A 136,883-nucleotide genomic window follows, 5' to 3' on the forward strand; every position below is an offset into this window, starting at 1 on the left:
TAGGTGGTGGAGCAGAACGGTGGTGCTGAGCAGACAATGAGCTGATGTGGGAGGTGTTGCTGTTGCTGGGGCTGTGGCAGGAAGTCCTTAATCCCATTCTTATTCTCCGGCTGGGGAATGAGCTCATAGTTGTATCTGAATGGGTAATGAATGGATGGATGGAAATAATTATTGTTCACCTAATTTTATGCCCCTAAGGTCCTTGCAAAAGAAAATGGAGGGAGGAGAGAGAGGAGAAACGGGAAGAAGTTGCTGTCAAATTCAGTCTTGCCAGTCTCTAAAACGGCGATTCATTTTGAAACTACTCCAAATTAAGCCTACAGAGGGAAGGCATGGCTGATTCTGCTGAGCTCCTATCACACCTGTGGCAGCACAGCACGTTTCGGTCCACAACAGTTGTGTATGATTGTGACGGGGCTGACAAAGTCCTATTGCCTAGTGAGGTCATGTCCTACCACAGAACGCAGAATCACGGGGAGTGAGGAACGCCCGCCGTCAGCTGCTGGCTGGGCTGCCTGTCATGCAGCCACACACAACGGAAGTGCACCCATCTCCTGTTCCCAGTGACCACCCCGTGGTCAGAGCCACCCAGGTGTGGCTGTGGCTGTCAGTGCTTCTACTTCAGAATGGAGACCCCCTGCTGCCTGGCTCCCTCCCCAGGCCCGCCAGGCTGGTCCCCTCCCCTGTCCCTCTCTCATGCCTGCTCTCATAGCCACACCAGTTCAGTGTGGGGCTCAGTAACCCCTCCCAATTCAGGGGCATGACTCCTTCCAGATTCACCTTAAATATCATCCCCTCTGGCCGGGCGCGGTGGCTCAAGCCTGTAATCCCAGCACTTTGGGAGGCTGAGACGGGTGGATCACGAGGTCAGGAGATGGAGACCATCCTGGCTAACGCGGTGAAACCCTATCTCTACTAAAAAATACAAAAAACTAGCCGGGCGAGGTGGTGGCGCCTGTAGTCCCAGCTACTCGGGAGGCTGAGGCAGGTGAATGGTGTGAACCCGGGAGGCGGAGCTTGCAGTGAGCTGAGATCCGGCCACTGCACTCCACCCTGGGCGACAGAGCGAGACTCCGTCTCAAAAAAAACAAAAAAAAAAAACAAAAAAAATCATCTCCTCCTAAAAGCCTTCCCCAATCACCTCGTCTACAGCAGGGCTTCCTCATTTTTCTACCTAAATCTATGGGGAGTTTGTTTGCTTAGTCGCATTTATCATGATCTTGCTGTGTTGCCTTTTTACATATTTATTGTCTTTTTTATCTCATTAGCATACGTGCTCCAGTAGGGTGGAGACTGATTATCTTGCTCATGCCTGAACTTCCAGCGGCATCCAGAACAGAACTTATTTCTTTTTTTATTTTTATTTTTGAGATGGAGTTTCGCTCTTGTTGCCCAGGCTAGAGTACAGTGGTGCGATCTCGGCTCGCTGCAACCTCAGCCTCCCAGGTTCAAGCGTGTCTCCTACCTCAGCCTCCGGAGTAGCTGGGATTACAGGCATGCGCCACCACGCCTGGCTAATTTTGTATTTTCAGTAGAAATGGGGTTTCTCATGTTGGTCAGGCTGGTCTTGAATTCCCATCCTCAGGTGATCCACCCGCCTCGGCTTCCCAAAGTGTAAAACAGAATTTCAATAAGCCTCGTGAGTGAGTGACGGCCGGCGGTACCCGGGGAGGAGGCAGCAATACCACGTGTGACCACCAGATGCCGTCCCAGTCAAGGGCAGTTGGTCTCTCCTCGCGGGGATTAGCACTGGACCGAGGGCTGAACAGCAAGAATCAAATCATCCCCCGCAGTCTGTCCTTCGAGGCGGCTTTCCCTATTACCACCCTCACTTCACCAAGGAGAAAACGAGCTCAGAGAGGCAGTGCTTTGGCCCGGGACTGCACCGGGTGCGAACCCAGGTCAGCTCCTGCAGAACCCAAAGCATTCGCTGCCTCCTCCCTCTGGGTAGTTCCGTGGTGAGGAACGAGAACAGCCGTGGTCATGGCTGGGGAGAAATCCCACAGATGCCACTGGACGAGGGTGACGAGGGGGCCGGGCTTTCCCCTGGGTGCAGGCACAACTGTCTCGTCCCTCACACAGTGACCCGCGGTGCCGCCCCCAATTCACAGCGTGTTTCCCAAAGGAGGGACTCAGAGCGATGTCTTCAGGGGGCCTTCCAGCGACACGAGGCCCAGACTACAGAACACCAAATGCTGTGATGAGAAATTCCTTCCCTTTTCCTTCAAGGCCAGTCCCGGCTCCCTCAAGAGGAAAGTCCCAGCTTGGTGCTAATAAAAGTTCAACTGTCCCCAGCTTTGTCACTGGTTTCTAACAGAGAGCAGGCCCAAGCCTGGGGCGGAGCACAGAAGCTGGTTAGTCACCTTGTTTTGTTCTCACTGTTGTTTGTTTGCACACCTTTCTGGCTTTGTTTTTGTTGTCCTTGTTTTGAAATAATTGCAAACTTTCAAGAAAAGTTGTATCATTTTTAAAGAAAGCTCGCTGGAACTGGTGAAGTTTTGGGAGCTGGTGAGTTCTGGGAGGGAGGTGGGGACAGCAGGCGTCTGGTGAGCTCTGACTGGGAGGGAGGTGGGGACAGAAGGCGCCTGGTGAGCTCTGACTGGGAGGGAGGTGGGAAGGTGCCTGGTGAGTTCTGACTGGGAGGGAGGTGGGGACAGAAGGCGTCTGGTGAGCTCTGACTGGGAGGGAGGTGGGGACAGAAGGCGTCTGGTGAGCTGTGACTGGGAGGGAGGTGGGGACAGAAGGCGTCTGGTGAGCTCTGACTGGGAGGGAGGTGGGGACAGAAGGTGTCTGGTGAGCTCTGACTGGGAGGGAGGTGGGGGCAGAAGGTGTCTGGTGAGCTCTGACTGGGAGGGAGGTGGGAAGGCGTCTGGTGAGTTCTGACTGGGAGGGAGGTGGGAAGGCGTCTGGTGAGCTCTGACTGGGAGGGAGGTGGGGACAGAAGGTGTCTGGTGAGCTCTGACTGGGAGGGAGGTGGGGACAGAAGGCGTCTGGTGAGCTCTGACTGGGAGGGAGGTGGGAAGGCGCCTGGTGAGCTGTGACTGGGAGGGAGGTGGGGACAGAAGGCGTCTGGTGAGCTCTGACTGGGAGGGAGGTGGGGGCAGAAGGTGTCTGGTGAGCTCTGACTGGGAGGGAGGTGGGAAGGTGCCTGGTGAGTTCTGACTGGGAGGGAGGTGGGGACAGAAGGCGTCTGGTGAGCTCTGACTGGGAGGGAGGTGGGGACAGAAGGTGCCTGGTGAGCTCTGACTGGGAGGGAGGTGGGAAGGCGTCTGGTGAGTTCTGACTGGGAGGGAGGTGGGGACAGAAGGCGTCTGGTGAGCTCTGACTGGGAGGGAGGTGGGGACAGAAGGCGTCTGGTGAGCTCTGACTGGGAGGGAGGTGGGGACAGAAGGCATCTGGTGAGCTCTGACTGGGAGGGAGGTGGGGACAGAAGGTGCCTGGTGAGCTCTGACTGGGAGGGAGGTGGGAAGGCGTCTGGTGAGTTCTGACTGGGAGGGAGGTGGGGACAGAAGGCGTCTGGTGAGCTCTGACTGGGAGGGAGGTGGGGACAGAAGGTGTCTGGTGAGCTCTGACTGGGAGGGAGGTGGGGACAGAAGGCGTCTGGTGAGCTCTGACTGGGAGGGAGGTGGGGACAGAAGGCGTCTGGTGAGCTCTGACTGGGAGGGAGGTGGGAAGGCGTCTGGTGAGCTCTGACTGGGAGGGAGGTGGGAAGGCGTCTGGTGAGCTCTGACTGGGAGGGAGGTGGGAAGGCGTCTGGTGAGCTCTGACTGGGAGGGAGGTGGGGACAGAAGGTGCCTGGTGAGCTCTGACTGGGAGGGAGGTGGGGACAGAAGGTGCCTGGTGAGCTCTGACTGGGAGGGAGGTGGGGACAGAAGGCGTCTGGTGAGCTCTGACTGGGAGGGAGGTGGGAAGGCGTCTGGTGAGCTCTGACTGGGAGGGAGGTGGGGCAGAAGGCGTCTTCGTGTCTCTTCGGCAGCCCCCAAGTCAAACTGACTTCAGGATCCCACTAAGAACTCTGTGTGCCCATCACCTGGTCACCAACTGTGCATGACCTGCCACACTGTGTTATTGTCCTGTCGGTTTTTTCCTGAACATTTGAAGCTAAGGTGTAGACGTCATACCCCTCCACCCCTAAAAATTTCAGTATGTATGTATTTATTATTCATTTTTTGAGGCAGTGTCTTGCTCTGTCACCCAGGCTGGAGTGCAAGAGTGCAATCTCCACTCACTGCTGCCTCGACTTCCTGAGTTCAAGCGATCCTCCCACCTCAGACTCCCGAGTAGCTGGGACCACAGGGGCCCTGAGTCTCAGCCTTGGCTGTGTGTATCTGTGAGTACACAGCAGGGTCTCAGCCTCAGCCTTAATCATGTATACTTGTTATACAATACGCTCACATAAATTAGTAACAGGTTAAAACCCCAACAGGAGGGTGAATGAGAATTTGGATGAGCAAGTTACAAATGGAAGAAATACTGTGGCCAAGATCTTAGGAACACACATCCAGCCAAAAGAAATTCAAGTTAAGGGCCAGGCGTGGTGGCTCACGCCTGTAATTCCAGCACTTTGGGAGACCAAGGTGGGAGGATCACCTGAGGTCAGAAGTTCAAGACCAGCCTGGCCAACATGGTGAAACCCCGTCTCCACTAAAAATACAAAAATCAGCTAGGCGTGGTGGTGCCTGTAATCCCAACTACTCGGGAGGTTGAGGCAGGAGAATCACTTGAACCCAGGAGGCGGAGTTTGTAGTGAGCCGAGATTGCGCCACTGCACTCCAGCCTGGGTGACACAGCGAGACTCTGTCTCAAAAAAAAAAAAAAAAAAAAAGTTCAAGTTAAACTGGTGAGATGCCATCCTGTCCTTGAAAACTGATAAAAAGAGAGTGACGTGCAGGGTTGGCAAGGATGGGCTGGCATGGGGGTGGGCCCCACACCCTCAGCCCTGCATGGGCGTAGCCCCTCAGAAGGGAACTGGGCAGCAGGTGCCTGCGTCACAGATGCTTCATCCTTGGGCCCAGGATGTTCATCCCCAGTCATCTGTCTTATGCAATGTGTCAGCCCGTTTTGTGTCGCATAAAGAGGTACCTGAGGCTGGGGCGTTCATAATGAAGAGGGTTCATTTGCTCGCGGTTCTGCGGGCTGTACAGGAAGTGTGACACCAGCCTCCCGGCTGCTTCTGGTGGGGCCAGGGAGCTTTACTCCTGGATAGAGGAAGGTGAAGAGGAAACCGGTGTGTCACGGGTGAGAGGGAGCAAGGGGGAAGGTGCCACACTCCTAAAGGGCTCTCAGGTGAGCAAGAACAAAACGCACATGTCACCAAGGGTGTGGACCAAGCCCTGCAGGCGGGGTCTGCCCTGTGAGCCAGCACCTCCCACCAGGCCCCACACCAACTCTGGGGATCACATTTCAGCATCAGATTTGGAGGGACACACGTCCAAACGTGTCACAGAGCACGCAGTCAGTGACGTTCACACATAAATATTCATCCCAGATTTACTTCTAATAATGAAACACTAAACACGACAATAGAGTGGGGACATGTTCCTAAGAGCAGGTGTTTTGCAAATGTTCATCTCATTCAAAAACATCCTCACAGACATGCCTAGAATAGTGTTTGACCAAACTTCTGGGGATCCTGTGGCCCAGTCGAGTTCGCACAAAAAATTCACCACCACACTCAGCATTCCGGGGGAAGCTGGGGACACGTGAGGGGCCACCAGGGTGGCTGCAGAGACAGTGTCTGAGCTGTGAGGTCTATTTTCAGTATTTTCAGTCCAAAGAGCCGGCTTCTGGAGAACAGCCCAAGATGCACTTGGAGGAGAGGCTGGGATGAGTCCCCCAATCCCTCTGCAGCCCCAACCCCAACCCAGCCCTTGACAAGCCCCCTCCCCTCCAGACACGGGCGATGCCCCTCTCCATCTCTCTCTCTCTCTCTCTCGCCCCTCCCTCTTTCTCTCCTCTGTGTGTCTGCCTGTCTTCTGAGTCCACCACTGACCTCTTGCACGTGCCCTGCCCATGGTTCCTGCACTTGCATCTCTACTCACTCCCATGTCCCCCATGAGGACTGGCTTGTTGGGACCCATCCATTTCTCTCCTGGGGCCTGAGCTGGGGTTGGGGTTCTGCAGCAGCGCAGGCCAAGACCCCACAGAAACGGGAGACAGAGGTGGGTAGAGCGTAGTCTCCAAGATGTGATTCTGAACAACACAGACCCAAGGCTGTAACGGATGCAGCCCGTATAGCCCGAGAGTAGGGTCACTGTAAAACCACAGACACATCAACAAAACTGCACGTAGCAACGTCCTCACACTCAGTCCTCGAGCAGCCCCGAAGGCACAGCCGCTACTGCTCCCCGTCACAGACGGGAACACCGAGACGGCCGCCACCGCTCCCCGTCACAGACGGGAACACCGAGACGGCCGCCACTGCTCCCCGTCACAGACGGGAACACCGAGACGGCCACCACTGCTCCCCGTCACAGACGGGAACACCGAGACGGCCGCCACTGCTCCCCGTCACAGATCCACTACTGCTCCCCGTCACAGACGGGAACACCGAGACGGCCACCACTGCTCCCCGTCACAGACGGGAACACCGAGACGGCCGCCACTGCTCCCCGTCACAGATCCACTACTGCTCCCCGTCACAGACGGGAACACCGAGACGGCCGCCACTGCTCCCTGTCACAGACGGGAACACCGAGACGGCCGCCACTGCTCCCTGTCACAGACGGGAACACCGAGACGGCCGCCACTGCTCCCTGTCACAGACGGGAACACCGAGACGGCCGCCACTGCTCCCTGTCACAGACGGGAACACCGAGACGGCCGCCACTGCTCCCTGTCACAGACGGGAACACCGAGACGGCCGCCACTGCTCCCTGTCACAGACGGGAACACCGAGACGGCCGCCATTGCTCCCTGTCACAGACGGGAACACCGAGACGGCCGCCATTGCTCCCTGTCACAGATCCACCACCGCTCCCTGTCACAGACGGGAACACCGAGACGGCCGCCACTGCTCCCTGTCACAGACGGGAACACCGAGACGGCCGCCATTGCTCCCTGTCACAGACGGGAACACCGAGACGGCCGCCATTGCTCCCTGTCACAGATCCACCACCGCTCCCTGTCACAGACGGGAACACCGAGACGGCCGCCACCGCTCCCCGTCACAGACGGGAACACCGAGACGGCCGCCACCGCTCCCTGTCACAGACGGGAACACCGAGACGGCCGCCACCGCTCCCTGTCACAGATCCACCACCGCTCCCCGTCACAGACGGGAACACCGAGGTGAGTCCTCGAGCAGCCCCGAAGGCACAGCCACCATTGCTCCCTGTCACAGATGGGAACACAGAGGTGCAGTGACATCAGTGGCTCCCCAGGGCCCGGCTGTGAGCAGCTCTGACGCGGCAGCCCCTTCTCCCCGGCATCTGGATGCGGTCAAGCCCGTGGACCAGGCAACCTGGCTCTGCTTCCTCCACGCTTGCCAAGAGCCTCGGAAGGAGGCCCTTCCTCACCTGTGAACACGAGGGCTGGACACACACACACAGTACGCTGGGCCCACGCATGCGCGGCCTGAGGCAGGCATCCGCAGCCGATTGCCGAGGGCTGGACACAAATATACGGCACACTGCGCCCACGCCACGCCCACGCCACGCCAGGCCTGAGGCAGGCATCCGCAGCCGATTGCCGAGGGCTGGACACAAATATACGGCACGCTGCGCCCACGCCACGCCCACGCCACGCCAGGCCTGAGGCAGGCATCCGCAGCCGATTGCCGAGGGCTGGACACAAATATACGGCACGCTGCGCCCACGCCACGCCCACGCCACGCCAGGCCTGAGGCAGGCATCCGCAGCCGATTGCCGAGGGCTGGACACAAATATACAGCACGCTGCGCCCACGGCCACGCCCGGCCTGAGGCAGGCATCCGCAGCCGATTGCCGAGGGCTGAACATGAACATACAGCACGCTGCGCCCACGGCCACGCCCGGCCTGAGGCAGGCATCCGCAGCCGATTGCCGAGGGCCACACAGTTTCCCTCTGAGCTCTGGCAAGGCCTCAGAACCCTTCTCAACCCTTAGCCAAGGCCAAGTGGTCTGAGAGGCCCAGGAGCTTTACTCTGTGTGGTCCTCAGGGTGCCATGAACCCGACCCCAGGGCCAGCAGCACCTCCAGGCCTAGCCTTCCTAGCCCCCGCCCCGGCTGGCTCCCAGCCCAGGCTGCTCCACTGCAGGCCCGGCCAGCAGCATCTGTTGCCATGGTACCTGCTGGGGTAGCAAGCCCCCCCCCCACAGTGGGACATCACCGCAGCAGCCAGCGAGATTTAAATGCAGGCAGCGGATTAGATCTGAGCATTGTGTGGATGTGGAGTTTCCCGACGTTGACAACAGCCCCAGGGTTATAAAAGAGAATCCTGGTTTTTAGAAAAGATACGGTGGCATGTTTTGGAGGAAGTGGGCATCGCACCTCCAGCATAGTCTTAAATGGTTCTGAAAATGCGTATAAATATGAATAGTGTACGGTACGTAGACAGCAGGTGGCTGTAGATACAGATAGAGAGGTACAGACACCGAAGATGACACAGCAAATGAGGAAAATCCAGCCTGCTGGTGACTCTGGATAGAGTCAGGGGGAGTTCCTGCTGTATGGCAAGTAATCGTGCCATTTTCCTGTAAGGTCAAAATGATATCAAAACTAAAAGATGTGAAAACAATATCCAAAGCGTAGAGTCTTGGGCCAGCCCTCCACCCTGCCTCCTACAGAGACCCCAGCTCTGCAGGTCTAGATGGGCTCAGACTTGGATTTAATCAGCATCAAGGAGCGTATGACGGGTTCCGTTGTGTCTCCCCTCAAAATACTGCCCGTCCCTGGAACCCATGGTGGGACCTTATTTGGAAATAAGGTCTTTGCAGATGTGATGAGTTAAGATGAGGCCCTGGAGTCAGGTGGACCCTCAGTCCAATGACCGGAATCCCTCTAAGATGAGGAGTGGGCTCATGACACACTCAGGGGCAGCGGCCGTGCAAGGACAGCGGCAGAGACTGGACTGAGGCATCTACAGGCTGAGGGCTGCCGGCCACCACCACCAGCTGGAGAAGGGCGCAGACACAGTGTCCCTCTGAGCCTCTGGAAGGAGCCAGCCCTGCTGACACCGGGATGGCAAAGCTCTGGCCTCCAGAACCGTGAGGACACATCTCTGCTGTGGGCACACCCAGGCCATGTACCTTCGCTATGGCTGCCCCAGGTGGCGGCTGCTCAGCCCGCAGGGAGGGGCAGTGCTGGCCCCATCCAAACGCTTCAGGAAGAGCTGCCAAGGTCCTGCACAGCCGTTCATTCATTTGCGAGTACATCAACCATACATTGGGCACCGACTGTGTGCCACGCCCACCCCAGCAGAGGCCCTGGGGACCCAGCTGTGAACAAAATTGGCAAAATCCCTGCCCTCCTGGAGCTGGCGTCTTAGTGGGGAAGACAGGCAAGAAACACAACTGGTGAATCAGAGTCTGTCAGCCAGCAGAACGCAGCAGGCCGGCAGAGTCTTAGGGAAGATAGGGAGGTCAGGGAGGCCTTCCCAGGAAGGGGACTTTGGGCAAAGACAGAAGTGAAGGAGGTGAGGAAGGGACTGGGAGGTGATGGGGGGAGAGTGCACCAGGAGGAAGGGCCCAGAGGTGGGATGGGGCCAGAGCCCGCAGGGACGGCAGGGAGATACCAATGCACAGTGGGGTGAGCGTGGCTGGGGAGGAGGGCATTGGCATGGACCCCATTCTGTGGGGCCCATGGCTCTACAAGACCAACCATCCCTGAGTTTGGATAGACATCTATGCAGCCCTGTGCCTGGCAGGCACCCCCTCTCTGCAGCAGCTCTCTCTGCTCCTCGGAACACTCACGCCTTGAAGGTCTTCCCTGGCCTTCAGGGCGGGCTATGTGAGGGTCTCCAGGTGAAGGACCACATGGGCAGGCAGTGCTGGCGGCCCTGCCGCATGTGCTGGTGTAATCTGAGGTTTGCTCACCCGTCGCCCACCCTTATTATTGTGCAATTAAACACTTGAGGCGGAGGATGACGTGGTTAAAAATAGCCCTTCCTTTCAGCCACAGAGAGCCCGTGAGTATGAGTGGGTATGAGGAGGGCCTGAAGGCCAGTGGGGATGGTGTCTGCAGCTGCCTGTGAAGGTGGGAAGAGGCCCCAGACCCCCATCCTACTGATTTCTCAGAAAAAAATCTTAGCACCTTGGCCATCACACACATTTATTCAGCTAAAACTTGAACACTTGCTATGTGCCAAGCACGGTTCTGGGCCTGGGAAGAGCCTGGGAGGTGGTCCTGGCCCCCACAGAGAGCCGAGAAGAAAGCAAAGAAGAGTTGGGGGACGGTGGAAGGCAGGGAAGGCCATTGAGGTGAAGGCCATGAGGGTATCTAGGAAGAGTACAGCACGAGTAAAGACTCTGAGACCAACGTGCCTGCTGTGCAGACGGAACCAAAAGGAGGCCCATGCGGCTGCAGCAGACTGAGCAAGGGAGAGAAAGGGAGGAGGTGAGAACAAGGAGGTGGCCAGGCAGGTCATGCAGGGCCTGGTGGGAATCGGAAGGACTTGGGTTTTTACCATGAGGACCAGGGCAGAGGCAACAGAGCTGGTCTAGGGACAAACAATGAAACAGATGATAAGGATGGATGGTGGGGATGGGTGATGATGGGGAAGGATGATGGTGAAGGATGATAGAAAAGGATGATGGAGAAGGATGGTGGGGATAGATGATGACAGTGAAGGATAATGGGGAAGGATGATGGGGGAGGGTGATGATGGAGAAGGATGATGGGAAGGGTGATGGGAAGGATGACGAGAAGGATAATGGGAAGGATGACGAGAAGGATGATGGAGAAGGATGAAGGAGAAGGATGATGGGAAGGATGATGGAGAAGGATAATGGAGAATGATGGAGAAGGGTAATGGGGAAGGATGATAGGGAAGGGTGGTGGGAAGGATGATGGAGAAAGATGATGGGGAAGGATGATGGAGAAGGATGATGGGAGGATGACGGGAAGGATGATGGAGAAGGATGATGGGAAGGATGATAGGAAGGATGATGGAGAAGGATGATGGGAAGGATGATGGGAAGAATGATGGAGAAGGATGATGGGAAGGATGATGGGAAGAATGATGGAGAAGGATGATGGGAAGGATGATGGAGAAGGATGATAGGGAAGGATGATGGAGAAGGATAATGGAGAAGGATGATGGGAAGGATGATGGAGAAGGATGATGGAGAAGGATGATAGGAAGGATGATGGAGAAGGATGGTGAAGGATGATGGAGAAGGATGATGGAGAAGGATAGTGGAGGATGATGGAGAAGGATGGTGGAGGATGATGCAGAAGGATGATGGAGAAGGATGGTGGAGGATGATGGAGAAGGGTAATGGAGAAGGATGATGGGAAGGACGATGAGAAGGATGGTGGGAAGGATGATGGAGAAGGATGATGGGAAGGATGATGGAGAAGGATGATGGGAAGGATGATGGAGAAGGATGGTGGGAAGGATGATGGGAAGGATGAATGGAATGGAGAAGGATGAATGGAATGGGTTATGAAAGGGATCATAGGGTGGATGATTGGGCACCAAGTGAGAGGATTCTGTGACGCCTTTTTTTTTTTTGGCGGCGGGGATGGAGTCTTGCTCTGTCACCCAGGCTGGAGTGCAGTGGCACAATCTCGGCTCACTGCAACCTCTGCCTCCTGGGTTCAAGCGATTCTCCTGCCTCAGCCTCCCGAGTAGCCGAGATTACAGTCACCTGCCACCACATCCGGCTAATTTTTTTGTGTTTTTAGTAGAGACAGGGTTTCACCATGTTGGCCAGGCTGGTCTCAAACTCCTGACCTCAGATGATCCACCCGCCTCGGCCTCCCGAAGTGCTGGGATGACAGGCGGGAGCCTCTGCACATTAACCACTTTGACACGATCAGTTCAGTGTCTTTTAGCACCTTCACAATGTTATGCAACTGTAACTTCTATTAAGCCCCAAAACATTTTTTTAAAATAAATTGTTGGGATCTTGCTTTTTGGTCCAGGCTGGAGTGCAGTGCATATTCACAGCTCACTGCAGCCTCCAATTCCTGGGCTCAAGGGATCCTCCTGTCTCAGCCTCTCAACGTTGCTAGGATTGTAGGTGCAAGCCACTTTGTCTAGCTCCCCAAAGCATTCTTCTTATCTCAAAAAGAAATCCTCTGGATTTACCTGTATTTGACATCTCATATAAATGTAAGCAAACAATATGCGTCCTTTTGTGCCTGAGTTTTTTCACTGAGTGTCATGTTTCAAGGCCATGCTCCATTTTTTGTGTGATTGAGTACTATTCCAGTGTACGAATATGCCACATGGTGGTTAATCTCTCTCTGTCGATGAACATTTGGGCTGTTTCTATGTTTTGAATGATGTAAATAGAGCTGTTACAAACATTAACACACCAGTGTTTGTTTGAATGACAGTTTTCAGTTCTTTCGGGTGCGCTCAGGAGTGGAATTGCTGGGCCATGTGGAACTTCTGCGTTTACGTTTTTGAGGAACTGGCAGACTGTTTGCCATGGCAGCTACACCACGTTACAGCCCTGTCAGCAGTGTGTAGAGGCCCTGTTTCTCCACAGCCTCACCGACACTCATTATTTTCCATATTCTTGATTACAGCTCTCCTAGTAGGTGGGAAGTGGTATCTCATTTTAGTTTCGATTTGCATCTCGGTAATGACAAAGGATGCCTAGCATGTTTTCGTGTGCTTGTTGACCGTTTGTATATCTTCTTCCAATAAATGCCCATTGAAGTCTTTTGCCCTTTTTTTTTTTTTTTTTTTTTTTTTGAGACGGAGTCTTGCTCTGTCGCCCAGGCTGGAGTGCAATGGCCAGATCTCAGTTCACTGCAAGCTCCGCCTCCCAGGTTTATGCCATTCTCCTGCCTCAACCTCCCGAGTAGCTGGGACTACAGGCGCCCGCCACCTCGCCTGGCTAATTTTCTTGTATTTTTTTTAGTAGAGACAGGGTTTCACCGTGTTAGCCAGGATGGTCTCGATCTCCTGACCTCGTGATCCGCCTGTCTTGGCCTCCCAAAGTGCTGGGATTACAGGCTCGAGCCACTGCACCCGGTCTTTTGCCCATTTTTTAATGGGGTTGTTTGTCATTTTGTTGCTGAGTTGTATGAATAGTTTGTGTGTTCTGAATACTTGGTCCTGATGAGCTCAGTGAACATTTATAAATAAACTCACCATAGCAACCCCCGCCCCATGAAAACACCAACCATGACAGCCCCCAGGGGCCCCTCATCCCTCCTGGTCCCTGCCCCGGGGGCCCCATCCTGACTTCCATGGCAGCAGATAGGCTCATGTTGGCCGCTCTTGAATTCCTCCTGCCTGGGCTGCCCCGTGTGTTCCACCAAGTGTGGCAGAGAGGCGATGTGCTGCCGTGTGCAGCGGCTCCACCTGCTTGCTGAGAAGGTTCCCGGTGCGTTTGGAAGGCAGAGGCTCCTGGGCTGGCTGGTAGGTGAGCACGCTGACAGAGAGGACTCAGCGGGCCCCCCCGCCCCCGTCCACCATCCCAAACATCTAGTCCTCGCACATCCCGGAAGCTTTGCAGCCTCAGTCTCTTCCAAATGTGTCTTGCTCCTCTCCTCACCCTGGTGCCAGGCGTCTGCCTCTCCCATCCAGACCCAGCACCAGTGCCCTGCCCTCTCGTTGGCTTCTGTGCTCCCCGGCCGTGCCCCTTCCTTCCAAACACTTCAAGTCATTCTGAAACATTCATCCAAGCCCTTTGCCCCCAGGATGAAGTCCACACTCCTCTTACAGTCCCCCTCTGTGACCCAGGGCCTCCTGGAAGTTTTAGGGCCAAGTCCTTTCCGCTCTGGAGTTTCACAACCCTTTTGTCCTCTGGCCTCCCCTTCCAGGAAGTCCTCCAAGGGCAGGACTCAGACGAGGCGCCCACCTCAACGCCTGTCGACGAGAAACAGCCTCAGCAGGAACTCGGGCAGACCAGGGACGGTGCCTGCTCCACGACACCCGGGAGTCTGCTGTAAGACCAGGAGGCTGGGGCCTGCGGGGGCTGCCAGCTGCACCTGCCTCCCTGGGCCACCTCCTTCTCATGGCCTGGACTTGGAAGCCACCCACGGCCACTTTCTATTGCTTGGAGCCATCTGGAGGGGATGGGCCCAGAGGCCACTGCCCACGGGGAGAGTCCTGGCTCTGGAGAGCGCGGGGCCGGGAACATTATCTCAGGGACACCCCGGAGCTGTGGTATCCCCGACACGAGCTTGAGGCACACCAGCTCTCAGTCCACATTTGCCAAAGGAGAGAGGAACAGCCAACATGTATGACCCTCACCGTGTGCAGCCAACAGTGTGACCCTCACCGTGTGCAGACAACAGTGTGACCCTCACCGTGTGCAGACAACAGTGTGACCCTCACCGTGTGCAGCCAACAGTGTGACCCTCACCGTGTGCGGCCAACAGTGTGACCCTCACCGTGTGCGGCCAACAGTGTGACCCTCACCGTGTGCGGACAACAGTGTGACCCTCACCGTGTGCGGACAACAGTGTGACCCTCACCGTGTGCACCCAACAGTGTGACCCTCACCGTGTGCGGCCAACAGTGTGACCCTCACCGTGTGCGGCCAACACGTATGACCCTCACCGTGTGCAGACAACAGTGTGACCCTCGCCTCACCGTGTGCAGACAGCAGTGTGACCCTCACTGTGTGCGGACAACACATATGACCCTCACCGTGTGCGGCCAACAGTGTGACCCTCACCGTGTGCGGCCAACACGTATGACCCTCACCGTGTGCGGCCAACAGTGTGACCCTCACCGTGTGCGGCCAACAGTGTGACCCTCACCGTGTGCGGCCAACAGTGTGACCCTCACCGTGTGCAGACAGCAGTGTGACCCTCACCGTGTGCAGCCAACAGTGTGACCCTCACCGTGTGCGGCCAACACATATGACCCTCACCGTGTGCAGACAACACGTATGACCCTCACCGTGTGCAGACAGCAGTGTGACCCTCACCGTGTGCAGACAACAGTGTGACCCTCACCGTGTGCGGCCAACAGTGTGACCCTCACCGTGTGCAGACAGCAGTGTGACCCTCACCGTGTGCAGCCAACAGTGTGACCCTCACCGTGTGCGGCCAACACATATGACCCTCACCGTGTGCAGACAACACGTATGACCCTCACCGTGTGCAGACAGCAGTGTGACCCTCACCGTGTGCAGACAACAGTGTGACCCTCACCGTGTGCAGACAGCAGTGTGACCCTCACCGTGTGCACCCAACAGTGTGACCCTCACCGTGTGCGGCCAACAGTGTGACCCTCACCGTGTGCGGCCAACAGTGTGACCCTCACCGTGTGCGGACAACAGTGTGACCCTCACCGTGTGCGGCCAACAGTGTGACCCTCACCGTGTGCGGCCAACAGTGTGACCCTCACCGTGTGCACCCAACAGTGTGACCCTCACCGTGTGCGGCCAACAGTGTGACCCTCACCGTGTGCGGACAACAGTGTGACCCTCACCGTGTGCACCCAACAGTGTGACCCTCACCGTGTGCAGACAACAGTGTGACCCTCACCGTGTGCAGACAGCAGTGTGACCCTCACCGTGTGCGGACAGCAGTGTGACCCTCACCGTGTGCGGACAGCAGTGTGACCCTCACCGTGTGCGGCCAACACGTATGATCACTCACCATGTGCAGACAACACGTGTGACCCTCACAATGTGCAGACAACACGTGTGACCCTCACGGTGTGCAGACAACACGCCCAGAGCTTTACACGACTCCCTCGTAGGGGCTTGATTGAGCGACTGACTGCTTGCCACAGGGTCGCGCTCAAGCTCCAAGGTGTCTGGCGCTGTGGGACCCAAGTCCCACAGTTGGTCTTGCTGCTGTGACCCTCCCTACCCTAGACCAAGACGCTCCTCTCAGGCAGGGCAGAAATCACCTCCCAAAGCCAAGGCAAAGCCCAGACCTCACCCTGCACAAGAGGATTCCTCACCACACGGGGGAAGGTGCGGGTCCCATCCGTGGCGCTGCAGCCGGGCTCACCTGGTGACCAGGACTGGGTGCCACGGGTGCTGGGCCAGCGCTCACCCCAGCCCCACCAGCAGGCAGGGAGGGTACAGGGCACTGCAGAGGGGAAACTGAGTCACAGAGAACGGAGGGACTTGTCAGGATTCTGACCCATGGCTGGCAGAGCACAGGGGCCACGCGGCCCTAGGGCCCTCTCAGGCCTTGTCGCCCTCTCAGCGGGCGGGTAGGGGCCGGCCATGCTAGTGGGTGTCCAATCCCACCCGGGAAGGGCAGCGTGGGTCCAGCCCTGGTCCGAATTCCTGTCCTGCCAGCTGGGAGGTGTGCGCAGGCCCCTCTGCCTTCTGTGCTTCAGTGTTTCCATCTGTAGATGGCAGTTGGCAGCGTCTTGGTGAGGATTCGGCGGGTCCTGCCGCCCACCCACCCACGATGGGCTTAATCAACAGGCCCTGGCCAGGCACGGTGGCTCAAGCCTGTAATCCCAGCACTTTGGGAGGCCGAGACGGGCGGATCACGAGGTCAGGAGATGGAGACCATCCTGGCTAATATGGTGAAACCCCGTCTCTACTAAAAATACAAAAAACTAGCCGGGCGCGGTGGCGGCGCCTGTAGTCCCAGCTACTCGGGAGGCTGAGGCAGGAGAATGGCGGGAACCCGGGAGGCGGAGCTTGCAGTGAGCTGAGATCCGGCCACTGCACTCCAGCCTGGGCGACAGAGGTGACAAAGCGAGACTCCGTCTCAAAAAAAAAAAAAAAAAAATCAACAGGCCCTGCCCTGCGTGTGACCCTGGAGGGAGGCTCTGGGACCACGTCACTCTACAGTAGAGTAAACTGAGGCGCAGGCACCGGGTTGCCCGCCTGTGGTCGCCTGTGGAGCCAGGGCTCAGTGCCGGCCCGCGGGAATCGCCGCGCTCCTGGGGAGGGGCATGTGCGCGGGTCGCTCACGCCGCCTCCTTTTTATTGAAGTCATTTTTCTCCTCCTGTCGGCGGAACTGGCCGTGGGCAGCCCTCCCTCCTGCCCCCAGGAGCCGAGAAGAAAACAGAAGCTTAATTGAATCCGGCACTGGGGCGGTGGGTGCAGCAGAGAGAGGCCAAGGGAGCCCCCGCCTGGGTGGGTCTGAGGCCGCCAGTAATTACGGCCCTGATGTGATTATATTAATTATCGTCGCTATTTTGTGCCGGCTTCCGCCCGCTGAACCTGTGGACTGAGCTCTACCACACACGAGCCGCCAGGGCTCATCACAGACGGAGCCTTCGGCCTGGGGAGCCTGAGACCCAGAGAAGCCACGCGGCTGGCCCTGGCCGCACCCCAAGTGGAAGGTGGGGCTTGAAGCTCGCCCTGCTAGCTCCCCACACATGTCAGGGTTTCAAGGCCTCAAAGAGGAGAGGCCACAAGGCAGGGGCCCTGGGAAGGTGTTACTCCTCCTCCTGGGATGGGACACCCACTGGATCAGTGTTCTCTGGCTGTCAACTTAAAAAATGAATCAGCAGGACGTGCTAGCTGACGCCTGTCATCCCAGCACTTGGGGAGGCCGAGGTAGGTGGATCACCTGAGGTCAGGAGTTTGAGACGAGCCTGGCCAACTTGGCGAAACCCTGTCTCTACTAAAAATACAAAAAACTGGCCGGGCGCAGTGGCTCAAGCCTGTAATCTCAGCACTTTGGGAGGCCGAGACGGGCGGATCACGAGGTCGGGAGATCGAGACCATCCTGGCTAACACGGTGAAACCCCGTCTCTACTAAAAAATACAAAAAACTAACCGGGCGAGGTGGTGGGCGCCTGTAGTCCCAGCTACTCGGGAGGCTGAGGCAGGAGAATGGCGTAAACCCGGGAGGCGGAGCTTGCAGTGAGCTGAGATCTGGCCACTGCACTCCAGCCTGGGCGGCAGAGCGAGACTCCGTCTCAAAAAAAAAAAAAAAAAAAAATACAAAAAACTAGCCGAGCATGGTGGCGGGTGCCTGTCATCTCAGCTACTTGGGAGGCTGAGGCAGGAGAATTGCTTGAACCCAGAAGGCGGAGGCTGCAGAGAGCCCACATTGCACCACTGTACTGCAGCCCAGAAAACAGAGCAAAACTCCATCTGCAAAAAACAAACAAAACAAAACAAAACAAAACAAAACAACCTGAATGAAGCCGGCTTGAGCAAAGAAGGGACTTTACTGGCCCACCCTCTGAGCTGAAGTGGTGCACTGTTATGAACTTCAGGCATAGCTGGATCCAGGTGTCCACAATGTCTCCAGGCTTCTGACTGCTCATCTCTTGGCTCTGTTGTTCCCTATGATGGCTCCACACTGAAGAAAGGGCATCTTTGTGTAATTTGCACCAAACAGGCTGCCCCCTGCCTGTGGTGCCCATGGCCTTCCTGAGGGTCGGGAGACTCAGGATGGCCGCCACGCTGGAAGGAGAGACTGCTGGCAGGTGTGCCCGCCTCCTTCACTGCACAGCACCCACTGGGACCGAGCGCTCTGCGGCGCCAGGGACGCTGGAGGCCCTGACAGTAGATTCGCTCTGCTCAGGATCAATATCACAAGGCAGCAAACGACCACAGCCAGGAGTGAACAAGGGCATCTGACTCCTCCGGGGTGGGGGCTGACCTGAAGGGCAGTGAGCCAAGACCTGAGGCAGGGCGAGACACCACGCAGGCACGGCATCCCTGGGTGGTGCCCACTTAGAAGTGGAGCGGGGAGGGCACGGGCAGCCGCAGCTCCCAGACATCAGCACACACAGACGCACACACAAGTGCACACCAGCAGTGATGCAGGCACACACAAGTGCACGCAGTTACACATGCATACACAGTTCACATGCTTACACGTGCACACGCCAGCACACACGCGCTGACACAGGCACACACAAGTGCACGCAGTTACACATGCACACACAGCTCACATGCTTACACATGCACATGCCAGCACACACGTGCTGATGCAGGCACACACAAGTGCACACAGTTACACATGCATACACAGCTCATGTGCTTATACGTGCACATGCCAGCACACACGCACTGACACAGGCACACACGAGTGCACACAGCTACACACGCATACACAGCTCACATGCTTACACATGCACACGCCAGCACACACGTGCTGATGCAGGCACACACAAGTGCACACAGTTACACATGCATACACAGCTCATGTGCTTACACGTGCACACGCCAGCACACACGCTCTGACACAGGCACACACAAGTGCACGCAGTTACACATGCACACACAGCTCACGTGCTTACACGTGCACACGCCAGCACACACGTGCTGATGCAGGCACACACAAGTGCACACAGTTACACACATGCATACACAGCTCACGTGCTTACATGTGCACACACCAGCACACAGGCAGCTACACTCGAGTGCTTGCAGGCACTCACCTGGTCACAGGGCCACTGTTACACCAAACAGATGACACAGTAACATGGGCACACGTGCAGTCACACTGCACACACATGCAGAAGCACATGGCTACGTATGTGCACCTACCTGGCACGCACACACACGCAGCCTAGGGATGAGTGGCTGGGGCTGAAGAGGGTACCAGGCGCCCGTAGCCCTGTCAACCCATCACAGGCCCTGACGGGGACTCCTTAGTGCAGCTCCTCAGGCCACTGTCAGGAGGCGGGGCTGCGCTGAACCCCCAATCCCAAAAGCTCCTGGTGGATTTGAGATGGCAGAGACCTCTGGGCCCCGCGGGCAGCGGCAGAGACAAAGCCCAGCCTGGGCTCAGAGCACAGAGACGGGCCCTGTCCTGAGGGATCTGAGGGGGGACGGGGTCCCGTCCTGAGGGATCTGGGGGGGATGGGGTCCCGTCCTAAGGGGTCTTGTGGGGGACAGGATCCCATCCTGAGGGGTCTTGTGGGGGACGGGGTCCTGTCCTGAGGGGTTGGGGGGGGTAATGGGGTCCTGTCCTGAGGGGTCTGTGGAGACGGGTTCCTGTCCCGTGGGATCTGGGGGGGGGACGGGGCCCTGTCCTGAGGGGTCTGAGGGGGGATGGGGCCCTGTCCTGAGGGGTGTCAGGGGAGACGGGTCGGTGTCTGGTGGGGGTAGTGGAGATGGGGTCCTGTCTGAAGGTTCTGGGTGGAGCTGGGACCCACCCTGTAGGCACCGTGTGGGGTCAGAGTCCTGTTTCCTCACATGGGTGCCGTCACCGAGCTGGAATCGTGGAGCGGCACCCAGACCTGCTGCTCCAAGGGAGCGGTGGTTTATCAGGGACTGGGCTCCTGCCCCCTGCCTGCCTCCGCCCAGGGCAGGAGAATGTGGAGGGCATTCTGAACGTCGGTGGAAAGGACCTCACTGATCTGGAACCCTCTCCACCGCCTCCCTGGGGTTCACGGCAGAGCTCTCTCGTTATTAAACAGCCAGGCAAGCCAACCTCCACCCCCGTATTCCCGAAACACCTTTATTGCACTATAAACAGCTTTTATAAACAAACACGCTTGGGGAGTGTCTTACAGATTTACCCACAGTCAACCTCAGACACTAAGATATCAAACAGTGCAGGGGCTATTAAACAGGGGACCCCAGAGAGAACAGGGCCTGGGAGGGGTGAGCATCAGAGAAGGCGGGGAGCGTCTCTCTCCATGCAGGGCACCCTCCCCGCCTCCCCGCCTGAGGAGCTCCCGCCCTGGGTGCCCTGGCTTCCAGAGAGAGCAGAGCGCCTGCAACACCAGGCTCAGAAGGGGCCCAGCCCCAAGGGCCCTACACTGTCTCTCTCTGGAGGGCTCACAGGTGTGTCCCACCGAACGTGCAGCAGGGGCCCGGCTGCTCCTCCAGTCCTGGGAAGCAGCTCCTCCACCCTTCCCTGGTCAAGAGGAACAACGTGCAGCAAACGGGCTGATGAGGGACGTCCTGGGATGCCACAGATGCGCCCCGGGATGCCACAGATGTGCCCTGGTTCCCCGTGCCCACCAGCAGCCAGGAGAGGCATAGGCACTGCCCTGGCCTGGCCCCTGCTTTGAGTCTTTTCTGCATCATTCTGAGCTGGAAACCGCCCCCCAAAATCATTCAAGGACCCACATAACCACACAATGGAAGCCTTGAGGCCACCGAGCAGCATGAAAGGCCACAGCCGGGTCCCCCCAGCTGCCTCCTGGGCTCTGACCCACCCGCCGTAGCCGCAGCCTATTTACACACGGCGTCAAAGCCACGGCCGTCAGTCACCGCGTGTCGCTCCCAGCTGCAGACGCTGGACAAAAGGGCGACGGGTGGCAGCCCCCAGCGCGGAGGAATGGGCCACAGGGCTGCTCTCTGGGCATCTCTGAGCAAGACCCTTCAGCGCCACAGCGGAAATGGCCAGACAGGCCTGCACCCAAAAAGCAAGTGTCAACCGTGTCGGAGGAACGCAGGACAGGAGGGCCGTTTCCTCCCAGCGGACCTCTGCCAAGACCTCCTCTGCTCTGGCTGTGGCAGCAGCTGCTCCCTCCGCGCCCACCCTCGGCAAGGCACCCTGGCCCGGTCCCGCTCACCACCGGAACCTGGGACGCTGGGAGACCCAGAGACAGCCTGGCCCCTGGAGGGAGCGTCTCGGGCAGAGTCTGGGCCTGGACCTGGGCCTGGTGTTGCTGTGAGGCCCTGCTCTCTGCAGGGTGGGAACTGGATGGCGGCAGGCTGCGGGGGAGGAAGACACGCGTGCAGTGGAGGAGACTGTGGGCTCCGGGACTTGTGACCTCCCCGTCCACGGCCCTGCCTTGTCACTTGCACGGATTCCTGGACCCCTGAGAACCTCCTGCTAGAACTCTGCGTGAAAGGGGTGAGGCAATGTGGAGGGGCCTCACGAAGTGGCCCTTTCTGTTCCCCTGAGGCCCCCTCTCCTCCTCCTCCTCCTCCAAAGAAATTAATTCATGAAAAATAATACTCCAGTCAGCATCGGGTGACCCAGCAAACCCACGTCAGCTGCAGCATCGGGGCCCAGCCCAGCCTGAGTGTGAGCCCCTCCCCGCCCAGCCCCAGCCCAAGCCAGCGGACCTGCCCGCCAGGACCCGGTGTGGAGGAGAGACGGGGGTCTGCCCTCTGCACCCGAGCGGGCAGCGAGCAGGTCCCCGCTCTACAGGAAGGGGAGCAGGGAGGTCAGGGGCAGCTCCTTCTCCCCGAGCAGCGTGTCCCGCTTGAGGCTGCTGCCCTTGTTCACCACCTTGATCCTGAGGGCCAGTTTCCGGACGCTGGCCGGCCCCAGGCCGTCGAAGAAGAAATCCTCGTTGAAGACCGGGTGGCGGCTGTTCTTGATGATGGTGCTTCGCTGCTTCTGCAGCTTGCCGGGCACCAGGCACAGGCCCACGCAGCAGTTGATGCTGCGGGCATCGTACAGGCGGTCGTAGAGGCCCTCGGCGGCCAGCAGGCGCACCCGCAGGCGGGCCTGGCCTGCCTCGTACTCCGCCAGCAGCCGCACGCTGCCCCGAGGGCCCACGTGGACCGTGTGCTCTCCACGCGCCTGGCCCGACTCGGGGCCAGGTTCCGGGGGTGCCCGGCGGGTCAGGCGGCGCCGGCTGCCGGGGCTGGTGTCTGGAGTGCTGTCGTCAGCCGACAGGGAGCCGTGGCGGCCCACCGAGTGCCGGAGCTGGCTCACCTTGGCCTGGCTGTCCTGGGCGAAGCCTTTGAGCAGTGACACCGAGCGGGAGAGCAGAGGTGATCCGAAGGGAGAGGACTCGGCCGAGGACCCCGTGTCGCTCTCCCCGCCACTGAAGTAGCGGCCGGGGCTCATGAGGGCCCCGCCAGCCTCCCTGGGGGCCCCATCACCCCCGTTGGCCTTGGCAGCTGCCCGGCGGCGCCCGGCACCCAGGGAGCCCACCTGGGCCAGGGCCCCGTGCTCACTGTGGAACAGAGACTCCTTGCGTCTAGTGTGGGGGCTCTCGGCCAGCGTGGTGAAGCCGTAGGACGTCTGGGCCTTGGGGACCGAGGGCAGGGACATGGCGCCCTGGGCCTGGGGGTCTGGGTCAGTGGCCTCCTCAGGCGGCCACTCCTCAGCACTCTCGATCTGGATCACGTGCCGGGTGGCTGCCTTCAGCAAGCTCTTGCTCTCGGCTGCCAGCTTGGCAGGCAGCCGGGGGCTCCGTGGGGTCTGGCGGGGGGCCGCGGAGGCCAGGTTCTGTTCCGACGTGGACGGGCCCAGCGCGGCCTGTCCGTCACCCTCCACGGGGCCCGAGGGCAGCTTGGGGGGGATGAAAAAGTCGGGGATCTTGTCGGGCGTCAGCACATTGCTGTATAGGGGCCCCTTGGAGGCCTTGTCCCCGGCCTCACTCCCCGCGCCCCGGGCAGCACCGTTCTCCCCAGACCCCCGAAGCCGCTCCAAGAACCACATGTTGGTTTTTCTCATGGGGGCGGCAGGCAAGAGGCCAGGACAGGGGCTGCAGCGTCTGGGAAGAGAAGCAGGGGTCAGGAGCAGCGGGGGGCGGCTGGCAGAGGGCCCTGGGCACCTGTTCCCTGTGAGGCCACCTGGCCGGGCCCTGTGGGTGGGGTGGGGGTGCAGGGGTCCTCTGGGGGCGTCCCGCCCGGACGCTGCGGCCCAAGACAGGAGGGAGGCGGGTCCCCCTCCCTTTTCCGGAGGGGTCCCGCTTAACTCCCAAGCACCCAAGCCCGGGGAGGTGGGGGCCGCGCTGACTCTGGGGCGCTCCCAGAGGAGACTGGCCCCCCTCCCGCCCCTGCTCCGGTTTGGAGCCTCTCAGCGCTGGTTCTAAGGGGTTCCGCGCTCAGTCCTAGGGGAAGACGCGGATGTGGGTGGGCCCCCGGGGTGTCCCAGCTCCGCCCCCCCGGCTCCCTCCCACCTGTGGCTTCTCCCCGGACCGCAGGGCCAGGCGTTCGGGTGGGGGGAGGGAGGGGCCGCGGGTCTGGGGCCGCGAGCGCAGCGAGCGACTCCCCGTGTCCCCCCCACCCTCCCGCGACTCAGCCTGGGGTGGGGGTGGGGTCCTGGCGGTGCCCGCAGGCCGGGCGGGGTCGCGGGACTCACCTGCCCGGGGTGACGGCCCGAGGCTGGAGGTCTGTTCGCAGACACGCAGAGGTCTCGGGCGCAGGCTCCCGGGGCTGGCGCGGGGGACGCGGCCGGAGCCTCGATGCGGGCGGCGGCGGCAGCGCAGTCGGACTCATTCACCCGCGGCGGGAAACCGCCCAGCCCCGCCGCCGCCGCCGCCGTATTCCTCCTAGTACGAGCGCCCGCGCCCCCGCCTCGCTGCGCCCTCCAGGGACGGCGTGGGGGGCCGTCTCCCCACAGCCCCCGGAGGCCGGTGGCAGGGAGGAGCCTCGCCAGGACCCGGGGGCTGACGGGGGGCCGGTGGGCGACCAGCAGGTGGTCGCGGTTGGCTGATGGCCACTCCTGGCGCTCACGCCCGCAGATTCCGGGAAGCCGGACTCCCAACCCCAAGCCCCTGCCTCCGTACATCTGAAGAGGACCCCAGACCCCCTACTCGCTGCCGGCGAGGAGCTTTCCCGACGGACGACGACGAATTAAATGACGGCAACAGTAATAAATGCAGCTGGGTTTATGATGGAGCGTTTTCTCCCTGGCGGGTCTCTGACTCTCACACAACCCAGTACGCAGGTCCTACTGCAATTCCCAATTTGTAGATGAGGAAGCGGTGGGGGGGGGTTTCCTTCCAGAAACAAGGACCGAGCAGCTGGAACAGCTGGTCTCACTAAACGGGCAACCTCTCAGAAGCCCCCCAAGAAGCCTGGGAGCCTGCTCCTTCATTTCACGGACAAACGTTTACTGAGCACCCGCTTGATGCTGGACAGTGACCCGGCCCCCCGGGGACACAGCTGGGACGGAGGGAGGTGGCCCCGGCCCTGGTGATGCAGGGGCAGGAGGCCCACAGAGCACACAGGTGCAGCTCAGAACTGTAGGGGTGGTGACTCCTGGATCAGGAACACAGCAGGGAAGTGTGAGGCACTGGGCGAAGGGAAAAGGCACATCCGTGTGATTCACGGATGGAAAAACCCAGAGGGGGCAAGACCAGGTCCCAGGTTTCCTGGCCGTTCCTGAGACCACAGGGTCCCCCTTCCTGAGGCCCCAACCCCCCTCCTGCCAGTTGCTGATGTGATCTACCAGTCCCAGCCTTCACTGCTTCCTTCTTTCCCTCCCTTCCCGCCTCAGTTTCCTCTTCTGGCACCAACCTGAGCAGTTCCCAGCCTCCATGTGTATGGAGCCAGCAAGATAACATATCACCAGGACCAACCGGGAGCCGGCGGACGCCTGGCGCTTTATTGGATTATTGATTGTCCAGGAGCCTCCTGCGTTCTGGGAATGTCCCCAAGTCTGGACGTGGCCCAAGCTGGAAGGAGCGGCTGCCGCCACAGCGGTACAAGAGGGGTCCAGGAGGGCGAGGGAGCTGGGCTGAGGCCTCCCCACTCTCCACGTAGCCTTGAAGTGAGGGGTTAGAGTCCTGCCATCCAGAGGAGTAAAGTGAAACCCAGGGGAGCTGTGACCCCATCTCAGCTTTGTTCACCCAGCAAGTGTTGATGAGTCCCCACTTCTGTTCACCCAGCAAACGGGGATGAGCCCCCACTTTGTGCTGGGGCAACCACGACACAGCCCTGAACTCTGACAGGGAGGCAGACACCGAGAAATTCTCCCCTTCACCGCAGCCTGGCAGGGCCCCCGAACCCCAGCTCGAGCTGCCGGGAGGAGGGTCCTGGGGGTCTGTCGACCACCCCCTTCTGGACCTGAACTGGGAGGAGGGTCCTGGGGGTCTGTCCACCACCCCTGCTGGGCCCCGATCCTGGGGGTCTGTCCACCGGCCCTGCTGGGCCCGAGCCGGGAGGAGGGTCCTGGGGGTTTGTTCACCACCCCTGCTGGGCCTGAGCCAGAAGGAGGGTCCTGGGGGTCTGCCCACCGCCCCTGCTGGGCCCCGATCCTGGAGGTCTGTCCACCACCCCTGCTGGGCCCAAGCCAGGAGGAGGGTCCTGGGGGTCTGTCCCTGTGGTGTCCCCAAAGCCCAGGCCAGCCAAGTCTCTAATAAACATTTGCCAAACAAATGAGCGAATAGCATCACCACAATGGCCCGGGAACAGCGCTCCTTCGGCCCTAGGGGAGGGGCCTCAGGAGCCACAGAGTCACCCTCCTCAACTGCAGACAAAGACAGCAGGGCCTGGGGAGGGAAGGGGACAGCGTGGGCCCGAGGAAGTGGCAGTGACCGGTCTCCTGACATCAGGCCAGCCCCAAGTATTGGGGGTTCGCTCTCCAGCACCCCTGCCCAGCCCAGGTGGGGGCAGACTCTGTCCTCCCAGCTGGGTTGGGGGATGAGGCACTGAGTTTCCACTACGCTTGTTTCTGTGCTAAGGACACAAATGCAGAGCTGGTCAATCAGGGCTTGAATCCTGGCGCCAACACCTCCCCCTGTGTGACGCTGACAAGCATCCAGACCTCTGCCTCTTCAGCAGCCCAGGGCATCACAGCCTTGGAGGGAGGGTTCAACAGATCACGATGTGCCTACAGCCGCCCCACCAAGTGTGCGAGGCAGGTGTCAGTCACCATCCTCCCCAGACGCTTCTGCAGGTGAGGAAAGGGTCTCAGCCAGGGGGAGCTGGCCCAGACCTCACGGTGCACCCCAGAGCTCTGACCCTCCCACAGCCTGGCTCGACCAGAAGCCCACCCCATCCCATTTGGGGGCTGCGGAAACAGAGGCCTGAAAAGTACCTGGGATGGGTCCTAACACCTGCCCTGTGGACAGATGCAGGCCCCACCCTGGGTGGGGCAGGAGCAGGCAGGCCGGGGCCTTCCGGCTGCTCAGCTCTGCGCAATCGCTGAGTAAACAGGACTCTCCTGGTCAACGGAACCTTCTGCCTCCATCTACAGCAGCCTCGCTGCAGCCCTCCAGGAATCGGAGACCGGGAGGCTCAAGCTGGAGGAGGGGGCCCAGGTGGTATCGCCCAGCCCCTCTCGGCCCTGAGTCGTGGCACCTCATGCAGCATGACTTTGGCCCTCCATCCCCACAGGTGGGGGCCCCAGCAGGGACCTGGGGCTTCCCAGAGCCAGGCCTGAATCCAAGGCTGCCCCACAGTGGCCTCCAGGATAACAGGCTTGGAGAATGTACGGGGGGGGTGGTTTAAAAAAAAAAAAGGGGGGGCCTACGATCCGAGCTCCAATGCTGAGGAGGCCACTGGGTACCTGTGCAGCTTGAAGACTTATCCTGGGAGCGTCAGGAAAGGGAGGGGACGGTGTAATAATAAAGCAATCCCAGGAACAGGACTGTCTGTGAGCTCCCAGGAGGGACCCGGCTGCTTCGTGCATCACAGGTTAGCCCAGTCAAGGGGCCCTGGAGGCCATCATCGCCAGTTTCCAGATAGGGACACTGAGGCACAGCAGAGTAGCCCGATGCCTCGGGGAGCACACGGAACCGGCTGACCTCCAGGCCTGCCACGGGCAGGGGGGTGCTCAGTTAATACTAGCTGATACCCGGGGCATCCTGGCCCCTCCACGGCAAGTCCTCCTGTGTCCTCGTGCAGGGGATTGAGTGCGACTCGGGGAAGGAAATGACTCATCCAGGCTCGCACTATTCAGAGGTTGAATGTGACCCAGGGTTCTCCTGCCTCCCTCTCCAGGCTCAGCCTCCCGAGGAGTGGATTATTGACCTAATTATTCCAATTATTGGAAGTACAAAGGTAGGAAGGGGTAGGAGACAGGTGTGGGGACCCAGCTGGAGCCAGGCGTCTGGGCACCCAGACTCTTCCAGCCCAGAGCACAGGATTGGGAAATGGGGGCCCCCCAAAACCGGCTTCACCACCTCCCGGTGGGATGGTCTCGGAGGTCACCTCACCTCTCCAAGCCTCCGTCTCCTCATCTGTAAAGCGGGGAGAGTTTCAGCACCCAGAGTTCATGCCGCTCTTGGCTCATGTCCCAGCAGGTGCCGGTTTCTATTTACACAGGGACTTGGAAGAGGACAGACGGAGGCGGGGCGTGGATGGGCAACCGGGGCCCGGGGCCCAGGGCGATGAATGAATGAATGAATGAATGAATGAAGGGCATTTAGACCCTCTCTGTCCTATGCATCTCAGGAATCGGACACTCCTTAGTCCCCAACACTCCTCTGGTCCAGGGCCTCCTCCTTGCCGTCCCCTCCATTCCTGTCCTGTTCCCAACAGTGTACTTCCTGCTGGGAAATCTCATGGGGAATGTTATCGCCCCTGTGCTTCAAAGACCCCGGGCAGCTCTTCCGGGCACCAGGCCTCCCCCAAGCTCCGTGTCCTCACCCTGCTTCTGACCTCACCCGGCCACACTGGCCACGCTTCTGCTCCCTGAATGTGCTGACTGAACACACCACAGGGCCTTTGCACACGCCGTCTCCTCTGCCCAGAGCTCTACTTTATTCACCCTCCAATCACCGTCCTTGTGTTGTTCCCACAGAGATACCCTCCTGGATTTCCTGGGATCTCTAAGCTCCAGGACGCGCTCCTTTCCACAGTTGTTTGCTTGTTTGGTTTGAGATGGAGTCTTGCTCTGTCCTCCAAGCTGGAGTGCAGTGGTGCGATCTCAACTCACCGCAACCTCCGCCTCCCAGATGCAAGTGATTCTCCTGCCTCAACCTCCCAAGTAGCTGGGACTATAGGCGCCCGCCACCACGCCCAGCTAAGTTTTGTATTTCCAGTAGACGTGGGGTTTTGACGTGTTGGCCAGGCTGGTCTCAAACTCCTGACCTCAGGTGATCCACCTGCCTCAGCCTCCCAAAGTGCTGGGATTACAGACGTGAGCCACCATGCCCATTCCACAGTTGTTTTTGTATGTTGAGTGTTGATTTGCTGATTGTCACTTAGCCATTATCTCCATGAGGGTAGATCTGTCTTGGTCACTATTGCATCCTGTTTGCCTACCAGAGCTCCTGGCAGAGAAAAGATGCTCAATGCAAGCATGCTGAAAGATGGTGGGTGGGTAGATGGATGGAGCAGTGAAGGGAATGAACAAGGAATAGACGATGGATGAGCAATAGAGAGACAGGTGGATGGATGGATGATGAATAGATGGACATATGAAAAATGGATGGATGGAATAATGACGGAGGCTTAGGCAGATGGATGGGGGACCAGGTGGGTGAACAGATAGATGGATGGCTGGGTTACTGATGGGTGTAGATGGGGGGATGAATGGGTGACTGGATGGATGGTTGGATATGTAGATGGATGGTTGGATGGATGAATGGGTGACTGATGGATGTGTAGATGGTGGATGGATGGGTGGATTACTGATGGATGTGTAGATGGTGCATGGATGAGTGGATTACTGATGGATGTGTAGATGGTGGATGGATGGGTGGATTACTGATGGATGTGTAGATGGTGGATGGATGGATGGATTACTGATGGATGTGTAGATGGTGGATGGATGAGTGGATTACTGATGGATGTGTAGATGGTGGATGGATGAGTGGATTACTGATGGATGTGTAGATGGTGGATGGATGAGTGGATTACTGATGGATGTGTAGATGGGGGACAAGTGGATTCTGATGGATGTGTAGATGGTGGATGGATGAGTGGATTACTGATGGATGTGTAGATGGGGGATAAATGGATTACTGATGGATGTGTAGATGGTGGATGGATGAGTGGATTACTGATGGATGTGTAGACGGTGGATGGATGAGTGGATTACTGATGGATGTGTAGATGGGGGATGGATGAGTGGATTACTGATGGATGTGTAGACGGTGGATGGATGAGTGGATTACTGATGGATGTGTAGATGGTGGATGGATGAGTGGATTACTGATGGATGTGTAGACGGCGGATGGATGAGTGGATTACTGATGGATGTGTAGATGGGGGATAAGTGGATTACTGATGGATGTGTAGATGAGGGATGGATGAGTGGATTACTGATGGATGAGTTGATTACTGATGGATGTGTAGATGAGGGATAGATGAGTGGGTTAATGATGGATGTGTAGATGGATGGATGGATGTGTAGATGGGGGATGAGTGGATTACTGATGGATGCATAGATGGATGGATGAGTGGATTACTGATGGATGTGCAGATGGATGGATGGATGGACGGATTACTGATGGATTTACAGATGGATGATGTATGATGAATGGAGGGATGGATGAGTGGGTTACTGATGGATGTGCAGATGGGGGATGGATGCGTGGATTACTGATAGATGTGTAGATTGAGGATGAATGGGTTACTGATGGATGTGTAGATGGGGATGGATGAATGGGTTGCTGATGGATTTATCGATGGATGATATATGATGGATGGATGGATGGATGGTAGATGAGTGGGTTACTGATGGATGTGTAGATGGGGGATGGATGAATGGGTTGCTGATGGATTTATAGATGGATGATATACGATGGATGGATGGATGGATGGACGGATGGATGGATGGATGGATGAATGGGTTACTGATGGATGTGTAAATGGGGGATGGATGAATGGGTTGCTGATGGATTTATCGATGGATGATATAGGATGGATGGATGGATGGATGGATAGTAGATGAGTGGGTTACTGATGAATGTGTAGATGGGGGATGGATGAATGGGTTGCTGATGGATTTATCGATGGATGATATATGATGGATGGATAGATGGATGGATAGATGGTAGATGAGTGGGTTACTGATGGATGTGTAGATGGGGGATGGATGAATGGGTTGCTGATGGATTTATAGATGGATGATATACGATGGATGGATGGATGGACGGACGGATAGATGGATGGATGGATGGATGAATGGGTTACTGATGGATTTATAGATGGATGATATATGATGGATGATATATGATGGATGATATATGATGGGTGACACTGGATGGATGGATGGATGGTAGATGAGTGGGTTACTGATAGACGCGTAGATGGGAGGATGGATGCATGGCTCTGTTTCCACATCTCTGAAATAAGAAACGTGTCATTGAAGCCCCTTTTGGGCTTGCCTTTGGAGAGCTCCAGTCCCAGTTAAGAACAAACCGGAGTGGCTTTTTCTCCCCACACACACCCTTACTAGACCTGTCCCCCAGGGCAGGGGTAGGGCCTGCCGCCTGCAGAGAAAGCAGCCAGAGATCTCGGCCGGGACAGACGTGGGCCTGCAGGGATGTGGCCAGGCTGGGAACCTCTCCCCTGGGAAGATGCTGTGTTGGTGGGAGGAGGAGTTGGGGGGGTCTCTTGGAGCCAGAGGCTCAGATATGACAGCAGGTCTAAGGAATGGAGCTGGGGTGCTTGAGCATGATGCAGGGCATCGGGGAAGAGCAGGGGCATGGACGGGGTGTCTTGGAGAGAAGCTAGGACAACAGAAGAGCCCGGCCATCTACAGCTACACTGGGGCATCTCGGAGAAGAAAACAAACAGCTCTTGTCTGATGTCCTGGGCTATCTTGAAAGACAGGTTTGGCATTCGGGTGATAAACTAGGGTGTCTCCAAGGCGGTGAGAGAAGTGTTTAATGGAGAAGCTGAAGTGTGTTTTATCGTGGATAAAATAGAGGTAACTGAGAGAGATGCGGGGGCTGCTGGGCACAGGGTCACCCCACAGTCTGCCAGGTATGGGCACACGCGTAGCCCCGCCTCCCTTCTCTCCAAGTCCAGGCCCTCAGGGAGGCCACATGTAGACCCTCTGAGCCTTCTCAGCTCTCCACCTGGGTGACTCGTCCCAGCCCCAGCCCCAGCCCCGCAAGGGCCCCCAGATATGCAGGCGGGCTCATGCTCTTGTGGCCGTTCCCAGGTTTAATGACAAACCGATCCGAACATCTGGTCTAGATCCACAGCTGGGAGGGCGGGGTTGGGCGGAAGCTGGTGGGCACAGCCCAGGCCGGGCAGCCACATCCTTCCCCTGCTCCCAAGTGTCGGGGCCTCACAGTATCCACTGTCTTGGAGCGGCCTGGCTGCCCCGGAATCCCAGGTCACCTCAAGGCTGCCTCCACTTCCAACGCCAGCATGTGTCCTGGCCTGAGAACCCCAAAGCACCTTAACTGTCCCCCATCAAAGACAACCGTGCAACCAGTTCCTCAAGTGGGAAAAGTAAGCCCAGCCAGGCCCAGGATCCGCCTCCTCCCCAGGGTCCTGGGAGCCCTGACTCTCCCGGGCGTGAGACCGAACCAGCCGGGCGAGAGGGGGACCCACAGGCCAGGGCTCCCAGGCAGCGGCGGCCTCTGGATATATTTTCTTTAAAGGCGAAATGGTTCTGTCTTTGGTATGAACACCCCCACTCCAGGCAGGGGTCCCGGCAGGAGGAGGCTCTGCCCAGCCCAGGCCGGCTGCAGGGAGGACCGTGCCAGAGGCTCATGCGAAGGAAGGAGAGGCAGCGGAGGTTCGGCCTGACCAGGATCCAGGAGGAGGGCTGAGCGCCCCAAGGCCACGACAGGCAGGAGCCGGGGCTGAGCACGGTCACCTGCGGGCAGAAAGAGAAGGCGAGGTCAGGGCTGAGACGGTGGCTGCAGACCCGGGCTCTGCCTGGCCATCATCTCCACGAGTGCCACACTCAGGGCCAGCCCGCAGCTCCTCAGCTCGCACGGCTGGGGCGCCCGTGCGGGTGACCCGAGTCCTTGCCGTGGACCTAGGGAGTGCCCTGACCTCTGCGGTTTCCTCGCCTGCCGGCGAGAATGCCGATCCCGGTGCCCGTCTCAGAACCGAGGGGTTGAGCACATTCCTGGGACAGGCCAGCGGCCTCCTGAGCAGGACTCATTCCGCCTTCGGGGTTATTTCTGGGGTCACCAACGCCTTTCGGAGAGGACGCAGGCAGGGACCGGTGCGAACGGAACACAGGAGCCCGCAGGCCGTTTCCGGTGCCTCACGGGAGCCCCTTCTCGGTCCCCAAAGCCCCTCCCAGACCCGGAACCCCCTCTGTCTGCAGCCCGAGGCCTGGCTGGGGGCGGGGTGGAGGCCGCGGCCGCGTGGGGGAGGTGCCACCCAGGAAAGAGGAGGCAGGAAGGAGACTGTTGTCATGGGGACAGGAGAGCAGCCCGACCTGGCCCAGAAGCGCGGCCCTTGGGGAAATTCCACGGCCCCCTCCCCCTGCTGGCCCTCCCTCCTCCCCCGCCGCTCTTAGCCTCCACTCCCTCCAGCCCCACAGCTGCACCCTCTCCTGCCCCGACCTCACCCCAGAGGAGAGACCCTGAAATCACCCAGACCTGCCTGTCCCTCCCCCGTCGATGCCCCGCCACGGGTTCCCCCCAGCCCCGCACCAAAAGTAGAGGCCCAGGGCTCTGCGGCCCGGCCTGAGGTGTGGGCTTCTCACTGCCTGGGTTCACACACCAGCCCCTGCCTGTCCCAGCCCACCGTCCTCTCCGGGAAGGAGGCCTGGACACCCAGCACGCAGCAGGGGTCCATAAAGACCAGGTGACATCCATCCCAGCCAATCACAGCTGCACAGTTACCATCATGGCTGCACAGGGCCACTCTGGGGCACGTGCCCACCACGGCCAGTGACGCGTGTCCACATACAACCTGTACACAAAGGCTCACGGTGGCCAAAACGTCCATCAGCGGATGAACAAACACAATGTGGCCCCGTCACACAGTGGGACATTACCCAGCCGTGAACAGGAGCCAAGCTCTGACCCAGGCCACAGCACCAGGCACCTTGAGGACGTCACGCTCCGTGAGAGACGCCAGACCCAGAAGGCCACACCGTGTGATCCCATTTCTAGAAAATGTCCGGGACAGGCCCATCCACGGAGACAGGAGGCGGATGTATGGGGGTTGGGGCTGGGGAGGGGACAGGGAGCGATGGCTGGTGGGGACAGGGCACCTTTCGGGGCTGATAGAATGTTCTGGAACTCGACAGAGATGGTTGCACAGCTTGGATGCTGAACACCCCTGAGTCGTGCCCTCTAGAGGGAAAGGCACGGCATGTGAACCGGGTCTCAAATTTCAAATTAGAAAAGAATCGGGTAAAGGGGACGAGGCCGGCGGCCCACGGCGGCAGCCACACACCTGGCTCAGGGCTCCCGGGAGACGACGCCGCGCAGGTGCAGCTCGCTCTCGGCGGCCACGATGGGCTGCCCGTTCTGCAGGTGGTGGTCGATCAGGTGGCTGATGCTCTCAAACAGCACGTCCTTCGTCCGCACCTGCAGGACAGACCTCGGTATCAGCTCCCGGGAGCCGGCCTGGACCCGTGGAGTCAGAGATCGGCGATCTGGGGTCCTGTCGGGGAGCCCCTAGGGTGCCTGCGTGGATGAGTGTCCGGACCAGGGAATTCTGGGACGCCAGCCACAGGATCGGCCTCAGAATCCCAGAACCACACGTGGGCACGGGCTCTGAAACCGCCGGGTTCTGGGGCCACGCGTCCTGTTGGGGGCTGAAGGGTGACCCCATGAGAGATTGGAGCCGTGTGTCCGCAAACCCGGCAGCACCCGGGAGGCGGCCACCAGCGGGCGCCGGGAGGGGCCTGGGACCGAGCAGCACCCAGGAGGTGACGTGTCCCCGGCTGCTCTGAGATCATGGGTGACGTGTCCCCGGCTGCTCTGAGTTCGTGGGTGAGGCTGGGGGCCCTGTGCACATTTCACGTGGGGAACAGGGGCAAATGCACATTCCTAGGCCTGCGGCAAAATTATCTCCTTCCATGGCACTGGGAATAGGAGCTGGGAATCTGCCTTTCGACAAGGTACTGGTAGACGTTCTGAAGCTTCCCCAGGTCTAGGGGCTGCCAGTCTGACCCCAGGGATCCATTTAACAGAGGGAATCTGGCCTGGGAAAGAGCAGAGGCATCACCCACCAGGCTAGAGGCTAGGCGGCGGCGGGGGGACCGGAAACAGTCTGAGGGGGCTCGGGAACTGGGAGAATAGGCGCCTCTCGCCCAAGCTCTGCCCCTCTCCAGCTTTGTCCCAGGCTGGGGTGCACAAGTGCCACCCCTGCCCCCCACAGTGTGCTTCACGCGGAGACCAGGCTCGCACCAGCCCAAGAGCCACTCTGAGGGTTCGGCCGGACGGCTGAAAATGCCTCCTGCAGTCTGAGAGGCCTCCGAACCCTCCAGCACCTCCTCACCTAAGAAATAACCTGTGTAGCCCTCAGACGCTCAAAATGCTTCATAAACCCTAGAACTCCTTGTAAATCGGAAAATGCTTTGTAAACCCTAAAACGCTTTAGAAGCTGGAGATTACTAAATCCCACTGGCCCAGAGCAACTGTAAGATGCACCACGATTTCAGGTACCAGGAGCAGACAGAGGAGAAAAACCTCGCTGTTAAATAATGATGCAGTTCAAGTATGCAATCGATGGTTTTAAAACAAAATCCAGCCGGGCGCGGTGGCTCACGCCTGTAATCCCAGCACTTTGGGAGGCCGAGGCGGGTGGATCACAAGGTCAGGAGATCGAGACCACGGTGAAACCCCGTCTCTACTAAAAATACAAAAAATTAGCCGGGCGCGGTGGCGGGCGCCTGTAGTCCCAGCTACTCAGGAGGCTGAGGCAGGAGAATGGCGTGAACCCAGGAGGCAGAGCTTGCAGTGAGCTGAGATCGCGCCACTGCACTCCAGCCTGGGCAACAGAGCGAGACTCCGTCTCAAAAAAAAAAAAAAAAAAAAAAAACAAAATCCAGACTCCAGAGACGTCAAAACTGGGGCGGGGAGAGTGTCTCTCAGCATTGAAGCAATTAGGCCAGGCGCGGTGGCTCATGCCTGTAATCCCAGCACTTTGGGAGGCCGAGGCGGGCGGATCACGAGGTCAGGAGTTCGAGACCAGCCTGGCCAACGTCGTGAAACCCCGTCTCTACTAAAAAAATACGAAAAATTAGCCAGGTGTGGTGGTGGGAGCCTTTAATCCCGGCTACTCAGGAGGCTGAGGCGGGAGAATCGCTTGAACCCTGGAGGCGGAGGTTGCAATGAGCTGAGATTGTGCCACTACACTCCAGCCAGGGCAACAGTGTGAGACTCCATCAAAAAAAAAAAAAGAGAGAGAAAGAAAGGGAGGGAAGAATTGAAGTAATTCAGTAACTTGATCCCAAAATTCCTTGTAAATTGAGAAGTGCTTTGTACACCCTCAAATAAATTAGAACCTGAAAATACCATATTTATCCCTCAAATACATCACCATTTGTAAGGTGCGTACGTCATGATATATGGGGGGGGCATCTTATGATGGATGAAATCGTACGATTGGGATTACGATTGGGAAAACAAGTCAGGAGGATCACGTGAGGCCAGTAGCTCGGGACCAGCCTGGGCAACACAGCAAGGCCCCATCTCTACACAGACTTAGCTGGGGACGGTGGCTCCCACCTGTAGTCCCGGCTACTCAGGAGGCTGAGCCAGGGGGACCGCCTGAGCCCAGGAGTTCGAGGCTGCAGAGAGCCATGATCCTGCCACTACACACAAGCCTGGGTGACAGAGCCAGACTCTGTCTCAAAAATACACTGGAAGATACTTTGCAATTCTATGGTAGCTGGTCAAACACAACATCTGCAACAATCTGGAAAAGCTTCATAAACACGGATGGCCCCTGGATGCCCCCGGGCCCGAGACCCTCCCACCTGGGCCCAGCTAAGCCCCTGGATGCCCCCAGACCCTCCCACCTGGGCCCAGCTAAGCCCCTGGATGCCCTCAGACCCTCCCACCTGGGCCCAGCTAAGCCCCTGGATGCCCCCAGACCCTCCCACCTGTGCCCAGCTTGCCACCCCCTCGGCCCCAAGACCCTCCCACCTGTGCCCAGCTTACCACACCCTCAGGCCCGAGACCCTCCCACCTGGGCCCAGCTAAGCCCCCGGATGCCCCCAGACCCTCCCACCTGTGCCCAGCTTGCCACCCCCTCGGCCCCCAGACCCTCCCACCTGTGCCCAGCTTACCACACCCTCAGGCCCGAGACCCTCCCACCTGGGCCCAGCTAAGCCCCCGGATGCCCCCAGACCCTCCCACCTGGGCCCAGCTTACCACGCCCTCGGGCCCGAGACCCTCCCACCTGGGCCCAGCTAAGCCCCCGGATGCCCCGAGACCCTCCCACCTGGGCCCAGCTTACCACACCCTCGGCCCCCAGACCCTCCCACCTGGGCCCAGCTAAGCCCCTGGATGCCTCCAGACCCTCCCACCTGGGCCCAGCTAAGCCCCTGGATGCCTCCAGACCCTCCCACCTGGGCCCAGCTAAGCCCCTGGATGCCCCCAGACCCTCCCACCTGTGCCCAGCTTACCACGCCCTCGGGCCCGAGACCCTCCCACCTGGGCCCAGCTAAGCCCCGGGATGCCCCCAGACCCTCCCACCTGGGCCCAGCTTACCACGCCCTTGGCCCCGAGACCCTCCCACCCGTGCCCAGCTTACCACGCCCTCGGGGTCCACCAGCAGCAGGTGCTTGGGCTGCCCGGCGTGCATGCCGGTGAGGACGTACTGCCCGGGGTTGGTGACGCTGTCTCGCACAAGGAAGTCCCCGTCAGCTCGAAGCATCCTCTCTGCCGCCCGACGGCTCATCCGGCCGTGGTACCAGGGCTCCTGGCGCAGCTGTTCCTCTGTGGGGGCCACAGGGGCCCGGCGGGTAGGGGGGCTGGGCCACTGGTCCTCCAAGGGAAGGGGGGCTGCTGTCATACCTGCAGCCACTGAGCACTCATGCAGCTTCAGGGCATCCTCGAAGGGTCCTGCAGGCCGGGGACAGCAGTGCTGGGCAGGCGGGGGCCGGGACCAGAGCTGGGAGGAACGGGTTCCCCGGGGAGCCCCCCGTGAACTGGTCGGCGTGCACTGACCGAGCACCCAGTGTATCGGACTCACGCTCCGCCCAGCCCCGTGCGTGCGGCGGGCTCACGTGCGGCCACCCGGACCCCCAGGTTGGGTTTTGTAAGCCTGTACGAAGGATGGCAGCAGCTCTTTCTTTCAGAGGTTAACTCCTATTTCTTTTTCTTGCCTTGTTAGGTGGGTTTCCTTCCCATAGTACACGCCTCTTCTTTCCTTATCTGGCCTTACCGCACTGGCCAGGGCCTCCAACGTACCCTAAATACTCACGATGAAAACCGATGAAAACCGGCTTCCCTCTGCTGCCTCTAGTGTTAAAATATTCTGCCCTGGGTTTTCTAACGGCTTCCAACAGGGCCGACATCCGACAGGCCACTCAAGGCTCTCCTCTGAGTCTCAGTCCCCTCATTGTCAAACAGGTGTGGGCTTCCCCAGGCAGAAAGCAGCATAGTTCAGAAACCACAACGCTGGCGCCCCAGCCCCGACAGAGACGCATCTACCTGTGGCTTGAGCGGCCTCAAATTCCTCCAGCTCCTGGTCCTGGGGGGTCCTCCTGCCCTGACCCTCACTCCCTGGTGTACCTGTGGCTGGGCCAGCCCCGCAGTCCTCCAGCTCCTGGGGAGTCCTCCTGCCCTGACCCTGACTCCCTGGTCTGCCTGTGGCTGGGCCAGCTCCACACTCCTCCAGCTCCTGGTCCGGGGGAGTCCTCCCGCCCTGACCCTCACTCCCTGGTGTACCTGTGGCTGGGCCAGCCCCGCAGTCCTCCAGCTCCTGGGGAGTCCTCCTGCCCTGACCCTGACTCCTTGGTCTGCCTGTGGCTGGGCCAGCCCCACAGTCCTCCAGCTCCTGGTCCTGGGGGGTCCTCCCGCCCTGACCCTCACTCCCTAGTGTACCTGTGGCTGGGCCAGCCCCGCACCCCTCCAGCTCCTGGTCCTGGGGATCCTCCCGCCTTGACCCTCACTCCTCCAGCTCCTGGTCCTGGGGGGTCCTCCCGCCCTGACCCTCACTCCCTAGTGTACCTGTGGCTGGGCCAGCCCCGCATCCCTCCAGCTCCTGGTCCTGGGGATCCTCCCGCCCTAACCCTCACTCCTCCAGCTCCTGGTCCTGGGTGGTCCTCCCGCCCTGACCCTCACTTCCTCCAGCTCCTGGTCCTGGGATCCTCCCGCCCTGACCCTCACTCCCTGATCTCCCTGTGGCTGGGCCAGCCCCACACCCCTCCAGCTTCTGGTCCTGGGGAGTCTTCCCGCCCTGACCCTGACTCCCTGGTCTGCCTGTGGCTGGGCCAGCTCCACACTCCTCCAGCTCCTGGTCCTGGGATCCTCCCGCCCTGACCCTCACTCCCTAGTGTACCTGTGGCTGGGCCAGCCCCGCAGTCCTCCAGCTTCTGGTCCAGGGGAGTCCTCCTACCCTGACCCTCCCTCCCTAGTGTACCTGTGGCTGGGCCAGTTCCGCACCCCTCCAGCTCCTGGTCCTGGGTGGTCCTCCCGCCCTAACCCTCACTCCCTCCAGCTCCTGGTCCTGGGATCCTCCCGCCCTGACCCTCACTCCCTGATCTCCCTGTGGCTGGGCCAGCCCCGCACCCCTCCAGCTTCTGGTCCTGGGTGGTCCTCCCGCCCTGACCCTCACTCCCTCCAGCTCCTGGTCCTGGGTGGTCCTCCCACCCTGACCCTCACTCCTCCAGCTCCTGGTCCTGGGGATCCTCCCGCCCTGACCCTCACTCCTCCAGCTCCTGGTCCTGGGGATCCTCCCGCCCTGACCCTCACTCCTCCAGCTCCTGGTCCTGGGGATCCTCCCGCCCTGACCCTCACTCCTCCAGCTCCTGGTCCTGGGGATCCTCCCGCCCTGACCCTCACTCCCTCCAGCTCCTGGTCCTGAGGGGTCCTCCCGCCCTGACCCTCACTCCCTCCAGCTCCTGGTCCTGGGATCCTCCCGCCCTGACCCTGGGGCTGAACCAGCTCCAACTCCGAGCCTGGCCAGTCGGCATGTTCACCCTCCCAGCCGGCGACTGGTTCGGGGAGGAGCACGTGGCGAACCAGAGGCTGCACCAGGACTTTTCATCACCTTTCCTCAACCAGGGCTGTCTGGCAGTCCGGTCGCCCTGAGGGACAGCCTGCCTCAGAAGGAAGCTCACAGCCCCAAGCCCCTCCTTTCCCAGCTGAGGGTGGCCGTGAGGAGCGAAGAGGGCCGAGGATAGTGCTTGGGACCCAGCAGGTGCCCACTAGGGGCCAGATGGTGTCATTACTGTGATGCTAAGGAGAAGCCGCATCGTCAGCTGGTGGAGGGAAGGAAGACATTTGCGGCTAGCTTGGCATGCGTCCTGAGCTCGGGCAAGGACCCCATCTGGCAGCTCAGAGCCAACACCCCTCCGAGCTCGAGGAGGGCAGAGCCGAGGCTGCGGGAAATCAGAATTCTGGACACCTCAGGCAAGGAAGGACAAGCCTCCTCCCTTGGGCTAGGTCATCCCATGGGGAATGGGTTCACCATCAGACTAGCCACTTTGTCCAGGGGTGCACTAAGCCTCCCTCGTTGGACTGGGCGTTCCTTCAAGCAGGAAGCTGTGCCTCCCCCATCAGGCTGGGGTTTCTGTAGGAAGAATCCTCAGAGCCCGGGGTCTGAGGCCCGAGGAAACTTAAATTCCCTCCTCAGACCAGGCAGACCCAGAGGCAGCGTGGAAGACCAGCGGGCCAGGTAGTTGCAGAGGCCAGGAGTCCCACAGAGAAAAGACGAGGCCTCCCCTCTCAGACTGAGGAGTCCCACGGGGCAAGGGTCTGGCCTCCCCTGTTGACCAGAGCGTCCCACGGAGGGGGCCGCAGCCTCCCCCGACACTGGTCATTCTTTGAAGGCATGACAAAGCCCCTCGCTTCGGACTGGGGGTTCCGACAGAGGCAGGTGGGTCACCCCCGAGAGTGGAGCTTCTCGCAGAGGGGGGCCAGCGGCCTTCCCCATGACACGGGGAGTTCAGCAGGGAGGCCCCAGGAGACGGGGTCCTGTGGGAGGGTCTGGGCCTCACCCATCACATCGATGGGCCTCCCCTGTCAGATTGGCCCCTCTGAAGGCACAGTCCAGGCCACCCCCATCAGACAAGGCCTCCCACAGGAGACAGACTGGGCTTCCCCGCCCCACCCCTGTCGACTTGAAGGATCTCGCGGGGAGAGCGGAGCCGCCCCCATCAAACCAGGGATCCCCTAGGGAGTGGGGGTAGGGGTGGGGGTGGGGTTGAGCCTCCCCCATCAGACAACAGGCCGCCCCCCAGGCTGCCCACATACGCATGTCAAACAGATCCTTCTTGGGACTGTCCTCCGGCTCGGGGGCGTCCAGACCCTGCGTGTTGACATAGAGGTGCTCCTCCAGGTCCGGGGGGCCCCGGGCGTCCGCCTGCACGTAGCCGTCCCCTGGCGGAGCTGGGGAGTGTGAGGAGAGGCAGGGGGTCGGCTGGGAGCCAGGCCCTGGACACCGGGCAGGGTCCCACCAGGAGCCTCCCCCCCGACCTGTGCTGCTGGCTGCAGGGCAGACGCTGCTCTGGCCTCCCCATGGTAACCCGCCCGTCTGCAGGCATCACAGGGAGCGTCTTACAGCAGCAGTAAAGCCCTGTGGGGCTCCAGCCAGGGACACGAGTGGGACAGCGAGCGGCGGGGGCTGTGGGCACCAGACATCCACGCCCAGGGAGAGGGCAGCCGCTGCCCCACCCAGCCCCTCCCCGGCTCAGGGAGCAGAGCTTCCCAGTGTGTATGTTCAGTCCCCACGTTTAAAAATAATCACAATGACTCTGCTTCCCTGTAATTATGCTATCAACATGGCACACGTGGGTCACTTGTTCTGACTCGGTTCTATTTTGAGATTTTCCTTCCTTTCTTTTTTTAATTGTATTTTGAACATGTAAAGTATTTACACGGGGCCAGGCGTGGCGGCTCACGCCTGTAATCCCAGCACTTTTGGGAGGCGGAGGCAGGGGAATCATTTGAGGTCAGGAGTTCGAGACCAGCCTGGCCAACGTGGCGAAGCCCCGTCTCTACTAAAAATACAAAAATTAGCGGGGCGTGGTGGTGGGCGCCCATAATCCCAACTAATCGGGAGGTAGAGGCGTGAGAACCGCTTGAACCTGGGAGGCAGAGATTGCAGTGAGCTGAGATTGTGCCATTGCACTCCAGCCTGGGCAAAAGAATGAGACTCAGTCTCTAAAAAAAAAAAAAAAAAAAGGATCTACATGGTTCAAAAGCCGGACCAGCATTGCAGGCGTCCTCGGGGCATTCCCTCGGGCCCTGCCTGGACACCCCCTGCATCATTCCGCCGGGTCCTGACCGGGCTGCCTCTGCCTCCGAACAGGGTCTGGCTGTAATGCCACGTGAATGGGAGGCCGCACTAGCCCTTGCTGGGTGATGAGAGCAGGGGCTTCCCTCCGGCCTTCCCAGTCTACCAAGAGCGGGCACAGATTCCCTCAGTTTCTCACGGTCAGGGTGGGCAAGAAGGAGGAAACCCAGTGGCAAGAGTCCAGAGAGGGGAGGACGGCACAGCGGGAGGGAGAGTCCGGGGAGGGGAGGACACACCGCGGGAGGGAGGGAGGGAGAGTCCGGGGAGGGGAGGACACACCGCGGGAGGGAGAGTCCGGGGAGGGGAGGAGGGCACCGCGGGAGGGAGGGAGAGTCCGGGGAGGGGAGGACACACCGCGGGAGGGAGGGAGAGTCCGGGGAGGGGAGGACACACCGCGGGAGGGAGGGATGGAGAGTCCGGGGAGGGGAGGACACACCGCGGGAGGGAGGGAGGGAGAGTCCGGGGAGGGGAGGACACACCGCGGGAGGGAGGGAGGGAGAGTCCGGGGAGGGGAGGACACATCGCGGGAGGGAGAGTCCGGGGAGGGGAGGACGGCACCGTGGGAGGGAGGGAGGGAGAGTCCGGGGAGGGGAGGACACACCGTGGGAGGGAGGGAGGGAGAGTCCGGGGAGGGGAGGACACACCGCGGGAGGGAGGGAGGGAGAGTCCGGGGAGGGGAGGACACACCGCGGGAGGGAGGGAGGGAGAGTCCGGGGAGGGGAGGACACACCGCGGGAGGGAGGGAGGGAGAGTCCGGGGAGGGGAGGACACACCGCGGGAGGGAGGGAGGGAGAGTCCGGGGAGGGGAGGACACACCGCGGGAGGGAGGGAGGGAGGGTCCGGGGAGGGGAGGACACACCGCGGGAGGGAGGGAGAGTCCGGGGAGGGGAGGACACACCGCGGGAGGGAGAGTCCGGGGAGGGGAGGACACACCGCGGGAGGGAGGGATGGAGAGTCCGGGGAGGGGAGGACACACCGCGGGAGGGAGGGAGGGAGAGTCCGGGGAGGGGAGGACACACCGCGGGAGGGAGGGAGGGAGAGTCCGGGGAGGGGAGGACACACCGCGGGAGGGAGGGAGGGAGAGTCCGGGGAGGGGAGGACACACCGCGGGAGGGAGGGAGGGAGAGTCCGGGGAGGGGAGGACACACCGCGGGAGGGAGGGAGGGAGAGTCCGGGGAGGGGAGGACACACCGCGGGAGGGAGAGTCCGGGGAGGGGAGGACACACCGCGGGAGGGAGAGTCCGGGGAGGGGAGGACACACCGCGGGAGGGAGGGTCCGGGGAGGGGAGGACACACCGCGGGAGGGAGGGTCCGGGGAGGGGAGGACACACCGCGGGAGGGAGGGTCCGGGGAGGGGAGGACGGCACCGCGGGAGGGAGGGAGGGAGAGTCCGGGGAGGGAGGACACACCGCGGGAGGGAGGGTCCGGGGAGGGAGGACACACCGCGGGAGGCAGATGGGTGGAGGAATCCGTGCACCCTGGAACTCGGTTTGTAGGAGTTCTTGGGCAGAGAATCCCGAAGGGCACGACAAGAAGTGAGAACAGCCTGGGTGTGGGCACGGGGGCCGGGAACCCTGGCGAGCCCCTCGGCAGGGGTGAGCTGCCAGCATCGCAGAGGAACGTGGGCCAGGACCAGCTCACAGCTGGGCACCGGGTGGTTCCCGATGGCTCAAGCTTCTCCAACCTGCTCGAGGCTCTGACGCTTGGCAGCGAAATGCCAGATTGTTTAGGAAGATCTAAAAAAAGCTCAACACAGATGTTAGCGAGGCTGTTAGGACACAGGCAGCCGCAGGCGGGGCCCCTGGGCGAGCCGACTGCACAGCCGCCTCGAGGGTGACGGGCACCGCGGGTAATGTGAGTAAGGCCGGCGCTCCGTGACCGGGCAGTTCCCAGCTCAGCATGCACCGGAGAAAAGGGCTCCTGGGAACAAGGGGCGCCTGCCGCGGAGCCACCTGAGGGAGCAGGAGGGTCACTCGATGCCCATCAGGAATGGCCTCGGTAAGAGGGAACTGCACACGGCACAGGGAAGGGGGAACTGCACAGGGAAGAGGGAACTGCACACAGCACAGGGAAGGGGGAATTGCACGCGGCACAGGGAAGGGGGAATTGCACAGGGAAGGGGAATTGCACACGGCACAGGGAAGGGGAATTGCACACGGCACAGGGAAGGGGAATTGCACACGGCACAGGGAAGGGGGAATTGCACACGGCACAGGGAAGAGGGAATTGCACACGGAAGAGGGAATTGCACACGGCACAGGGAAGGGGGAATTGCACAGGGAAGGGGGAACTGCACAGGGAAGAGGGAACTGCACACAGCACAGGGAAGGGGGAATTGCACACGGCACAGGGAAGGGGGAATTGCACGCGGCACAGGGAAGGGGGAATTGCACAGGGAAGGGGAATTGCACACGGCACAGGGAAGGGGAATTGCACACGGCACAGGGAAGGGGGAATTGCACACGGCACAGGGAAGGGGAATTGCACAGGGAAGAGGGAATTGCACACGGAAGGGGAAACTGCACACGGCACAGGGAAGGGGAATTGCACACGGCACAGGGAAGGGGAATTGCACACGGCACAGGGAAGGGGAATTGCACACGGCACAGGGAAGGGGGAATTGCACACGGCACAGGGAAGGGGAATTGCACACGGCACAGGGAAGGGGGAATTGCACACGGCACAGGGAAGGGGAATTGCACGCGGCACAGGGAAGGGGGAATTGCACGCGGCACAGGGAAGGGGGAATTGCACACGGCACAGGGAAGGGGAATTGCACGCGGCACAGGGAAGGGGGAATTGCACGCGGCACAGGGAAGGGGAATTGCACGCGGCACAGGGAAGGGGGAATTGCACGCGGCACAGGGAAGGGGGAATTGCACGCGGCACAGGGAAGGGGGAATTGCACGCGGCACAGGGAAGGGGGAATTGCACAGGGAAGAGGGAATTGCACACGGCACAGGGAAGGGGGAATTGCACAGGGAAGGGGGAATTGCACACGCCATGGGAAGGGGGAATTGCACGCGGCACAGGGAAGGGGGAATTGCACGCGGCACAGGGAAGGGGGAATTGCACAGGGAAGAGGGAATTGCACACGGCACAGGGAAGGGGGAATTGCACAGGGAAGGGGGAATTGCACACGGCACAGGGAAGGGGGAATTGCACGCGGCACAGGGAAGGGGGAATTGCACGCGGCACAGGGAAGAGGGAATTGCACAGGGAAGAGGGAATTGCACACGGCACAGGGAAGGGGGAATTGCATAGGGAAGGGGGAATTGCACAGGGAAGAGGGAATTGCACAGGGAAGAGGGAATTGCACACGGCACAGGGAAGGGGAATTGCACACAGCACAGGGAAGGGGGGCTCTCTTGAGCCCAGGGCTTTGAGACCAGCCTGGGCAACACAGTGAGACCTCACCTCCACAAAATTTAAGAATTTGCTGGGTGCAGTGGCGCACACCTGTGGTTCCAGCTACTCTGGAGAGTTAGGAGGAGGAACTGCTGGAGCCTGGGAGGTGGAGGCTTTTGTGAGCCGTGATCACGCCACTGCACTCCAACCTGGGCGGCAGAGCAAGATGCTGTCTCAAAAACAAAAAGCCAAAGCTCGAAGTGCCCGGTGGGAATGTCGGTTGAGCGGGCAATTACTGATTCCTACTGAAATGGCATGATGCCCCTCCGTGGGACGTGTGTGTTGAGTCCTGGCACACAAGCGGACCGTATAAGGTCACCACACCACTGTCTGTCACGGCAAAGGCCTGGAATTGACGCAGATGTCCAGGAGCCGGGTGTGGGAGGAAGAAGTGACGTGACAATGAGGAAGTCTGGCGTGCACGGTGTGGGAAGAACCCGCGATGCTTGCCCCGTGGACACAGCAAGGCGGAAGACACATGGGTGGCACACCCCATCTGCAAAAACGGGGGCGTGATGCACGTTTGAACCGGCTTGAGTATCCGTGCAAAAGCTAGGAAAACAACTCAGGAGCCACTGATGGCTAACAGTGGCTGCCTGATCAGGGAGGCAGAGAAGAGATGCAGACAGGGATGAAGAGATCACTCACTAAACGGCTTTTTTTTTTTTTTTTTTTTTTGAGACGGAGTCTCGCTCTGTCGCCCAGGCTGGAGTGCAGTGGCCGGATCTCAGCTCACTGCAAGCTCCACCTCCCGGGTTCACGCCATTCTCCTGCCTCAGCCTCCTGAGTAGCTGGGACTACAGGCGCCCACCACCTCGCCCGGCTAGTTTTTTGTATTTTTTTAGTAGAGACGGGGTTTCACCGTGTTAGCCAGGATGGTCTCGATCTCCCGACCTCGTGATCCGCCCGTCTCGGCCTCCCAAAGTGCTGGGATTACAGGCTTGAGCCACCGCGCCCGGCACTAAACGGCTTTTAAAACTCCGTGATGTTTTGAATCATGTGGACGAATGCAGTACCTACATCCAACATACAAGGAAGCCTAACACTGTGTGGATGACGCGGTACGTATATCCAACACGCACGGAAACCCGATACCGTGTGGATGCACACAGGACCTACATCCGACATGCATGGAAACCTGATACCGTGTGGATGCACACAGCACCCACATCCAAAACGCACGGAAACCTGACACCGTGTGGATGACGCAGCACCTACATCCAACATGGACAGAAACCTGATACCGTGTGGATGACGCAGCACCTACATCCGACACGCACGGAAACCCGACACCGTGTGGATGCACACAGCACCTACATCCGACACGCACGGAAACCCGATACCGTGTGGATGCACACAGGACCTACATCCGACACGCACGGAAACCCGATACCGTGTGGATGCACACAGCACCTACATCCGACACGCACGGAAACCCGATACCGTGTGGATGCACACAGCACCTACATCCGACACGCACGGAAACCTGATACCGTGTGGATGACGCAGCACCTACATCCGACACGCATGGAAACCTGATACCGTGTGGATGCACACAGCACCCACATCCAACACGCACGGAAACCCGATACCGTGTGGATGATGCGGCACCGACATCCAACACGCACGGAAACCTGATACTGTGTGGATGACGCAGCACCTACATCCAACACGCATGGAAACCTGATACCGTGTGGATGCACACAGCACCCACATCCAACACGCACGGAATCCAGTCTGTGCAGGAGAAACAGACACTGATGATGAAAATCTCAGCAGACTGTGAGGAGCAAGACGACATCATAGGTGAATGTGAAATAAGCAGAGAGGAGAAAGACTGAGGGGGAGGCAGCGCGGGACGGGGCTGAGGTGCCCCAGCATCCTCGTGGGCACCCCTTGCAGCCCGAGCCCATCCTACCTGCACCCGTGGACCCCACGTCCCATGGCAGGCTGCGGGCATCTCTTAGAGAAGCAGATGGACCCTGGAAACAGAGCAGCGAGAGGTTCCGCGGTGTGTGCAAGCCCCTCTTCCTGGTTCAGGACCTGGTTTAGGATCCTCAGTCTCCCCACCCGGCCCTCCTAGACAGCTGGAGACTTAGGGGTGGGGAGGCCAGCCCTGGCCCTCCCCTGGCTCCCTCGCTCTGTGACTGAGCCCCCTGGGTCTGCTGCTCACCTCTGCCATGCCCTTCCCCGCCTTCTCTCCACCTCGGAAGGTGGTCAGCCCATCCTGCCACCTTGCAATGGCTGTTCCCCCTGCCTGGATGCCCTTCCCCGCACTGTTGTCCCAGGCAGCTCCTATTCACCAGTCAGGGCCCCGCCCAAACGCCGCTTCCTCAGGGAAGCCCTCTGACCTCCCTACAGAGTCCAGGTCCCTGTGGACATCCTCAGTGCCTCCCTGGTGGCCTTATCAATGCTGTGATTAAATCATCAGCGTGTTTATTCAGTGTCTGAGGGTAGAAGTCATGTCTGAAATGCCACCTCGTCTGATGTGTCCAGAGTAGGCTGGGAAGATAGACGGCGCCTCATCGTGAGTGAGATAGTGAGAGAGACAGTGAGTTGGTGAGTGAGTGAGTGAGAGTAGGCCCAGCAGATACATGGTGCCCCATCATGAGTCTGTGAATGAGTCTGAGTGAGTCTGTGAGTGAGACTGTGAGTCTGAGTGAGATTGTGAGTGAATGAGATCATGAGTGAGTGAGATCATAAGTGAATGAGTGATGAGTGAGTGAGATCGTGAGTGAGTGAGATCGTGAGTGAGATCGTGAGTCTGAGTGAGTCTGTGAGTGAGACCGTGAGTGAGTCTGAGTGAGATCATAAGTGAATGAGTGAGCGAGATCGTGAGTGAGTGAGATCGTGAGATCGTGAGATGGTGGGTGAGATCGTGAGTGAGATCGTGACAGATTGTGAGTGAGATCGTGAATGAGTCTGAGATCATAAGTGAATGAGTGAGCGAGATCGTGAGTGAGTGAGATCGTAAGATCGTGAGTGAGATGGTGAGTGAGATCGTGAGATCGTGAGATCGTGACAGATTGTGAGTGAGATCGTGAGTGAGATCACAAGTCTGTGAGGGAGTGAACGAGTGAGTGAGTCTGAGTGAGATCGTAAGAGAGATCATGAGTGAGATCGTGAGTGAGATCGTGAGTGAGTGAGATCGTGAGTGAGTGAGATCACAAGTCTGTGAGGGAGGGAACGAGTGAGTGAGTCTGAGTGAGAGAGAGACCCTCCTCTAGGATCAAGGAGAACAGGAGCAGAAAGAAGAGCTGGAGGAAGGCCCAGGAGACCAGCAGCTTGGGCATCCCTGCCCCGGTCCCCACGAGGCAGAGGCTGACCTGGCCGAGGGCTGTGAGGGCGCAGGGCTGTGTCAGGGCCAGCCGGGAGTCCACCAGCCCGCCCGGCGGCGGCTCCTTCCCCGGGACGCTGTTGTAGTAACTGTGCTCCACAGCCTCCTCCTCGTCCCCCCAGGCCGACTCCTCTGGCCCCGCCAGCCTGGGGGACAGACAGCAATGGCCGTGGCACAGGCAGGGCCCAAGGGGGCTAAACCCCCACAGCTTGAGCTTCTGAGGGAGCAGGAAGGCCTGAGTTCGAATCCCAGCCCCCCGCCTGTCGCTGAGGGTTCCCACCAGGAAACGCTTCGAGAGCGAGTGACCAGGCCCACTACGTCCTCGTCTCTGAAATGGAAAGTTGCACACATTTCCAAGCTGCAGCACAAAAGGCAGGACGTTGGCAAACCCGGTCTCCACTCCTTTCTGCCCATCTCCGGCGCTGCCCGGCAGCAGAGGGCAGGAGCCAAGTTTATACCCAGAACCAGGACATCGCCGGTCAGGGTGGTAACTCTCTGGGATCAGAGTGCCCCCGCCCTCCGGCCCCAAAGGCGCTGGCGGGCTCCTCAGCAAGCACGGCCCGAGAGCCAGAGGGGCACACGCCGCCTGGCCCACAATCGCTGCCGGGAGAAATCACAGGGCAGCCTACGGAAGGCAGGGGCAGCTCCAGAGGCAGGCGAGGAACCCGTCCCAGCATCGGAGCGCGCCAAACAATGTGCGTGGAGCACGCCGTCCCTGTGCACAAAGGGGTGAGCGTGAGCACGCGTGACCAGCAGGGCTGGGAGCTCACGGGCCTGCACCTGCCCTCCCACCGCTGGAGGAACGTGACTTTCTAATGATGAATAGACTTAAATGCCTCCTTCTCCAAGGCCGGCTGGCAAACCCCAGCCCAGGGCCAAATCCAGCTCACTGCCTAGATCTGTGTGTCCCACGAGCTAAGAATGGGCGTTCAGCCTCTAAATCATCAAAGTTAAGTGTTTGAGAAAACATCCAGAGAATCATATTTTGCGACACGTGACATTCACACTTCGTCTATGAATAACGTTACCAGCACACAGACACGCCCCCCCCACACATCTTCTGCGGTGAGAGAGAGGCCGTTGAGCCGGCCGTGCGTCTGGAGGAGGGATGTTGGTTATAGCGGCAGGGCTGACAGCCTCGGGCACACCGGGGAGTCAGCTCGCTCAGTCCCCCCCAGTCCTGGGGGCGGGGATGCGTTCACCCGGGTGTTACAGCCAAGGAAACAGGATTCTCTGGCCGAGCCACATTCTCAGGGGACAGGGAGGGAGGGACAAGGGCAGGACGGAGGCCGAGGCCTGCAGGAGGTGGAGCCGGCTCTACACCCGGGCAGGTCGCTGGCGGCGTCCCCAGGGCATGGGGGAGGCGGGTCTGTTACCTTTCTGGGGGCAGTGCCACCTTGGGTGGGCTGTGCAGGTACTGCTTGAAGCGCAGCTCGAAGGCTTGGCCGACGGTGCTGATGACGCTCTGGGCCAGGCCTTCACAGCACTCCAGGATGTGGCAGGCTGTGGGGGCATTGGTCATGCGGCCTCCATGCCCCCCGGCCACGGGACCCCCACCAGCCTCCCCGGGGAGCCTCACCTCTCTGGTTGATGGGGTCCTTGGCGACGTAGGCCACGTAATCCGTCATGTCCTGGGGGCAGGGAGGGGCCAGCTGGACCTGCCTGGGCCCCCCACCGGGATTCCCAGCCACCCACCCCAGCAATGCAGACAGATGGGGCAGTGGATGTGGGCACAGGGTATGTGAGGCGGGCTCTGGGGAAGGGTGAGAGGGTCTCGCGGCTGCAGGGGGCGGCGGGGCTGCAGGTCCACCCCTATCCCTGGCCTCACCGTGTCTCCGCCCGATGCAAAGGAGATGGACGGCATGTGGTGGTTGGCGATGACCTGTGGAGGCAGGAGGCACACGTGGTCATGGGGGCCCCACTACGAGGGCAGGGGGCCCGGCAACTGTACCAGGGCCACAGCGAGGAAGGGGGCAGGGGCAGGGATGTGGGGATGGAGACGTCCCCTGGACAGGCACCCACTGCAGCCGGGTCCTGGGTCAGCCTAGACGACCAAGGCTGGGATGTGGAGGCCCCAGCAGGACGGGACTAGGGCCCTAAGGGGTGTGTGGGGTCCGCAGGAGGTCACACGGGAATGTGACAGGACAAACCACCCCCACTGCAACACCACACAGGCACCTGCCCAGACGCTCACGCACACACATCCCATGCCCCACACATGTGCACACACACACACACCCCCACACACCCGAAGCAGCCGTGGGAGGGCTGGACCCACATTCCTGACTCCCTTGTCTATGTGCAAGAGCACCTGTGAGTGGATTTGCATGCTCATCTGAATGCTCATTTGCGTGCTCATGTGCTTATTTGCATGCTCATTTGCATGTTCATCTGCATGCTCATTTGTGTGCTCATTTGCATGCTTGTGTGCTCATTTGCATGCTTCTTTAATGCTCATTTGCACACTCATCTGCATGCTTGTGTGCTCATTTGCATGCTCATTTACATGTTTGTGTGCTCATTTGCGTGCTTTGCATGTTCATTTGCACACTCATCTGCATGCTTGTTTGTGTGCTCATTCGCATGCTTGTGTGCTCATTTGCATGCTTTAATGCTCATTTGCACGCTCATCTGCATGCTTGTGTGCTCATTTGCATGCTCATTTACATGCTTGTGTGCTCATTTGCGTGCTTCTTTGCACGCTCATTTGCGCACTCATCTGCATGCTTGTTTGTTGCTCATTTGCATGCTCATTTACATGCTTGTATGCTCGTTTGCATGCTCATTTGCATGGTTCTGCTTCACTTGCTTCCCGTCACTCAGATCTCTCTAGGCCCCAGTGAACCCCCACTACCAGCCACGTCCTGAGTTCTCCCTACAGAACATCCACTCCTCAGCCCCCACAGGGACCCTGGAGGCTCTCCCCTGGCCAACCCCGGCCCAGCCAGGAGGGTCCGCTCGGAGCCTCAGCGTCCTGTCCGTATGGTGGTCAGGGGTCCGTGCCTCGCAGGGTCGGGGCGGAGATGGAAACTGCGTGGAAACAGCCCTCAGCCACCCCCGGCCAGCTCCATCCTTCTCTAACCTCCCTGAAGCCCCAGCTGACCCTCGCTGCCACCCGCCGCCCCAACGCCAGCCCAGGGACGCTGCCTCGCCCCCAGCCCCTCACGATGGCCCATGCGAACTTCTCCGACAGGGAGACGCCTCCTCTCTCAGCCAGACCTCCCTGAGACCCCCTCCTCACCACCCCCCAGAGCCCTCCAGGAAGTGTCTCCCAGCACACACAGCCCAGCACACGCTCAGGACGCCCCTCGCCTGGCCGCGCAATGCCTCCTAGAATCTAGTATTTCCTTCATTTCTGCAATCATGTTTTTTTGTTTTTCTGGTGTTTTGAGATGCTCTGTCGCCCAGGCTGGAGTGCAGTGGTGCAATCTCGGCTCACTGCAACCTCCGCCTCCCGGGTTCACGCGATTCTCCTGCCTCAGCCTCCCAAGTAGCTGGGATTACAGGCGCCCGCCACCACGCCCGGCTAATCTTTGTATTTTTGGTAGAGTCGGGGTTTCTCCATGTTGGCCAGGCTGGTCTCAAACTCCTGACCTCAAGTGATCCGCCCACCTCGGCCTCACAGTGCTGGGATTAGGGCCGCCGAGCCCGGCCTGCAGCGATGATACTTCTGCTGTTTGTTTCCCCCTGAGGACTGGTAGCCGGGTTTATCCCCCTCCCCCAGGCACCGTGGACGTTGGGATGGACTACTCTCTGGGGTGGGGCGTCCTGGCCACTGCGGGGTGCTGAGCAGCGTCCCTGCCCCCACCCACTCCATGCCAGGAGCACCCCGGTGTTGGGACAGCTTGCCCAGGCGGGAGCCCCTGAGCTGAGCCCCGTGAAGGCAGCGGCTGCACCCCCAGCTCCCGCTCAGCAGGGCCTCGGCTCATCTTTCCGGATAAATGCCACCTGCTGCCCACCCCCAGCGCCCAGCCTGCCTTTGCCTCGGTGGTCCTAGGACTCCTGGCCCCTCTGGGGGTCTGGGGACGCCGAGGAGGAGGGCAGACCCACCTGGCGCGTGGCGGGCACGGAGAGGCTGAGGCCGTCGGTGGAGATGTGGATGGAGATGCTCATGCCGGCGAAGCGAAGGTTGCTCTTGCCCAGGACAGACGCCAGGGCCTTGTTGGGGGCCTGAGTTGGGGGCGGAGCACAGCGAGGGCGGCCATGGGTGGGGGCCGCCGAGGGGCTCCCAGGATGGCCACAGCGTCCCCGCGGCTCCCAAGTGCCCCACCGGCCCCACGAGAGACCACAAGCCTCACTCACCTTTTTCTTCCAGGATCCCCGGACGCCAGGCACGGCCTCGTGGAGCCGGTTGATGGCTTCCCTGGGGATGGGAGGAGGGGGCTTAGAGAGTGTGGTGGGGGTGGTCAGGGGGAGAGCTGGGGAGGAAGGAGTCAGAGAGGGCGGGGGTCTGGGGAGGGGGCAGGAGCTCAGAGAAGGGCGGAGTCAGAGAGGGGAGAGGAAGGCAGAGCGGCAGGGGATGGGAGAGGGTGGGGGCTGGGGAACCTGGGGGATGAGTGCCCAGCAGGACAGGTCCAGCCCACCCCGTCTGCATCCTTGCATCCGGCAGATGCACGGCCCCCAGCTCCAGCCCCTCTACCACCATCTCTTTCCCGGGGACCAGCGTGTCCCTGGCCTCGGCCCAATAGGAAGGCGCGGGGTCAGATCTGGGGGTTGGACCAGCGAGCAGGAGGCCCTGAGCCTGACCCCAGTCCCGTGTCCTGATCCTGTCTGCAGTGCCGGAGGAGTGACCGCTGCTCTGGAGGGCCCCTGAGTGGTGGCAGAAGCTGACCCCGAACGAGAGCGCCTCAAACCACTGGTCCCCAGGAGAAGTCAGAAAGTCTACGGGGTCCTGCAGGGGCCTCGGAAATGGCGTCGTGGAGAAACCAGACTCCCCCGACCCAGGGCGCATGGGAATTTCCACGGCACGGCCGCTGTGGAAAACAGCCTGTGGACTCCTCAAAAGCTTAAAAATTGTCCGGGCGCGGCGGCTCCCACCTGGCATCCCAGCACTTTGGGAGGCCGAGGCGGACGGATCACCTGAGGTCAGGAGTTCGAGACCAGACTGACCAACATGGAGAAACCCCGTCTCTACTAAAAATATAACAACTAGCTGGGCGTGGTGGCGGCGCCTGTAATCCCAGCTACTCAGGAAGGCTGAGGCAGGAGAATTGCTTGAACCTGGAGACAGAGGTCGCAGTGAGCCAAGATCTCACCATTGCACACTCCAGCCTGGGTGACAGAGTGAGACTCCGTCTCAAGAAAAAAAAAAAAAAAACACAAAAGAATAGAAAAGAAAAAAAGAAAGAAAAGGAGCGAGGCTCTGACCCAGGCCACTGTGGATGCAGCTTGGGAAAGTCACGCTCAGTGAGAGACTCCAGACACAGGAGGCCACGCAGCGCGTGATCCTATTGCTATGAAATGTCCAGGACAGGCCGACCCACAGAGACAGGGAGGGGATGGCTGGTGGGTGCCGGGGCTGGGGAGGGGACGGGGAGTGGCTGTGAGGGGGACGGGGTGTTTCGGGGTAACGAGGATGTTCGGAACCAGACAGTGGTGGTGACTGTGAAGATCCTAAAAAGCCCAGGTGAATCGTTTGATGTGGGAATTACATCTCACATACGCACGTGTAAACTACCCCACATAGGTTTTTTTAAGTCTATATGAATGGAATCAACCAGTTTTCACAGAAAAAAAGGGTGTCGCTCTCCTCCCTGCTTAAGTCCTGGTCATATCCACAACCCCTGAGATTCCTTTCCAGACGCCGCACAGCATCCTGAGGTCACCGTGTGGAGAACAGAGCAGGGACACAGAGAAGCCGTTGGGCCCTGGTCCCAGAGGGAACCCGCCAGGCCCTGCACCCCCCGCCGTACGGAGACGTGCCCAGCACCCTGCGAGCAACCGGCGTTCTTTCCCTCTTAGAGGAGGACCGAGGCCTGCAGGGCCCAGTGATCGATGCCTGGCATGGGGACAGGGCGGAGACGTGGTGTGAAGCGGGAGGGAGGTAGGAGGGCGCCGAGGCTGTGTCCTGGGGTCCCAGCACGGCTGTCGTGGAGCCCATCACTGCCGCCCTCCAGCGCCTCACACAGCCCTGTGTGGCCAGGGCAGGGTTAGACGCTCACCTGGTCACCTGCGTGCGTGTGTTAAAGTCCAGGGAGCGCATGGAGCGGAGGACCTCGATGCAGCCCATGTACTGAGGGGAGAGAACAGGTGTCAGACGCCATCGGAAACCCCGCAGTGGAGCCACGTCCCTTTTCCCCACAGCCCTTCGCCTCCTCGGCCACCCCTGGGGTCGAGCCCTTTCCTCTGCCCCTGGTGGCTCCGGGGCCTTCCTGCCTCCCCCACCTCAAGGCCTGGACACTGTCCCGAGAGCCACCCCCTCGAACTCCAGGCATGTTTTTCTCTGTTGCTGTTTCTCAGGGGCCTGGCGGTTCCCCCCAAGGCTCTATGGTGCTTGGTCCCTTAACCGTCTTGCCCTTGTCGGTCTCTGTTCAGCCAGCGCCTAAGCCGAGGAGTGTGAGGACGGTGCGATCCCGAGCACTTCTCTATCTCCAGCGCCCAGCTCAGGGTCTGGCAAACAGTGGGGCGGACGTCCTGGCAGCCACAGATGCACACACTGCTGGCCTCGCCCTCCACAGGAAGTTTGCGGGCTCCCGGCCAAGACAGCCGTTTCCGTGAAACGGGAATTCACCGTCTCAACGACTCTGATGATACCGACGGGCGAGAGGGGCAGGGGCGTCCCGCCGAGTCCCTGGTCTGTTTCAGTGCCGTGAAGGGTGGGGAGCAGGGCCAGGAGGTGAAGGCCACAGCGTCCTTCCATCCCTGGCCCTTGCTGGTGGGAGGGGAAGGGGCACAGCCCACGTCATCTCTATGAAATGTCCTACAGAGGCAGCGAGAGGACGTGTGGGTGCCAGGGATCGGGGAGTGAAGGCTGACGGAAACACGTTTCCTACTGGGGTCACGAGCAATTCTGGAGTTAGACAAAACGGGTGGTTGCACAATATTATGAATGTACTAAATGCTACTGAATTGTGAAAAATGCAACAAGCAAAATGATTACTAATGTTATGTGAAGTTCACCTCAGTTTTTTAAATGACCAACAAACACTTTGACCCTGAAACTCCATTTTTAGGACTTTACCCCACAGATACACCAGCCTGAGGGCTTCTGAGGTGTGTATAGGTCACTGTGTGGGTTGGCCCAGGCGCTGCCCCTCTCCACGGCTCCATGTGCCTGGAGCAGGGCAAGCAAGGAGCAGAGACAGACGCAAGAATGCAGGCAGGAAGCAGAGGCCACAGGACCTGGGCTGTGATGAGGGGCAGGGGTTCATCCTGGGCCAGCTGGGGAGCCAGAAAGCACTTCAACAGGGCATGGACTGAGAGGCCTCACCTCCTGTTGAATGGATGGATGATGGGTGGATGGACTGACAGACAGAGGATGGATGGATGAATGAAAGAATGGATGGAGGATGAATAGATGGCTGGGTGAGTGAATGGATGGATGGATGATGGGTGAGTGGATGGATAGATGGGTAGATGGATGGACAGGAATATGGACGATGAATGGATGGGTGGGTGGATGGATGGAGGGTGAATGGATAGATGGGTGAGTGGATAGATGGATGGATGGGTGGATGGATGGATGGGTGGATGGGTGGGTGGATGGATGGGTGGGTGCGTGGATGGGTGGGTGAATGGATGGGTGGATGGCTGGATGGGTGGATGGATGGGTGGATGGGTGGGTGGATGGATGGATGGATGGATGGATGGATAGGTGGATGGATGGGTGGATGGATGGGTGGATGGGTGGATGGATGGGTGGATGGATGGATGGATGGGTGCGTGATGGGTGGATGGGTGGATGGATGGGTGGGTGGATGGGTGGATGGATGGGTGGGTGGGTGGGTGGATGGACAGATGGGTGGGTGGATGGACGGATGGGTGGGTGGATGGGTGGATGGATGGGTGGGTGGATGATTGGATGGGTGAACGGATGGATGGATGGGTGGATGGATGGGTGGGTGGATGGATGGATGAGTGGATGGGTGGATGGATGGTTGGGTGGATGGATGGGTGGATGGATGGGTGGGTGGGTAGATGAGTGGATGGGTGAATGGATGGGTGGATGGATGGGTGGGTGGGTGGATGGATGGGTGGGTGGGTGGGTGGATGAATGGGTGGGTGAACGGATGGGTGGATGGGTGGGTAGATGGGTGGATGGATGGGTGGATGGATGGGTGGATGAATGGGTGGATGGATGGGTGGATGGATGAATGGATAGATGGATGGATGGGTGGATGGGTGGATGGATGGATGGATGGATGGATGGATGGATGGATGGATGGATGGGTGGATGGATGGGTGGATGGATGGGTGGATGGATGGATGGATGGGTGGATGGATGAATGGATAGATGGATGGATGAGTGGATGGGTGGATGGATGGATGGGTGGATGGATGGATGGATGGATGGGTGGATGGATAGATGGATGGATGGGTGGGTGGGTGGGTGGATGGATGGATGGACGGGTGGAAGGGTGGATGGATGGGTGGGTGGATGGATGGGTAGGTGGATGGATGGATGGGTGGGTGGATGGGTAGGTGGATGGACGGATGGGTGGGTGGATGGGTGGATGGGTGGGTGGATGGGTGGATGGTTGGGTGGATGGATGGATGGATGGATGGATGGGTGGATGGATGGGTGGATGGGTGGATGGATGGATGGGTGGATGGATGGATGGATGAATGGATGGGTGGGTGGATGGATGGATGGGTGGATGGATGGGTGGATGGATGGATGGATGGATGGGTGGATGGATAGATGGATGGATGGGTGGGTGGGTGGGTGGATGGATGGATGAACAGATGAATGGACTCTAGGCATGTAGTAGACAGGTCAGACCCTAAAGAAATTAGCCACAGTCCCTGTCCCTAGCACTGGACTCCCCCACTGAGGAGGCAGCTTTGGTGGGATGCTGGCTGGTCAATGGCTGTCTTCTCTCAGCAGAGCGTGTGCCTCTGGGGCGGTGTCTGCCTCGGTGTCTGGTGCTCCAGGGCCGCAGGGTGAGGGATTCTCATTCGCTTACCTGCCCCCTTCTTAACACACAGCCCACTCCGGTTGTGCGGCTGAAACCCTGAGCTGTGCAGTACGTGGGCCCTGTTGTGGGGACACAGCCTAGTGCAGGAGGAGGCGGGGGGCAAACCCTCCGTGGCCCACGGCAGCTCACGAGGGGAAGTGCGATATCCCATTGGCTGAGAACAGGGACTGCAAACTCAGATGCCCACAGCCTGCAGGATCAGCCGGGTAAACACACTAGGTTGGATGCAGCGCGGTGACGATACCAACACCTCGTTAATTCAGGACGCTCGTCACGTGGGAGGCTCTGCTGTTTGCAGCAATGGCCCCTGGGAAACGGAGGCCCAGGTGGGAGGGTGACTGACCGGCTGGGCCACACGCCCTGCAGAGCTGGGTCCTGAACCCACATCTCTGGGCTCCAGGATCTGCACTGCTCCCCCTGCATGACGGGAAGAGGTGGGGACCTCGGCAAACGGCGTGTCCCATGCTCCGGGGGCCCAGCGCTGCCGGCCATGTGCTTTTTTTTTTTTTTCAGAGAGTCTCACTCTGTCGCCCAGGCTGGAGTGCAGTGGCCGGATCTCAGCTCACTGCAAGCTCCGCCTCCCGGGTTTATGCCATTCTCCTGCCTCAGGCTCCCGAGTAGCTGGGACTACAGGCGCCCGCCACCTCGCCCGGCTAGTTTTTTGTATTTTTAGTAGAGACGGGTTTCACCGTGTTAGCCAGGATGGTCTCAATCTCCTGACCTCGTGATCCGCCCGCCTCGGCCTCCCAAAGTGCTGGGATTACAGGCGTGGGCCACCGTGCCCGGCCATGTGCTTCTTTTAAAAGAGACAAGGAAATTCAGGATTTTTCTGTGAAATTCCCCCAGTTTGTAAATATCAATGCTGGGTCTGAATGTCTGTGCCCCCCTCAAATCCCTCTGTGGAAACCTAAGCCCCACAGTGAGGGTATTTAGAGGGGGGTCTTTGGGAGGCGAGGAGGTTATGAGGGCTCCACCCTCAGGACTGGGATCAGCGTCCTTGCAAAAGAGACGGCAGACAGAGCCCGGCCCTCCACCACGTGAGGACACAGGAGAACACGGCCCTCTGTGAAGAGGCCCTCGCCAGACACCGAATCTTCCGGTGCCTCGATCGTGGCCCTCCCAGCCTCCGGAACCGTGAGAAATAAATTTCTAGGCCTGGGACAGCAGCTCATGCCTGTAATCCCATAACTTCAGGAGACCAAGGTGCGAGGCTCTCTCGAAGCCAGGAGTTCAAGACCAGCCTGGGCAATACAATGAGACCTCATCTCTACAAAAAAATAATTTTTAATTAGCCGGGCGTGGTGAGTGGGGGCCTGTGGTCCCAGCTACTCAGGAGTCTGAGGTGGGAGGATGGCTTGAGCCCAGGAGGTCGAGGCTGCAGTGAGCTGTGAGGGCACCACTGCACTCCAGCCTGGACGACAGAGCAAGACCATGTCTCAAAAAACAAAAATTTTTAGGCCGGGTGTGGTGGTTCACGCTTGTAAACCCAGCACTTTGGGAGGCCGAGGTGGGTGGATCACGAGGTCAGGAGTTTGAGACCAGCTTGGCCAACATGGCGAAACCCCGACTCTACTAAAAATACAAAAATAAAAATAAAAATACAAAAATTAGCTGGGCGTGGTGGTGCGAGCGTGTAATCCCAGCTACTTGGGAGGCTGAGGCAGGAGAATCGTTTGGACCTGGGAGGCGGAGGCTGCAGACAGCGGAGCTCGAACCACCACACTCCAGCCCGGGTGAGAGGGAGACTCTGTCTCAAAAAAAATAAATAAATAAAGACAAGCACTGAGGGAGATTTGAAAAGACAGAGACACAGAAGGCAGGGGCCGTGTGAAGACAGAGGCAGACAGCGGAGGGGCCGTGTGCAGCCGAGGACCCAGCGCCGGCCTGCAGGCACCAGACGCTGGAGGGCCTGGGACAGAGCCTCCCTCAGCGTCTCCTACAGAAACCAGCTCTGCCCAATCTTGGCTTGGACTGTGGGCCCAGAACGGTGATAGAACAAGTCTGTGTGTGTGTGTGTGTTTTGGTTTTAGTTTAGTTTTGTTTTTGTTTGTTTTTTGAGACGCAGTCTCGCTCTGTCGCCCAAGCTGGAGTGCGGTGGCCGGATCTCAGCTCACTGCAAGCTCCGCCTCCCGGGTTCACGCCATTCTCCTGCCTCAGCCTCCCGAGTAGCTGGGACTACAGGCGCCCGCCACCACGCCCGGCTAGTTTTTGTATTTTTAGTAGAGACGGGGTTTCACCGTGTTGGCCAGGATGGTGTCGATCTCCTGACCTCGTGATCCGCCCATCTCGGCCTCCCAAGGTGCTGGGACTACAGGCGTGAGCCACCGCGCCCGGCCGTCTGTGTTTTAAGCCCCACAGTTTGTGGTGGTTTGTGGTGCAGCCCTGGGACCCTCCCACAGAAGGTTGGGGGGAGCCCTGGCGACTTCACGTCCAACCTTCCCCTTTGCAAATTCAGAAACTGAGGCCCGGAGAGAAAGCATGACCCAGAACCCACCCTAGGAGGTTAAGGGAAGGAGCCACTCTACAAGTCCGTAAACTGAGGCTTGGAGAGGGGAAGGGACCTGGCCGGCCTCAGGCACGCAGCAGGCCAGGGCAGATGCGAGCCAAGGTCCCGTGTCTGCGTTCCCAGCCTGGGAGACCGTCCGAGTCTCCACCAGGACCCTGCACTGCGGCCCACGTCACCTGCCGGGACCCTGCACCGCGGCCCACGTCACCACCGGGACCTACCTCTTTGCCATGGTCCATATTAGTGTCATTTACTTGATATTTTCCTTTTAAATAAACTCCACTTACAAACATAACCGCATTTACTTTTTAAAGGAAATTGCAGGAAACAAAACATCTACAGCAGATGAACGGATAAATCCCCTGGGGTCCATCTGCACGCGGGAACGTGACCCAGACGTGAAAGGAGCCAGGTTCCGGTACAGGCCACAGCACACACTGAGGACGCCACGCTCCGTGAGAGACGCCAGACGCAAAAGGCCACACGGCGTGTGATCCCGTTTCTATGAAATGTCCAGGACAGGCTGATCCACAGGGGCAGCGAGGGGACGCGTGGGCGCCGGGGCTGGGCAGGGGGCGGAGGGGAGGGAGGGCTGAGGGCCGGCGATAAGTTCCCATTTTGCGTGATGGGAGCGTCCTGGAACCAGACACTGGTGAGGGTCGCACAACCCTGTGGGCTGCACTAAATCCACGGAATTGCACGGTTTAAACAGGTAAGGATTAGGACATGTGAATTATATCTGCATTTTTAAAAATGTGCATGAGAACCAGGCACGATAGCTCACGCCTGTCATCCCAGCACTTTGGGAGGCCGAGGTGGGCGGCTCACCTGAGGTCAGAAGCTCAAAACCAGACTGACCAACATGGTGAAATTCCGTCTCTACTAAAAGTACAAAATCAGCTGGGCATGTTGGCTTATGCCTGTAATCCCAGCTACTCCGGAGGCTGAGGCAGGAGACTCACTTGAACCTGGGAGGCGGAAGTTGCAGTGAGCCACGATCGCACCATTGCACTCCGGCCTGGGCAACGAGAACAAAACTCCATCTCAAAACAAATTAAAAAATCATATGAGGAAAAGAGGAAAGTTCACGCTGCAACCATAACTCCCTGGTTTTCCATTAAAATAAACGTATTAATAAGATGAAAAGTCTCCATTCACACGAGAACCCTAAGGCTTTGCTAAAACAAGTACGTGAAGGTTTGCTGGGTGCTGGGAACCAGGATGTCTGCACAGTCTCAACGTCTGTCTCCCCAGATCACGTTCCAGGGCAGAACGACCAGATGCCGGGGCGAGGGCTGGGGAGGCCGCAGGCAGCACTCGGCCGAAAACGTGCACGGCCTGGCCTGCGAGTGGCTCCCGGGGCGTGCGCTGCGACGTCCCCATGCACCTGTCCCCCGATTCCACCAGTCCCCACAGATCTTCCTAATTATAAGGGAAACAAACAGCAGCATCACCGGGGAGAAACATCACCTTCACCAAGTACATTCATTTCCCGGGGCTGCCGTGAGCAAAGGCCACACACGGGGGCCACAGGAGCTGATCCAGCGGGAGTCTGAGGTCCAGGCGTGGGCAGGGCCTCGCTCCCTCCGCAGCCCCGGGGAAGGATCCTTCCTGCCTCTCTCAGCTTCTGGGGGCTCCCGGCGGCCTTGGCTTGTGGCCGTGTTACTCCAGTCTCCGCTTCCTTCTCCACACAGCTATCTCCTCGTGTGTTTCTGTGCAAATTTCCCTCCTCTTCGAGGACACAAGCCATTGCATTTAGGCCCCACCTTTACTCCAGTAACTCCAGTGTGGCCTCATCTTAACGTCTGCAAAGGCCCTTTTCCAAATAAGGTTCCATTCTGAGGTTGGAGGTGGACCTGAGTTTTGGGGAACACCATTCACCCCAGGACACCAGGTCGTCAAAGTCTCCAGCACCAGTATCAAGACAGACAAACCAGCACCGGGCGTCCTCCTGACATGATGGGCTGGAAGACACAGCACCCCCCGTGCTTCCTGCCAAAAACAACCTCAACCGGATCGCAGGCAGACACCAGGCAGATACAAACAGGGACGGCAGCCCAGCGGCCGGCGTGCACCCTCCAACACTCCCGGCTCCCCGGGACGGAACAACTGCGAGGCTAGAGGCGGTTAAAGAGACAGGACGGACGGGGCACGGTGGTTCACGCCTCTAATCCCAGAACTGTGGGAGGCCGAGGCGGACAGAGAGCTTGAGCTCGGAGTTCAAGAGCAGCCTGGGAAGCGCGGCGAAACTCCGTCTCCACAAAAAAAAAATACAAAAATTAACCGGGTATGGTGGTGCACGCCTGTAATCCCGGCTACTCGGGAGGCTGAGGCAGGAGAATCGCTGGACCCCAGGGAGCGGAGGTTGCAGTGAGCCGAGGTGGTGCCATTGCCCTCCAGCCTGGGTGACAGAGCGAGACTCCCTCTCTAAAAAATAAATAAAAATAAATAAAAATTAGCCGGGCGTGGTGGTGCACGCCTGTAATCCCGGCTACTTGGGAGGCTGAGGCAGGAGAATCGCTTGGACCCAGGAGGCGGAGGCTGCAGTGAGCTGAGATGGGACCAGTGCACTCCAGCTTGGGTGATGCTGAGTGAGGTCCTGTCGCGAAACGGAAAAAAAAAAAAAAAAAAAGGCAGAATGGCTAAATGCAACGTGGGATGGGAAAATACAGGTTGCTCTGGCACTGCTGGGAAAATTGGTCACGTTTGAATCCACACTGAAAATGTGATCGGCTGGGCGCGGTGGCTCAAGCCTGTAATCCCAGCACTTTGGGAGGCCGAGGGCAGATCACGAGGTCAGATCGAGACCATCCTGGCTAACCCGGTGCAACCCCGTCTCTACTAAAATATACAAAAAACTAGCCGGGCGAGGTGGCGGCGCCTGTAGTCCCAGCTACTCGGGAGGCTGAGGCAGGAGAATGGCGGGAACCCGGGAGGCGGAGCTTGCAGTGAGCCGAGATCGCGCCACTGCACTCCAGCCTGGGAAACAGAGCGAGACTCCGTCTCAAAAAAAAAAAGAAAGAAAGAAAATGCGATCTCAGGATTGTGAGGGTACGTTTCCTGACTTTGTTAATTGTACCATAGCTACGTTAGAGAAGATCCTTGTCTTGGACTATACACCCTGGCGTGTTTGAGGGTAGACGGCTATCACGGCTGCAACCTTTCTCAATTGTTCATCAGTAATGACAGTAGTAATCACGGTTTATACGGCGGGAGGCTGAGGCAGGAGAACCACCTGGACCCGGGAGGCGGAGGGTGCGATGAGCCGAGATCGTGCCGCTGCGCTCCAGCCTGGGCAACAAGAGTGAAACTGCGTCTCGATAACGATAATAGTAATTTATACAGACAGAATAAACGAGGCAAGACGTTAATAATCGGCGGATCTAGGTGAATGACACACAGGGACTCTGTAACTTTTCATCTCGATAGAATTTCCAACTTACAAAACCTGCATGGATCCTACTGTTCTTATTTCTTTTATCTAAGGTTGAAACCATTTAAAGGTAAATTTCTTTGATGCCCTGCACCACGCTGACCAGTGCCGCCCTCCGCCCCGGCCACAGCCCACATCAGCGCCCCCGGCTGTGGCTTTCCACAGGGGTGAGGGGTGAGTGCTGCCCTGGGGGTGCCGCGGAAACCTGGGGCACTGTGGGCCGTCGTCGCCAGGCGGGGCAGCCGGCGCTACAGGACGGGGGGGCCTCACAATGACACCAAACTGTCCCCAGGGCCTCGCAGCGTCCTCCAGGCAGCATGTGGGGAAAGCCTTCCGTGGCTGCCACGCCTCCAACCTAACTCCACGTGCCCCGTAACGCCAGAGGCCTGCGCGCTTCCGTGTGCTGCTTTTTTATGGTGGTAAAACACACGTAACATACAGTTTAGGGTTTTAACCGTCTTGGAGTGCAGGGTTCAGTGGCGCTCAGCGCATTCCCGGAGCTGTGCGGCCACCGCCGTCTCTCCAGAACGTCTACATCTTCCCAGACTCAGACCCCAACCCCGTCACTCACTCCCCGTCCCCTCCCCAGCCCCGTCCTACTTTCTGCCTCTGTGAATCTGATGGCTCTGGGGACCTCCGACGGTGGAATTGCACAGAGCTTGTCCTTCTGTGTCTGGAGTCTCACTGAGTGAGGCGTCCTCAGGGTCCGTCCGTGCCGTGGCCTGGGTCAGAGCCTCATTCCTTTTCTTTTTTTTTTTTTTTTTTTTTGAGACAGAGTCTTGCTCTGTCGCCCAGGCTGGGGTGCAGTGGCCGGATCTCAGCTCACTGCAAGCTCCACCTCCCGGGTTTAGACCATTCTCCTGCCTCAGCCTCCCGAGTAGCTGGAACTACAGGCGCCCGCCACCTCGCCCGGCTAGTTTTTTGTATTTTTAGTAGAGACAGGGTTTCACCGTGTTAGCCAGGATGGTCTCGATCTCCTGACCTCGTGATCCGCCCGTCTCGGCCTCCCAAAGTGCTGGGATTACAGGCTTGAGCCACCGCGCCCGGCCGCCTCATTCCTTTTCTTGGCCGCATCGTATTTCAGCGTGTGGATGGCCACGCCGTGTTGATCCACTCATGCCTGGGTCCAGGCGATTCTCCTGCCTCAGCCTCCATGAGTGAAGCGTTTGCCATTTCCAGCCAATGGGGGGAGGGAGAACGGCCGGAGTCTCTTACGAAGAGCCCAGGAAGGGACGACCTCTGCTCCCAGCGGACGTGGCCGGGCCCCGGCGATGTCGGGAACTGTGGCCTCCATCTTCTGACCCTGAAGGTCGCCAAGCCAGCGTGCTGAGGATGGCAGCACAGAAAGACGGCAGAGGCTGTGGTCACACCACCCTGAAAACGCCCGATGCCATCCGGCCTCGGAAGCTGAGCAGGGTCAGGTCTGGCTGGTACTTGGATGGGAGAAGGACAGAAAGAACCCAGGTGGCCGGGCGCGGTGGCTCAAGCCTGTAATCCCAGCACTTTGGGAGGCCGAGACGGGTGGATCACGAGGTCAGGAGATTGAGACCATCTTGGCTAACATGGCGAAACCCCATCTCTACAAAAAATAAAAATAAAAACACTAGCCGGGCGAGGTGGCGGGCACCTGTAGTCCCAGCTACTCGGGAGGCTGAGGCAGGAGAATGGCGTAAACCCGGGAGGCAGAGCTTGCAGTGAACTGAGATCCGGCCACTGCACTCCAGTCTGGGCGAAAGAGCCAGACTCTGTCTCAAAAAAAAAAAAAGAAAGAACCAACCCCCCAGGTATGGGTTCTTTGTTCTCAGAAACAAAACTCAGGTTTTGTTTCTGAGGCAGGGTCTTGCTCTGTCACCCAGGCTGGAGGGCAGTGGCACGACCTTGGCGGACTGCAGCCTCGAATTCTCGGGCTCACGTGATCCTCCTGCCTCAGCCTCCCACGTAGCCAGGACCACAGGTGTGCATCACCCTGCCTGGCTAATGTTTTTTTACTTTTTTGGTGGAGACAGGGTTTCACCACGCTGCCCAGGCTGGTCTCAAACTCCTGGGCTCAAGTGATCCTGCCACCTTGGTCTTCCAAAATGCTGGGATTACAGGCATGAGCCACCATGCCCGGCCAGAACCCAGATCTTCAGGGATGCTGTCAAGCCATGGGATTCATCCACCGTGTCAACTTGCCACACCCAAACCCTCGCCTTCAAGGAAAAGTTGCATTTGGAGCTGAACCATGTCAACTCTGTCACCCTCTCACAACTCCCTGCACGTCCCAGCGTAAGGCGCCCATGATGCGGGAAGGATGAAGTGTCATTTCGCCGACCGTGTCCCGCTTTGCGTCCATCCCCTGCCGGGCCTGGGCTCCATGCACCAGGAGCAGAGGCGGACACGCACAGGAGACTCTCCCTGAAGCGCTCATGAGATGAGGTGCGTGAGGGCACCACAGACAGCAGGACGACCTAACCCGTGGGACTTTTGTGTGCGGGCGAGCCCAGCGCCAAAATGGCACGTGTCGGAGGAACGCGGGGTCGGTGCCCACAGACCTTGGCACGGACTCTGGCCTCTCCACAAGAGAAGCCCTGCGTCTTTTTCAACAGAGACCCATTTTGCTCAGGTCTACGCCTTCAGGTGAGGCCCGAGGATCAGGCATACAGATTCATCCAGACGAGCCGTCCAGCAGGGCAGCTGCTTCCCGCCTGGGGCCACTTAAGTTTAAAGTCAGGTAAGATTAACTTGGCACCGCAGCACAGGCCACACCTCAAGGCCCAGCTGCTCACGGGACTCGCGGCAGCCACGCTAGACGGTGCAGACACGGACGATTCTGCTGGGCGGTGCCAGGCTGGGCTCACGAGAACCAGGGCAAAGTCGGCGGGGGATTCCCAGGAACGACGTCCCCATTCACGGAAGAGCCCCGCAGAGACAGGGGACCCTGTTCTGCCAAACCAGAGCCACCGCCTTTCGGCCAGGGCAGGAACTGACCCGAGGCCAGCAGAGACCCCTGGGAAGCACGGTCTCCTGTGGCTGCCCGAACAGATCCCCACAAACAGGGCTTAAGACCACAGAAACGGGCCAGACACGCTGGCTCACGCCTGTAACCCCAGCACTTTGGGAGGCCGAGGCGGGCGGATCACCTGAGGTCAGGAGTTCAAGACCAGCCTGGCCAACAGGGTGAAACCCCGTCTAAAAATAAAACTAAAAATACAAACAAAATTAGCCGGGCGTGGTGGCGCGTGCCTGTAATCCCAGCTACTGAGGAGGCTGAGGCAGGAGAACTGCTTGAACCCGGAAGACAGAGGTTGGGGTGAGCCGAGACTGCACCACTGCACTCCAGCTTGGACCACAAGACCGAAAGTCCGTCTCAAAAAAAAAAAAAAAAGACCACAGAAATCCACAAAAATGCTTCCTCACACAGGCCTCGGGGCCGGAAGCCCATCCCCTCCGGAGGCAGCAGGGGAGGGCCCGTCCTGCCTCTCCCCACGCGGGTGGTGGCCGGGGCTCCTCAGCATCCTTGGCCCGTGGCCCTGTCGCTCGCCTCTGCCTCCCTCATCCTGTCCCGTGTCCTCTCTGCGCCTTCACGCGGCTTCTCGTAAGGACAGCGGTCACCGGGTCAGGGTGACCTGAATCCAACGTGACCTCGTTTAATGACACCTGCAGAGATCCTGTTTCCACAGAAGGCCTCATTTTGGGGTTCCAGGTTGGCAAGAATTTCGGGGGGGTAACAATGACCTGGACTCGGGATAAAGTCACTGAGCCGCCGACCCCGGGTCCTTCTTGCAGGAGACAATCCAGGTCCCTTCGGTGCCCGGAGGCTCCAAGTCAGGTCTGTGGTGACGGCCCCGAAGGTCTCACCAGTGCTGTGACCCAGGGGAGGCTCTCGGGAAGCTCTTCAACCTGCTGTGCCTCAGCCGCCTCATCTGTAAAATGGGTGGACGCCCCAGGGCTGTGGGGAGAATGGAACCCGGGGCTCCACGGAACTCTGAGCACCGCGCAGGACTCGGCGTGAGCCTCAGCGCCCAAGGTCCTGCATTTGCAACGATGCAGCCCACGGCGCTCGGACGCGGGGCCCACGCCGCTGCCGGTCCAGCGTCCAACGTCTCGCCCGCACACCGGGATCGCTGCAGGGTTCTGTGGGGGTTCTGTGATGCCCGGTGAGTGGCCCAGCCCATCCATTCCCTCTTGCTGCTGTCACCAACTACCACAAATTGAGTGGCTCGACACAACGCAAGCTAATCCGCTTAGGTTAGAGGTCATAGGTTAGAGGTCATAGGTTAGAGGTCATAGGTTAGAGGTCAGAAGTCTAAAATCAAGGTGTGGGCGGAGTTGGTCCCTCATCTGCTCTGCCTTTCCCAGCGTCCCAAGGCACCCACATCCCTCCGCTGGGGGCTCCTTCCTCCCCGTTTGCAGCCACAGCGCAGCCTCTTCCAGTCTCTCTCCGACTCTCACCCCCCGCTGCGAGGACACCGGGCCCCCAGATCATCCCGTCTCAGGGTCCTTCACTCGATCCCACCGGCAGGTCCCCTGTCGCTGTGTGAGGGGCACCATTGCAGAATCGGAGGGCTGGATGTGGACATGGGGGCTGTTGCTGTGCCTCACACCGGTGCATACATGATGCCTGCTCTCAGAATGTTGTCTGGCTCCCACAGGAGGACCCTCAGCCCCGGGTTCTGGTCCTGCTTTTCACTGCGTAACCTCAGACACAGCTCTACCTCTCTGTGCCTCAGTTTCCCTCAGCGCATAGGGCCCCTCCAGCATGGAAGATCCCTGAGGGCCTGAGCCACGGGCCGCAGCCCCCGGATGATGGGGCTTGGCTGTCCTCTTCCTTAACTCAGGTTTCCCTGTGACCAGCAGGGACTGGCTGTCCCTGTGCCTGCCATGACGTAGGTACGGGGAACGGGGCTCCCGGGGGACAGCACTGGGGGCTAAGGCCAGTCAAGCTCCCTGGGGTTGGGGCCCCTCGTCCATGAGCAACTCCCCTGGGCTCCAACACAGGTTCACTGTCCACTTCTCCCCTCACCTAGGTCCCCTGGCCTCGGCCACCGCCATCTGTCGCAGCCTCCTCCCGCGTCTCTGCTGCCCTTCCAGACCCTCCTCCTCCCTCAGCGCCACTTCCACAAAGCCCCCAGGGCCTTCAAAACTGCACACACTGCACTGTCCCCCTACTTAAAACCACCCCCACTCCTCGCCACAGCCCACAGAGAGAGTCCTCCCTCTCCAGCTCCAGCCTTGCGGATCTCCTTGGGGTGACGTGCACGCGCCAGGTCGGCTCCTACTGTGCCTTTGCACCTGCTGTGCCCCGCCCGGAACTCTGTCTGAAATCCCCACGGCTTCCCGCCTTTGCACCTGCTGTGCCCCGCCCGGAACTCTGTCTGCAATCCCCACGGCTTCGGGCCTTTTCACCTGCTGTGTCCCGCCCAGAACTCTGTCTGAAATCCCCACGGCTTCCCGCCTTTGCACCTGCTGTGCCCCGCCCGGAACTCTGTCTGCAATCCCCACGGCTTCGGGCCTTTCCACCTGCACCTGCTGTGCCCCGCCCAGAACTTGGTCTGCAATCCCCACGGCTTCGGGCCTTTGCACCTGCACCTGCTGTGTCCCGCCCAGAACTCTGTCTGAAATCCCAACGGCTGCGGCTTCCATGGCTCAGGTCTCAGCTTCAAAGTTGCCTCCTGGGAGCGGGTCCCGGGGAGGCGGAAGCAGGTTCGGGGAGGAGGAAGCGGGTCCCGGGGAGGCGGAAGCGGGTCCAAGGAGGCAGAAGCCGGTTGTAGGCTGCAGGCCGAGGGCTCCTGAGGCTGACAATCCCAGGCCCCCAGACCACACGTGGGAAGGGAGGTTTCGCAGCCAGCTTCTGGGGGCTCCCGCACGTTTTGGTGGGCCCTGGCTTGAGACCCCGTGGCCCCCACCTCTGCCTCTGTCTCCTCACGGCCCGCTCCTCTGTGCGTCTGAGTCTAAATTTCCTTCTCCTTACAAAGACCCACCCTGATCCAGCCAGGCCTCATCTTAACGAGATTACATCCGCAGGGACCCCATTTCCAAATAAAGTCAGACTCCCATGGTACATGTATTGTAGGAGGACCCCATTGAACCCAGCGTAGAGGGAGGACACCACTGAACCCAGGGTAGGGGGAGGGACCCCACTGAACCCAGAGTAGGGGGAGGGACCCCACTGAACCCAGAGTAGGGGGAGGGACCCCACTGAACCCAGGGTAGGGGGAGGGATACCACTGAACCCAGGGTAGGGGGAGGGACCCCACTGAACCCAGAGTAGGGGGAGGGACCCCACTGAACTCAGTGTCCAGAAAAGCAAAGACACAACCCGATGGGAACACAGGCTAATGTTCTGGCTGCAGAGGCCAGCTGGGAGCGGGGAGCACTGCCCCACCAGCAGGGGCGTTCGGGAATGGCCGATCATTTTCCCAGACACCGTAATGACTGCAGCTGTGGGACAGCTGCTCTCTCAAAAGACAGGGGACTATGCAAGGCCCTGTCACCCCTGCAGGTGACTTCACACAGTTTATCAAAAACCACAGAGGGGCAGACCCGTCAGCAGAGGTGAAGGTTACAGTCCTAGGTGGAGGCGCGCTGTGTCCACGCGCCCGCCTTCCCCGCGTGTTTGAAAACGTTCATTTATCATAAGATCCAGGATAAATAAACAAAGGCCGCTTCTTTGGCCACCCCGGAAGTCCCTGCAGCCTCCCATCTGGAATCCTGGGGTCTGTCCCGGCGCCAGCCCCCTTCCAAACACCCCTTCCCGCACCCCCACCGCAGGCCAGGGTCTCGGGCCCCGGCTGTCACCCGTGAACAGCTGTCCAGGGGGCTCCGGCGGCAGAGACACCCCGGCCGCTTGTCACTCTCGGCCTCGCCCGCCCCATCCGAGTGGGGGGGCGGTGCACACGCGCATGCGCGCCCCTCCCCCGCCGCCCTCTCCCCGCCCCTCCCCACGTGACGCCGTGGGAACCCGGACCCCAGCGCCTCCGGGTGGGGGCAGCCGCCGGGCGCCGGCTGGAGATGGGGGTCCGGGGTGGCGGGAGAGCAGGAAGGATGGGGAGGGGGCACCTGGCTCGCGGGGTCCGGGGGGTCCCGGAGGAAAGGGTGGGGGAGGGGAGGCCGCCGCGCACGGGCTCCCGGCGGGGGGGGTGGGGGGGACTCACCCGCACGACGTAGGAGACCCCAGGCCCCAGGACCCTGGCGTCGGGGTGTAGCCAGCCGTGCGCGGGCTTGTGGATGAAGCTGCCCTTCCGGATCCACTCGGCGGCGGCGGCGTCCCCGGACCCGGCCGCCCCCCGCGCGCCCCGCGGCCCCCGCGCCCCCGCGCCCCGACAGCGGCTGAGCGCGGGCAGGGGACAGGGCGCCGCACAGCGGGGCTCGCAGGCGCCCAGGACAGCGGCCGCCAGCGCCGGGACGCCCCCCGGGCTCGCCGGCTCGGACTGGGGGTCCGCGCCCCCCGAGGCCCCAGCCGCCCGCGCCGCCGCCGGGCCGCGACCCAGGAAGCCGCCCGGGGCCGCGAACTTCCACTGCGGCATTCGGGGCAGCAGCGCGCAGAAGGTGGTGGGCGCCTCGGGCTCGGGGGGCGCCGGGGGCGCGCGCCCGCCCGGACCCTGCGTCATGGCCGCGGCCGCCCCACGGAGCCCGACCGGGCGCTGCGCCTGGCGCGGAGGAGGCCCTCCCGCTCCGCCCGCTCCCTCCCGCCCCCGGCCCGGTGATGTCATCCGCCCGGCCCAGCGCGCAGCCGCGGGGGGCTGCGCCCCTGGGACCCCGGCCCTCCTCGTCCCGGCCTCCTGGCCGCGAGGCTGGGGAAACTGAGGCCCTCTGAGGACACTGGGCGCTGGCCTGGAACCCGCAGCCAAGGCGGGACGGGGCTTTGAACCCAGAACCCCGTCAGCGACCCTCCCCACTGCGCCCCCCACCCCCGCCCGCCGCCCAAGTTCCCAGAAGGACCGAGCTGGAGAGTCTTAGCAATCACCTCCCTTCTTTCCCGTTGACTAAGGGAAACTGAGGCCCGGGGAGGCGTGGCCAGGGAAAAGAGAACCCCAGACCCCAAGGTCAGCCCCTCCCTCTCCGTTGTTCCAGCTAGAGGATACCTCAGGGTCACCCCTATTTCCTAGTGGGGAAACTGAGGCCCGGGGAGGGGAAGGGGCGCGGTCGAGGGCGCACAGCGGAGGCTCAGACCCAGGAGTGCCGGCTCTGGGAGGGGGTGCTAGGAGCGGAGCCTGGCCCCTGCTCTGCGGCCTGTCCCGGCCTCAGTTTCTCCGGCTGTAACCCTGGGGGGCGGGCTGGAGGGTCGCGGCCCTTCCTCTCTCATTTCTGGGGAGCCCAGTCCTGCACCAGCTCATCTGAGCCCTGGGCCCCAGCCTCAGTCTCTCCGAGACCGGCCGCACCTTCCCTCCAGGGTCGGTTCCTTCTGCACCAGAAAACGGGGTGTCACTGTCACCCCGGGACCCAGCCTCCTGGCCCGACTTGGCCGGAGCACCCCAGCCCCTGCCACGCCCCAAGCAGGGCTGATTGCCGGGAACAAAGGGAGGGGCCGGGACGCGCAGGCAGGTGGGGAGGGGGGCGAGGCCGCCCGGAGCCTGATCGATAAATCAGAGGATGAGATCACAGCCGGCGCCGCCCGCGGGGCCGGGGAGGCGGGGAGGGGAGGGAGGCGCGCGGCCGCGATTGGCCGTCTCTGCCCGGGCGCGCGTCGGGCTCGGATCGCCCCTGCGCGTCCGCGGGAGGAGCGGATCGTGGGCGCGGTGGGTCGGCTGGACGTGCGCGCGGTGGGTGTGTTGTGCGCGCGGGGGACGCTGCGTCTGGGAACGTGTCCAGACATACGCAGGGGATCCAGGCTGCAGGGTCCGGGGTGTGTTCACCTAGTGGGTGAAGGATGGGTCAGGTTTGGCGGCCCCAGGCCGAGGGCTGTAGGGTGAAGAGAGGGCGGCCCCACCACCCCTTCTCTGTGCCCTGCGTGCCTCCCAGGCGGCATCCCTCAGAGAGGTCCCGGGGCAGCGTGCGACCCTCCCAAGCTCCGGGATTAGAGTCTTTTTGGATGGGAGGTTTGTATGGTGGTCCCGGTGCCATCCTTCCCTGGCACACAGAGGGCTCAGTCACAGGGCGCCACCAGTGGGTTTCCTTCCTGTTCCTAGGAGACAGTGGCAGGAACTGAGTCCAACGTCCAGGGTTCAAATCCTGACATCAGACTGAGGCGGGGGCTGGCAGCACGCCCCAGGACAAATGTCCGGTCTCCCCAAAGCACCATTTCCTCTCAGTAAATGCCACCTGGTCCCGAGTTGCTATGAAGCATAGATGATCTTTACTAATATCCAAAACATAGCAAGCAGCTACTGATGGCAGATATCAGAATACATCAAGCCCCTATACATCCTTCAAAACCCTGCTTCAATATTCCCTCTTCCTGGAAGCCTACCCGGCTCCCTGCTCAAAAGCTTGGCTCCACCTCCAGCCTCCCCTCGCCCTGGGTCCCTCTCGTGGTCTCTCAGACCCCCTGGGCACCGGAGGGCTGTGGGTCTGGCTCTGGAGGGCAGCATTTGTGTCTCCTTTCTGTGACGTCAGTAGACACATTAAATGAGCCAGCCGGTGTGATGCTGACAGCTTTGCGGCCCGGGAGAGGTTTATTGGCTAAGCAACTGTAGAATGTGGAGGGGGAAACGCACAGGCCTCAGGGCTGCCTCCAGCCTGAGTCTGGGCTGGGACCGGGGCTGGTGGCCACATTTCCATGAGACAGGGAAGAGTCCGAATGTGGCAGAAACCCAAGCTGTGATGAGGACCCAGGCCCTAGTGGGGCTGGACGCCGAGTTCTAGGACACAGGAAGCTCCGTCTCCAGCCAGCTACTGGGGAGGGCCGGAAGGTGTCCTTTTCCCCGCCTGGCCTGGCCTGGCCTGGTGTGACCTGGAAGAAACTGGAAGAAACTGGGGCACTGGAAGGAGACTCACCCTGCACCCTGCAGAGGGCCACGGGTCACAGCCCCCAGGGACTGGAAGGATCAGGTGTCCTAGAAGGACCCGGACAGTTCAGGAAAGGGAAGGGAATACTGGTTTCCCAGTCCCTCTCGGCTTCTCCTAGCCCCTCCAACAAAAGCCAGGCCCCAGGAGAGGCCCGCCCACACCCCCGTTCACCGTGTGGGAAACAAGCCTGGCCTAGCAGCAGCGGCCGGGCAGCCTGTGCCCCGAAGGCCTGGAGGGTGTGGCGGCGGCCATGGTGCTGGCCCGTTTTGAGTGGCGGATGCCCATAGAGAACGCTGGAGCCCTGGCTTTGTTCACGGTGACCTGCTCTGGGCAGTGGGCGCCTGGGCCGGGGGTCTCCTCCAGGGGGCGCGGGGCCCGGGGCCGCCCCAGCATGGTGAAGGCGGGCAGGCGCTGGCGGTAGGTGTTGGCGTCCGGGCTGTCGTACTGGCCCGGGCCTGGTATCTCGGCAGGATCCTGCGGGGGGCGGACAGGGGGTGTGCGGCCCACCACTGTGTAGCTGGGGCTTCTGGGCTTGGTGAAGATCTGTGAGCCCCACAGAGGGGGCATGGTGTAGGTATTAGGGGCAGGGGCTGAGGTGTCCAGGGGCTTAGGAGGGAGGCGGCAGCCCAGGGTGAAAGCTGGCGGTGTCCGATGGCGCACAGGGGGCACTTTCTCTGGGCTGTAGGCCCCAGGGCCTGGTGTCACCTCCAGACCTGAGAGAGTGGGGAAGGAAGGGTGGCACTGATGTCCTCACCTGCTCAGAGACCCGGCATGGCTCCCCATTGCCCGCATGCACCCTGGAGCTCACAACGCTTCTCAAGTAACCCAGGTGCATTTCTCTCCCTTCCCCATCCTCCATACACACAGTCTGTTTTCCAAGCCTCTAGGACTTTGCCCAAGCTGGACCCAGGGCCAAGCATGCCTTCATTTTCCACCCCTCTTCCCTGCTGCCTTCCCCATACCATCCAGGGTAGAGCCTTCACAGCTCTTCTCGAACCCCTCAGCCTGGGTTTTCCTGTCTCTCCAGACATGAGCACACTGAGGTGGGATGGTCTGCACTGCATCTAACCGCCCCACCAGACTGAGATGTCATAGAGAGGAAGGAATGTCAAATCTACTCCGACTCACCAGTAGTTGACTGTTTGAGTTAATGGGTGAACAGGATAGGTAGGAGGTGAGTGGTTGAGTGAGGAGTGAATGTTTCATGAAGGGATTTGTAAATGGATGGATGGATGGATGGATGGATGGATGGAACGGTTGATGGGTAGAAGGAAAAAAGTAAGGATTCATAGATGAGTGGGTAGGTAGGTGGCCGAATGAGTGGGTGGATGGATGGGTGAGTGGATGAGTGGATAGATGATGGAGGATGGATGGAGGATGGATGGATGGATGGATGGATGGATGGATGGGTAGATGGGTGGATAGATGATGGATGGATGGATGAATAGGTGGAAGGATGGATAAGTGGATGGGTGGGTGGGTGGATGGGTGGATAGATGAGTGGATGGGTGGGTGGGTGGATGGGTGGATAGATGAGTGTGTGGGTGGGTGGATAGATGGATGGATGGGTGGGTGGGTGGATAGATGAGTGGGTGGGTGGATAGATGGGTGGGTGGGTGGATGTGTTGGTGGATGGGTGGGTGGGTGGATGGGTGGATAGATGAGTGGATGGGTGGGTGGGTGGATGGGTGGATAGATGAGTGGATGGGTGGGTGGGTGGATGGGTGGATAGATGAGTGTGTGGGTGGGTGGATAGATGGATGGGTGGGTGGGTGGGTGGATAGATGAGTGAGTGGGTGGGTGGATAGATGGGTGGGTGGGTGGATGTGTTGGTGGATGGGTGGGTGGGTGGATGGGTGGATAGATGAGTGGATGGGTGGGTGGGTGGATGGGTGGATAGATGAGTGGATGGGTGGGTGGGTGGGTAGATGGGTGGATAGATGGGTGAATGGGTGGGTGGGTGGATGGATGGGTGGGTGGGTGGGTGGATGGATAGATGGATGCGTGGATGGGTGGGCAGGTGGATGGGAGAAGGGAGTCAGGCAGGTGCCTCAGGTGTGCAGGCAAGCTGTTAGGTGCCTGTGAAGGACATTGCCGATTTGCCACAATCCCCATTCACCTCTCACCTTCTGACACCAAGGCCGGCTGCCCCTGTGGTCATGTGTGCTCAGGGCCTCCGTGACCCTGACCCACTTCACTCATTCAGTTTCCCCAGCCCCTGTGGGCACTGGAATGGCGGCCTCTCCTCCGTGTCCCTTGGATTTGATCACTCCAAAGACACTGGCATTCGAAGAACTCCAAGGATAAGAGGGAGAGGGAGGACAGGGCAGGAGAGTCGCTGAGACCCCGGAAAGCAGGTCCTCGTGTGGCTGCATGGGGTACTCACCCCGAGACTTGGCCCGGCCCTGCATGGAGTAGGCGGGGGTGCAGCTGCGGCCAAAGCGTGTGACTTTGGGGTCCAAGAAGTAGATGGGGCCCGGGCTGGTGTCCTGAGGTGGTGCTGGGGAGAGGAACCCGGAGTGCTGGGAGTGACTCCAAAGACAGTGCCTGCCCCACCTCCCGCCATCAGTGCCCCTGTTGGCCCCGAGACACTCCCACCAGGTCAGAGGCCACCCCAGCCCCATCTCGGAGTGGTCATCCCGGGGGCCCTGAGTTGTGGCTGCCTGAACTGAGTGGCCTCAGGTCCCTGCTCTGACTGTCTCAACCAGCTCTTCAGTCTCCTCACAATCGAAGTGCTTCCTGCGGCCGGGTGCGGTGGCTCAAGCCTGTAATCCTAGCACTTTGGGAGGCCGAGACGGGCGGATCACGAGGTCAGGAGATCGAGACCATCCTGGCTAAAACGGTGAAACCCCGTCTCTACTAAAAAATACAAAAAACTAGCCGGGTGAGGCGGCGAGCGCCTGTAGTCCCAGCTACTCGGGAGGCTGAGGCAGGAGAATGGCCTGAACCCGGGAGGCGGAGCTTGCAGTGAGCTGAGATCCGGCCACTGCGCTCCAGCCTGGGGGACAGAGCAAGACTCCGTCTCAAAAAAAAAAAAAAAAAAAAAAAGAAGTGCTTCCTGCGTGCTCTGCTCTGCTGCTGTTTGCAGTCCCCTCTCCCCCTCTAACCTCTGCGCAGGTGTGGGCTGGAGAACCAGCTCCTGGGTTTGCTGGAACTGGACATAATTAGGCTGAGTGTGGTGGTACACAATCGTGATCCCAGCGTTTTCGGAGGCCGAGGCAGGAGGGCCACTTGAGCTCAGGACTTTGAGACCAGCATGGGCAACACAGTGAGATCCCGTCTCTACTAAAAATTTAAAACTTAGCCACGCATGTTGGCAGGCACCTGGGGTCCCAGCTCCTCGGAAGGCTGAAGGGGGAGGATCACTTGAGCCCGGGAGGTTGAGGCTGCAGTGAGCTGTGATCGTGCCGTGGCACTCCAGCCTGGGCAACAGAGCAAGACGGAGTCTCAAAAACAAACTGTACATAAAGTAAGAGTAACAAGAGCAACTAGGCCCTGAGCCAGCGCCTGGGCTTGTTGGCAAGTCTCATGCTTAAGAGAGGGGCTCGGCGTTGGACCACGTTTAAATCCAGCAGGGCCTCTCGTGAGCCGGTGACCTTGGCCAAGTCATTTATCCTAAGCCTTATTTTCCTCGTCAGTATGTTGCGAAAATCAAACTGTGAGAGCATCTGCAGAAGGGAGTGATCCTGGGCCCTTGCAGTTCGTGATTGGGACCGGTTGCCATGATTGCCATTATTGCCACGCCAAAGTACATCCAGTGACGGATGCCGGGCACCTGCGTGTAGCAGCCTGACCAGTGTTCACGGCCCCACAGACCGCCTGTGCACACACTCAGTACACGTGCCAGCGAGCCATGGGTGAGGGAAGAAACGTCATCCAAACCTTCGCCCTCTCCTGAGGAGTCCGTGGCACGCAGTGTGGCCCAGACACGGCTCCAGACCTCCCTGCCACAGGCACGAGTACTTGCACACACGCTGTGGTCCCCAAGGCAGGCTCACTGGCCACACTCCAAGGGTGGTCACTGACCCTTAGCCACAGCCTCATCGTTTCTTTGACTGGCAGGAGGGGGGGGTCTATGTTTAGCCCCTTCCCTAGGCCCAGGGCAAATACAGTCCCCCAGGACTGCAAGAGGCTGGGGACTTAGAGCATCTCCCTCCATCGCCCAGGCTGGAGAGTGCAGTGGCTCGTGGCTCACTGCAGCCTCCACCTCCTGGGCTCAAGCAATCCTCCCACTTCAGCCTCCTGAACAGTTGGGACCACAGGCGCCACCACCATGCCCTGCTAATTTTATATTAGAAACCCTTCATCATGGCCAGACGCGGTGGCTCCCGCCTGTAATCCCAGCGCTTTGGGAGGCTGAGGCCGTGGATCACGAGGTCAGGAGATCAAGACCATCCTGGATAACACGGTAAAACCCCGTCTCTACTAAATGTACGAAAAATTAACCGGGTGTGGTGGTGGGTGCCAGTGAGCCGAGATCACGCCACTGCACTCCAGCCTGGGTGACAGAGCGAGACTCCGTCTCAAAAAAAAAAGAAAAGAAAAGGAAAGAAAAATCCCGGATTATGATCCCATCGCCCCTCTGCAGATGCCTGGGCCTCGCTCACGTGACCATAGACTCGCCTCAAAGTGCTCACTGTGCAGGGCTTGGCCATCAGGACTCCCCATGCTGAAGCACTGATCTTAGCCTCTGTACTGCACCTGGAACCTTCCTGCCTTTTCTTCTGCCCTCCCCAACCCCAGGCTCAGTGCCCCGTGAGAAATGAACACACCCCAGATCATCGTGACATTGCTCATCTCTAGACCTCAGCCTACAAAGCATGCTCTGCCTGGAGTTCAGTTCTTCTGAGGGCTCCACCGAACTCCTACTCATCCTACAAAACCCAGATCCCATGCTCCACTTCCAGGGAGCCTATCCTGGGCCTTTAGCAAAGTGTGCACGACTCCCACGCCACCAGGCTCCCCACGCTGTCTCTGTCCCAGGAAGTGTCCCGAGACTGGGGTTTGAACCTGGGAACTCAGATCTGTCTGGGTCACAGGCTAAGTTCTTAACCCGGTCCTGGGGACAGGGGATGCTGACGTCTTCACTGGCCTTCTGGGACCCCTTGCAGCTTCCTGAGTCCCAGTGTGGTCTGGGATTTTTGCTCATTCGGAAGGCTGAGAACAGGCTGCTGTCCTGCCCCTCCTCCAGCCAACCCTCCCAGCAGGCCTCTGTCCATATGAACCAAACTCCCCACACAAGACCCTTCCGACCACACTCCCAGCCCAGCTGGGACCTTGGAGCAGTGGTAGAAAATGGAGGGATGGAATTTGGGAGCACCGATGGAGGGATGGAATTTGGGAGCACCGATGGAGGGGTGCAATTTGGGAGCACTGATGGAGGGGTGCAATTTGGGAGCACCGATGGAGGGGTGGAATTTGGGAGCACCGATGGAGGGGTGGAATTTGGGAGCACCGATGGAGGGGTGGAATTTGGGAGCACTGATGGAGGGGTGGAATTTGGGAGCACTGAGATGCACTGGCCCGTGGTAGCAGCACCACTAATGCACACCAGCAGCTCCCTGTGCACCAGGCACGGTCCACGCCTGAGCCGCGTCACTCGTCAGAGCCCATCGCAGCCACTGCGCCCATTCTAGACAGGAGCAAGCACCACAGGGCAAGGCCACCAGCCTGTGGCACAGCGAGCCAGTGCGCTCCTTGCCTGCCCTCCTGCCGTGCTGCCCTCCCGCCGTGCTGCCCTCAGGCCGTGCTGCCCTCCCGCCGTGCTGCCCTCCGCCCGTGCCTGCCTTCCTGCCGTGCCGCCCTCCGCCCGTGCCTGCCTTCCTGCCGTGCTTCCCTCCCGCCGTGCTGCCCTCCCGCCGTGCTGCCCTCCGGCTGTGCCTGCCTTCCCGCCGTGCTGCCCCCCGCCGTGCCGCCCTCCCGCCGTGCCGCCCTCCCGCCGTGCCGCCCTCCCGCCGTGCCGCCCTCCCGCCGTGCTGCCCTCCGCCCGTGCCTGCCTTCCCGCCGTGCCGCCCTCCCGCCGTGCCGCCCTCCCGCCGTGCCGCCCCCCCGCCGTGCCGCCCCCCCGCCGTGCCGCCCTCCCGCCGTGCTGCCCCCCGCCGTGCTGCCCCCCGCCGTGCTGCCCCCCGCCGTGCCGCCCTCCTGCTGTGCTTCCCTCCCGCCGTGCCGCTCTCCCGCCGTGCTGCCCCCCGCCGTGCTGCCCCCCGCCGTGCTGCCCTCCCGCCGTGCCGCCCCCCGCCCATGCCTGCACAAGCAGCCAGGAATGTCCACAGAGATACACGACAGCCCTGTGAGATGGGCCAGGCCTGGGGAGCCCCCACCTTCAGGATGGAAAAACGGGCTCAGCCTCACACCCGACAGCTCACGTTTACTGAGCCCTTACTAATCGCTATGCATCACTGTGGCTACTATTTTTTCTTTTTTTAAAATTTGTTTTAAGACAAGGTCTCACTCTGTCGCCCAGGCTGGAGTGCAGTGGTGTGATCGTAGCTCACGGCAGCCTCGACCTCCTGGTTTAAGTGATCCTCCCGCCTGGGCCTCCCCAGCAGCTGAGACCACAGGCGCACGGTACCACACCCAGCTTTGCAGCTACTTTTTTTTTTGTTTTGGTGAGACAGAGTCTTGCTCTGTCGCCCAGGCTGGAGTGCCATGGTGCGATCTCGGCTCGCTGCAACCTCCACCTCCCGGGTTCAAGCGATTCTCCTGCCTCCGCCTCCCGAGTAGCTGGGACTACAGGCGCCCGCACCACACCTGGCTAATTTTTTTGTATTTTTAGTAGAGACGGGGTTTCACCCTGTTAGCCAGGATGGTCTCGATCTCCTGACCTCGTGATCTGCCCGCCTCGGCCTCCCTAAGTGCTGGGATTACAGGCGTGAGCCACCGCGCCCGGCCTAGTATTGTTAACTTTTAACAGAAACTGAGTTGCGGAGCACTTAAGCAATTTGCCTGAGACCAAGCAGCAAGGAATTGCAAACGCGGGAAGGCAGGTACGGGTCTTCACCTCCCTACAACGCTCTTTCTCCTTCCATTCTCTTCATCAGTGAAAAAACAGGGACAGCAGCTTGCCTAAGGTCTCACAGCAAGTAGGAGGTGGAGCAAGTCCAGCCCAGCCCTGCCTGCTTCCTGCCCTGCTAACTGGGGGCCTGGATCTAAGGGGTAAGGAGACCCATCAGTGCCCCGGGGGGACATTGGAGGACCAGGGAAGCCCCCGGCCGCCCGCCCGCCCGCCTTACCCTCACTGGGCCTCCGGACGAGCGAGTAGGCGGGACTGGCCACCCTGGTGCAGTCGTGGTTGATGAAGCCCACGGTGGACGGCAGGACGTACAAGCCTGGCCCTGAGCCTGCAGCCCAAAGCCCTCAGGTCACCACCTGGGCCCAGATTCCCCAAGGAAGGAGCCCTGGACCCAGCTCCTGAGCCTTAGCCTGGGTTCCCCTCTCCCTCCATGGTGAGGATTGGGGGCCCCGGGACCAAGAGGCTGCTGCCCCTCTGGAGACAAAATATGATGATATGATGCCTGCATTGTGAGTCAGACATGAATCACAGAGGGGAGGGCTGGGGAGGGAAGGGCTGGGGAGGGAAGGTCTGGGGAGGGAAGGACAGGGGAGGGAAGGTCTGGGGAGGGATGGGCTGGGGAGGGAAGGGCTGGGGAGGGATGGGCTGGGGAGGGAAGGGCTGGGGAGGGAAGGACAGGGGAGGGAAGGTCTGGGGAGGGATGGGCTGGGGAGGGCAGGGGAGGGAAGGGCAGGGGAGGGAAGGGCAGGGGAGGGAAGGTCTGGGGAGGGATGGGCTGGGGAGGGCTGGGGAGGGAAGGGCTGGGGAGGGATGGGGAGGAAAGGGCAGGAGAGGGAAGGGCAGGGGAGGGAAGGGCTGGAGAACAGCAGTGCCCCTCACCCTGGGGCACAGATGGGGAGACTGGGGCCTGAGCCTCCCAGAGCTACATGGTCACAAATGGGGAAACTGAGGCCTGAGCCTCCCAGAGATACATGGTCACAAATGGGGAAACTGAGGCCCAGGCACAGAGATACACAGAGGTGGGGAAACTGAGGCCCAGGCAGAGATACACGGTCACAGATGGGGAAACTGAGGCCTGAGCCTCCCAGAGCTACATGGTCACAAATGGGGAAACTGAGGCCCAGGCAGAGATACACAGTCACAGATGGGGAAACTGAGGCCTGAGCCTCCCAGAGATACACGGTCACAGATGGGGAAACTGAGGCCCAGGCAGAGATACACAGTCACAGATGGGGAAACTGAGGCCTGAGCCTCCCAGAGATACACGGTCACAGATGGGGAAACTGAGGCCCAGGCAGAGATACACGGTCACAGATGGGGAAACTGAGGCCTGAGCCTCCCAGAGATACACGGTCACAGATGGGGAAACTGAGGCCCAGGCAGAGATACACGGTCACAGATGGGGAAACTGAGGCACAGGCAGAGATACACGGTCACAGATGGGGAAACTGAGGCCCAGGCAGAGATACACGGTCACAGATGGGGAAACTGAGGCCTGAGCCTCCCAGAGATACACGGTCACAGATGGGGAAACTGAGGCCCAGGCACAGAGATACACAGTCACAGATGGGGAAACTGAGGCCTGAGCCTCCCAGAGATACACGGTCACAGATGGGGAAACTGAGGCCCAGGCAGAGATACACGGTCACAGATGGGGAAACTGAGGCCCAGGCAGAGATACACGGTCACAGATGGGGAAACTGAGGCCTGAGCCTCCCAGAGATACACGGTCACAGATGGGGAAACTGAGGCCCAGGCAGAGATACACGGTCACAGATGGGGAAACTGAGGCCCAGGCAGAGATACACGGTCACAGATGGGGAAACTGAGGCCCAGGCAGAGATACACGGTCACAGATGGGGAAACTGAGGCCCAGGCAGAGATACACGGTCACAGATGGGGAAACTGAGGCCTGAGCCTCCCAGAGATACACGGTCACAGATGGGGAAACTGAGGCCCAGGCAGAGATACACGGTCACAGATGGGGAAACTGAGGCCCAGGCAGAGATACACGGTCACAGATGGGGAAACTGAGGCCCAGGCAGAGATACACGGTCACAGATGGGGAAACTGAGGCCCAGGCAGAGCTACACAGAGGTGGGGAAACTGAGGCCTGAGCCCCCCAGAGCTACACGGTCACGGACGCCACGTGTTGTGGCTTCTGCGGAATCTCATTGCCACAGGGGTCAGGAGAGACCACAGAACCCGAGGACCTGGCTCGGGGCTTGACTCCAGCTGCTTGTTGTGCTGAGGAAACTGCGGCCCGGCCGGGGCCTCACCGAGGCCAGCAGCTGACGTGGTTCCCAGCAGAGCAGCCTCCGCACACGCGCCCCTTGCCCTGCCCCGCGTTGTCTACGGCGCCCGTCCCCGAGGGCCACGCTGGAAACATTCCCTTCTCCCCGCGTCTCCCGCATGATCGCTGTGGCTTTGCCCCCTGCCGTACCCACAGCCCCTGGAAAGGGGCCGGCCCACAAAACACTCAGCTTCCGTTGGACAGAAACATACTCGGGGCCCAGGCAACCCCGTGTCCACACCCATCCTGCCGGAAGGAAAACTGAGGTTTGGGGGAAGGCAAGGACTTGCCTGAAACTCTTGCCTCCTGCTGGGCTCCCAGAACATTCCAGAAGCCCCAGAAGTGGGGGGAATGGAGCAGGAAAGGGTCCCACCTGTCCCCCGTGGCTGGCACGCACCGTTCTCCAGGGTGGCCATCCCACAGGACTTCCTCAGGCCGGTCTCCAGAATCTGGCTCTCCGTCACTCGCCGGCCAAGGGGGGCTGTGGCCAACCGTGGGGCGGGGTCGCAGCTGAGGGTCCCCATGGTGGGCAGGCGATGGCCCCGGCAGCACCCACGGGGCCTGGTGCTACCTCCTGAGCCTCAGCAGCTCTGGCGGCCACAGGCCCAGGCACCGTCCCCACCTTCACGGCCTCACCACACCCTCCCACGACCACAGCTGCACAGACAGCCCCTTGTCCCACAGCAGGGAGTCGTGGGGCCCTGGCCTGAGGCAGGCTGGTCGGCCGGACACTGGCCTGGAAGTGGGGCCGGGATCGAGTGTCAGCCAGGCAGCTGGACAGTCCAGGAAAGAGTCCGGTGTCAGCGGAATGTGTCTCCCGGGAACCGGCAGAGCTGGGCGGCTGGGGCCAGGGCCGGCCCCAGGGAACTAGACCTGCAAACATGACACCCACAGCCTCACAGCAGGAGGGACTGGTGGGGTCGTGGGCGGCGTGCCCCCATTTCTACACCTGGGGAAACTGAGGCACGGCCCAAGGTCATACGGCAAGTTCACAACTCTGGGAGTTGCACCTCTGAGCCAAGAAGCATTACTGCCTCATCCTGTCACTCATTCCTCCCATAAGCACGTGCTGGGCACCTACTGTGTACCAGTTTCTGTTTGGGGTGGTGAGAACTGGACAGGAACAGACAGAAAAGAAGGAGATGTTCTCAAGATGAGAAAGTCATCAGTAAATGTGATAAGTGAACACAGTCTGCTGTATGAGAGGCACTGAGTGTGACTGAAAACGCACACGGGTTTGGGGTTCAGGGTGGCAGTGTGGGTGCAGGCGAGCCCCGCGGAGAAGGTAAAACCGAACCGTCCCCAAGCAGGTGAGGAGGCAGCGTGCAGAGACCTGTGAGGAGCGCACGTCAGCGTGAGGGACACCTGTGCACAGGCCCTGGGGCAGCGGCGAGGACACAGGGGAGGTGAGAGCCGCCCTCACTGCCTCCAGAAGTCTGCGGGATTTAAACCGCGATGGATTGTGATTCACTGAAGGCAACCACTGTGTGAGGCTCCAAGAAGAGGCTCAGAAAACTGCCAAATGGGAGGCACGTTCCTGTCTCCTCCTTGTTCGTTTCTGTATTTTTTGGAGCCTTTTGCAGTGTAATTTTTTTTTTTTTTTTTTTTTGAGACGGAGTCTCGCTCTGTCGCCCAGGCTGGAGTGCAGTGGCACCATCTCAGCTCACTGCAACCTCCGCCTCCTGGGTTTAAGCAATTCTCCTGTCTCAACCTCCGGAGTAGCTGGGACAACCTGACTCTATTTTTAGTAGAGTCAGGTTGGTTGGCCGGGCTGGTCTCGAACTTCTGGCCTCAGATAATCCACCTGCCTCAGCCTCCCAGAGTGCTGGGATTACAGGCGTGACCCACCACCCCCCGCCCCGCAGGCATCTTCTTGTCTCGTTATCACAGCATCTCGGTGAGGGAGGCACTGCCACAAACCCTAATCTGTTGTTACAGATGGGGAAACTGAGGCTCTGGGAGACAGTAACATGCACTGAGTCCCTCAGTAACTCATCAGGGGATCCAGGACTTGAACCCAGGGTTCTCGGACTCAGATTTAATATCAAAGCTTCGGGCTAAGTGCCTCTGGGTTCTCATCCCAGAACAACTTTCCAGAAACACTTAGAATTATCGTGTGGATCCCTGCAGCCCTCAGTATAAAACCCAAACGCTCACCGTGGACACAGGCCCTCCATGGCTTTGTCCCCACCTCCCCCTGCCCTCTCATCCTGTTCCTGTCCCCTCTGCTGCTCTACTCTGGCCATCCGGGCCTGCTGGCTCTCCCTCGAGCCCCTAAGCTGGTCCCCACCTTGGCCTCTGCCTGAGCTCTCTCTACCTGAGATGCCTCTGCCAGCAAATCAACCCTCACTGGCTCCTTCCTCGGTCACGAGGGCCCCCAGCCCACAGGCCCTGTCACCGCCCAGCCCTGGGCACACCGTTTGCTTGTTTCCAGAGGCAGCACAAACTCCGGAGACACAGCAGGAACGGGTGCTGAGGAGGGAGAGGGGGGGAAAGACCTCAACCGCCCTCGGCCAGTCAACGCCGCTCAGCCAGAAGTGCAGGCCCAGGGCTCCCAGGGCTAGAGAGACAGAGGAGACGAGAGCCTAGAAGTTCTTCCCCCAACTCCATCCCTCCTCACATCCGTGTCACCAGGTCCAGGCCACACCAGACAGCCACCAAGGGCAGACAGCCAGAGACCTTGGTTCCAGCCCCAATTGACTCAGTTTCCCCTCTGTGACATGGGCTGTCAGATCCCTACAACCAGGCTCCAGCCAGGACTGGCCCCACCTGCCTCCGTCTCCCCATTTTACGTGGGGTGGAACCAAAAGCTAACACAGGGAAGGCAAGACAGGAAGCCGGCCAAGCCAACGGCGTGTTGCTCTGAGGACGCTGAGGGCCGGCAGCCGAGCTGGGACCCCTCCAGCCTCCAGTCCCCTTCTGATCTGATATCACCTCTGTCTTCAGCTCGGAGCTCGTCTCAACTGCCAAGCAAAGAGCTTGCAAATGAGATGCAAATGAATTCGACGCACATGCAGAGAAGCCCTGATTTTAATCCTGTCTGTTCGACAGAAGAGACTAAATCCCAACGGTGAAAAAAAGGGAGGCTGGACTGGATGAGAGGCCGGGCGCCGGTCCCACGTCCACCTGCCCAGCTGCCGGGGAGGGACGCCACTGCCCTGCTCGGTGTCCTGGAAGGTGACGCTGTAGGTGCTCCCGAGACCCTTGTTCTCGCTGTAAATAGGAATTCAGCCAGTGTTTATTTGGGGGCCAGGCCCTGCTCAGGTGCTGGGAAAACGGGAGGGGACAGAACACACAAGTTCCTCGTCCTCCCTTTCCCTCGAGACAGGCAGGCAGGTCAGTGCAACTTACGTGAGTGCAGAGGGCACGACGCTGTGGAGAAAACGTGGGCGAAGGGGCGTGTTAGAGGCCGAAAGAATGAGGGCCGTGATCAACTCAGTACAGCACCGGGGGCCATAGGAGTAAACAGCAAACTGTTCTCACAGATGCAGAACGTTGGCAAACTGACAAACTGCGTCTGCTGCGCACAAGGGCTGCCGAGGGCGTCACCATCCAGGCACGAGTATTTCTTATGATTAGGCATAACTGAAGCCTGCCAGTAACAACATGAACCTGTGATCAATTAAATAGCTGATCAATCCTTACCTCCTCCTCCCTGCTCTTGTTACCCAATAAATACAAAGGGCTGTAAAAGCTCAAGAAGCAGCCTTTGCTCATTAAGATCAGGGAGCTCTTTTCTCTTCTTCCTTTTTTTTTTTTTTTTTTTTTGATGCAGTTTCACTCCTGTCGCCCAGGCTGGAGTGCAGTGGCGCGATCTCGGCTCACCACAACCTCCGCCTCCCGGGTTCAAGGGATCCCCCTGCCTCAGCCTCCCGAGTAGCTGGGATTAGAGGCATGTGCCCGCATGCCTGGCGAATTTTCTATTTTTAATAGAGACAGGGTTTCTCCATGTTTCTCAGACTGGTCTCGATCTCCCGACCTCGTGATCCTCCCGCCTCGGCCTCCCAAAGTGCTGGGATCACAGGCGTGAGCCACCACGCCCGGCCCCTTCTTCTCTCTTTTCTTCTCTTTTTTTCTTCCCCATGTTGCCCTTCCTTTAAAAGTTTCTTTTGTCTTAAGTTTTCATTTCTATTTAAAAGTTTCTTTTGTTTCTTGTTATCATTTTCAACTTCTTCCCTTCCTTCAGTCTTATGACCGTCTCAGGCAATAACAGGAGTAACTGCAGTAACAACCGTCTCGGGCAGTAACAGGAGTAACTGCCGGGACTTGGGCCACGTGAAAGCTGTGGTCAGGGACGAGTCCCAATCAGAGCTCACAGGCGCCCTCTGCTGACATCTGGGAGAGCAAAACGTGGGCGGTGCCGGGAGAGGGCGTCACATGCTGGGAAGGATGATGGGGATGGTTGACAGAAAGGATAACTGGAAGGAAGGATGATGGGGAAGGATGATGGGAAGGATGACGGGAAGAATGACGGGAAGGATGGTGGGAAGAATGACAGAGAAGGATGACAGGAAGTATCATGGAGAAGGATGATGGAGAAGGATGATGGGAAGGATGACGGGAAGGATGATGGGAAGGATGGTGGGAAGGATGACGGGAAGGATGATGGAGAAGGATGGTGGGAAGGATGACGGGAAGGATGACAGGAAGGATGACGGGACAGATGGTGGGAAGGATGACGGAGAATGACGACAGGAAGGATGATGGAGAAGGATGACAGGAAGGATGATGGGAAGGATGATGGAGAAGGATGATGGGAAGGATGACGGGAAGGATGGTGGGAAGGATGATGGAGGATGATGAAGAAGGATGATGGGAAGGATGATGGGAAAGATGACAGGAAGGATGATGGGAAGGATGGTGGGAAGGATGGTGGAGAAGGATGATGGGAAAGATGATGGGAAGGATGACGGGAAGGATAATGGGAAGGATGATGGAGAAGGATGATGGGAAGGATGACGGGAAGGCTAATGAAAAGGATGATGGAGAAGGATGGTAGGAAGGATGATGGGAAGGATGGCGGGAAAGATGATGGGAAGGATGGTGGGAAGGATGACAGAGAAGGATGACAGGAATTATGATGGAGAAGGATGATGGAGAAGGACAATGGGAAGGACGATGGGAAGAATAATGGGGAAGGATGATGGAGAAGGATGATGGGAAGGATGATGGAGAAGGATGGTGGGAAGGATGATGGAAAAGGATGGTGGGAAGGATGACAGAGATGACGACAGGAAGGATGATGGAGAAGGATGATGGGAAGGATGATGGGAAGGATGGTGGAGAAGGATGGTGGGAAGGATGACGGAGAATGATGACAGGAAGGATGATGGAGAAGGATGGTGGGAAGGATGATGGAAAAGGATGGTGGGAAGGATGACAGAGAATGACGACAGGAAGGATGATGGAGAAGGATGATGGGAAGGATGATGGAGAAGGATGGTGGGAAGGATGACGGAGAATGATGACAGGAAGGATGATGGAGAAGGATGATGGAGAAGGATGATGGGAAGGATGATGGAGAAGGACGATGGGAAGGACGACGGCAAGAATGATGGAGAAGGATGATGAAGGATGATGGGAAGGATGAAGGAATGGATGATGGAGAAGGATGATCAGAGAATGATAGGAAGGATGATGGCAACCAAGATCAACTCATCTTCACCAAGCTCATGGTCTAGCCAGAAAGTTGATCATCCACAGCAGCACTGCCCACCAGAAACAGAATGAGAACTGCCTACCTTTTTTTTTTTTTTTTTTTTTTTTTTTTTTTAAGACAGTGTGTTGCTGTCACCCAGGCTGGAGTGCAGTGGTGCAATCATAGCTCACTGTAGCCTCCAACTTCTGGGCTGAAGTGATCTTGCCACCTCAGCCTTTGGAGTAGCTAGGACTGTAGGCAGGTGCCACCACGTCTGGCTAATTTCTTCTTTATTGTGTGTGGAGATGGGATCTTGCTATGTTGCCCAGGCTGGTCTTTAACGCCTGGTCTCAAGCCTCCCAAAGCACTGAGTTTACAGGCATGAACCACCACGCTTGGCCATTTTTTAATTTTCTAGTAGTTATAGCAAAAAAAGAGAAACATGTGAAATTACTTTTATTTATTTTATTTTTGAGACGGAGTTTTGCTCTTGTTGCCCAGGCTGGAGTGTAATGGCACGATCTCAGCTCAGCACAACTTCTGCCTCCCAGGTTCAAGCGATTCTCCTGCCTCAGCCTCCCGAGTAGCTGGGACTACAGGCGTGTGCCACCACGCCTGGCTAATTTTGTATTTTTCATAGAGACAGGGTTTCTCCATGTTGCTCAGGCTGGTCTCGAACTCCCAACCTCAGGTGATCCGCCCGCCTCGGCCTCCCAAAGTGCTGGGATTACAGGTGTGAGCCACTGCGCCAGGCAATTAATTTTAATAATGTATCTTATTCAACCCATATCCAAAATAATATCATTTCTGCATACAAATATTACAGGTGAGATATTTCACCTTCTTTTTTTCATGCTGTCTCGCCAGCCTGGCATGTTTTGCACTTGCAGCCCGCAGCGTGGAGCGTCCACGGTTCCAGGGCTCCAGCATCACCTGTGGCCCTGTGGATGCCGTGTCGGGCAGCCCAGGTCTGGAGAGTGGAGCCTAGAACGGATTCCGTGGGCCAGCAGTGCTCAGCCATGGATGCTGCTGCCCCTGGGGACACTTGGCTATGTCTGGAGACATTCTTGGCTTCCAGGACCAGGGGTGCTGATGGCATCTAGTGGCTGGAGACCTACAATGCTGTTCCTCCCAAGAGAAGACCCCCAAATGTCCATGGTGTCAAGATGGAGCAATGCTGCCCTAGTGGATGGGCACTGATTAATCGCCTGCTGTGTACAGGGTGAGACTGGCAGGGCGTCCTTGGCATACAGCAGATGACACTCCTGCGGAACGGCTCTGCTGCCAGCGTGCCCACAGGCGCCAGCCCACGAGCTGTTCCATGACTGTCACCATTGACAGAGGCGGAGGTTGCAAAGCCAGCAGGCGGTGGACCCGGGACTCAAGTCCAGAATGTTCTTGGCCCCTGCACAGTCCTGCCTACCCACGTCTGCCAATCTCAATGTCACCCACCCTGGCCGCCTTCATACGACTGCCCCAGGCCTGCCCCTTGACGGGCGCCGAGGCTGTTCCCACTTTTGCTCCTTTACGATTTCCTGCAGTGAGTTTCCCAGGCAGGCCTCCTCCGCCCATGAACCAGCGTTTCTGGATCAGATGCTGTGCGGTCCCTGAGGAGTCACCGCACCGCTGTGCATCCATCTCCTCCTCTGAAAAACGGGAATATGTCAGCCTGACCCCACAGGGTCGCTCTGAAGGCAAGGGCATCCGGCCCCTTGTCATTCAAACATCCTCTTCCAGCCTTCCCTCACTCCAGCCAATGGTACCTCCTCCAGACCCGTGCTGACTTGGACCCAAACCCCTGGGTCAGCTTCCTGGACCCAAAGTCCACCCAGCATCTAGCCGCTGCTCTCCACCCCACAGCCACGGTCCAGTCCAGGACCCCATCCTCCCTCCACACCCACCCCCGCCTCCTCGGGGTTCTATGTCAGCCAGAGCCAGCTCTTTGGTGAGCCCTACACAGACGCCCGTCCCGGCTCCCACTGTCTAGCACAGGCTCCTCCCCGACAGACCTCCACCTGCCTGAGTCCCCTCACCACTCCCCCGGCACACAGGTTCACCCTCGTTCCAGTGACACGGAGTATGAGATCATGGCGGGTTGAAATCAACAGACCAGGGGTTCCCAACCCAGGTGACTGGCCCCAGGGGACAATGGACAGTGTCCAAGGACACCTGTGGTTGTCACGACTGGGGGAGCTCCTGGCATGGAGTGAGTTGGGGCAGGGATGCCGCTAGGAACCCTGCAGTGGCCAGGACCGCCCCACCCGGGATGTCCACAGGGCCTGCGGAAGACCCTACAGGAGACAGCCATCAGCTCTTCCTCTCACGGCTCCTGGAAGCTCTGGGATCCATCACCCCCATGGGGCCGGTTCTGGGATCAACACTGTGTCTCCAGCCCCCAGGAAGCCCTTGGAGCCCCTGCAGCCATCTTCCTTCCCTCCGCCCGTCAACCGCACTCCTGCCTCTAAAGCCAGACCCCGCTTTGCCTCTTTTGTGCGGCACAGGAAGGGGACGGTGCACTCAGGAGGCCCCCACCCTGCCTGCGAGGTTGGTCCTGGTGTTGGTGACAGCTGTCCATCACTCACTTCTGTTGCCGGGCAACGTTCCGTCCCATAAAGATGCCACGATTCACTCAGAGCTTCTCGGCTGCTTCCAGCTCGGACACCCGCAGATGATGCTGTGAACACACATCTCTCGTTTTTGGGGGGGTTTTTTGTTTTGTTTTTGAGACGGAGTCTCGCTCTGTCACCCAGGCTGGGGTGCAGTGGCCGGATCTCAGCTCACTGCAAGCTCCGCCTCCCGGGTTCACGCCATTCTCCTGCCTCAGCCTCCCGAGTACCTGGGACTACAGGTGCCCGCCACCTCGCCCGGCTAGTTTTTTGTATTTTTTAGTAGAGACGGGGTTTCACCGTGTTATCCAGGATGGTCTTGATCTCCTGACCTCGTGATCCACCCGTCTCGGCCTCCCAAAGTGCTGGGATTACAGGCTTGAGCCATCGCGCCCGGCGTACATCTCTCGTTTTATTTATTTTTTCTTTTCTTTTCTTTTTTTTTTTTTTTGAGACGGAGTCTCACGCTGTTGCCCAGGCTGGAGTGCAGTGGCGCGATCTCGGCTCACTGCAAGCTCCGCCTCCCGGGTTCCCGCCATTCTCCTGCCTCAGCCTCCTGAGTAGCTGGGACTACAGGCGCCCGCCACCGCGCCCGGCTAATTTTTTGTATTTTTAGTAGAGACGGGGTTTCACTGTGGTCTCGATCTCCTGACCTTGTGATCCGCCCGCCTCGGCCTCCCAAAGTGCTGGGATTACAGGCTTGAGCCACCGCGCCCGGCCTTATTTTTTCTTTTCTTTTCTTTTTGAGACAGTTTCACTCTTGTTGCCCAGGCCGGAGTGCAGTGGCGTGTTCTCAGCTCACCACAATCTCCGCCTCCCAGGCGCAAGCGATTCTCCTGCCTCAGGCTCCCGATTAGCTGGGATTACAGGCACCCGCCATCACGCCCAACTAATTTTTGTATTTTTAGTAGAGATGGGGTTTCTCCATGTTGGTCAGGCTGGTCTCAAACTCCCGACCTCAGGTGATCTGCCCACCTTGGCCTCCCGAAGTGCTGGGATTACAGGCGTGAGCCACCGCACCTGGCCTCGTTTTATTTTTGACACAGGGTCTCATTCTGTGCTCAGGTTGGAGTGCAGTGACGTGATCACAGAAATGAAACCTCAGGGCAGAGTTCGGACTTCACATACGGTGGCCAGGAAGGCCCCCTGAAGAGGCGAAACGTTAGCAAAGGCCTGAAGGACGTGAGGACCTTTAAGGGATGCCCAGCTGTGCAGACATCTACGGGATGTCTGGGGAGGGCACCGCTGTGCAAAGGCCGTGGGGCAGGACTGCACCTGGCGAGGCGGGGGAACAGCAAGGAGGCCAGGGTGGCTGCCGCAGGGTGAGGAGGGGAGAGCAGGAGGGAGGGAGGGGCTGACCCAGCAGGTCGTGCAGGGCCCTGAGGACTCGCAAGGACACAGGGTTTTACCCTGAACAAGGTGGGAGCCACGCAGGTAGCCTCTGCTGGAGCAGACGAGGGCATGGCCTGACTTGGGTTTGAAGGAATCAACTGAGGGCAGGAAGGTGGGGGTAGGGAAGCCGGGGGGAGGCAACCCACACCGGCCCAGGTGGGCACCACGGGGCCTGGGCTGGAGGCTGCCGGCTGCCATGGGGTGGTCAGAGGCAGGTGGGTTCTGGGCCTGTCTTGGAGGCAGAACTCACAAGATTTTCTCAGACACTGTGGGGTGAAGGGGAGTGAGAGGCACGGAGGGTCCTGGAAGGGCAGATGCGACCTCAACCTAGAAGGACCCGCTGACCTGCTTAGTTGTTTATGGAGGATCTCCGCTGTGCTCTACCATGTAACACACGTCCACACACGTGCACGTTTACGCCACGTGGGCGCACACGCAGATGAGGCGCACACACACACTCCCGCACAGCACACCGGCAGGTGAGCACACACGTGTGCGCACACAGGAACACGAAGAGGCAGGAGCCGGGCGTGCCCGCGCCCCGTGCCGCCCTAGGCATCCCGACCACCGCCTGCGCTGAACAGGTGCACAGTGAGCGCCTGCTGAGCCAGCAAGTGGAATGAAGCTCCACGACAGTCCAGATGATGGACGTCACTGCTGTGGCTGCTGCTGATCCAAGTCCCATCGTTCTCCAGAGACGAGGTCTCAGTCCGCCACCCAGGCCGGAGTGCGGTGGCGCGATCACAGCTCGGTGACGATGGGGGAGGATGCTCAGAGGATGATGGGAACGAGGCAGCCTCAACCTCCTGCCCCTACAGCACCGGGAGGGCAGGTGTGAGGCACGGTGCCAGCCCCAAGTTCCCGCCATCCTTTCCTAAAACACATCCTCGGGCTGCAGGTGAGGCTGCAGCAGCTGGGAGGCAGCTTCCAGGCCGGGTTCCTCCGATGACCTGCCGTTTCTGTGTCCCTGGCACGCGGCGCAGCAGGAGACGGGGAGGCCAGGTGTTCGCGGCCCGTCCAGGGTCAGCTCATGCTCCCAGCCTCCGTGATCTGCCACTCCCCACTTTCCTGAGGCCGCTCACTGCTGTCCCTTGTCCAGCGGCCAGCCCCCTGACGCAGACTCACGCGCTCAGCCGCTGCCGGCCCCTTTGTTCCCAGGAGACTCTAACAAGGAAGGCTTGTTCTTCCGAGAGGACACAGGGAACCTGCCAGCTCCCCTCCCTAGAGGGCCCGCTGTCCCCGTGGGACAGTGAGGACAGGACCAGCTCTCAGGCTCTGCCAGGCACCCAGCCCATGCCTGGCAAGTCCCCATGTTACAGACGAGGACACCAAAGTTCAGAGGAAGGAAGGGCTTGTATTCTGAGGATTCGGGGGCCTGGAAAGGGGTTCTAGTGGGCTCTGCTGTAGCCTGCAAGGTCCTACACGCCCAGGTCCTTCCGGCTCTCTCTGGCTGTGTTGGTCCCTCTGGACTCAGTCTCTGCACTCACCGTACCTTCTGCCTGGTACACCCGGTCCAACTCCCTTCCCCTCCTGGAAGGCCTTGCTCAAGTCTCTCCATCTCCAGCGTCTTCCTTGGACCACTGATTGATTGATTGATTTTTTGTTTTTCTGAGATGGAGTCTTGCTCTGTCACCCAGGCTGGAGTGCAGCGGCGCAATCTCGGCTCACTGCAACCTCTGCCTCGCGGGTTCAGGCGATTCTCCCGCCTCAGCCTCCCGAGTAGCTGGGATTACAGGCGCCCGTCACCACACCGGGCTAATTTTTGTATTTTTTAATATAGACGGGGTTTCACCACGTTGCCCAGGCTGGTCTCGAACTCCTGACCTCAAGTGATCCGCCCGCCTCGGCCTCCCAAAGTGCTGGGATTACAAGCGTTAGCCGCCGTGCCCAGCCTATCAGGACCACAGATTTGATCCTACAGCCTGCCCATGGTCATGCTGCCCGCCCCCTTCCCTGCCTTTTCCTTCTTCCCAGCAGCACTTTCCAGGCCTCAACTATTGCAGCAGCGGCTGGAGCTGACCATGCCAGTTCCTGAGCCCACTGTGAAGTTCGCAGGGATCTGTGAGCTGGTTGGCTCACGTTGGCAGCCACGATGCGAGTATTTACAACACGGGGGCGGCGTGCACTGTGAGTGAGGGCCTTTTGCCTTGGAGAGCCAGTTGTTCAACGTTTCTCCGCACAGCACTGCCTCGGTATCATGCCCGGGGTCCCGGCTCATGGTCTCTCTTCCCCGCTGCTCACGAGAATGTAAGCTCCTTCGGGCCGAGGTCAGCCCACCTTGCACTCTGCGGTCTCCATGGCACTTAAAACAACTGCTTGGCATACAGCAGGCACTCAATAAAGATTTGCTGGCCGGGCGCATGATGTGTGCCTGTGGTCCCAACACTTTGGGAGGCCGAGGAGGGAGGATGGCTTGAGCTCGGGAGGCGGAGGTTGCAGTGAGTGGAGATCGCGCCATTGCAGTCCAGCCTGGCCCACAGAGTGAGACCCTGTGTCAAAATAACAACAAGCATGAGGCAGGGGGATCAGCTGAGGTCGCGGGTTCGAGACCAGCCTGGCCAACGTGGTGAAACTCTCTCTACTGAAAATACAAAAGAAAGGCCGCGCTCGGTGGCTCACGCCTGCAATCCCAGCGACTCGGGAGGCTGAGGCAGGAGAAGCGCTTGAACCCGGGAGGCGGAGGTCGCGGCGAGCCGAGGTCGCGCCCCTGCACTGCAGCCTGGCCACAGGGGTGAGACTCCGTCTCAAATAAATAAATGGCGAGAATAAGTGAATCTGTGTGGAACTAACGAGCGCCCTCGTCCCTCGCGCTGCTGGGACTGACGTCCGGGCGCCCCAAACACGACCACGGCCTCCCGGTGGCCCTGACCCGGCGGAGCCGGCCCGAAGCCCCCCAGCCCCTAATGCAGAATCCGCGTCCCCGAACCCGGATCCCCCGGCCTGGCCGTGCGGCCCCGACCCCGCAGCGAGACCAGCGCTTCCCAGTCTCCGCCCGGGAGCGCGACACGCCGGTTCCCTCGGCGAACGGCCAGGCCTCCCGGGACCAGCGCGTCGGGGGACTCGCGGCGGGGACGCCCCCTCGGCCGCCCCATGCCGGGCCCCACGCAAGGGCAGCCGGGGCGCCCCGCAGTGGGAACGCGAGGACACCGACCACAGGACGCTACAGCCGCCAAGGCCTCCCCGCCGCCCGCCCCGAGCCCGCCTCAGCCACCCGCGAGCTCGGAGGACCGCGGGCTAGAGCGGCCCCGCCGGCGCGCAAAGCCTTGTGGGCCACACGCCCCGAGGCCCTACGCCCCGAGGCCCTGCGCCCCGCGGCATGGCGGGAGTTGTGGTCCAGCTGGGGGGACGACGCGGGGACTGCCGGGACCTGTGGGCGGGGCGGGTGCGCGCGTAGCGGCGGGGCTGGGGAGCTGCACCCGCAAAAAGGAGGAGCTGCAGGTCTGTTGCGTCCCGCGGATCGAGAAGGTTGTCAGCAAGACGCCGGTGGTTTGAGTGCTGAGCGCGGCCGCGACCGGAACCCCCGACCCGCCGTCGCAGCCCGCGGCCCCGACCTCTGACCCGCCGTCGCAGCCCGACCCTCGACCCCCGACCCGCCCTTCGCAGCCCGACCCTCGACCCCCGACCCGCCGTCGCAGCCCGCGGTCCCGACCCCTGACCCGCCGTCGCAGCCCGACCCTCGACCCCCGACTCGCCCTCGCAGCCCGCGGTCCCGACCTCTGACCCGTCCTCGCAGCCCGCGGTCCCGACCTCTGACCCGCCCTCGCAGCCCGCGGTCCCGACCCCTGACCCGCCGTCGCAGCCCGACCCTCGATCCCTGACCCGCCCTCGCAGCCCGCGGTCCCGACCTCTGACCCGCCGTCGCAGCCCGACCCTCGACCCCCGACCCGTCCTCGCAGCCCATGGCCCATCGGCCCGGCCGTGGACGCAGAGCCCCGGCCCCGCTCCCTGCCCGGACCCCCCGGCCCCGCTCCCCGCCCTCCCTGCGGAGCCGAGGACCTTGGCCCAGCCCCGCATCCTCCCGACCGGGCTCGATGCAGCCCGGGTGTCCTGCGCCCGAAACAGGCTCCCGGGGGCCGTCGGGGCTGGGGGTGACCGTGCCCGGCCCCTGCGCTGCCCTCTTACAGCCAGGCCGGTCCTCCCGTCCCCTCCGCCCGCGGCTTCCCACACCCGGGTCCCGACACGCCTGGCATCGGCCCAGGCCCTCCTCGGGGTGGAGCCGGCAGCGTCCCTGGCCTCCCCCCAGCCCCAGGCCAGGATCTCCCCCTTCCCGGTCGTGACAACCGCAGATGGCCCCGACGCCAGGGAGGGTTAGTGCCTCCTGGGGCGGGATTGCGGCCGGGAAGAACCGCCCTCCTAACCCTTAAGGAACCGCAGGGATGGAGAGCGCGCCCGGGATGTCCGGGCTCAGCGCGGGGTGGGTGGAGAATGCGGAGCGAGCCGTCCTCAGAGGCCGCCGGGCTGCAGGCGAGAACCCTCCCAGCCAGGACGCTGCGGCTCTGCCTGAACCCCAGGCCCGGGGAGCGCCGCGACCCAGGGAGAACACCCGCGTTTGGCCCCTACCCGGTGCTGAGAGAGGCCGGAGCGGCGTCCCCAGAGGCGGAGCGGGAGCCCCACGTCCAGCGGCCACGGTAGAAAGGAGGAAAGAAATGGGTGGTAATAAGTAAAATAAATCGTATGAAACATAAAACAAGGCTGGGCGCGGTGGCTCACGCCTGTAATCCCAGCACTTTGGGAGGCCGAGGTGGGCGGATCACCTGAGGTCAGGAGTTCGAGACCAGCCTGGTCAACATGGCGAAACCCAGTCTCTACTACAAATACAAAAATTAGCCGGGTGTGGTGGCGGGTGCCTGTGGTCCCAGCTAATTGGAAGGCTGAGGCAGGAGAATCACTGGAACCCGGGAGGTGGAGGTTGCAGTGAGCCGAGATCGCACCACTGCACTCCAGCCTGGGTGACAAGAGTGAAACTCCAGCTCAAAAAAAACAAAAACAAAACAACAACAAAAAAAAAGCAAAGGGCCGGGGCGCTGTGGCTCAAGCCTGTAATCCCAGCACTTTGGGAGGCCGAGACGGGTGGATCACGAGGTCAGGAGATCGAGACCACCCTGGCTAACACGGTGAAACCCTGTTTCTACTAAAAAATAAAAAAAACTAGCCGGGCGAGGTGGCGGCGCCTGTAGTCCCAGCTGCTCGGGAGGCTGAGGCAGGAGAATGGCGTGAACCCGGGAGGTGGAGCTTGCAGTGAGCCAAGATCTGGCCACTGCACTCCAGCCTGGGCGACAGAGCAAGACTCCGTCTCAAAAAAAAAAAAAAAAAAAAAATCAAAGAAACATAAAGATGTATCTTTATCTTATTTAATCCACTGTGTCCAAAATACTATCCTTTGGACACATAATCAATACTTCATACACGCTGAAATGTTGTACCCTCTTTGTTCAGGCTGAGTGTTCAGAGCTCAGAGCATATTTTGCACGTTTGTGTCCATTTCTAATTCTCACAGGAAATATTTCATCTGCTCTTCAGGCCCCTAAAGTTCTAGTTGGAAAATGGCTTCACAAACCCTAGCTGTGCCACACGTTTTCGAATAGCTGCATCCGTTTCTTTTTTTTTTTTTTTTTTTTTTTTTTTAGAAAGGAGGCTTCAGGGCCAGGCGCGGTGGCTCACGCCTGTAACCCCAACACCTTGGGAGGCCGAGACCGGTGGATCACCTGAGGTCAGGAGTTCGCGACCAGCCTGACCAATATGGTGAAACCCTGTCTCTACTAAAAATACAAAAGTTAGCCAGGTGTGGTGGCGGGCGCCGGTAGTCCCAGCTACTCCGGAGGCTGAGACAGGAGAATTGCTTAAACCCAGGAGGTGGAGCTTGCAGTGAGCTGAGATCGTGCCACTGCACTCCAGCCTGGGCGATAGAGCGAGACTCCGTCTCCCAAAAAAAAAAAAAGTCTAAAAATACAAAAATTATCCGGGCATGGTGGCATGTGCCTATAATGCCAGCTACTTAGAAGGCTGAGGCGGGAGAATCGCTTGAACCCAGGAGGCAGAGGTTGCAGTGAGCCAAAATCGCACCACTGCACTCCAGCCTGGGCAACAGAGTGAGACTCCATCTCAAAAAACAGGGCTTTTAAAGAAACAGTTCAGTGTTTTTTATGGTGTTTGCAACATCGTGCATACACCAACTCTCTAGTCTCAAACCCCGGGAGGGCAATTCATAGACAATTTCAGTGTCTCTCCACTGATGTGCGTGTGGCTTGCGCCCTTCTAGCCTCCTAGCCCCAAGGGGGAGGCCTGTGCGGCTCCTGGCTGGGCCCCCGTCTTCAAAGCAGCTCTTGAGTGGCCCTTTAATCCGTGAGACGGGGCCGTGGAAGCTGGGGTGAGCCTGGAGATGACCTTGGGAGCACCAAGGCGTCAGAGCAGCTGACGAGGGCCCCCAGCCCCGCCTCTCCCCCCGGCAGAGTCAGCCCCAAGCCAGCTCTTACCATAGTGTGCCTCCTGCCCCATGGATCCCCATCCCCACAGACCCCTCCTGATCAGCTCAGGTGGGGCTGCTTTGGAGACCACACCAGCATCATCGCCTGAGGCTCCATGTCCAATTTCCCGGGGGCTGCTGGGACTGAGCACTGCCCCAGCCCCTCACCAGGCGGTCACTGACCCCAGGGAGGCCCGTCGGCCCTGCCCAGGCTCCGTGACGTGGTCAGCTCGGCCGGCCTGCAGGGAGGGGCTCGACTCCTTCAGGGACCTGTGCCAGGTGGGCCACAAAGATCCTTCCTCCTCAAACCTGATGTGGGTGCCAGACCCACCCCCAGTGTGGGCTTCATGGCTAAAACTCCACACATACACACGCACACATGCATGCACATGGCTACTTGTTCAACCCCCTCCTGCAGCCTCCATCAATCTCATCCCGCCCCCACTGTCCTTGAGACCCTCAGGCCTGGGGTCCTTGGACTGGGTTCAAGCCTTGCCCAACAAGGAGGGCCTGCCCTGATGGGGGTCCTCACTCCAAAGAAAAAGCCGTGAGGACCCCAAAACTGACCAGTGGGTGGGAGCCAGGAGAGCTGGCCCAGCTGGGTCAAGAAGGGTCTGTCAGGGCCTGGAGGCATGCTCAGCTCCTAGACACTGGCACCCCCACAGCCCCTTCCCCTTGGCAACACAGTCATCTGGAACACTCCCCCCGCGACTGTGGACAGGGAGGCCAGGATGTGGGGTCTGGGGCTGGTGGGACAGCTGGGACCCTCCATGGGAAGGGGGCTTCCTGCCGGAGGCCGCTGAGGACAATGCTGGGAAGGGGATCGATGTTGGAGGCGGGGTCGAGTCTCCTAAGGACAAAAGGGAGGTCCCCGTTGGTGGTAGAAGAAGATACCGTGCTGTGGGACTAGGACTCAGACGCAGGGGTCTCGGGTCCTCCCCAACCGCAGGCCTCTGGCCCACCTCGGTCTCTCCATCCCTCTGCTTCTGCCTCTCTGTGTCTCCGTCTCCTTGTGTCTCTCTGCCTTGTCTCTCTTCCTCACTCTGTCTCTGTCTCTCTGTGTCTCTGTTTGTCTCTGTGTCTCCCTCACCCCCACCTTCCCCACCTCTGACCCTTTAAACCTGCAGGTCCCTCTGCCTCTGGGAACCCTCCTCCTCCTTCCTGTGTCCATCCCACCCGCCCTGTCCTGGGGGGCACTCCAGCTTTGTCTTGTCCCCGCCCCGCAAGCCTGTGGATGTGAGGGCTCCCCACGCAGGGAGTATGAGCAGCGTGACCACCACGTGTGACCCAGCGGGCCGGCGCAGGACAGGGTCCTGGAGAGCTGGGACACACCCTGCAAGGGGCCTCAGCCCTCCTAGCGCCCAGCGGCCCCTCCCCACCTGCAGGAAGTGGGGTCAGGGGCTGGGAAGCAGCCTATTCACCAGGCCTGCTGCCCCCCGCCCGGGTTAAGGGCCCAGCTTCCCGGGAAGGGCCTGCACCTCCGGCCTGGGGAGGGCCTCTCCTTGGAGTCTGCCTTCCGGTGAGGCCTTTCCCGGCACCGGCCTGGGCAGGAGGGGGATGGGACCCAGGGAGACAGGGCTGTGAGCTAACCTCCCAGGGACCTGTTTCCCCACCCTGGGCCTCAGTTTCCCTCCTCTAGGCCTCAGTTTCTCTCCTTTGCACTCAGCCCCTCCTCTGACCCTCAGTTTCCCTCCTTAGCACCCAGCCCCTCCCCGATCCTCATTTTGCTTCCTCTGCACCCAGCCCCTCCCCTAGGCCTCAGTTTCCCTCCTTTGCACCCAGGCCCTCCCCTGGATCTCAGTTTCCCTCCTCTGATCCCAGCCCCGCCCCCGGGCCTCAGTTTCCCTCCTCTGATCCCAGCCCCTCCTCTGGGCCTCAGTTTCCCTCCTCTGACAGGTAAGCCGATTGGCAATGCTTGGAACCCCATGGACTGCTGCTTTTTATTTCATGGCCAGGGAAACTGAGGCACAAACAGACCCTGAAGTCAGCAGGAATGCTCCATCATTTTATTCCTGCGTGCCTGCGGTACGTGGGTTCCAGGGTCACAGGGACGGGCCCCCAGGTGGAGGGGAGCCAGCCATCACGACTGCCACCGCAGGCCCTCGTTGAGCTTGGAGGGGAGCACCCTGGGAACCGCAGCGGAGGAGGGTGGGGGGAAGGCGTGGGCAGAACCTGGGCAAGGTGAGGAGCAGCTGTGCAGAAGCCCAGAGGCCGGGGGAGGGTCCTGGTGGTGCAGGGCTCTTGAGGGCCGGGAGCCTAAGGGGTGTCAGTGTGCCCAGAGGGGTAAACAAGCCACAAGGGGAAACAGAACCAGAGTTGGGGCCTTGGAGGAACAGATGGGTGGATTCCAGCACGTTTGCAAGGTGAGGTTCCCACGACTCGCTGACGGCAGCTGTGAGTGGGGGCCCAGCCAGCATTCCTTCCAGATCCCTCTTGTGGACGGAGATCCAGGTCTCAGTGTAGACCAAGGAACAGAGGTAGCCCCCACTGGGACTCCCAGGCTCCAGCCAGGCCTGCTAGGTAGGCGGCCTCTGCCCATGTGATGGAAGGAAGCCAGGCTCAGAGATTGGGTGACTTGTCCCAGGTCCTGGAGGGTCGCACAGCTCCACGACGGCCAGGAGACCCCAGCCAGGGGGCCTCCATCCCCAGCGACCTTCACCTGACCCCAGGGGACCCCAGCCCACAAGACGTGGCCGCAGCGCCGGAGCAGGCCGAGGCTGCTCCCCACCGCCCCTGTGCGGCCGCCCGGGAAAGTGCAGGCGGGCCGGGAGCGGTGGCTCAGGCCTGTGATGGGAGGTGGGCGGATCACCTGAAGTTGCTAGTTCGAGGCCAGCCTCACTAACATGGAGAAACCCCGTCTCTACTAAAGATACAAAATTAGCCGGGCGTGGTGGCAGGAACCTGTAATCCCAGCTACTCAGGAGACTGAGGCAGGAGAATCGCTTGAACCCGGGAGGCAGAGGTTGCGGTGAGCTGGGATCACGCCAGTGCACTCCAGCCTGGGCAACAAGACCGAAACTCCGTCTCAAAAAAAAAAAAAAAAGGAAAAAGCGCAGGGGACCCGCCGTCGGGGCGGGGCAGCGCTGCCCGGCCTCTGTCCCACTTCCATGCACTTGACCTCGACCCTCCGGCCTCCATCTGCGATCTTCCCGTGTACCTGAAAATGAGGCCTGGAACGGACCCGACCTTCCTGCCCGCCCGTCCTGACCGGCCCCGGGGGCCCCCGCCCCATCTTTGGCCCCCAGCCCCTCCCTCTCTGCCGCCTCCAGGGTCGGGGGTCAGGCCGGGAAAGCCCCTTGGGAAGCCCCCGGGGGGCAGCTGGAGCGGGTCGCGGGGCGGCGGGAAGGAGCGGGCGCCGCTATTTAAGCGGCTTCCCGAGGCCTCGGGGACAGAGGGGACCGAGCATGGATCGGGGCCTGGCCCTCCTGCTGGCGGGGCTTCTGGGGCTCCTCCAGCCGGGCTGCGGTGAGCAGGGGAGGGGGCGCGGGAGAGAGGAGGGAGTTAGGAGGGGGGTCAGGAGAGGGGAGAGGGTGAGGAGGGAAAGGGGCTCAGCAGAGGGGAGGGGGCACAGGAGAGGGGAGGGGGCGCAGGAGGGAGGAGGGGGCTCAGGAGAGAGGAGGGGGCTCAGGAGAGGGGAGGGGGCTCAGGAGAGGGGAGGGGGCGCAGGAGAGGGGAGGGGGCGCAGGAGTTGGGAGGGGGCGCAGGAGAGGGGAGGGGGCTCAGGAGAGGGGAGGGGGCGCAGGAGAGGGGAGGGGGCGCAGGAGAGGGGAGGGGGCGCAGGAGAGGGGAGGGGGCGCAGGAGTTGGGAGGGGGCGCAGGAGTTGGGAGGGGGCGCAGGAGAGGGGAGGGGGCTCAGGAGAGGGGAGGGGGCGCAGGAGAGGGGAGGGGGCTCAGGAGAGAGGAGGGGGCGCAGCGGAGGGGAGGAGGAGCAGGAGGGAGGACGGGGCTCAGGAGGGAGGCTCAGGAGAGAGGTGGGGGCTCAGGACTGAGGAGGGGGCTCAGGAGAAGGGAGGGGGCGCAGGAGAGGGGAGGGGGCGCAGGAGGGAGGAGGGGGTGCAGGAGAGAGTAGGGGTGCGCAGAATTAGGGGTTCGACAGAGGGGGTGATTGGTGATCCTGCCAGAGGAGGGGGCTCAGAGAAGGCAGGGGCTGAGAGAGGAAGTTGGGGGGCTCCGCGCCGCCCTCTGACCAGCAGCGAAACCGGCTCCAGGCAGACAGGGCTCGGGGGACTGGGGCTGAGGCGGGGGTCGGGGCGGGGTTCAGGGACAGAGCCTGGGAATCCTGGTAGCGGCGAGGCAGTGGACCGGGAGTGGGGCGGAGGGTCCGGGAACCGGGCAGAGGTGGGGCGGGGGTCCGGGCGTGCAGGGGAGGGTCGGGGAACCCGGCAGAGGCGGGGCGGGGGTCCGGGGGTGCAGGGGAGGGTCCGGGAACCGGGCAGAGGCGGGGCGGGGGTCCGGGGATGCAGGGGAGGGTCCGGGAACCGGGCAGAGGCGGGGCGGGGGTCCGGGTGTGGAGCGGAGGGTCGGGGAACCCGGCAGAGGTGGGGCGGGGGTCCGGGTGTGGAGCGGAGGGTCGGGGAACCCGGCAGAGGCGGGGCGGGGGTCCGGGGGTGCAGGGGAGGGTCGGGGAACGCGGCAGAGGCGGGGCGGGGGTCCTGGGATGCAGGGGAGGGTCCGGAAACCCGGCAGAGGCGGGGCGGGGGTCCGGGGGTGCAGGGGAGGGTCCGGGAACCGGGCAGAGGCGGGGCGGGGGTCCGGGTGTGGAGCGGAGGGTCGGGGAACCCGGCAGAGGCGGGGCGGGGGTCCGGGGGTGCAGGGGAGGGTCGGGGAACCCGGCAGAGGCGGGGCGGGGGTCCGGGGATGCAGGGGAGGGTCCGGAAACCCGGCAGAGGCGGGGCGGGGGTCCGGGGGTGCAGGGGAGGGTCCGGGAACCGGGCAGAGGCGGGGCGGGGGTCCGGGAGCGGGGCGGGGCGCAGGGCAGGGACTCGGGGCGGGGTCCGAGACTCCGCGGGGCTGAGCGAGAGCCGGGGTCGCCGCAGGCCAGTCCCTCCAGGTGAAGCCCCTGCAGGTGGAGCCCCCGGAGCCGGTGGTGGCCGTGGCCCTGGGCGCCTCTCGCCAGCTCACCTGCCGCCTGGACTGCGCGGACCGCGGGGCCACGGTGCAGTGGCGGGGCCTGGACACCAGCCTGGGCGCGGTGCAGTCGGACGCGGGCCGCAGCGTCCTCACCGTGCGCAACGCCTCGCTGTCGGCGGCCGGGACCCGTGTGTGCGTGGGCTCCTGCGGGGGCCGCACCTTCCAGCACACCGTGCGGCTCCTTGTGTACGGTGAGGCGTCCCCCCCGCCCTGCCTCTCTCTGAGCCTTGGACTCACGGCCCCTTCCCTACGCCACCTGTTCCTGGAAGCCTCCCGGATTGCAGGCCCGGTCCCAGCTCCATGCACAGCTCCCCGAACCCAGGTCCCCAGTCTTCGCTTCCCCCCAACTCACCCCAACCCTCCCAGGGCGGGCCCTGGCCCATCCTTCAGTCTATTCCAGCTTCCCAGGGTGGGGCCTGCGCACAGGCCGTCCCCACTGCCGGTTCATCAGCAACCCCCACGCATCCTTGGCCCCAGTTCCAAGCCCCCTCCGAGCTCCAGCCCCTCCATCCCGTCCAGCCCTGACTCTGGGCTCAGCCCTGACCCCTGACCCTCCATCACAGCCTTCCCGGACCAGCTGACCATCTCCCCGGCAGCCCTGGTGCCTGGTGACCCGGAGGTGGCCTGTACGGCCCACAAAGTCACGCCTGTGGACCCCAATGCGCTCTCCTTCTCCCTGCTCCTGGGGGACCAGGAACTGGAGGGGGCCCAGGCTCTGGGCCCGGAGGTGGAGGAGGAGGAGGAGGAGCCCCAGGAGGAGGAGGACGTGCTGTTCAGGGTGACAGAGCGCTGGCGGCTGCCGACCCTGGCAACCCCTGTCCTGCCCGCGCTCTACTGCCAGGCCACGATGAGGCTGCCTGGCTTGGAGCTCAGCCACCGCCAGGCCATCCCGGGTGAGTCCGCTGGGTCCCCTGGAGACCCAACCGCTCGCCAGCCTTGACAGGCACTTCGGGACGGGGGGACGGGGGGCAGCACCTGTGCTGTGGGGCGCTGGGAGGATTGGATTCCCCCACGAGGCCAAAGCGATATTCATTAACGCAACGTGTATTTACTGAGCACCCGGCCCCCAGCACAGGTCCCACCCCTTCCCTGCCCACAGCGCTCCCTGGCTCCTGCCTTGGGGTCAAAGCCGGAGTCCTCCCCGGGGCCCACAGGAACCTGCACCACCTGCCCTGTCCCCTTCCTGCCCTCCCTCCACCCTCTCTCCCCCTCCTCATTCTGCTCCAGCCACACGGGCCTCCTCGCTGTTCCTCCAACACGCCAGGCATGATCCTGTCCTGGGGCCCTTGCACGGCTCTGCCCTCTGCCTGGAATACCCTTCTTCCGGATCTTTCCACGGCTCTCTCCTCCTCCCCCTCAGGTCTCTGCCTGAGTGTGGCCTCCTCCGTGAGGCTTCCCTGGATTCCCGTTTAAAGGGTCAACCCTCGACCCCCAACGTGTACAAACGCAGGCACAGACGCACACACGTGTACAAACACAGGCGCACGCGCACATGCATGTACAAACAGGCACACCCACGTGCACAAACACAGGCACACATGCACACGCGTGTCTAAACACGCACACCCGTGTGAGCCCCCTTTCCCTTCTGTTCTGTTTCTTGACACCTTGGATAATATCTGATATCCCCCAATCACATACCTTCTCTGTCTTTTCCACGACCTTCTCCCACTGTGGCTCCCAAGGTGGGAATCTTGTGTCTTGCGCACACGGCTGTGTCCACAGAAGCTAGAACAGGGCAGGTGCTCAATAAACCCTCGCTGAATGCCCAGATGAAGACATTTAACGTGGGCCGGTGCCCAGGGAGTACCAGCTTCATGCCCTGTCCAGTCCTGAAGCCGCTGCCGGCTTCTCCCACTAAACAGAGAGGGATCTGTCCTCCCACAGGGCACCCTGATACCCATGTTAATGCGTGTGGGGTCATGAGTTTCAAGCAAAGGGCTCCCGGGGTTGCAGCAGAAGCTGGGAGACCCGGGAGGTCTTGGTGGTGGGGGTGGGGCTGGGGTGGGTAGAGAGGAAGCTGGATTTGAGGGATATTTTACAGAACACGGGTCCTCTCGGGCCTCAGTCTCCCCATCAGTCCCACAGGGGATGAAGTACAAAGCCAGAGCAGAAAGCCCCCAAGCACCTCCTCTCTCCACACCAGCCTCCTCCCAACTCTCCTCCGTCCACAGCCCATCATAATAAACGCGGGAGCCCGCTCACTATCACGGCAGCCCAAAGAGGTGACTCTCACCCCTTTGACAGTTGAGGAAACTGAGGCACGCGGAGATTAAGGAGCCTGCCGGGGTGATGTTGCCAGTGAGTGGGGGCCGTGGAATGCCCGGACTCCCATCCTGCCCACTGTGGTACCTCAGTTTCCCCATCTGTCCAGTAGACTTCCCTGACTGTGGGTCGTTTGTAAATTTCAGGGACCATGTAGCTTTCAAAGCACTTTATAAATTCTAGGTTTTAGGCCGGGTTCACGCCTCTAATCCCAGCACTTTGGGAGGCTGAAGTGCGTAGATCACCTGAGGTCAGGAGTTCAAGACCAGCCTGACCAACACAGTGAAACCCCATCTCTACTAAAAATACAAAAATTAGCCAGGTGTGGGGGTGCACGCCTGTAGTCCTAGCTACCCAGGAGGCTGAGGCCGAAGAATCGCTTGAACCTGGGAGTTGGAGCTTGCAGTGAGCCGAGATGGCGCCATTGCACTCCAGCCTGGGCGACCTAGTGAGACTGTTTCAACAACAACAACAAATTCTAGGCTTTATCAACTAGAATAGCATGCCGAATAGAAACAAAAATGTGGGCCAGGTGTTGAAGGCCGAGGTGGGAGGATCACTTGAGTGCAGGAGTTCCAGACTAGCCTGGGCCACATAGCGAGACCTCCCATCTCTACAAAAAAATTTAAAAATTAGCTGGGCATGATTGCACGCCTGTGGTCCCAGCTACTCAGGAGGCTAAGTGGGGAGGATGGTTTGAGCCTGGGAGGTTGAGGCTGCAGTGTGCCATGATTGCAACACTGCACTCCAGCCTGCATGACAGACTGAGACCCCATCTCTAAAAAAAAAAAAAAAAAACCAGGCCAGGCATGGTGTCTCACGCCTGTAATCCCAACACTTTGGGAGGCCGAGGCGGGTGGATCACCTGAGGTCAGGAGTTCAAGGCCAGCCTGATCAACATGGAGAAACCCTGTCTCTACTAAAAATACAAAATTAGCCGGGCGAGGTGTCGGGCGCCTGTAATCCCAGCTACTCAGGAGGCTGAGGCAGGAGAATCGCTTGAAGCTGGGAGGCGGAGGTTGCAGTGAGCCGAGATCGTGCCATTGCACTCCAGTCTGGGCAACAAGAGCGAAATTCTGCCTCAAAAAAAAAAAAAAGAAGAAATGGAAATGGGACCCACCAGAGGGGTCGAGGAAAGGGGTTTGGGGAAGTTCTGGTCCAAGCCCTTGTCCAGATGCAGAGACTGAGGTGGGAGAGGCAGGGCTGGGGCAGCAGAGAGAAAAACAACCGTCACTCTGTTTCCAGTCCTGCACGGCCCGACCTCCCGGGAGCCCCCCGACACGACCTCCCCGGAACCCCGGGCCGCGACCTCCCCGGAGACCACCCCCCAGCAGGGCTCCACACACAGCCCCAGGAGCCCGGGCTCTACCAGGACTTGCCGCCCTGAGATCTCCCAGGCTGGGCCCACGCAGGGAGAAGTGATCCCAACAGGCTGTGAGTGCTGGTCCCTGGGGGCAGGGAGGGTGGGAAGGGCTGAGAGTGAGAGGTTCCTTGGATGAAGACTTTAGACAAGAAATTGCCCTGTCCAGCTTCAGTTTCCCTGTCCATCCTGCCTCGGTTTCCCCATCCGTCCAGCTTCAGTTTCCCTGTCCATCCTGCCTTGGTTTCCCCGTCCGTCCTGCCTCGGTTTCCCTGTCTGTCCAGCCTCGGTTTCCCCGTCCGTTCTGCCTCGGTTTCCCCATCTGTCCAGCCTCGGTTTCCCCATCTGTCCAGCCTCGGTTTCCCCATCTGTCCAGCTTCAGTTTCCCCGTCCGTTCTGCCTCAGTTTCCCCATCTGTCCAGCCTCAGTTTCCCCATCCGTCCAGTCTCTGTTTCCCCATCTGTCCAGTGGGCTTCTCTTAACTGTAGGTCCTTTTTGTAAACGTCACAGACTGTGCAGATTTCAAGGCACTTTGTAAATTCTCAGCCTCATAGACTAGAACAATCTTTGGAACAGAAGCAGAAACAGAATGTGGTCACATAAGTAATTTTTTTCCTTTTTTTTTTTTTTTTTTTTTTGAGACAGAGTCTCGCTCTGTCCCCCAGGCTGGAGTGCAATAGTGCAATCTCAGCTCATTGCAACCTCCGCCTGCCGGGTTCAAGCGATTCTCCTGCCTCAGCCTCCTGAGTTGCTGGGATTACAGGCGCCCATCACCATGCCTGGCTAATGTTTGTATTTTTGGTAGAGACGGGGTTTCACCATGCTGACCAGGCTGGTCTCGAACTGACCTGAGGTGATCCGCCCGCCTCAGCCTCCCAAAGTGCTGGGATGACGGGCGTGAGCCACTGTGCCCGGCCCACATAGGTAATGTCAGAAATGCTTGTTCCCCGGTGCCACAAATAAATAGCACTCAAATTTAATTCTCTCAGTAAGGCCATTTTTACTTTCTGGAGAAAGGGTGCCCGTTGCAGATGGAACAGTGACGGGAGCACACCTGGACAAAGGAAAAGCAGACATATTTATCCCTTATGCATTTGGGTCTTCCTTTTTTTTTTTTTTTTTGAGACGGAGTCTTGCTCCGTTGCCCAGGCTGGAGTTCAGTGGCGCGACCTCGGCTCACTGCAAACTCCGCCTCCCGGGTTCACGCCATTCTCCTGCCTCAGCCTCCCGAGTAGCTGGGACCACAGGTGCCGCCACCGCACCCGGCTAATTTTTTGTATTTTTAGTAGAGACGGGGTTTCACCGTGTTAGCCAGGATGGTCTCGATCTCCTGACCTTGTGATCCGCCCGTCTCGGCCTCCCAAAGTGCTGGGATTACAGGCGTGAGCCCCCGCGCCCGGCTGGGTCTTCCTTACTGCTATGTCCTGCATCCACTGGCTGGAGCGGGACATCACGGTCTTAAACTGATACCCCGTTTGCTAACAACCTAAAACTTTCCTAAATAGATAAGTGCAAAGGAGGACAAAGGAGAGGAAGTTGCTTACGAGAGATTTAAGGAAGCGATAACGTTTCCAAATAAGGAAGGGGCATAAGCTGTGAGCGAAGACTTGCCTGGGACTGTCTGGACACGCCTGGGTAAGCCCAAGCAACTAACTGGGCTAAAGTGTAAGAAATAATAGCTGATAGGAGGCTTTAGAGTAAGAAGCTATTATTTCTAGTGTCTATAATTTTATTTTTAAACCAAGACGAGCTTTGAAGAGGAACTTTTCTACTTTCTACAGGTAATTTCAAATTTAAAAGTAAAGGCCAGGCGCGGTGACTCATGCCTGTAATCCCAGCACTTTGGGAGGCTGAGGCGGGCGGATCACGAGGTCAGGAGATCGAGACCATCCTGGCTAACACGGTGAAACCCCGTCTCTATTAAAAATATAAAAAATTAGCCAGGCGTGGTGATGGGCGCCTGTAGTCCCAGCTACTCGGGAGGCTGAGGCAGGAGAATGGTGTGAACCCAGGAGGAAGAGCTTGCAGTGAGCCGGGATCACACCACTGCACTCTGGCCTGGGCAACAGAGCAATATTCCGTCTCAAAACAAAAAACAAAAAACAAAAAAAAACAGTAAAAGTAAGTGTGGTCAGGCCAAGCACAGTGGCTCATGCCTGTAATCCCAGCACTTTGGGAGGCAGAGGCAGGAGGATCACTTGAGCCCAGGAGTTCAAGACCATTCTGGGCAACATAGTGAGACCCCCATTTCCACACCAAAAAATTGAAAAATTATCCGGGCGTGGTGCTGTATACTTGTGGTCCCAGCCACTTGGGAGGCTGAGGTTGGAGGATCACTTGAGCCCAGGAGATTGAGGCTGCAGTGAGCTGACAGAGAAATACTCACTCGCAAAACAAACAAACAAACAAAAAAAAGGTTGGCCAGACATGGTGGCTCACGCCTGTAATTCCAGCACTTCAGGAGACTGAGGAGGAGGATCACCTGAGGTCAGGAGTTCGAGACCAGTCTGGCCAACATGGTGAAACCTCATCTCTACTAAAAATACAAAAATTAGCCAGGTGTGGTAACGGGCACCTGTAGTCCCAGCTACTCAGGAGGCTGAGGCAGGAGAATCACTTGAACCCAAGAGGCAGAGCTTGCAATGAGCCGAGATTGCACCACTGCATTCCAGCCTGGGGAACACAGCGAGATTCCACTTCAAAAAAAAAAAAGTGTGGTCATACATTTCATGGAGCCCAATATATCCCAAGTATTATCATTTCAACAGGTAATCAGTATAAAATGGTATGAAGGAGATATATTACACTCCTCCTTTTTCCCCAAACTAAGTCTTCAAAGTGCAGATTGCAGGCTCAGCACCCTTTTGTGTGTGTGTGTGCGACAGAGTCTCACTCTGTTGCACAAGGCTGGAGTGCAGTGGTACGATCTCGGCTCACTGCAACCTCCGCCTCCCGGGTTCAAGTGATTCTCCCACCTCAGCCTCCTGAGTAGCTGGGATTACAGGCGCCTGTCACCATGCCCGGCTAATTTTTGTATTTTTAGGAGGTACAGGGTTTCCCCATGGTCAGGCTGGTCTCGAACTCCTGAGCTCATGATCCGCCCGCTTCGGCCTCCCAAAGTGCTGGGATTTCAGGCGTGAGCCTCCGCGCCCGGCCTGGACTGCCCATTTCTAAACTCTAAGGTGCTATGCGCGTTTTGAAAGGGTCACAAAGGTAGTCCTTTGTGAAATTTCAGGGAATGTGGTAACTCTGGAAGCTCGCGTAGCCTCTGAGGGACTCCTCCCTTCCCAAGCCTGCAGAAGCCTGGAGGGCTCTGACCGGCGTCTCCTGCTCTCCCCAGCGTCCAAACCTACGGGTGACCAGCTGCCCGCGGCTCTGTGGACCAGCAGTGCGGTGCTGGGACTGCTGCTCCTGGCTTTGCCCACCTACCACCTCTGGAAACGTTGCCGGCACCTGGCTGAGGACGGCGCCCACCCACCAGCTTCTCTGAGGCTCCTGCCCCAGGTGCCGACCTGGGCTGGATTAAGGGGGACCGACCAGGTCGGGAGTAGCCCCTTCTGAGTAGCCAGCCCTTCCCCCTGTGAAGGGAAAATAGGTTGGACCCCTTCAAGCTGAGAACTGGTCGGGGCAAACCTGCCTCCCATTCTATTCAAAGTCATCCCTCTGGTCACAGAGAGGGACGCACATTCTGATTGCCTCCTTTGGAAAGGCTCATCAGAAACTCAAAAGAAGGTGACCGTTTGTCCCGCCTACCCGTGACCTGGAAGTCCCCGCCCCGCTCGAGTGACCCCCGACTTTCTGGACGGAACCAACGTACTTCTTACATATATTGATTCATGTGTCATATCTCCCTAAAATGCGTAAAACCAGCTGTGCCCCGACCACCTTGGGCCCCTGCCGTCAGGACCTCCTGAGGCTTTGGCAAATAAACCTCCTAAAAGGATAGAAACTGAAACTTGTGGCCGGGCGCGGTGGCTCAAGCCTGTAATCCCAGCACTTTGGGAGGCCGAGGTGGGTGGATCACGAGGTCAGGAGATCGAGACCATCCTGGCTAACACGTGAAACCCCGTCTCTACTAAAAAAATAGAAAAAATTAGCCGGGAGTGGTGGCGGGCGCTTGTAGTCCCAGCTACTCGGGAGGCTGAGGCAGGAGAATGGCGTGAACCCGGGAGGTGGAGCTTGCAGTGAGCTGAGATCCGGCCACTGCACTCCAGCCTGGGCGACAGAGTGAGACTCCGTCTCAAAAAAAAAAAAAAAAAAAAAAAAAAGAAACTGAAACTTGTCATTTTTCTCAGTGGACACCCACTCCGTGGAGAGGAGAGATCTGAGGGCTTCGGACAGCAGGAGGGCTGACTGTGGGCCCCGCCCTGATGGCTCCATCGCCCTCATCCCACAGTCCAGGGCCAGAGAACAAAATGTCAGGAATGCTTGTTCCCCGGTGCCGTAAAGAAATGGCACTTGAACATAAATTTAATTTCCTCGGCAGGGCCATTGGTTTACTTTCTGCAGAAAGGGCACACTCACCAGCAGTTTTGCCACGAGAGTACACCGAACAAAGGAGACGGTCATTTCTAACCTGACGCGTCCACCCTGCTTCTGTGTCCCGTTTCTGTTGGCTGGAACAGGACCTCACCTTCTGTATTTGTTCTGATTGGCCGGCAACTTAGAACTTTGTAAAAGAGGCAAAGGCAGAGGAGAGCAAAGGAAGGAGGAAGTAACTTGTGGAATGCTGAGAAAGGTAAAAGCACCTTCAGATAAGGAAGAGGAACAGGCTGTGACCTAATGCCCGCTTGGACCAGCATAAGCGTGCCAGGGCAAATATTTAGGCTACATTGTGGCAACTGAGAATTTAAAGTACGTTGATTTAGCACAGCCAGCAGATAGTCAAGAATGTTAGCACAGATCTTTGAATACATTTTGCTTCTAAGAGAAGTTACTATTTATTCCTAATTAGATGGGGAGGAAAGTCTAGTATGAAGAGGAACCTCTACTTTACGTTGGACAAAGGGCATTTGGTCTGCCCGCCAGAGACTCCTGTGGTCGGAGGATGGTGGAACGCCCCCCACCCCCCGAAACAGCTCTCATTACCCCCTGCCCAGGGCAACGGCCCTGAGGGACAGGGAGGGCACCCAGCAAGCTCTGCCGGGGGCGGGAAAATGCGAGGGCTTAGTGGTCTCCCTGGTGAGAAGCTTAACCAGGACTCCCCGAAAGCTGTGGGAGAAGTGAGGAAAGATATATAGAGGTCGCCTGGGGAAACACACGGAGAGGTGGCCTGAGCAGGAGGCTGTGCTTTGAGGTGGCCGGGGGCTGAGGAGGGTTGGGAGGGCGGCTGGAAGCGAGGTCAGCAAGGGCTGGAGGTGACAGCCTGGGGGTACTGGGGAGCCATGGGAGAGTTTAGAGCTCTGGAGGCGGCGGTGTCAGAAGGCTCCCTCTGGCGGTCAGGAGGGTAACAGCCTGGGATGCTCGCCCGGGTGGCCGCCACTAGGGGCTCAGCGCGGCTGCAGCGGAGCTGGGCTTGGGAGGGGGCTTCTCCCACGAGGGGAGCTGCGCACTCAGACGGAGACTGGGTCAGGCGGAAGTCCCGGCGGGGCTCGACCCCCAGCACCAAGGCTCAGAAATGAACATGAGAAAAGGGTCTGCGGGCCGGGCGCGGGGCTGGGTCCAGCAGTCCTAGGCAGGTCCATCCCCGCGCAGGCTCCGTCAGGCCTCTGGTAACCGGGGAGACTGGTTGCTAGGAGACCAGGCTAATAAAGGACTCGCTCACTACCCAAATGACAAGCAATCCGGCTTCGTGCCAGAAACGGAGCACTTCCGAGGCAGCCATTTTGGAGTCTGGCAAAATTCAGGATCCAGGCCAAAGACAGGAAAGCCAATCAATATACACAAACAGGGAGGAGAAAAGGGAATGCCGACAAGGACATAGGGAAAGGGGCAGCGGGCCTTTGTCATTTCCCAAAGTTTCCCAGCGGGATCCCAGTGCCCTCTGCCCTTAATCAAGATGGCCGCCTTGGGGCTCTAGCGCACGGTGGAATATGGCGGTGCTTCCGGTCCCGATGCCCTCAGCGAAGATGGCGGCAGTGGAGAAGCGGCGGCCAGCGGTAGCACCACCGGCTGGTTTCACCGACAGCGGCCGCCAGTCGGTATCCCGGGCGGCGGGGGCGGCCGAGAGCGAGGAGGACTTCCTGCGGCAGGTCGGCGTGACGGAGATGCTACGGGCGGCCCTGCTGAAGGTGCTGGAGGCGCGGCCCGAGGAACCGATCGCATTCCTGGCCCACTACTTCGAGAACATGGGCCTGCGCTCGCCTGTAAACGGCGGCGCCGGGGAGCCCCCGGGCCAGCTCCTGCTGCAGCAGCAGCGCCTGGGCCGCGCACTGTGGCACCTTCGCCTGGCCCACCACTCCCAGAGGTGCGCAGCGGGCCGGCTTGGGCGGGTGGGGCGGTGGCGGACTTCAATTCCCAGCATGCCCCGCGCGGCTCCTTACCCGCAGCGCCGGCGCGGGGCCCGGAACGTGCTGGGAGTTGTAGTCTGCGGTGCCTTTTTGGGAGGGATGGACCGGACAAGGTGGGCTGGACGGTCCGGGCTTGGGTCCGGCGCTGGGCAGCGCGCTGCATGCGGCGCGAGTCCTTCTGGCCGGCTTCGCGTCTGTGACGCCTTTTTGCAGGTGCTGAGTTTCACCTTGCAGTTCATGATTTTCAAAATCATGCTATTTACAGAGAGCAGCCCAGTCACCCAGGGCCCCCACCTTAGGGGACAGGCTCCCAGCAGGCAAGTGTGGATTCCTGGAAGAGCCTGGCGATGCGCGGGCCGGGGCAGGGGGGTTGCAGGGAAGAGGCCCAGCAGGTGCAAATTTAGAGCCGGAGTGTGGGACACATGGGAGGCGGGAAGGCCGCGGAAGCCTGTGGGGCTGCAGGTGCCTATGCACGGTGTCCCTTGGCTGGGGTCAGTTCTGAGCCCAGGAAGGTGGTTGAGGACTATGTGTTAACGTTGGGTATGCATGGGCTGCTTTCTTTTTTGTTGGGGGGGGGGTCCCCAGAAGCGGGGCCTGAGGTAGGCATTTTGTGTACTGGTGATTTTATAAGGGGGTGCACCCAAGAGAACCCAGGAAGGGGGTGGGAAGAGCAGACAGGGAAGGATGCCAAGCAAAGGTGCCCTTGCAGCCTCATAACCAGGGCATAAGCGCCCACCATGGCAGCCCTCACCAGAGTCCCAGAGAAGTTCGGGGTGAGAAGAGAAACGGGGAGTGTCCCCCTCCCACCACGGTCACGGTGCACAGCTGTACAAGATCATACTCAGATAAGGGTGGCAGGGTGTTGGGGACCTGGACAAGGAGCAGACTTGCTCCAGTGGCCCAGTGGCTCTGAAGGCCCCGCCCGAGGATTTGCTGGGGCCGGGTGGGAGGGGAGCGGGCAAGGGCAGGCCCGGAGGGTCAGTGGCGCCGTTTACCACAATGGAAGGTCCCTGGTTTGAAGAAGCTGCCAGAGTCACCTGTGGATTAAGTTAGAGGCTGGAAGGAGCCTAGAAACGGGAAGGTAGACAGAAGTGTCTGCAACTGAGACATGGGGCCAGGACAGGAGACTGGACTGGGAGGGTCCTGAAGGCTTCAGGGGAGCTGAGAAGAGCTCAGAGCCACACTCTGAGGGCAGCCAGCCCAGAGAAGCCACAAGACAGGGTGGGAAAGCGAGACCAGAGGTGAAGGGGGAGCAGGAGGAAGATGGCCTCCCAGGACATCTGGAAGAGAATCTCCCAAGGAGGAAAAGGGTTAAACAGCAGGCCCACCATATATGGTTGTTCAGGTTGATTACTGCACAAGCCACTCACCCCATAGACACTGCAGATGAGGATATTTATATTAATTTCTGAGGGCTGCTGGAACAAATTACCTCCAACTTAGTGGCTTAAAACAACAGAAATTTATTCTCTCAGAAGTCTGAAATTGAGGTGTCAGGAGGGCCACACTCCCTCTGGAGGCTCCAGGGAACAAGCCTCCTTGCCTCCCCAGCTTCCAGTGGCAGCCATCAGGCTTTGGCTTGTGGCCGCATCGCTGCAGTCTCTGCCTCTGTCGTCACGTGGCCTCCTCTGTGTCTCTGTGCTGTATTCCCTCATAATGTCACCACTAGGCCCCACCCTACTTCATTGTGACCTCCACCATCTACATCTGCTGTCCCAAATAAGCTCTCGGTCTGAGGTTCTGGATGGGCGTGAGCCTGGCGGGCACCAGTCACCCCAGGACAGGAGCAGAGCCGTTGTCTGGAAGAGTTCTCATAGCAGGGAGTCAGGACAAGGGCGGTGCAGATGCATCCCGGCCCTGGGCTGGCCTGGGCTCCCCAGAGACACAGCCAGTGGGGAACGTGGAAGACAGGTGCGCAGGCCTGAGCAGCATCTGATTCTGCGCTCGCAGAGCCAGGCCTGCTCCCGTCCTCCCCGCAGGCAGCTCTGGCTGCCCCTCCGTCCTTGGACCGTCAGGAACCCCTGATGTCACCCGGCCGGTCGGGAAGAGAAGCCCAGAGCTTGGCAGGTTTGTCCCCACTCAGTCCAGCGCGTGGACCCTCAAAGGCTGCAGGGCTGACTGGGCTGCTCCTGAGAGCGTCACCGCGGTAGACTGGGGGAGAAGTCACCCCACATCCCCTCTGCCACCTTCTTTTGAGAAATGGCCGGCTCCGGCCACCCGGGCTGGTGATGGGGCCACAGCGTCCCCCTCCTGCCACCTTCCTGGTCGTCTCCAAGGCCCCCGGAGCACACACACAGACGTTCCATGACTTGCTGAAGGCCACACGGCCACCCAGGGCAGAGCTGGGCTCAGAAGCCGCAGAGGGCAGCCCCGAGGCCTCCTGAGCCCCCGCGTTGCTCGTCGTAGCAGCCAGGACTGCGCTGCCCCCTGCAGGTCACGGCCGGGAAAACGTGCACGGAAACCAAGCCGCGGCCGATCTGGGCCAGGGTCCCCCGACTCCTTCTCCGGGGGCCCGTCCTGGGCACTGCAGGGCCCTGAGCAGCGTCCCCGGCCTCCACCCACTCCTCGCCAGGAGCTCCCCGAGTCGTGACAACCACAGATGTCCCAGTCACCGCCCGGCATCTGCTGGGGGCAAGAGTGGGAAGCCGAAGTCTGAAGTGAGGAGGGGCTCCTGCATCTCTTTCTGGAGACTTTCCATAAATAGATCTTTCCTGTATTAACAAATGCTCACATGCCTTACAAACCGCTCTGTGTAGGAGCCGACACAGACAGAGCCCTGGCTGGCCTCCCACTCTCCATTTTGCAATCAGGGAAACCAAGGCCCAGAGGCCACCGTCACAGGCAGAGCTGACATTCCAGCCCCGCCTCCTCCCAGCCCAGAGCTTGCTGCCTTCCTCCTCCTCCTCCTCCTCCTCCTCCATCACCCAGTGATTCTGCTGGGAGCTGGTACGCGGCTGCCTTGAAGTCAGCTGTCACCTTCCTGCCTCTTGCCGTCATCATGGCTGTGATCTCACCAGGATGTAATTACCTTTTTGAGCGTCTTCCTGCCCCTGGAGGCAGCTGTGGCAGAGCTGCAGCCCTAATTACAGCCCGAAATAAGCGCAGGTGGGGCCTCCCACACGTCCTGAGCACCTGGCTCCAGCCCTGTTCTCCCGTCCTCACAAGAACCCCCACAACGTAGATGCACAAGGTCAGGCGCAGAAAAGCAGGGCGCACACATCGGGAGGGGCAGACGAACACCGGAGGCAGGTCTGGGCCGGGCACAGAGCCCTGCGCACCGAGGGGCCGCGTGGATGCCTGGGGAGGCGGACGAGGGCTGCCGCCCCCAGAGAGGAGAGAATTCATGCAGAAGTGGTGGTGGATGGAGCTGGCTAATCCTGGCCCACAGACCTGTCAGTCAGGAGAAGCCGTGGGCACCACAGGAACCAACAACCCCAAACCTCAGTGGCTTCAACACAACCAAAACTCCTCTCGCTTCCTCTGCAGGGGACGGCCAGTTGTTGGGTTTTTGTTTTTTATTTTTTTGAGACGGAGTCTGGCTCCGCCGCCCAGCCTGGAGTGCAGTGGCGTGATCTCGGCTCACTGCAACCTTCGCCTCCCGAGTTCGAGCGATTCTCCTGCCTCAGCCTCCTGAGTAGCTGGGACTACAGGCGCCCACCACCACGCCCGGCTAATTTTTTTTGTATTTTTAGTAGAGACGGGGTTTCGCCATGTTGGCCAGGCTGGTCTTGAACTCCTGACCTCAAGTGATCCACCTGCCTCGGCCTCCCAAAGTGCTGGGATTACAGGCATGAGCCACGGCGCCCGGCCCAGTTTTCTTTTTTGAGCTGGGGTCTTGCTCTGTCACCCAGGCTGCAGTGCATTGGTGTAATCCCAGCTCACTGCAGCCTCGACCTCCTGGGCTCAAGGGATCCTCCCACCTCAGCCTCCCAAGTACCCGGGACAGACGCACACCTGGCTGATTTTTAAATTTGTGTAGAGACGGGATCTCACTATATTGCCCAGGCTGGTTTCGAACTCCTGGCTCAAGCAGTCCTCCCGCCTCGGCCTCTCAAAGTGCTGGGCTCACAAGCATAAGCCACTGCACCCCCCACCAAAGGCTTGTTTGATCCTGACACGCACATGCAATCCTGACAACAGAAGTGGACTGGGAAGTAGCTTGATGGCTCTTAAAATTCCCGCTGAAAGTGGGCCACGCCCCTTGCGCATTTCAGGGGCAAAGCAAGGCCCAGAGGCTCACCCTCGGTGGGGTGGAGAAGTGGCGGGTGGAGAAGTGGCAGAGGGATCCGCGGAGCAGCGCTACCTTCGCGAGCCTTCGAGATGCCCGTGCGAGCCTCAGCTCCCAGGTTTCACGCCCTGGCGCCGCCCCCTCCCCCTGCACAGCTGGAATGGGACTGCTGAAGCACCGGACGGAGTGTGGCCTTCCGAGGCGTGTCACGAAGGACATCGTGGTGTCCCCCTCCCTCCTGGGTGGGTTGCTGGCTCGGCCGGGCAGCCGCCACGCAGTGGGGTCGCTCGCGCAGCTCCCAGGGAGCACCTGCAGCTGCTGCCAAGTGCCCCGTGGGCTCCCCTGCGGGGGAGGGGGCCGCCTCACGTCCAGCCCGGGGGACTGTGGCCACGGCCACCTCATGAGAGACCCCAAGCCAGAGCCTTGCAGCAGAGCCTCACAGCAGAGCCGCCGCCGAGACACTGTGACAATAGTACACGCTTGTTGTTTTTAGGACGCTAGGTTTGGAGTGTGGTTGGGAGGCGGCAGCAGCCTGCCCGGCCTCACAGCGGATCCTGATGAGATGTGTCATGCGGAGGTGTCAGCCGGACTCGCGGCGGTGGAGTCAGGCGTGATGGGAGCGCGCTGCTGCGCCGACACTGCGCCTGCCCTGAGCGCATTTTGGGGATGACCTCATGGATGGTAAAAGCGCTCAGCAGATTCTAAGTGGGGCCTTTACTGCTTGGGAGGGAAAAGGAGCCTACAGCCAGATGCGCCTACGGTTGAATTGCAGGTCGCTGCCCTCCAACTCTGGGCCTCAGTTTCCTCCTCCATAGCAGGGCTTTGACCCTCGAGCTCGCTGGGATGGCACATCCATCCCTAAGCCCTGAACTGAGCAGCAGTGATGACCAGGGAGGCTCGTGTTCACCAAGCACGCACCGTCCACCAGCCCAGCATTCCTGAGCACCCACCGCGTACCGGCCCGGCATTCCTGAGCACCCGCGGCGTACCGGCCCAGCATTACTGAGCACCTACTGTGTACCGGCCCTGCATTACTGACCACCCGCCGCGTACCGGCCCGGCATTACTGACCACCCGCCGCGTACCGGCCCAGCATTACTGACCACCCGCCGCGTACCGGCCCAGCATTACTGACGACCCGCCGCGTACCGGCCCGGCATTACTGAGCACCTACTGTGTACCGGCCCGGCATTACTGAGCACCTACTGTGTACCGGCCCTGCATTACTGAGCACCTATTGCACGCCAGTCTTGTATTACTGAGCACCTACTGCACACCAGCCTAGCTTTACTGAGCACCTACTGCACACCAGCCCCAGATTTACTGAGCACCTATTGCATGCTGGCCCTGCATTTACTGGGCACCCACTACATACCGCCCCAGCATTACTGAGTACCTACTGTGCACTATCCCTGCATTACTGAGCACCTACTGCATACCAGTCCCACATTTACTGAGCACCTATTGCATGCTGGCCCAGCATTTACTGAGCACCCACTGCACATTGCCTCAGCATTACTGAGCACCTACTGTGCACTAGCCCTGCATTACTGAGCACCTACTGCATACCAGTCCCACATTTACTGAGCACCTATTGCATGCTGGCCCAGCATTTACTAAGCACCCACTGCACACCACCCTGGCATTACTGAGTACCTACTGTGTACCAGCCCTGCATTCACCGAGCACCTGCTGTACACCAGCCCTGTATTACCGAGCACCCACTGCACACCAGCCCCACGTTTACTGAGCACCTATTGCATGCTGGCCCAGTAGCACTGAGCATCTATTGTGCACCAGCCCTGCATTACTGAGCACCTACTGCACGCTGGCTCACATGCATCTACCACAGGTGGCCCACAGAAAGGTGAAACCATGTGCCCAGGTCACGCCAGAGGGAGGCTGGAGCCTCGATGTAAACCTGCCCTTCTCACTATGAAGCTGAGCTCCCAGAAGGAACAAGCATAAGTCCTGAGGTTGGCCACTTCCTCTCTGGGACCCTTGGCCAGACCATGGGGCTGCCCTGAGCCTCAGTTTCCCTATATGTCCCAGAGGAAGTAACAGGCCACTAGCATGAGGCCTGCCCGGGAACTGATGGGGAAGTGAGGCCCAGGGGTTTGCAGCCCACCCAGGGTCCTGCAGTGGCCCCGATGCTGGCCATGGTGCTCCCTGGCCACTCCCTGGTGCCCTCCATGGGAGCGTCCGAGTCACACTAGCGGCACACGAGTGGCCTGGAGTAAGGCCTCAGGTTCCTCCCTGAGGCAAGGAATCGAACCCACCCCAGAGCCAGCAGCAGGGCCGACAGCCTTCTTCTATAAGGGGTCAGTGAACATTTCAGCTTTGCGTGGCAGCCTCCATCCTGACATTCAGCTCTATGGTTCCGGTCTGAAGCTGCCACAGGCCACATGTCAGTGGACTGACGTGGTTACCTTTCGATAAAGGTTTATTATTTATTTATTTTTTGGTTTTTTTGAGATGGCGTTTCGCTCTTTTTGCCCAGGCTGGAGTGCAATGGTGCGATCTCGGCTCACCGCAACCTCCGCCTCCCGGGTTCAAGCGATTCTCCTGCCTCAGCCTCCCATGTAGCTGGGATTACAGGCGTGCACCATCACGCCTGGCTAATTTTGTATTTTTAGAAGAGACGGGGTTTCTCCATGTTCGTCAGGCTGGTCTTGAACTCCCGACCTCAGGTGATCCACCCGCCTCAGCCTCCCAAAGTGCTGGGATTAAGGCGTGAGCCACCGCGCCAGGCCCGATAAAGGTTTATTTACAAAAGCAGGCAGCAGGTCAGTTTGACCCTCAGGCTGACTGTGGGGCCTTGCCTGTGAGATTATGGGGGGAGAGAGATCTACCCGTTGGCTCTGTGCAGCAGCTCTCACCTGTAATCCCAGCAGTTTGGGAGGCTGAGGCAGGAGGATCGCTTGAGCCCAGGAGGTGGAGGCTGCTGTGAACCCCGATTACACCACTGCACTCCAGCCTGGACAACACAGTGAGACCCTGTCTCAAAAAAAAAAAAAAAAAAAAAGGAAAAATGAAATGTCAGCTGTGTTAAATGTTCAGCACAGGCTGGGCACGGTGGCTAACGCCTGTAATCCCAGCACCCTGGGAGGCCGAGGCGGGCGGATCACGAGGTCAGGAGATCGAGACTATCCTGGCTAACACGGTGAAACCCCGTCTCTACTAAAAATACAAAAATTAGCCGGGCGCGGTGGCGGGCGCCTGTAGTCTCAGCTACTCGGGCGGCTGAGGCAGGAGAATGGCGTGAACCCGGGAGGCGGAGGTTGCAGTGAGCCGAGATCGCGCCGCTCACTCCAGCCTGGGCGACAGAGCGAGACTCCGCCTCAAACAAAAAGAAGAAAAGAAGAAAAGAAACGCCAGCTGTGCTAAGCGTTGAGCACGGTGTTTGGCCAGGTGTAAGCGGGCGCCGCTGCAGGGAGGTAGACAGAGGGTCCTGGTGTTGCTGGACGAAGCGGGCGCCGCTGCAGGGAGGTAGACAGAGGGTCCTGGTGTTGCTGGAGGAAGCAGGCGCCGCTGCAGGGAGGTAGACAGAGGGTCCTGGTGTTGCTGGAGGAAGCGGGCGCCGCTGCAGGGAGGTAGACAGAGGGTCCTGGTGTGGCTGGACGAAGCGGGCGCCGCTGCAGGGAGGTAGACAGAGGGTCCTGGTGTGGCTGGACGAAGCGGGCGCCGCTGCAGGGAGGTAGACAGAGGGTCCTGGTGTTGCTGGAGGAAGCCTGGAGAGACCGAAGAAGGTTCACGGGAGTTTTCCAAGCTGATCACCGGCTCAGCCGGACAGACGTCCAGAAAGTCCGAGCCCCGAACAAAGGGCTTTTCCTACTTTTAAAACAGCTTAAAGCAGGAACTACGTGAGGTGGGAAGCAAGTTACAGAAGCGAGAAACAAAGGCAGGTAATCAAGTACTACAGCATTTCTTTTTTTTATTTTATTTTTTTTTTAATTTTTATTTATTTATTTTTTTGAGACGGAGTCTCGCTCTGTCGCCCAGGCTGGAGTGCAGTGGCCGGATCTCAGCTCACTGCAAGCTCCGCCTCCCGGGTTTACGCCATTCTCCTGCCTCAGCCTCCCGAGTAGCTGGGACTACAGGCGCCCACCACCTCGCCCGGCTAGTTTTTTGTATTTTTTTTAGTAGAGACGGGGTTTCACCGGGTTAGCCAGGATGGTCTCGATCTCCTGACCTCGTGATCCGCCTGTCTCGGCCTCCCAAAGTGCTGGGATTACAGGCTTGAGCCACCGCGCCAAGCCAGCCAAATGACTTTTCACACTTTATTCTCACAAGCCCTTTTCATAGTTTCGGCAAAGTTTTCTCCATTTTTTCTTTTTTTTTTTTTTTTTTTTTTTTTTTGAGACGGAGTCTCACGCTGTTGCCCAGGCTGGAGTGCAGTGGCGCAATCTCGGCTCACTGCAAGCTCCGCCTCCCGGGTTCAGGCCATTCTCCTGCCTCGGCCTCCCGAATAGCTGGGACTACAGGCGCCGCCACCTTGCCCAGCTAGTTTTTTTTTTTGTATTTTTTAGTAGAGACGGGGTTTCACCGTGTTCGCCAGGATGGTCTCGATCTCCTGACCTCGTGATCCGCCCGCCTCGGCCTCCCAAAGTGCTGGGATTACAGGCTTGAGCCACCGCGCCCGGCCCTCTTTTTTTTATTTTTTGAGATAGAGTCTCGCTCTGTCACCAGGCTACAGTGCAGGGGCACGCTCCTGGCTCTCTGCAGCCTCTGCCTCCCGGGTTCAAGCGATTCTCCCGCCTCAGACTCCCAAGTAGCTGGGACTACAGACACGCACCACCACGCCCAGCTAGTTTTTATATTTTGAGTAGAGACAGGGTTTCACCATGTTGGCCAGGATGGTCTCAATCTCTTGACCTCGTGATCCGCCCACCTCGGCCGCCCGAAGTGCTGGGATTCCAGGCGTGAGCCAGCACGCCCTGCTAACATTTCTTACATCTTGAGAAAAACATGTCTTACAGCCTAAACTTATCGGTCTTGTGACCCTGCAGCCGTGCTAGGGAGGTAAGCAGGAACTCGCTGGGCCTGTAATAAACTGAGGAATGTGGAGTTGGAGAGTATAGATAAGGTCCACTGACTACAGAGAGAAAACTGGCTGTTAACATTCTCTTTTAACTTGAGTGTAAGGGGTGGTCACACTTTGCAGCAACTTTAAGAGGATTTTTAAATTTCTATTACTACTACTATTCGGTTAGAGTTGACTTCATTAATTCCTTCTTCACAGGGGCCAGATGCCCCAGACAGACGCCTGTTGGTTGATTCAACAGACATTTACTGAGCGCCTACTGTGTGCAGGGCAGCGTTCCAGGCAGCAGGGCGGTAACCAAGAGGAACTTCCGGCCCTGGGGGGCAGGTGCTCACGCCCTGGTGGGAGACGTGAAGCTCACAGGGATGTGGGACAGGGAGTGACACAGGATGACCACGAGGAAGAAAACAGGAGGAGAGGAGTTAGGGGTCAGGGGAGGCAACGTTTGAGGGGAGACCTGGAGGAGACCAGGGAGGAGGTGAGGGAGATGTGGGGGAAGGCAGTGTCACTGCCCTTGCAGAGGTCCTGAGGCCGGTCGGTAGTTGAAGCTGGGAAGCCAGGGCTGGATGGGAGCTGCGGGGAGGAGAGGCCTGAGCTGGGTGGAGGCTGGGAGGAGGGAGGCCAGGCTGGGTAGGGGCTGGGAGGAGGGAGCCCTGGGCCGGGGGGTGCTGGGAGGAGGGAGGCCAGGCTGGGTGGGAGCTGGGAGGAGGGAGGCCAGGCTGGGTAGGGGCTGGGAGGAGGGAGCCCTGGGCCGGGGGGTGCTGGGAGGAGGGAGGCCAGGCTGGGTGGGAGCTGGGAAGAGGGAGGCCAGGCTGGGTGGGAGCTGGGAGGAGGGAGGCCAGGCTGGGTAGGGGCTGGGAGGAGGGAGCCCTGGGCCGGGGGGTGCTGGGAGGAGGGAGGCCAGGCTGGGTGGGAGCTGGGAGGAGGGAGGCCAGGCTGGGTAGGGGCTGGGAGGAGGGAGCCCTGGGCCGGGGGGTGCTGGGAGGAGGGAGGCCAGGCTGGGTGGGAGCTGGGAGGAGGAGGCCCAGGCTGGGGGTGCTGGTGAGGATGGGAGGCCCGGGCTGGCTGGGGGCTGGGAGGAGGGAGCCCTCGGCTGGCTGGGGGCTGGGAGGAGGGAGCCCTCGGCTGGGGGGTGCTGGGAGGAGGGAGGCCAGGCTGGGTGGGGGCTGGGAGGAGGGAGGCCTGGGCTAGTGATGCTGGGGGGAGGAGAGGCCCAAGCTGGGAAGGGGCTGGGAGGAGGGAGGCCGGGGCTCAAGAGGGGAGCTGCAGGGACAGAGGGTAAAGAGGAGGGGAGTCTGGGACTGGCTGGGGGTTCGGGGACGCTGGGACATGGGCCTGGCTGGAAGGGGAGGCTGGGTCTGGATGGGCGCGAGGGCTCTGCCAGACCCCCAACGTCCACGTCCCCGTCCCCGCAGGGCCGCCTTCAACAACAACGTGAGCGTGGCCTACGAGTGCCTGAGCGCCGGCGGGCGCAGGAAGAGGCCAGGGCTGGACGGACGCACCTACAGCGAGCTGCTCAGGCGCATCTGCCGGGACGGCCAGGCCCCCGAGGAGGTGGTGGCGCCGCTGCTGCGCAAGGTGCAGTGCCGTGACCACGAGGCGGTGCCGCTGAGCGTCTTCCGCGCGGGCACGCTCACCTGCTTCGTGCTGCTGGAGTTCGTGGCGCGCGCCGGCGCGCTCTTCCAGCTGCTGGAGGACCCGGTCGCCGCCGTGGCCGACCGCCGCGTGGGCCAGGCCGTGCTGGACACCCTGGAGGGCGCGCTGCAGGCCAGTGACGCCGCCGCGCCCGCGCGCTTCCTGGAGGCCGGCTCGCGCCTGGGGCCCGACAGCCTGGCGCTGGCGCTGGACCGCGCCGTCGGGGGCCGGCGGCCCAGGGCGCCCATGACCCGCGAGGAGTTCCTGGAGAGGGCGGCCGCGCTCTTCATCGCCAAGGTCAAGCCGGTGGGCTGAGCCCCGTGCGCCGCGCGGATCCGGGATCTGCACTGGGGGGGTCCCCGCGTGCGGGGCGCGCGGAGCCTTCCCCTCGCCCCGGTGAGGGCCTGCAACGAGGCGCCCAGCCCTGCGGTGGAGGCCGGGGCTCCCAGGAAGCGGACGCCCCCTCCCCAAACACCGTCGCGGCCGCCCCTCCGCCCCCGCGGGAGCCCCTGCCCCGCGCTAATAAAATCCGTTGCGAGGCTGACGCTGGTGTGTACGCGCCCACCTCCCAGCCCCGGTGCCCACCTCCCGGCCCCCGCGCCCACCTCCCAGCCCCGGCGCCCACCTCCCGGCCCCCGCGCCCGCCTCCCAGCCCCGGTGCCCACCTCCCAGCCCCGGTGCCCACCTCCCGGCCCCCGCGCCCACCTCCCAGCCCCGGCGCCCGCCTCCCGGCCCCCGCGCCCGCCTCCCAGGCCCGGTGCCCGCAGAAGACGCTTTTCCCCAGCGAGCCCCCCACGGCTCCGGAATTGCGGCGGCTGGAGGCTGGATTCGAGGCCAGAAACGCCGGGACCCCTGGACCCGGCCTGGTGGGAGCAGCGGAGGGGGACGCCCTACGGGGCCCTGCGGAGCCTGAGGCCGGAGGGCAGGTGGCTCTTCTGGACCGCAGGGCCCAGGCCCTCCAGCCGCGCCTGCCCCAGGTATCCTCCCTGGGCCTCAGTCTCCCCAGATGTCAAACGAAGAGGCCAGCTGGGCAGATGGTAGCGACATTGGTGAGATAACAGGCCCAACACTTCCCAGCAACTGACATGCCTCATGTGATTGATTCCCAGGCCCACCCTCAGCAAGGGCTTGGCTGGGATCTGCGCGCAGGCCTGCAGAACGCACAGGACCTCCCACTCGCCACCGGTACCCCCCAGTGCCCCACCCCACCAACAACCAGAATCACTTCTCAGACTGAAAAAGCGAATCCAGCCAGGCGCGGTGGCTCACGCCTGTAACCCCAGCACTTTGGGAGGCTAAGGCGGTGAGTCACTTGAGGTCAGGAGTTCCAGACCAGCCTGGCCAACATAGTGAAACCCCGTCTCTACTAAAAAAAAAAAAAAAAAAAAAAAAGCTGGCTGTGGTGGCGGGTGCCTGTAATCCCAGCTGCTCAGGAGGCTGAGGCAGGAGAATAACTTGAACCCAGGAGGCAGAAGTTGCAGTGAGCCAAGATTGAGCCACTACAATCCAACCTGGGCGACAGAACGAGACCCTGTCTTAAAAGAAAAACAAAACAAAACAAAACCGACCGAGCGCAGTGGCCCACGCCTGTAGTCCCAGCACTTTGGGAGGCCGAGGTGGGAGGATCACGAGGTCAGGAGATTGAGACCATCTTGGCTAACATGGTGAAACCCCGTCTCTACTAAAAAAAAATGCAAAAAAATTAGCCAGGCGAGGTGGCGGGCGCCTATAGTCCCAGCTACTCCGGAAGCTGAAGCAGGAGAGTGATGTGAACCCAGGAGGCGGAGCTTGCAGTGAGCGGAGATCGCGCCACTGCACTCCAGCCTGGGCGACAGAGCAAGACTCTGTCTCAAAAAAAAAAAAAAAAAAGTGAATCTGGAATGCGAACGGTTGCTGGCAGGTGACGTCACTCCCTTGGCCTCAGTCTCTCCTGTTAAATGGGAGGGGGTCCCACCGGACGTAGGGAACACGCAAGCTGTTTCTCCCCTGCTCTCACCACCACGTCACAGTCGTCCACACAGAAAAGGGTTCTGTGACCGCACGTGGGAGCGACGGACGCCAGCTGGGTGTCCTCTTAATTCAGCTCCAACACCTTCTACCCAAAGATAGCGTCAGATCCCACAGGTCGAGGGCTCAGAGCCCAAGCCTGCTCTCTCTTCAGACACCAGCTGCCAATCTGGGCTTCTGGCTGACCAGGCTCGATCTGGGGTTCCCACCACCCCTTTGGATTTGATTTGCTGGAGCAGCTCACGGAACTCGGAAACACTTGTGTTTTGTGGTTGACTATAAAGGATGTGGCAAAAGATAACAGAGGAAGGGACACACAGGGAGGTATGGGTAGGGCTTCCAGTGCCGTGAGGACGCGCAGGGCGCCATCTCGGAGCTTCCAGGCATCTCTACGTGTTCAGCTCTTGGAAGCTCCCCAGAACCCAGTTCTCTAGGGTTTTGTGGGGTTTTGTTTGTTTGTTTGCTTGTTTGTTTGTTTTTGAGACAGTCTTGTTCTGCCGCCCAGGCTGGAGTGCAGTGGCACGATCTCGGCTCACTGCGATTTCCACCTCCCTGATTCAAGCGATTCTTCTGGCTCAGCCTCCCGAGTAGCTGGGACTACAGGCGCCCGCCACCTTGCCCGGCTAGTTTTTTTGTATTTTTTGTAGAGACGGGGTTTCACCGGGTTAGCCAGGATGGTCTCGATCTCCTGACCTCATGATCCGCCCGTCTCGGCCTCCCAAAGTGCTGGGATTACAGGCTTGAGCCACTGCGCCCGGCCTGCTTGTTTGTTTTTGAGACAGAGTCTTGCTCTGCCGCCCAGGCTGGAGTAGAGTGGCACGATCTTGGCTCACTGCAACCTCCACCTCCCTGGTTCAAGCGATTCTTCTGGCTCAGCCTCCTGAGTAGCTGGGATTATAGGCACCCGCCATCACGCCCCGCTAACCTTTGTATTTTGAGTAGAGATGGGGTTTCACCGTGTCGACCAGGCTGGTCTCAAGCTCCCGACCTCGGTGATCCGCCCGCCTCGGTCTCCCAAGGTGCTGGGATTACAGGCATGAGCCGCTGTGCCCGGCCCACAGTAATGTTTCCACTCCCCGCTCCAGAGGCAGATGGAGAGGTGGAACCCGCATCCCCTCTGGGACTGGAGCTCCTTCCAAGGCTGGGTCACAGCAGGGCCACAGCAGGACGCTCACCCTCTGGACGGGGCACCAGCTCTGGTGCCTACGCTGACGGGCTCCTGCTGTGCAGACTCAGGAGCCGAATAAATGACAGTTGTGGTTGTAGGCTACTAAACTTGGGGTGACATGTTATGCAGCAATGGGCAATAAATATTAATGAAAGGTGCCCACTCCATCCATAGCTGCTGTTAGGCTATGACAGTAACCGCTTACAGGTCATATGCCAGAGCATTTTGGGTGAGCCTGGGCTGGGGGCTGAGCAGCAGGACACAAAACACAGGAGAGGCCCCTGTCCTCCCAAAGCCCAGAGCCAGGCAGGCTGAGGTCGGCTTAAATCCTGGATACCGGGACGGGACGCAGGGCACAGAGGCCTCCAGGAGTAACCAATCAGAGGACACCAAAGCTGGCCCCAGGGTGCAGCTCACGCTCCACCCCGGTCCCTTCAGGCCAAGGCCGACCAAAACCCACCTCCCCTGCCCTTCCCAGCTCCCCGGGGCCTCCCCGATCCCTGACCCTGTGCCGCCTGTTGCCTCCTGCCCTCAGGTCCTGCGGGCCCTGTCTGTCCGGATCCTGACGTGACCCTCGCCAGTGCAGCCGGGAAGCTGAGCCGTCTTCCCTGGCCTCTCAGCAGCGTAGAGCACAGCAACCCCCTCTGGCAGCACCCGCAGCTCCTGCCCCACCCACAGCTCCTGCCCCACCCACAGCTCCTGCCCCACCCACAGCTCCTGCCCCACCCGCAGCTCCTGCCCCACCCACAGCCCCCTTGGAGGCTTCCTCTCTCTGCAGGTCTTCTGGTGGCTCCGTCCACGGCCTCCCCTCCTCCCGAGTCCTCCTCCCCTCCTGGTGGCTCCGTCCACGGCCTCCCCTCCTCCCGAGGGTCCTCCTCCCCTCCTGGTGGCTCCGTCCACGGCCTCCCCTCCTCCCGAGGGTCCTCCTCCCCTCCTGGTGGCTCCGTCCACGGCCTCCCCTCCTCCCGAGGGTCCTCCTCCCCTCCTGGTGGCTCCGTCCACGGCCTCCCCTCCTCCCGAGGGTCCTCCTCCCCTCCTGGTGGCTCCGTCCAAGGCCTCCCCTCCTCCCGAGGGTCCTCCTCCCCGGCTCACCAGGCTTCAGTTACGGCCTGGTGGCCAGGGATTCTCAAATTCGCATCTGGGTCCCCGGCGCTGATCTGCCCCAGCCCAAACACCGCCCCTTGGGCATCCCTTTGAGGACATCCCAGGCCTGACACATCCAAGGTGGAGTTTCTGGCCAGCTCCCTGGACCCTGAGCTCCTTCAGAGATTCTGGTCTCTGTGGACGCCTCACCGAATCCATCTGAGCACTGAGGCCACGGCAAGACCCTTTCCGGGCTCCACAGTGGCCCTCGCCGCACCTGTGGACGGCATCCTGAGCACCCTGCCTGCCCTCCCTTCACCGCTCCTGGCTGGTCCAGCCAACACTCTCGCCCACCCAGACCCCCACCCCCGTTAGCCAGTCAGACCATTCCCTCCCCTAGCCTCAGCGACGGGTTCAGAGAAACCCCGCTGGCCAGTCAGATGCAGCCCGGGAGCTGCTTCTGGGAGCGCAGTGCTGGGCGGCCGCGTTGGGTGGATGGGCCGGACTCTCTGGCCATCACTGCTGCCACGTCTGGGAATAAAGCCGGCACTCAGGACAGCTGAGCAGGAGGCTCCCCAGCTTCTCCTCACCTCTGTCGCGCACTCACCGCCCAGACCCTGGGCCTCTAGCCAGTCGGGCTGTCCCCACCTCAGGGCCCCTGGACATGCTGTTCCCTCTCCCTGCAGCACTGTTCCCGCAGACCTGCCTGCTGCTTCCCCACTCCACCTGGTCTCTGCTCAAATGTCACCTCCTGAGTCCGAGATGCCCTCCTACACCATCCCAGTGGCTCTCTAGGCCCTGGCATTCTTTAGAAACTGCTTATTTATGTCTTTATCTGCTGGTTGGTGGCCTCTTTCCCTGTGAACCCAAGGGCAAGAAGTTTGCTTCTTTTGTTCACTGCTGAATCCCCAGAACCTAGATTTGCACATGGAAGGGAAGGAAGAGAAGAAGAGGGAAGGAGGGCAAGGGAAGGGGAAGGGAATGGAAGGGGAAGGGAATGGAAGGGGACAGGAGGGGAGTGGAGGGGAGGGGAGGGGAAGGGAGGGGAAGGGAGGAGAGGGAGAGGAGAGGAGGAGGGGAGGGAGGAGGGGAAGGAAGGGGAGGGGACAAGAGGGGGAGGGGAGGGGAGAGAAAAGAGGGAGGGAGGGAAAGAAGGAAGCAATTTTCCAGAGGAAGAAGCTAGAAGTTATTGAGGTAGGTGTGTTAATCCCTGTTGCTGCGGTAACAAATTTAGTAACTTATAATGAATGTTATCATCTCACAGCTCTGGAAGGCAGAATTTCTAAAATCAAGGCATGGGCAGGGCTGGTCCCTCCTGGGGGCTCCAGGGAGAACCTGTTTCCTCCTTTCCCAGTGTCCAGAGGCGCCCGCATCCCTCAGCTCCAGGCCCTTCCTCCCCCTTCACCTCCAGGAGCACAAGCTCTTGCAGTCTCTGACTCTCGGCCCCCACCCCCCACCGCCCTCTTAAAAGGACCGTGTGAGGACATGGCCCCCGATCACCCCAGATGCTTTGCCGTCTCGGGGTTCTTACCACACCTGCAGAGTCCCTTTTGAGCTTCTGGGGATCAGGATGTGGACGTCTTGGGGGCCTTATTCCCTCTTCCACGGTGAGGAACTGGCCCTGGACTGCACAGCAAAAGCCGACCTGGAAGCCGGTTCTGATGCATCTGGAAGCACACGGGCCCCACGGCCTTTTGCGTTTTTCCTTTATTTATTTATTTATTTTTCAGACAGGGTCTCGCTCTGTTGCTCGGGCTGGAGTGCAGTGGCAAAATCATAGCTCACTGCAGGCTGGAACTCCTGGGCTCAGGCGATCCTCCTGCCTCAGCCTCCCCAGTAGCTGGGACCACAGATGTGCACCATCACACCTGGCTGCTTAAGAAACGTGTGTGTGTGCGCGCGCGCGCGCGCGCGCGCGCACGCGTCCTGGCTCCGTGTCCCTCCCCCCTGAGGACCATATCCTCCCACACGCACCCCTCTGCCTTCTGAAGTCATGTCTTTCTTCCCAACAAGGCATGAGAGCAGCAAGACGCCATCGTGTAAGATGCCATCCTGTAAGAGTCTCGGTGACATCTCGGGCTCCACAGGAAGAGCTTTGCACAACTACCGTATCTAACCCACTTTCGGATTAAAAAACTGAAACTCGTGTCCAGCGCAGTGGCTCACGCCTGTAATCCCAGCACTTTTGGAGGCTGAGGTGGGAGGATCACTTGAGCTCAGGAGTTCGAGACCAGCCTGGCCAATGTGGCGAAACCCTGTCTCTACTAAAAATGCAAAAATTAGCCGGGTGTGGTGGCGCGTGCCTGTAATCCCAGCTACTCAGGAGGCTGAGGCAGGAGAATGGCGTGAACCCGGGAGGCGGAGGTTGTGGTGAGCCAAGATCGCGCCACCGCACTCCAGCCTGGGCAACAGAGCAAAGCTCTGCCTCAAAAATAAATAAGGCCGGGCGCGGTGGCTCACGCCTGTAATCCCAGCACTTTGAGAGGCTGAGGCGGGCGGATCACAAGGTCAGGAGATCAAGACCATCCTGGCTAACACAGTGAAACCCTGTCTTCACTAAAAATACAAAAAATTAGCCTGGCGTGGTGGTGGGCGCCTGTAGTCCCAGCTACTCGGGAGGCTGAGGCAGCGAGCCGAGATCGCACCACTGCACTCCAGCCTGGGCGACAGAGCGAGACTCTGTCTCAAAAAATAAATAAATAAAAACAAAAAGCAAAACCTGAGACTCGGTTTAACGTTTGAGGAATATTTCCAAGGTCACGACAGAAACTAGATGTGAATTTAAGGCTCTTCTGTGCCATGTGATGGAAAATCGAACTCAAACTGGCTTAATTAACGAGGAAGGGATTTATTTTTATGTATTTATTTATTTATTTGAGACGGAGTTTCGCTCTTGTTGCCCAGGCTGGAGTGCAGCGGCTTGATCTCGGCTCACTGCAACCTCTGCCTCCCGGGTCCATGCGATTCTCTTGCCTCAGCCTCCCAAGTAGCTGGGATTACAGGCGCCCGCCACCACGCCTGGCTAATTTTGTATTTTTCGTAGAGACAGAGTTTCTCCATGTTGGTCAGGCTGGTCTCGAACTCCCGACCTCATGTGATCGTCCCTCCTCGGCCTCCCAAAGCGCTGGGATTACAGGCGTGAGCCACCACGCCCGGCACAAAGAAGGAATTTAACCTAGTTGTGGTGGTGTGCACGTGTGGTCCCAGCTACCTGGGAGGTTGAGGTGGGAGGACTGTTTGAGCCCAGGAGTTCAAGGCCAGCCTGAGCAACAGGAAGGGAGGGAGGGAGGGAGGAAAGGAAAAGAAACTCAGAAAGGCTGGGCGTGGTGGCTCACGCCTGTAATTCCAGTACTTTAAGAGGCCAAGGCAGGAGGATCGCTTGAGGCTGAGAGATGGAGACCAGCCTGGCCAACATGGCAAAACCCCATCTCTACTAAACATTCAAAAAGTAGCTGGGTGTGATGGTGCATGCCTGTGATCCTAGCTACTTAGGAGACTGAGGTGGGAGGATTGCTTAAGCCTGGGAGGCAGAGGTTGCAATGAGGTGAGATTGCGCCACTGCACTCCAGCCTGGGTGACTCGGAGAGACTCCATCTCAAAACAAACAAACAGGGTGAGAATGTATGGGCTTGCATCATTGCAACATCCAGGGGAGGTCAGGTAACAGCTGGATCCAAGAACATTTATAGGATTATTAACGTTCCCCCTCTCATCAGCCGGCTCAGCTTTCCCGGGATGCTGCCTTTGTTCGCAGGCCCCGTGGTGACATGATCCCGTCGCTCCAGGCCCGGGTCCTTCCAGCTCAGCCACCGCAGCTCTGTGATCCCAGAGAAACGCCCCAGGGCTGAATCTCATTGGATGTCAGGAGTCACATGCTTGCTCCTGAACCAATCATTGCAGCCCAGGGTGGGGACCCTGGAAACTGATTGGATGACCCCTCCCTGCAGCCAGGACTTGAGGCAGTCCAATTTGAACTCATTGCCACAGAGTAGGGAGCCCCCAAGCAGGCAGGTGGAATCCCGTGGTGTTCCCGGCTTCAGGGCGGTATGAGCCTGAGCCTCCCTGGGGGTCGGGGCCCTGTGGGACCCAGCTGGAGGGGCTTGAAAATCTCCCCCACCCAGGCCGGGCGCGGTGGCTCACGCCTGTAATCCCAGCACTTTGGGAGGCCGAGGCGGCTGGATCATGAGGTCAGGAGTTTGAGGCCAGCCTGACCAACACGATGAAACGCCGTCTCTATTTAAAAATACAAAAAATTAGCTGGGCGTGGTGATGGGCACCTGTAGTCCCAGCTACTCGGGAGGCTGAGGTAGGAGAATCACTTGAACCCGGAAGACAGAGTTTGCAGTGAGCCGAGATCGCACCACTGCACTCCAGCCTGGGAGACAGAGCGAGACTGCGTCTCAAAAGAAAAGAAAAGAAAAGAAAATCTCCCCCACCCAGGCCGGGCGCGGTGGCTCACGCCTGTAATCCCAGCACTTTGGGAAGCCGAGGCGGGTGGATCACCTGAGGTCAGGAGTTCGAGGCCAGCCTGACCAACATGGAGAAACCCAGTCTCTACTAAATACACAAAAATTAGCCAGGCGTGCGGGCGCATGCCTGTAATCCCAGCTACTCCAGAGGCTGAGGCAAGAGAATCGCTTGAACCCAGGAGGCGGAGGTCGCGGTGAGCCAAGATGGTGCCACTGCACTCCAGCCTGAGCAACAGAGCAAGACTCCTTCTCAAAAATAAAAAAGAAAAGAAAAACCTCCCGCACCCACAGTGCTTCCTGGGATGTGGGGTGTATGGAAGAAGAGAGATATTGACCGTGTTGGGGCACCTGTGGGAGGGAGTGGCCCTGGTCCCCGCCTGTTGTTGATGCAGCTGTGTGTACCCAGGACATAGCAATAATGCCACCAGCACAGTCCGAGGGCAGGGCCACCGCAGTCACGGGCACCACTCAGGGGAGGCTGGGTTGCCCTGTCCTCAGCATGGCCAGTTCTCCTGACCAAGCTTCAGGGCAAGGAGCATGCGGGTGTCTGGGCAGCCACTCAGCCAGGTCAGAAGTCAGGTGGGGTCAAGACTCTGGGGGGCCGGGCACGGTGGCTCATGCCTGTAATCCCAGCACTTTGGGAGGCCGAGGCAGACGGATCACTTTGTTACTCCAAACTGCACCCTCCCCTTCCTTCCAAAACCTAACACACTTGAGGTCAGGAGTTCGAGACCAGCCTGGCCAACATGGTGAAACCCCATCTCTACTAAAAAGACACAATTAGCCGGGTGTGGTGGCGCACACCTGGAATCTCAGCTACTCGGGAGGCTGAGGCAGGAGGCTCCCTTGAACCCTGGAGGTGGAGGCTGCAGTGAGATTGTGCCACTGCGCTCCAGCCTGGGCGACAGGGCGAGACTGTCTCAAAAAAAAGACTCGGGTGGGACAGAGGTCAGGCTGGGAGGAGGGCACAGCCAGGTCAGGCTCAGCTTGGGGTGGGGGCTCCGTGGGGCTGGCGCCTCTCCCGGGTCAGGTGCTGAGCCGATGCTGGCTGGGGGGAGCCTCTTTCCCAGTTTCTCTTGGGGGGCAGGAGCACCTTGCCAACCTCTGATGGCTCCAGCACCTGCACCCGCCTCACACCACATGGTGACTTCAACGGGGGACCAGGAAAGCCCTAGCCCCCTCCCGCCCTCAGAGCCCTCCCCGACCTCGCCCACTTCTCAGAGCTCCCGCTGTCGGGGGAACCGAGGCAGCGCCGCGCCTGGAAGCCGGGTCTGCACACCCCGCCTCGCTCCCGCTCCTCCCCTCCGCGAGGCCAGCGCGCCCCAGGACAGACTCAGCGCCCGTCCCCTGTATAGACCGGGAAACGGAGGCGCGGACGCGGGGTCGCGCCGGGGGGACCGGCCCTGCCCCTCCGGCCCCGGTCAGGACCTCGCCCCGCGCCCCGTTCACCGCCCGCAGCCCCGCCCCACGCCGGGACGTCACAAAACGACCCCAAAGCTGGGGGACCGGGCCAGCCACGGCCAGAGCAGCCCTGCCCGCCTCCGTGCGCACAGCGTCCGCGGTACTGGTCGAGCTGGGGGCGACGGCGGCGGCCTCGGGGATCGGAAGCGCCCAGGGTTGCGCGCTCGAACCCTCCCTCCCGGCGGCGGCGCTCGGCGCGGTAGGCGGAACCGGGACCGGGACTCCACTTCCCGGCGTGCCCCGCGGGCGGGCGCGCAGGCGCAGGTCGGGCCTGGCCGCGGCGCGCAGGCGCAGTCGGGGCCGGGCGGAGCGCGCAGGCGCAGCGGGGGGCGGGGCGCGCGGGCCGGGCCAAGGCGAGCGCTGGTGGGGCGGCGGCGCCAGAGCTGGTGGAGCGCTCGGGGTCCCCGGGCGGCGGCGGCGGCGGCGCAGAGGAGGAGGCAGGCGGCGGCCCCGGAGGCTCCCCCCCGGACGGCGCGCGGCCCGGCCCGTCTCGCGAGCTCGCGGTGGTCGCGCGGCCCCGCGCGGCGCCGACCCCGGGCCCCTCCGCCGCCGCCATGGCCCGGCCGCTAGTGCCCAGCTCGCAGAAGGCGCTGCTGCTGGAGCTCAAGGGGCTGCAGGAAGAGCCGGTCGAGGGCTTCCGCGTGACCCTGGTGGACGAGGGCGACCTGTACAACTGGGAGGTGGCCATCTTCGGGCCCCCCAACACCTACTACGAGGGCGGCTACTTCAAGGTGAGCGCGGCGACCCCCGCCCGGGTCCCTGAGCCCACGAGCGACCTCGGGCGCCAGGAACCAGCTCCCTGCCCCGCGGTCCCCGGGCGGGCCCGGCAGCCTCCTGGCTTGGGCTCGCTTCCCTTCTATGGCCGGGTCCCCCCACCCAGCTGTGCCCGGCCCCCTCCTCGGACGGTCCCGGGGACCTTCAGCCTCTGCTGCGGTCCCCGAGAATCCTCAGTTTCCTTGAAGGCACCGTCCGGTCCCCGGGTAGTCTCCTGGCCCGCAGAGGGGTGGCCCGGGGCCCTCCCGGTATCATCTGCGCGTGGGGCTCTTGCCCACCTCCTCCCTGGGGGGGGGCTCGACCCCGGCTGCCTCCCCCTCCGCCCTTGCGAGAAGGAGGGAGCGGAGCCCAGGCCGCCCCGGCCTTTCTGCTGCCCTCCCCGCCCTCCCCGGAGGAGACAAAGAGGCCCCCCCCAGACCCCGCAGCTGCTATTGTTGGGGAGCTGGGCCTGTGAGCGGGGGAGCGAGGCCAGCCTGGGGGTGGCTGGCGCGGCCACTCGCTCAGGCTCCAACAAAGGCCCGGATGAGCCTTGGCAGCCGGGCCCTGCCTGGAAAGCGGCCACCCTTGCCGATAGCAGCCGGCCAGGCGCCCTGGGCTCCATCCCCGGGTTTATGTAACCTGCGCCCTCGGGAAGGCTGAGGCAGGGGCGTCCCTCCCACCTGCTCCCTGCAGCTCTCCCCGGGCCCCCGGCTCCGGCCCGCGTCCCGGACCCCGACCTCAGA

The 136,883-nt window shown here is 60.1% G+C and overlaps 7 protein-coding genes and 1 long non-coding RNA gene across 22 annotated transcripts in view; 4 read left to right on the top strand and 4 right to left on the bottom strand.

Moving 5' to 3' along the window:
* Nucleotides 1-3,880: 3,880 nt before the first annotated feature.
* Nucleotides 3,881-16,126, top strand: LOC144336959 (uncharacterized). Of its 2 annotated transcripts, XR_013409427.1 has the most exons (4): nucleotides 3,881-3,919; nucleotides 4,199-4,330; nucleotides 13,923-15,110; nucleotides 15,224-16,126. It is a non-coding gene; the product is annotated as an uncharacterized LOC144336959 (long non-coding RNA). The 2 variants fall into 2 exon arrangements; XR_013409426.1 differs by lacking the exon at nucleotides 4,199-4,330 and having other exon boundaries at nucleotides 3,896-3,961.
* A 5,723-nt stretch (nucleotides 16,127-21,849) lies between these two features.
* On the bottom strand, nucleotides 21,850-24,024 carry C2CD4C (C2 calcium dependent domain containing 4C). Its single transcript, NM_001194820.2, is given in 2 exon segments — nucleotides 21,850-23,407; nucleotides 23,998-24,024. A coding segment is annotated over 1 exon segment (1,266 nt). The 5' UTR covers nucleotides 23,368-23,407; nucleotides 23,998-24,024; the 3' UTR covers nucleotides 21,850-22,101.
* A 269-nt stretch (nucleotides 24,025-24,293) lies between these two features.
* Nucleotides 24,294-45,411, bottom strand: LOC144336946 (uncharacterized). Its single transcript, XM_077978877.1, has 2 exons — nucleotides 43,790-45,411; nucleotides 24,294-24,303 (listed from the first exon to the last, which is right to left on the bottom strand). Exon 1 carries the CDS (start codon nucleotides 45,193-45,195, stop codon nucleotides 43,903-43,905), a length of 1,293 nt encoding a protein of 430 aa, XP_077835003.1. The 5' UTR covers nucleotides 45,196-45,411; the 3' UTR covers nucleotides 24,294-24,303; nucleotides 43,790-43,902.
* On the bottom strand, nucleotides 31,686-71,399 carry SHC2 (SHC adaptor protein 2). 6 transcript variants are annotated; one of them, XR_013409394.1, is made up of 13 exons: nucleotides 70,891-71,399; nucleotides 54,840-54,910; nucleotides 52,981-53,041; nucleotides 52,729-52,848; nucleotides 50,507-50,560; nucleotides 50,258-50,309; nucleotides 50,055-50,181; nucleotides 48,668-48,824; nucleotides 47,260-47,323; nucleotides 39,536-41,026; nucleotides 37,224-38,597; nucleotides 33,912-34,045; nucleotides 31,686-32,367 (listed from the first exon to the last, which is right to left on the bottom strand). XR_013409394.1 is itself a non-coding variant. In XM_028840027.2 (13 exons), the coding sequence occupies exons 1-12, from the start codon at nucleotides 71,344-71,346 to the stop codon at nucleotides 33,917-33,919; spliced, it is 1,737 nt and encodes a 578-aa protein (XP_028695860.1). In that variant the 5' UTR covers nucleotides 71,347-71,399; the 3' UTR covers nucleotides 31,686-32,367; nucleotides 33,912-33,916. The 6 variants fall into 6 exon arrangements, 1 of the variants encoding a protein (XP_028695860.1); XR_013409397.1 differs by having other exon boundaries at nucleotides 37,224-38,509; nucleotides 39,526-41,026; XR_013409395.1 differs by having other exon boundaries at nucleotides 37,224-38,585; nucleotides 39,526-41,026.
* Nucleotides 71,400-73,011: 1,612 nt separating this feature from the next.
* CIMAP1D (CIMAP1 family member D) lies at nucleotides 73,012-86,490 on the bottom strand. Of its 4 annotated transcripts, none has more exons than XM_077978881.1 (4): nucleotides 86,341-86,490; nucleotides 77,009-77,106; nucleotides 76,071-76,184; nucleotides 73,012-74,397 (listed from the first exon to the last, which is right to left on the bottom strand). In XM_077978881.1, the coding sequence occupies exons 3-4, from the start codon at nucleotides 76,093-76,095 to the stop codon at nucleotides 73,877-73,879; spliced, it is 546 nt and encodes a 181-aa protein (XP_077835007.1). In that variant the 5' UTR covers nucleotides 76,096-76,184; nucleotides 77,009-77,106; nucleotides 86,341-86,490; the 3' UTR covers nucleotides 73,012-73,876. The 4 variants fall into 4 exon arrangements, with proteins under 4 accessions (XP_077835007.1, XP_077835005.1, XP_014977751.2 ...); XM_015122265.3 differs by lacking the exons at nucleotides 77,009-77,106; nucleotides 86,341-86,490 and adding exons at nucleotides 80,917-81,024; nucleotides 83,387-83,653 and having other exon boundaries at nucleotides 73,727-74,397; XM_077978879.1 differs by lacking the exon at nucleotides 86,341-86,490 and having other exon boundaries at nucleotides 77,009-77,256.
* A 15,751-nt stretch (nucleotides 86,491-102,241) lies between these two features.
* Nucleotides 102,242-112,770, top strand: MADCAM1 (mucosal vascular addressin cell adhesion molecule 1). 4 transcript variants are annotated; one of them, XM_077977046.1, is made up of 6 exons: nucleotides 102,242-102,553; nucleotides 104,125-104,409; nucleotides 104,782-105,111; nucleotides 107,729-107,917; nucleotides 111,136-111,347; nucleotides 112,330-112,770. In XM_077977046.1, the coding sequence occupies exons 1-6, from the start codon at nucleotides 102,493-102,495 to the stop codon at nucleotides 112,492-112,494; spliced, it is 1,242 nt and encodes a 413-aa protein (XP_077833172.1). In that variant the 5' UTR covers nucleotides 102,242-102,492; the 3' UTR covers nucleotides 112,495-112,770.
* Nucleotides 112,771-113,898: 1,128 nt separating this feature from the next.
* On the top strand, nucleotides 113,899-125,743 carry TPGS1 (tubulin polyglutamylase complex subunit 1). The gene is made up of 2 exons (XM_015122267.3): nucleotides 113,899-114,249; nucleotides 124,980-125,743. The coding sequence occupies exons 1-2, from the start codon at nucleotides 113,912-113,914 to the stop codon at nucleotides 125,512-125,514; spliced, it is 873 nt and encodes a 290-aa protein (XP_014977753.3). The 5' UTR covers nucleotides 113,899-113,911; the 3' UTR covers nucleotides 125,515-125,743.
* A 9,984-nt stretch (nucleotides 125,744-135,727) lies between these two features.
* The window catches only part of CDC34 (cell division cycle 34, ubiqiutin conjugating enzyme), a 9,952-nt gene continuing 8,796 nt past the window's right edge, over nucleotides 135,728-136,883 (top strand). The window contains exons 1-2 of one of the 3 annotated variants that reach the window (XM_077978909.1): nucleotides 135,728-135,755; nucleotides 135,829-136,118. In XM_077978909.1, the coding sequence (XP_077835035.1) occupies nucleotides 135,942-136,118 (177 nt within the window). In that variant the 5' untranslated portion in view covers nucleotides 135,728-135,755; nucleotides 135,829-135,941. Of the gene's footprint in view, nucleotides 136,119-136,883 lie in introns of all 3 variants that reach the window. The other 2 variants (XM_077978908.1, XM_015122268.3) reach the window with 2 other exon arrangements.

The sequence above is a fragment of the Macaca mulatta genome, chromosome 19, assembly GCF_049350105.2.
Source record: "Macaca mulatta isolate MMU2019108-1 chromosome 19, T2T-MMU8v2.0, whole genome shotgun sequence".
NCBI lineage: Eukaryota > Metazoa > Chordata > Mammalia > Primates > Cercopithecidae > Macaca > Macaca mulatta.

Excerpts from the sequence above, each read along its gene's own strand:
- LOC144336946 (XM_077978877.1), bottom strand. The coding sequence starts at position 45,195 with ATGCAATTCCCCCTTCCCTGTGCCGTGTGCAATTCCCTCTTCCCTGTG.
- SHC2 (XM_028840027.2), bottom strand. The coding sequence starts at position 71,346 with ATGACGCAGGGTCCGGGCGGGCGCGCGCCCCCGGCGCCCCCCGAGCCC. Across the intron at positions 52,849-52,980 it reads GGGGATCCTGGAAGAAAAAG|GCCCCCAACAAGGCCCTGGC; the intron begins GTGAGTGAGGCT and ends CCCCCAACTCAG. Across the intron at positions 41,027-47,259 it reads CGTGGGGTCCACGGGTGCAG|CTCCGCCAGGGGACGGCTAC; the intron begins GTAGGATGGGCT and ends CACACTCCCCAG.
- CIMAP1D (XM_015122265.3), bottom strand. The coding sequence starts at position 83,513 with ATGGGGACCCTCAGCTGCGACCCCGCCCCACGGTTGGCCACAGCCCCC. Across the intron at positions 81,025-83,386 it reads GATGGCCACCCTGGAGAACG|GCTCAGGGCCAGGCTTGTAC; the intron begins GTGCGTGCCAGC and ends TTTGGGCTGCAG. Across the intron at positions 76,185-80,916 it reads CGTCCGGAGGCCCAGTGAGG|CACCACCTCAGGACACCAGC; the intron begins GTAAGGCGGGCG and ends TCCTCTCCCCAG.
- MADCAM1 (XM_077977046.1), top strand. The coding sequence starts at position 102,493 with ATGGATCGGGGCCTGGCCCTCCTGCTGGCGGGGCTTCTGGGGCTCCTC. Across the intron at positions 104,410-104,781 it reads CGTGCGGCTCCTTGTGTACG|CCTTCCCGGACCAGCTGACC; the intron begins GTGAGGCGTCCC and ends CCTCCATCACAG. Across the intron at positions 111,348-112,329 it reads CTCTGAGGCTCCTGCCCCAG|GGCCATTGGTTTACTTTCTG; the intron begins GTGCCGACCTGG and ends TTTCCTCGGCAG.
- TPGS1 (XM_015122267.3), top strand. The coding sequence starts at position 113,912 with ATGGCGGCAGTGGAGAAGCGGCGGCCAGCGGTAGCACCACCGGCTGGT. Across the intron at positions 114,250-124,979 it reads CTGGCCCACCACTCCCAGAG|GGCCGCCTTCAACAACAACG; the intron begins GTGCGCAGCGGG and ends CCGTCCCCGCAG.